General features: G+C 42.2%; 4 protein-coding genes and 1 long non-coding RNA gene across 11 annotated transcripts; 3 read left to right on the top strand and 2 right to left on the bottom strand.

Moving 5' to 3' along the window:
- The first annotated feature begins 4342 nt into the window (after positions 1-4342).
- PANK1 (pantothenate kinase 1) lies at positions 4343-33180 on the top strand. Of its 4 annotated transcripts, none has more exons than XM_049809612.1 (7): positions 4357-4762; positions 13541-13893; positions 22899-23152; positions 25429-25605; positions 26004-26127; positions 30903-31028; positions 31658-33180. In XM_049809612.1, the coding sequence occupies exons 1-7, from the start codon at positions 4498-4500 to the stop codon at positions 31715-31717; spliced, it is 1359 nt and encodes a 452-aa protein (XP_049665569.1). In that variant the 5' UTR covers positions 4357-4497; the 3' UTR covers positions 31718-33180. The 4 variants fall into 4 exon arrangements, with proteins under 4 accessions (XP_049665570.1, XP_049665569.1, XP_049665571.1 ...); XM_049809614.1 differs by lacking the exon at positions 4357-4762 and adding an exon at positions 5146-5236; XM_049809613.1 differs by lacking the exon at positions 25429-25605 and having other exon boundaries at positions 4343-4762.
- Positions 33181-48505: 15325 nt separating this feature from the next.
- SLC16A12 (solute carrier family 16 member 12) lies at positions 48506-80058 on the top strand. Of its 3 annotated transcripts, none has more exons than XM_049810828.1 (7): positions 48506-48596; positions 70491-70699; positions 72776-72879; positions 74123-74266; positions 76697-77288; positions 78386-78645; positions 79693-80058. In XM_049810828.1, exons 2-7 carry the CDS (start codon positions 70590-70592, stop codon positions 79953-79955), a joined length of 1473 nt encoding a protein of 490 aa, XP_049666785.1. In that variant the 5' UTR covers positions 48506-48596; positions 70491-70589; the 3' UTR covers positions 79956-80058. The 3 variants fall into 3 exon arrangements, with proteins under 3 accessions (XP_049666785.1, XP_049666786.1, XP_049666787.1); XM_049810829.1 differs by lacking the exon at positions 48506-48596 and adding an exon at positions 67754-67774; XM_049810830.1 differs by lacking the exon at positions 48506-48596 and adding an exon at positions 67923-68000.
- A 108-nt stretch (positions 80059-80166) lies between these two features.
- LOC126043007 (uncharacterized) lies at positions 80167-83837 on the bottom strand. The gene is made up of 2 exons (XR_007507322.1): positions 83506-83837; positions 80167-81463 (listed from the first exon to the last, which is right to left on the bottom strand). It is a non-coding gene; the product is annotated as an uncharacterized LOC126043007 (long non-coding RNA).
- Positions 83838-84022: 185 nt separating this feature from the next.
- LOC126042994 (interferon-induced protein with tetratricopeptide repeats 5-like) lies at positions 84023-95916 on the bottom strand. 2 transcript variants are annotated; one of them, XM_049810826.1, is made up of 3 exons: positions 95169-95916; positions 87616-91448; positions 84023-87513 (listed from the first exon to the last, which is right to left on the bottom strand). In XM_049810826.1, the coding sequence occupies exons 2-3, from the start codon at positions 87666-87668 to the stop codon at positions 86076-86078; spliced, it is 1491 nt and encodes a 496-aa protein (XP_049666783.1). In that variant the 5' UTR covers positions 87669-91448; positions 95169-95916; the 3' UTR covers positions 84023-86075. The 2 variants fall into 2 exon arrangements, with proteins under 2 accessions (XP_049666783.1, XP_049666784.1); XM_049810827.1 differs by having other exon boundaries at positions 91339-91448; positions 95169-95915.
- A 376-nt stretch (positions 95917-96292) lies between these two features.
- Positions 96293-110815, top strand: LIPA (lipase A, lysosomal acid type). The gene is made up of 9 exons (XM_049810836.1): positions 96293-96491; positions 98329-98449; positions 102568-102766; positions 103156-103265; positions 103903-104039; positions 105500-105646; positions 106858-106929; positions 108006-108077; positions 108843-110815. The coding sequence occupies exons 1-9, from the start codon at positions 96387-96389 to the stop codon at positions 109074-109076; spliced, it is 1197 nt and encodes a 398-aa protein (XP_049666793.1). The 5' UTR covers positions 96293-96386; the 3' UTR covers positions 109077-110815.
- The last annotated feature ends 3005 nt before the right edge of the window (positions 110816-113820 follow it).

Here is a 113820-nt window from a genome sequence, read left to right as displayed (position 1 = left end):
TTAATATAGCTTTTATAAATTGAGAAGATGTGTACATGCTCCTCGTTACTGCATCTCTCCAAAATATGACCAAAGCTTTGTAGCTGTCTGGCTTTCAATTAGAATAACACCACTGGTGGTCTCTTAAGAGGTTTTTGGGGGTTTTTTTGGTGGGTTTTTTTTTGGGGGGGGGTGGTTCTTGGGTAATGGATTTACATGTGGACTGCACCTGTTTGGTGCTTATTTTAGCTTAGCCTCAGACCAGGGATATGGGAGCCCCACGGAATGAGGGAGGAGTTGCTAATCCTCATAGGTTCCAAAAAATTTCAGGCCAGGCTGACTGATGATAACATACCTGAAAGGGTGTTTTGTTTTGGTTTGTTTGTTGTTTTTTTAGTTCCATTGGTTATGAAAATGTAAGGGCTAGAGCACAGCACAGAGTTAGAGATTTGCAGCCTGGCTTTCTGTGTTTATAAACAAATAAATGGAGGTGATAGAAAGCTGGGTGTATGAAGTGCAGGTGGGCAAGGAATAATCCATGAAGTGTTTGTCATGCAAATGTGTAATATGCAATGAGTTGGTACAGTAGACTTGTTCACTGTTCTGAGTCCATTTGTGTCCTGGATTCTTCAGCATACTATGTGTTTGTAGTCCTTTTCCCACTAGATGGCTGGTTTACAGTGAAATATATAGGAAAATATTTAAAAATAAACAAGTAGTTTCCACCTACTCCTGTTCAGAAAGGAAGACAGAAAAACTGAGTTAATATTGAAAGAACTGGAAGCATCCTTGATTTTGTTTGTCAATATTGCACCTCTGCCTGGGTTGTTGTCTTGCAAGTTCAGACTGAAAACTGAACTGGCTCATAGGGTTTGTTTAGAAAGTTAGGACGAAACGAAGAGACAACTTCACTTTGGTTGCACCAAAGTGTTAGTCACTGAACATGCCATGACTTCATTGACAGATGTTGCGTGTTCCATGTAGTTCTTGATTTGCAACAACTTAAATATATATAAAATATGCATAAATTAATATAAAGGGATGTGGAGTAGGCAGTAACATACTGAATGTGTCCATGTGGTGTGAAGGCGGGAGAGTGCAGTACCTCTTAGAAACAATACCTGCTTTCAGCCAGTTATGCTGTGATGCTTTGTCTCATAAATATTATGGATAAAAAACCAGCATACAGCAGGTCTTGAGCCAACTGTTCAACTGTGAGAGTAGCAGGATAGTTTATTTCTACTTTTTGTCCTTTTTGGAAGAGATGACATTATTACTTCTGTCATATTTCTTCTGGACTGTGTTTTCTAAGATATTCCAGGTTTTCCAATACTAAGCATAACATGAGACCTTTATGTCACCACTTTAACCCATGTGCAGAATATTAAAAGAGCACAGGCTGTCTACGTCAGGCAATGAGTTCATGAAATGTTGTGCTGTGGTTCTACCTGAAGCTCGCAGCTGATGCAGAATAGGATGAACTGTTCATCTGCTCCCAGTTTCAACTTTATCAATGCAAAAAGCTCAGGTCTTTGTCCCCTGAATGCCAAATGGATTACACTGTAGTTTGCTTGTGTCTAAAATAAGCAGTGCTGTATACACCTAAGGACAGAAGATTCCTTCATTTTAAACCCTTACAGATGATCACATAATACATTAAACACTCTAGTTTGATTGCTATTGTCCTAGTTTACATTGCAGAAGAGCTGAAGAATTCTGATATCAAAACTGAAGAGGGTATATAAAACCTTTCTAAAAGCTCATTCCAAACCCAAGCAATTGTAAAGAAAAATAACATGAAGAAGGTGGTATTTTGCAGTGCAGAAATCACTTCATGTGATATTCATCACTACAAGAGTCTGAAATTGTTTGGATAAAGCAGCACAGTGGTTTGAAACTTAATATTTCCACAACAATGCGGAAAGTTTGGAAGGTGTTTTCCTCCATTCCTGCTGAAAAGCTTACATGATCAGGGAAACTTGCATGCTTAGAAGTGAATCTGTCCCTGTACATAAAACCTGTCAATTGATTTGGACTGTCTTTAACATTTCTCTGTTTTTATATTTTCTCCATCATTATTTGAGGTGACATTTGTTGTTGTTATATGCCATTGGTCTACACTGCCCCTGAACTTCTCAGTGATTTGGATCATATCCTAACAGTGTTTTCCTGACCTACCCCTTCTGTTCAGCACAGTATAGTCCACTTCTATCGTGGGCATAATTGTGCAATATTTACAGCAAAATATTAGGGGAATATTTAATTAGAAACAAAAGATCGGAAAGAACCTCAGGAAGGTGTGTAGGCCATGCATTCTCCTTGCTCTAAGTCAGGATCAGCTCTACCTAGGCAGTTCCTAAAAAGTTGCAGCAATGGACAGTTGAGTCTTCCAGTGCAGTCTAATGCTTGTCTAACTTCATTCTAGGAAACGCCTCAAGTCTAAACTGAATTTCCTTTAGTGCAGTTACCGCTTATGAATTCTTTCTTGTTTCTCAGCAACTGTGATATACCTCCTTTACTGTTACCTGTTCCAGATTTGAATATCCCTTCAAATCTTTCATTTCCTAGACAAAAACTTGACGTTTTCATTTAATCCTTTGTTAGTTATTCCAGAAGTTTCGTGCCTAAAATTGGGCACAGTACTTGAAACAGGTACTGTATTCCATTGCAGAGTCAGTGGAAGGACTGCTATTCTACCAGGAGGAAATGTAAGCGTGCAATTAAAGGTGGTCTTGCTTTTGTTGGAGTAAGGTAAAAAAGTTGCCACCCTACACCTGAGATACAGTAACTGCCCACGTGTCTGCTCCCAGGTATGCTGCAATTGCAGAGAAAAACAGGTTTGCAGGACTGATCCCCTGTTCTGCATCGCGCTGGTTTATGGGCAGTCAGTTTCTGCATCAGGGACGGAGAAGGGGACAACCATTGCCAGCTGGGGACGGTAGCAGCAAGGATTTCTCATGCCCTGAGAGGTCTGAATTAACAAGGGAAGTTCATAAAGCATAACCAGCCAGCTGCCTAGAACTGTCAATACGAGTGGTATGAAGGTCCCTGCCAGTCCAGGCATCAGCCTTCTGATTTTTAGTTTAAACATAATTCATTAAGTTAGGGAGTTCTCAAAGAATTTCACAGTTTTGGAAGCACTACAGCTCCTTCTAGCAGTAAAGGTATATAGCCTGACTTCCAACCCTCTTCAGGGCAGTCATTCTTGGGCTGGCAATTGCAGCAGTTGCTTATGCATTAGGATATGAGGAAAATTTGGATTGTTTAGTCACCTTCAGAACATCGGTTACTGTTTTTTAGGAAGAAAATTTTACTTGTTCTTTGATTTCAAACACTCTTTCTTCATTTCGCCAACTTCATGTGCATGTTTTTCTGTGGCTTGCTCCCAGTTGCCTAAACAAAATGTCATGGTCCCAGTCAAGAAGTGGAGAGAATTTTGGGTTACCCCTCATGAAGTGATTTCTTAGTAGAGTATCCCTTTCTGGAGGCAGTTAGAATAGCTCTTCATTCTTTGTAGTTGTTTTACAGTGGAGGGCCTGTGTCCTGTACTAATTTTAGTTGTGAGGAGGAGCCATTACGTGACCTGTTTTTACTTTAAGGACACTCATCCGTATAGTGACTGGCAGTTTGTGTAAAGAAATGACCTTCATGTGCAGAGCGAAATTCAATTAGTGTTTCTTTTCAAGTATACACGTGACGCCACAGCACAGTTCGCCCAGTTTTATTTTATGTCCACTTGATGTTTAATCCGTTTCATTCAGAAAATGTTTTTACACTTGGGTGTCTCAGTGGTCAGGGAGTAAATCGCAAGTCGCGACATTATCAGTGCTGTGCAGGGAAAGCCCAGACGCTAAAAAAGCGTGAGGTCAAACTCATTCAAGGTCACGCTTGTCCCTCAAAGCTGTTGAGGAAACGCGTGACAATACAAAAACTTGAGCGTTGATGCTGACGCCCAGACAATTTTGTGCGAGGTACGAGGCGCGCTGGGGGTCGCGCGCACAGAGGCCCCCGAGGGGCAGAAGCCCCGTCACGGGGAGGGGGGGAGGGGAGGGCGTGCGGGCGCCCCGAGGCGACAACGACCCCGCAGCCGGTTCCGGGGGCAAGGCCCGCCCGGTGCGCGCCAGCGGCCGGGCCCACGGGAGCCAAGTCACGCTGGAATTGCGCCGCTTCCAGCGTGACCGTGCCCCCCTGCCAGCCCGCACCGTGCGAGCGGGGGCCCGCCCCGCCGCGGCGCGCTCCCGGGGCCGCTCGCGGAGCCCCGCAGGTGCCGGGCGCGGCGGCCGGGAGCGCGCACGTTAACCGGGGAAGGGGGTCGCCGCGTCCCCGGCGGAGGGCGGCGGCCGCCCCTCTGCAGCGCGCTGCGGGCAGGACGCCTGCGCCGTGCGCCGCCGCCGGCGGGGGGGGCGGGCTCCGCATCCCCAGCGGCACGGAGCTGCGGGCACGGGCGCCGGCATGAGCGGAGGCTCCGCCGCGCCCAGCCGGAGCTGAGCCGGGAGACAAAGGGGAGAGGCCGCCGCCATGGGGGAGCAGCTGCGCGCCCAGCCCGCCGCCCCGGCGGGGGGGCCGCCGCCGCCCGCCGCCGCCGCCTCCTCCTGCTCGCTGCTCGGCGGGCTGCTGCAGAACGGCTTCCACCCCGCGAGCCAGCCGCTGAGCAACGGCGGCTGCGGGGAGGCGCCGCACCCGCTGCTGCTCCGCCCGGAGCTGCCGCCGCTCGGCCACGGCTCCCCGGCCAAGAAATGCAGGCTGCGCCGGAGGATGGACTCGGGCCGGCGGCACAGGCCACGTAAGTGACGAGCGCGGCGGCGCTGGCCGGGGCTCGGCGGCCCGGCCCGGCCCGGCCCGCTCCGCGCGGCGCTGCCGCAGCCCAGCCCCGGCGGGCCTCCCCATCGGCCCGGCGCCGGGCGGCCGCGGGTCCTGCGCCGCCCTCCCTGCAGAGCGCCGCCCGGCTCCCGCGGCGCGGGCGTTCCCCCTCCGCGGGCGGCGGCGGCGGGGGGCCGGGCGGGCGGAGCGAGGGCCCCCGGTGCCGGCCAATGCGGCGGCGGCGCCCGGGCACGGCCCCGCTGCCGCGTGGGCCGGGCCCGCCCTGCGCCAATGGGGCGGCGGCGGGCGGGGAGCGGCGGCCCGGCACAAACGCGGGCGGGCGGCGGGCGCCAGCTCCGTGCCGCGCCGAGTACCGCGTCGGGCGGCGCCCAGGGTCCTGCCGGTCTCCGCCGCTTCCCGGACGCGCCCATGAAGCTCATAGTGCCCAAGCAGCACTGTAAGTAACGCCCGGGCCGGCGTCGACCGGGGTGCTCTTGTGCCGTGGGTGTTGGGAAGGCTCTGCCTGCGGTCTCAGTACGTGCTCCTGCCTCAGACGTTGTCAGAATTAGGAAAGAAGTAGACCTGGGAGCTCAGCGCTAATCAGGCTGATTGGGGGGGGGGGGAGAAAGAGTATATTGCCAACACGATAAACTTGGCGTGTGCTCGTTATTAGCATCGCCTGAGGCTCTTGGTTAGTTGGTTCGGGAGGTGTTAGTGAACTGGCTGGCTGCTTCGTGCTTTGTTTTAAGGCTACAAGTCTCAGACATCTGTGTTTGTAACGCACTTAATTGTATAAGGTTTGTTGATTAATAGCATGTTTTACTTACATGATCATAGCTGACTTCTTGCACGTGGGTATGGAGCTATTAAATAATTCCATGGTAAACTCTGCAACTAAACCCAATGGAAAAAGTATTCTGTTTCTTCGCGCTCTCCCTTTGCTAGCCCTTCAAATAAAGCCAACAAACGTTTGCCGCTTTGTTAAAAGTTCAGCATGTTCTGAAACGGTAATCAGGGATAGTCAGGATCGCAGCTACCCGCTGCCAAAACTTAAAGATGTTTCTACTCAGTAGGAAGTAGAGTGCATTCAGCTCCTCTGGATTTTTTTTTTCTCTTTCTTTTGAAATGAATACTCAAAAAACTTTGTTTGGTATAAGCAGAAGGAGCATTGAAGAGCAGCTGCAGCTTTCACAAGGCTACTTAGTAGCCAGTGCCTTTTCTAGCTTTTCAAATATTTTTACTGAGCTACACATACCACTTTCCCTTAGAATGTTCTCTGTATTGATTAATCATGCAGTGCTTATGGTACCTGTAGATATTTAATTTAGTCTTCTACCAAATTTAACGTATTGGTGATCAAATCATTCTCTGTCCCAAACTGGTTTTGCAGTCTTTGTCCAGCTTCACATTTTCATTCAGGAGCAAAAACTGCAGAACTTGGACTAACTTACATTTTTATTTGGCTTAACTAAGAAGAGTCAGCGCTTGCATATCAAACTCTTCATAATATTAATAACTGTTTTGAAGCAAAGAATAAGACTTTTAGGGATTCATGCAATGCAATCACTTGAATAAGAACTGGGAATTTGGAATTTACCTCCTATCTTGAGGGGAAAAAGAGCCCATCAGAGTAAGGAACGTAGGTGAGTGCCTATACTGCCCAGGATGTATGACAACCGAGTCTTCAGTTGTGGGCTTTTAATGAAATGAGGCTTTAATGAAAACAGTAGGTGAGGGAAGTGCTTTGTAGAACTAATTTGTTGGCAGTTTCTTTGCTGAATGAAGGACATGAATTCTTGCTGATCTTACACTTTTTGATTGCTATGGTTAAGTTTGTAAAAGAATAAATTTGCAATTTAGTATTAATCTTGCAGGAAAATGCAATAGCACGTTGTCACCAGCCTAATAAATTCATTAAATTATACTCAAATTCTCCTGGTGCTGCATAGCTTTCCACTGTATCCATCTCTAGTGAATTCTACACAGTCCCATTTTACTGGTTTTTGTATTTAATCCTGGCCTTTGCAGATGTTTGTTCTGTGCTTAAGGACATATTGCAAAATAAAGTGTAGTTGCCACATGGTGTGTAAGACTTCAGCATTGATTGTGGGGTTTGCTTTGCGTGGTGAAAAAGATAATGAGATAATTGGCATTTCCCAGTATTTCACAAATGAAACCTATCTTTCTGCAGCCATTATTCCTTTAAATCCTCATAAATTATATGTTTTCTTGATTGGTTTTGCTTTCTGCCAAAGTGAGGTAGACTTCTATATTCCCAAGTCTTTTTCCCCCTCTGAGAAGGGAAGATTCCCTGTGACACCAGCGTGCTTTGCTGATTAGCTGGTGGTGAGAGAGGATCTGGGGACTAACTTATCTGCCTTTTGACTTGCCTTCTGCTGCTTCTGCTTAGAAGCTTGTCTTTGCTTTGCTTTTTTCTTGATGAGTTGTTGGGGTGTTAGGCTTGTGTCAGTTTTCTGGTTCAAATCATTAGTACAGATCCGTTGTGAGACTAGGGTTTACATTACCTTTCTGTATCACAGCACAGTGTAATGAATACAGATAAGCATCTGTTATGATGCTTTGTGCTGTGAAGTGCTCTAGAAAAGAATAAAATACTGAATCGGTGTGAATCCTGCAAATTTCAAAAGCCTGCTAAAGTGTCATGTTGTTGAGTTTAAATGTGATCTTTGAACAGAAGAAAGAAAAAGAGCAGTGAAGTGACTTCATCGATCCCTGTGAAACAGCATTGTAGCCAAGTTAAAGGACAAAGATTTCAGCATGGCAGTTAACTACACTGGTGCTTCACAGCATTATTCTACATCAGACATAAGAAGCCAGGGTCTCTATTCAAATCAGCATCTTACATCTCGCTCTAAGTCAGCTGGTAATTGTTAGGGGTCAAAGAATGTATATTTTGAGGCATCGTGACCATTTAACCATGGCACTTATAATGCGTATTACTTGTAATTTCAAAGCACTTCAAGTTGTAGCTTCACAGTAAAGAATGCTTTTGGCCAATATTTAGGTTGTTACACCTGTGATGTTTGGGTGCAGCATGATTCTGTAATACTACTGAAAGCCAGGTGAAAACTGTGGAAAACCTAGGCTTTTTCACCTGCAGTGATGTTAAATATGGAATGCCATGATTATATAGTATATTTTGGCGAAGAATACAGGAGTGAAAATGGTTTTGGTCTTGCTATTGTTTGACACTGAGTAAGTACAGCGTTATTGGTTACTGAAATTTTGTCCAAGGCATTGAAATATCCCACAATCTTTTAATCTTAAGAATTGCTTCAGGTGACATGCTGCTTAAAGTTAGTCTCCAGTTTATTTTAATGTAGGTGGGAGTAAGGGTTGCCTAAGGAATAGGACTGGTCATAAGAAACTGAACTAGTTGGTGTGTTGTGGTCCAGCATCCTGTGAGTTAAAACTGCCTATCAGCCTTAGCAACAAGATACACATTTCCAACAGGAATGGGAAACTCATGCAAATCGCTTCCATCAGGTCGGGTGCTGTCAGATCCAAGAATGAGATTCGCAATAGCTAATCATTGCTTCTTGTAGCTTTGTAAGTTTGGCTTTTGTTTGTTAGGGTTTTTTTAATGAATCTGTACAGGCTAGGTATTGACCTAGTCTCCCAGTGCTATCTTCAGAAATCAGTTTGTGGTAGTGTGACTAAATATGTGTAAATGGTCACAACTGTTCAACAAACAGCTATGTGCTTTTGTTTGAAGTTTTTTTGTTTGGGTTGTGCTTTTGGTTGGGTGTTTTGTTGTTTGGGGTATTTGGGAGGGGTTGGGGTGGGTTTTTTGGGGTTTTTTTGGTTTTTTTTTTTCATTTTGTCTGGAGGGGGTAGACATTCAATAAGCCCTTGCTGATGAAAATGATCAGGAAGGCTTTGCCTGATATATGTGTGTGATTTATTTAGGCCTAGCTTTGTCAAGTTTGAAGAAACTTCCATTACTAAGCAGATATAATTAATTTTTTAAGATATATAATCTGTTTTTGTTCAAAGGCGAACAAATGCTTCCATTTTACAACATGTTTGGATTGCTCAAAATAACTGTGTAAAATAGGAAGAAGTAACTGAAAAATATGTGTAAGCTATATCAGCTTTTTTAATAGAAAGCAGCTTTCAGAAGCTATGAGAATACTGTCCCATCTTATGAGTGACTCTTGGTTTGGTTTTTTTTCTGTTGTTATTTTTGGTTCTCTCTCCCCTCTTCCAGTCACAATTAAAACAGGAAGTTCTTAGATCATCAAAGCATCAAGCAATGCAAATTAAATGCAAATGAAAAATGTAAATGAAGTAATAGGAATTTGTCATATGTGTGTCCAGGAAGAAAAGCAGCTGAACCTAAAATATTTCATCTGAGATATTTATGACTAAGATACCGGAGTATTGATACTACCATGCAAATTGTTGATTAAAAAAAATGAGATACTGTAGCTGTCTTCAAGGAAATACACAAGGAAATACAAGGAAAGGTCTTATAAGAGAGATGTATAAGCTGAAACGGTTTTGGCAAAAGAAGAAACTGCTGCAAATTGGTCATGAATAAAACTATCGTCCAGGTAGAGGGAAGAAAGTTCTAACCAGCAGGATGCAGGCACAGTCTTTTTCTAAGAGTTGAAGAGTAAAAAGATTCAGCTAACCTTATGTGGTGGTGGTTTAAACATATGAAAAAGATTACCCTTCATTATCCCCTTTAATGGGGGGAAATGTTACTTAGTGACCTAGGAGTTCCCATTCATCCTTGCTTCCCCTGATCTTGTCTGTGTTGTGATTTCATATTTAACCTCCACACCTGCTCTTTATATTGTATGTTAAGCATAGGATTTTCAAAAACCAAATGTGTTAAATTCTGAATGTAATATGCCTTACAGGAATAGTCTTGTGTAGGTTCATACTCTTCAAAGATTGTGCAGAAACTGGGTCAAATGTATCATGGAATATCTCGAGTGAACCTTTCCCCCAGATAGCACAGCTGTTGGTGTACATTAGATTACCTAATTATGCAATGCTGTAGATACCTTCTGTTTGCATTGTCACATGCTTTTGCAGCTAAATTTTGGAGTAGTGGAGATTTTTATCTCAAGATAATAAACCAGTAAGTAGTTGGTGCACTTTATGTTAAAGAAAATTAATTTTCTTACGAAGATAAGTGGAGTCTTTTGATTTATGCTAGGCTTTTAAGAATGCATAATTCATCTCACCGCTTTCTCTATCAGTTCTATGGGACCTAGAACTAGATTTTATAGTGGTGTTATTTTTTATGACTTACTGCGGTGGAGCAATACTGTAGAATAGTTTTACTTTCTCCACAATAATAGATTGCATTGATCCAGTAGGTATGTTGCATACTGACTCTGCCGAGAAGAGAGAAATTGGCTCATAACAGTCTTATCAGACAATTTTAGTTAAGAAATGCATTTTTCACACTGTGAAAGCATTTCTGTGACATACAGCGTCTTCATTTTTCATAGTAAATCACATGGATTTGAATAACTGTTACCAGCCTAAGATGTGGATGTGATGGATTTCACTTTCTCCTCCTTGCTTTCCTGGCTTTTAATAACTTGAGAAACTGGACATTTATTCAGGTTATCAATGAAATGCTGGACATCCAGTTTAAAACAAACAACCCAAAACAACCCCCCCCTCCCAATTTCCCCCCCATTTTTGCCTCAGGTCTGTGGAGACTGTATCTACACAAATACCTTTCTTCCTTCATACCCCCTGGTTGTAGCAGTGAGGACCCTAATAATTTTGGTGGCTTCTGAATGGTCTTGCTCTCTGCATTCAGGGAGTCAGCAAAACCCAGGAGCACCTTGCATTCTGCATGCATGCTCCCATTAGCACCGCTTTCAGTGATGCCAGGAAAGCTGAAGTATATAGATACCAGCTAAGGTGGGTTATCTAAAGATACTGAAAAGAGCTGATGGTGCTTCAGTGGTGCATTTTGTTGTGAAACATATTGAAAGTAACAAAAGATACAATGAATAAATTTTCAAAATAATCACTGGAATACAGAAGTGTTTCTACTGTCACTCCAGTTGTATGGAAGTTATATGAATTTCAGTGGGACTTGTTAGGAACTTTGAGATTTGTTTTTTTTGTCCTAAATGGTCAACCAGTCAAAATAATTGTCATCTTTATTGCAAGTGATTCCAGCAGATAGCTGGTGTTAACAGCTGTGAAGCAGACTAAGCTTCTATGCTGGGTAACTGAAATACCGGTTGCTGTGGACCAATCTTGTGCTCTTTATTTGTGCTGAAGAAAACTGCTGCTGTTCTAGGAGCAAAGTTCTTTTATTTCTGCAGCTCTCTGGCTCGCAACAAAATGGAAGGAGCTTAGATTCACGGAGAGCATAAACTAAAATAAAAAAGTCTCTTGGCATTTCTGCTTGCTTTTCAAATGTGAGCATTATGTGTATCTATCCCAAGAACTATACAGACTTGAAATAACTTCATCGTTTTCTACAAATTCCTTGTTAATGATTTAGTTAAGACTCCTCAAAATGTTAAGGCAGTCGCTTATGAGTAACTCTCAGCTCTTAGTACTTAACCCTTCTATTGTTGGGCTTGTGTTTGATAGGAGAATGGAATGCTTCATCCCTCTCTTAAAGATTAAATCTACGCTATAGCTTTAAAGCAGCTGTTGTTGTTGCAGGTAGATTGCAGTGGATTTTATGCCCCTAATGTCAAATATTGGAATTTGGCTTACACTTAGCTACAGGCTGGTTCAATAATGCTGCTTTTAAAATGTAACTTTGTATTTGCATAGTTAATACGCATCCAAGGAGGAGACTTACTGTTCCAGTGAGACAGATAATTAAAGTTCTCAGTAGCGTAAATAAAGACTTGTGTAAATCACTAATGGGATTGGCATCCTGAGCTCCACTGCATTGTAGTGTTGTATAGTGTGGACCAGACCACTTTTGCTTAAATACTTACCTTGTACTTTGAAAAGTGTTTGAGGTACAGGTTAGTGTATGGTAACATATTTTTCCTTTTTAAAATAAAGCCTATTGTAAAAACACTTGTTTCAAATTCTTCCCATTTCAGGGAGCTCTCATGCATCTGCATAGGATGTATCTTTCCAAACCTTATTAAGACTTCATTTCAGTGTCTTTGTGTCTTGCAGCTTGTAGGGCATGGAGAAAGAAATTAGACTTCGCAACAGATAACAGTAGGTGCTTTTAGAAAAACTGAACTGTAAGCAGCCTACTTTGTGGGAGTTTATACATTATGCCTTCCTTGTCCTTAGGGAAGGGGGGGAGAAACTAATGATTCAATTATTTGGCATACAGCAATGGAGCAAAATAACTGTTTTAAACATCTGGATTGATTGGGGGGGGTGTATTAACAACTGTGAAACTTAGACTTTTGAATTATTCAGCCAGACAAGAATGATGGTGAGACCCTTGTGGTAAGAAGTAAAAGACTCTAAGCTCCTTTCAGTGCGAAGTTGAGTAACTTAATACTGAGATTACCTGAGGAAGAACAGTGTGATCAGTACCTCCTATGCTTATTAAAATCTTTGCCTAAACTTGTTTACATTTATGTTCATTGGCAGAAGTATCAGTAATGCATATAGCATCCATGGTTTGGAGTTTGTATTGACACTATGTTGGGATGCTTTAGTTGGTAGAATCACATTTCTAGCAAGTCTGCCTGATTCTCCCTAAAAGCAAGGGTGACTGTGACTGCTATTTTAGAAATGGATCTTAGATGTTAGTCACATACTCAGTACTTTTAATTTCTCTAAGAAACATTACTAGCTGCCTCCTTCTGCAGTACCTGTGTATAGATTTTGTATTCTCACTTCCTAGTTCTTCAAAAAGTTACGTGGCTTACTGTTTTAAATGTGTGCATGTATAGGAAGGCAGAGCAGGCAGACCACCCTGGTTCAGTCACTATCTTCTATCTGCATGTTCTCCATAGTGATTTTCTCTTGCTATTAACAGAACAAAGGCTTTGGTAGACCTAGGCCAGCTGTGGCAAGTATATATATATGCTGAGAAATAAATGGCATTTCTTGTATAGTTGTATGATGGACTAACACATATACCAGCAAAGGGAGTCTATGCTCAAAGAAGAGGACTGTCACTAGTAAATAGTAAATATTGAACTTAAACCAGCTCATTCTTTCTGCTAATATATGTAGGTGATATAGTTCCAACAGAGCTGCTAGTTCTGGTGGGTTGAAGTATGGGGACTCGCAGCATAATGGGAGAGTTATGTATTGCTGCTCCTCAGGCAGACACTTGAGACTGGAAATTCCAACTCGTCTTGGAAAGGCGATTTTAGATATTATGCAGTGGGAATGTGACTTGAGAAATCTTGTTCTCCTGTGTGATTGTTTCTTCCTCCTTCCTTCCTTAGTCTATTTTAAGAATTGGTGCCGGGAGTCAGACTGGGTGAAATTCAGTAAATGTGCTCTGTCAAGAGGTGCTGACTGAAGAGTAAAAAGTTTTCCTGGGAAAAAATATTTTCATTTTATTAAAATCTGCTTCTCTAGAGAAGAGTAGTTTGAGAGTTTTCTTTATTCTTTTTCTTAAATGAGGCTTTATGAAGTCTTAACTCAGAGAGATGTTTCATACATGTGAATTGGACACATAAGTGACAACTAGCTTTCAGGAGCAGATGCTGCTACTGTGACTGCAGTGAATTGTCATTCAGCAAATGTTTTAAATGATATGGCTAACATAAATTTACAGTGACTTTTTCTTCCTCCCCTACCCCCTTGTCCTTAGCATTTCCATGGTTTGGAATGGATATCGGTGGAACATTGGTTAAACTGGTCTACTTTGAACCTAAGGACATTACTGCAGAAGAGGAACAGGAGGAGGTAGAAAACCTGAAAAGCATTAGAAAATACTTGACCTCCAATACAGCCTATGGTAAAACTGGCATTCGTGATGTCCATCTTGAACTGAAAAATTTGACTATGTGTGGACGCAAAGGAAACCTGCACTTCATCCGTTTTCCCAGCTGTGCCATGCACAGGTTCATACAGATGGGTAGTGAAAAGAACTTCTCCAGTTTGCACACTACACTCTGTGCCACGGGAGGTGGAGCTTACAAGTTTGAAGAGGACTTTAGAACGGTACGTGAACTGTTCATAAGGGTTCAGTGGGAATTACTTTGGAAAAACATCATGGGAGTCCTATTAAAACTTGCAGAGAAAATAACATTCTTTCGTCCATCCTAACTGGTTAAGACTAACAGAATCAATTCACATTTGTTAATTGGTGGAATTGCTGAGAACGTGGAGGGGGACAGGGGAGAGTATTCTACTTGCTGGGTATTCTGCTGAAGTATTACTATGCAGGATATCTTCAGTAAATGGTTTTTTTAGAGTATGGCTGTGATGATCAGATGCCTCATAAGCAGCTGAGGGTGTGTTGTGACAACCTAGAAGTCTGAGACTAGGTACTCATCTTGCAAACTGGATATCTATTAGAAACCCAGAAATTAAACCATACAGCTGGAGTCTAGATTCAGGTTCCTTTCCCCTTGTATTAGTCTTCAAGCAGACTTAAGTCGAGTCTTGGAAGACCAAATGTGGAGCAGGGGGAGAAACAGTGTATGGAAGCATGACAATAGCACCTAGCTTATGATTTCAATTCTGGGAGTACATCATGTGAAGAAAGGCAGTTCATGAGGTGACTAGGTCCCAGATCCCCTAGAATTTAAAAATAACCTCTGCGGGGAGCTCCAGAAGCTGAGGTAGATCTGAAGTATTGGATGCTGCTGTTTGTATAAACTTCAGCAATAGTCCTAGCTCCTGAATGAGTGCACTAGAGTGCACTGCAAAAATTGATTGTGGCAACAGAGGCAGAGCATGCTGTTGTACAAACTGCATTAGAGAGAAATAGACATTTGGGAGGCAGTTGCCTGTTGTATATGTGTCTCTACTGGGGCATATCTCCATTTATTTTCTGTATAAGAATGACTAGTCTGCCTGTACCAGAGCAATCCCACTAAAATTAATGTGAATGATTTACTTGGCAGGCAGGTCTGACACTTCTATCCATAGCTTTTGACCTGATCTTGAGGGGTGAGGGATGGCTGCTGGGTATGACAGGTTACATCCAGTTGCTTTTCTGTCTCTGCTTCAGTCTAGGTAGCTATCATACTGGTTTACTAACTGCCGTTGACTGCAGTCCTTGGCTTTGTCTGCTTCATTTTTAACTTCAGGCATCCATTCCTGCAGTACAAGAGGATTTTTTCTTTGTCAATACCCCTTACCTACCAGATGACCAAGATCCCAAGGGGGAAAGAGAACGCTGTAAGAAATCAATGTGAATTCCAGCTGTTATACTGTTGTGCAATTGTTTTCAGTAAATGTTGGACATAGAAACAGCTAGTCTAATGAAGGACTATCAAGTTTCTGCATTGCTGTAGTAGTCCATTACTAGTACCAGACTTCTTGTCCTTTAGGCTGATTTCAAGTCCCTTACGTGTTACAATCTACTGATGATTGAGTCCTCAAAAGTTTTAGTTTGTCTCGCATTGTGTAAGGAAGTTGACACCACAGTAGGAGGTGAATTCTAGTGCTAGCCAATGTTGCCTCAGTTCAGGTTTTCGAGCGTCTTTCCATGTGTCCAGGGGATGATTCAGGTCACATTCTCTAGTGACAATGGGAGGTCACTTTGAGACTTTATGAAGAGGCCAGCTATCCCTTTGGAATGGTCCGTCTTCCCAAATTCATCTCTCCTGCATAGTGTAATAGCAGCTAGAGTTGCTTACTTAATAAGGAAATTCCTGTCCCTTGCTCCTACAGCTGTGGAATTGAACTGGAAGTTACCTGCTGGCTATAACAGCTAGGCATTTTTCTTCATAGCTTTGGCTTTAATCTGGTGTAAATATGCAATTTACAGTGAGGGACCAGTCTCTGTCATCTCAGTTGCAATATAGTCGATGTAGCACTGGAAGCCACAGTTGAAGTTCGGGCTGTTTTGCTAGGTATTGTACGAAAATATGAGGTCACATAGCAAATTACTGGTGGACTTGGGCATGAAATCCCACATCTCTGCAGCGTTAGTTAACATTCTGTGTGCTGCAAGACTTGTAGGTAGTTTAAGAAAAACACTTTAAAGGCTCGCTGGGGTGTTTTATAGCATAGAGCAATCGGTGAAGTGCACTCACACCTAAGTGTGCATTGGATATCTAACAGCTGTCCAGTACCACACCTTCCTTTATAGCAAGTGTTTCTTGGCTCAAACTGTAATAATATCCATAGAGTACTACAGAAGCAAAATACTCTCCATTACATGAAGATTTGCTTGTTTAATCTCTCTCAAAGGGCTGAGTGTCCTGTGTACTGGTACTTAAATTGTCACACTTCATTAGCCACTGTAACAGCAGCTGGCTATCTCAGTGTGTTCTGCTGACTGTAAATTGACATTGGACAACAGCTTCAGGATCGCTTTCTCAAAGCATTGAAATGTCTGTTTCAAATATTTGATCACTCTAATGCACCTGTAGAAGTAGAGAACATGTGCCAAGTCTAATATACTGCTGTTGCAGGATTCAATATTGTGTAATGCCTTATATGGAGGAGGCTTTAAATGTTCTGTTTCTGTAACTTAGAAGCAATGTGGAAAACCTCAAGGAGTTTTGTGAATGTTGTTAATTTCATCAAAAAATCTGGCTAAATTCTAGGAAAATTATGAAACTGATATAGGTAACGTGCTTTTGTTCTGGCCCTTTATTTCCCTGTGTACATGCTTTTAAGTTATTTGTCTTTCATGGCATTTCTAAATGCTTACGGGACTCTCAGGATTGCATAGATTTGGGACAAAAGATCCAACATACTGCAACACAGCATTCAAATGCCAGAGAAGGAATCCTAAGATTACAGCAGCTTTTTCTCCCTAAAATAGACGAGCAAAAACCCTGTTGTTACTTGCCTGTTCCAGTGTCTTACTTCTGATCCCTAAATGAGTTAAATAGCTTTGATCTAGACATCTCTGCTTTTTAAAATAAAATTGTGAAGCATCCTCTGTTTGTCTTAAGCCTGTATTCTGTGCCATAGAAAGGAACTAAATCTGCAAAGCTAGCTAGGTTTAGCTATCTGACCTCCCTCTTGTGATCCACAGTGGATCCACAGGAGAAGACCTGGAGAAGTCTCAATGGACTGCTTGGTGACTGCCAGCAATAACGATCAGTAGCCTGGCAAAATCATTTGATTCATTCTTAAGATCTGAATGCTTCCTCTAGAAGTAGGAAAACTGACTCTATTCATTAAACTAGACCACAGAAATAATTTTAGCAACCATATGGTTATACTTAATGTTTGTTGAAGGGCATCAGTAAGTAATTCACTAAAAAGACTGTTTCCAGGTTAGGGTGTTTCTTCTTGGTTTTGTTTTTTGTTTGGGTTTCCCTCCTCCCCACACCTTTCTGAATGACTGGTCTTTACAGCTGGCTGGCTTTATTTTCAGGTAACGGTGGTGTTAAGGCATGGATGAAACTGTCACCTAATTCTGATAATCCTCCCTCCTTTCCCCAACTATGTACTGTCACCTCACATATTCTGTAAATGTTCAAGTAATGTCATTTCAGTAAAAGTAAGGAGTATGTACCTGTGTGTACCAGTAATATAAATCTCTTCATACTCTGCGACTCCTCCGTGATAGCACATGCACATTACTTGCACAGAATTAGGCTGTTAACGTAATGAGGAATAAATTCTTAGGCTGTCACTCAGTTTTGTAAAGCAACTCAAATGTAAAGGATACATGGAAGATGAGGGAAGAAAGGACTGTTCATACTTTTGTCTAAAACCTGCTCTATTACAAAATTCTTGTTGATTGCAGTGGCTCAAAGGTGGGATTTTTGTATTCCTTTTCTGAACAGACACATACAAAACCTGATTTATCTTCATGGAAATTCTACTGCTGGCTGCAGTGGAAGCAGGGCGTGGGCCAAAACCCAATCACTTAATAAAGAACATTTGGGGCAGGAAAGGAAGGAAATCTGTTACCAACACAAACTCAGGCCTTGACCTTCCCCATAATGTGTAAGAAAAAAGCTTTAAGAGTAAGCTTGCTGTTGGAGAGTGATTTCCTTGTGCCAGATATTAGCTGATTCTAATGCTTTACTTTGTGGTATGAACCAAATGCCTGTGGATGACTTGTAGACTGTATTTATCTTAAAACAAATAAACTCACTGTCCTGTGTTGTAGGATGAGTAAGCAGTGTAACTCTGGCTTAGTGTAAGACACTCAAAAATCTTGTTGCACCTCACTTGCTTGAGGAGGCTGGACACTGCTGCTCAGGCCATAGGTGCTGGGCTGGAGTTGAAAGTGACATCCAGAGAATGGATGAAGTAACCATGGTACCTTCTGTTACCACCACTGCAAGAAGGTAGGAGATTCTTCAGAGGGAATGAGGAGAAGCCATGTGCATCTCTTTTCTGTCAAGAGAAGGAAGAGATCCTTAGAGCTAGCTGGGCAAGAGGGCTGATCCTCTGCAGAGGATCCCAGACAAGTGCTTTTTTTTGCCCAAAACTGGTGCAGAGTCTGTCTTCTCTTATGGCTCAGCAAATGTTGGGCTTACCCTTTATTTGCATTAGACTGTCTTGTCTGAATGCGAGTAGATATTTCTCAGCCTTAGGGTGTGGAACGAGCTGGCGGCAGTACCTCATCTGAGCTCAAAAAGAAACAGGGTGGGGGGTTGAGGTGAAGACAGTCAAAATATAAAGGAAGCAAAGTATATCTTTATGAAAGTGGAGGAGAGGTAATGGGAGGGAGATGGAAGGAAAAGCTAGACCATAAGCTATTATAAGAAATAAAAACTGGAGCAATGCCCAGAAGGCATATGAAAGCCAGAGTGATATAGTAAATGAGGCTGCTGTAATTGGTAATTAAAAACGTGCAAGGCATTGTGTTCCTAATGGCTTCTTACAGAAAAAAATTTGTATTTCTGATTGAAAGTCCAAGAGACAGATGAACTCATAACTGCATCTAGTTTTGGACGTTCCTGTGCTCACCAGAACTTGGTAACAGTGTGAAAATTCAAATTGAGTGAAAACTTTCATGAGTTGGAGCTTCATTGGAAAGATGTCTGCACACCAGTGTTGATCCATTAGGCTTCAACCCTGCAGCATATGTCACAGCTGCCCTCAGCTCACTTCTAGAGGACTGGGCTCTTTCATGTTTTCCTTGCACAGGTGGAAATATTTACTCTCCAGTAAAGAAACAAATGTTGACTGAAGTCTTTGACTTCTGTGCTTCTGTATTTCAAAGCAGCAAGTTGGTACCACTTTTTATTCCTTTTATACTGTCTGGTACGTGAATACAGCTAAAAATTGTTTGACATTATTCATATTATTTAAAAAAAACCCAAACCTAAACTCGAACAGACAGTACCATTTTCCAGCACTTCCTCCAACTGTACACTAAGAAGTGGGATTTCATTCTCTTTAGAATAGCATCTGTACGCAGTAACAACAGACCTTTTGTGTATCCTTGAAATCAGCTGGGTTTCAGGAGTTTGTTGCTAAGATGTGAACAGTCATGGGGAAGTGTTCACTACTTCCTTGCTGTGTTGCACCTGCTTGTAAACATGGTTAAAGTCCTGAGTCCCTCCTTTTGATGGTCCTGAAGAATTGCATGAAGTCCAAAGTATTTTGTTTCCTTGCCTCCCCTGGTCTTTAATAAACAGTCTGAAATTAAGAGGAATTTCTACAGTCTGGCTATAATGCAGAAAAATTGTTCTTTTAAAACATGTACATATGGTTTCCTTGTAATCATCATAAATTTTCCCTCCAGGGTCCTGTATGCTACTTTGTTCTGCAGTTCTTCGTCTCGTAGCGCAACTTTCTGACATAAAACTTTTCTAGAGAGGCACTGTGCTGAATATAGTTACAGGAGAGCAGAGCAGGATAAGTTGACCATTATGCTGTCTGCCCTCACATTAGGGATTGTAAAGGGCTGGAAAATATCTGCAAGTGCATTTTGTAAGAATTTGTAGGAAAAATGTCCAATTAAAATGTTCTGCTACACACAGCTCCTGTTTTTGTTTTGCATTTTTTGCACATAAACTTCAGTTCCTGCAAGGAGAAAGTGGTTTGAACAGCTGAAAGATGAGGACAAGTAGAGTGTGGTAGGTCAGGTGATGGCACCAGAAAAAAAAAGTTTGCCTACTCATACATTAGTTATGATGTTTACAGACACATCTATTTTGTGGTGCAGTTTTGCTACTTGAGTGTATGCGAGCAAAGAAATTAATAGAAAAAAGGCAGATTTCTATATGCAGGGAAAGGGACCGGGAATTGTGAACCTGGCTGTATCATGGTTTCTTGAACAGGACTGGATTACTACATTTCTTGCAACTGTCCCTAATTTGTGTTTAGAAACAAGAACAGTAGTGGCTCACAGGGCTGTTTGGAGCCTCAGAGGTCTGGTGGCTGCAGAGCTCGTGGTTCTCTGAATGAAGGCGGATGGACGTGGAATACTGATGCCAGTCTTGCTCCTTCCAAAAATGAAAACCAGACTGCTGCAACAACACAGGAAAATAGTTTTTCAGTCTGCTATGAATATCAGACATGAAAGAAAGCAGTAATAGGGCTTTTCTGCTTACAGTATATCAACTGTTAAATATAGCACAGAGCTATAAAAAGCAGAACAAATTCTAGTATTTCTTTTATATGTGGAGGGCTGGACCTAATAACATTTGTATGCTTAGTGCTTGAAAAAGAAGCTTTGATTAGTTTCTTTTGTTCTGTCCTTATAAAATTGGTGGGCTGACTGGTGAGTTTGTAGAAACAAGGGTTTTGTTTGTGTGTTTGCACTGATGCCAGAAGTGTTACACTCTTAGATTTATGTTGCTTGTTTGTGTCTTGTAAGGTCTCTCACTGATGCTTACCTATTTATAAAAAGTGTAACATGGATAAGACAAAAGCAGCTTGTGGCTGGGTGCTTGGCTTATGGGAGAACAGAGGTTTTGACAGTAGGGGCCATAAATCTACTAATGACTTATCTCTGTATAGAAGGCTGTTGGTTCATAGCATGTTTGTGCATGCTGTATGTGTATTAGATTGTCTTTGGTCATGCTGCATCTAGCTTATACAGTACAATGAGGAAACTGAGACTGTACAGCACATAACCTAGAGAAAGATAATGGTTAGTATAGAATCTTTCCTTATTTTGACTAGCTGTGTGCAACAGTAGTTGGGTTTTAACAAAAAAAAAAATAATTCTCTAACAAGTGATGACTTAGTGGGCTCCATACAATGTCTATTGTGAGAAAGAGTGCATGAAGCATTTATTATGTTAATGCCTTGTATTGTATATCTCTTGATTGGAGCTTTTCCTCTCAGTCTAATAGCAAGAAATTGCTGAAATCCAAGATACTTGCAAAGTAGCCTTAAGATTTTTGTAACATTTCTTTAAAAACCTTTTCTCCCGATTTGTGTTTATTCTTTTTATTTGCTGGCTAAATGGTTCAAGTCTTTTATGCTGCATTTCTGTAATTGTAATTTGTATAGCCATGTGGTAACCAAGAAAAAAATATGAAGGGATTGCAAAAGTTACAGGAAAAAATACTGAAATAAGAAGAAATTATCTCCACCTGTCTCTATTGTCCTATGAATAACTGGAGCTATATTGAGGTCTTTGAGACTGCTGGTTTGGGGTTTTTTTGGTCTAATTTCTTTTCTGTGGTTCCAGGATTTGAGGAGTAGCAAGTATAACAAAAGGGCAGATCCAAAGAGTAGAATGGCTTTCAGTTAAGGCAAGTTAGAGCTATGTACAAGTACAGAAAAAACTTAAGGGGAGAGATTTAAATAGCTCAAAAGAATGTAACCTATTGACTGTGCCTGTTCCACAGAAATATCTCTCCTCTTTATAGTGACTTAATATAGCTTCCAGAATTAAAAATAGGAGGTAGGTAACCTCATAAATCTTCCCCATTAGCTGTTATATAAACATCCTGCAACATGCAAATGTTTGAGAACCAGCCCTGTGCTGTATAACTCCCTTTTGTTCCTAATACCCTGTTGTTTTTTCTGCTAGAAAATGGAGTTAAGTAAGACCTACTTTGCAGGTGTGAGGACGCAAATGACCTCAGGGTTTGGACAGACAAGTTTACTATTTTTTCTCCCTCTTTTCTTCCTGACGCAAGTCTAAGCTCAATGTCATCTGGAAAGGATACTTTCTACAGATTGTCACTGTATCCTATTTTGAGAAAGGGATGTGATTTCTAGTTTTAGTAAACAGAATGCTATGGCAAGTAGACATGTCTGTTTAAGTACAGTCATGGGTGACCTGTGAGATCTCAGAGGGAGTGTCCTTTCTAAGCTCTTATAATTGTTTTTCTGCCTTCTGTTACAGTTATATTTTTATGAACATTTTGCTGGGGGCATGGGCCTGACAATAGTTTTGTTTAGTTTTTTATATTGTTTTTCACCAAACATTGGGTATACCCTGTTTTTCATGAGGCATTTTAAAGTGCTTATGGTAATTTAAAGAAATAGTGCTCTCATATTACTGGTGACTTATACAAAAAAAAAAAAGGCAAATCTTTTAAGCATAATCCACTGCATAGTTAATGAATATTAACATAAGCATGTGCACTTTGTAAGGCTTTAACTGTCTTGTTCTTTAACTGAAGTTTCTTGGATCTTAACGCTTCTATTGAATATTTCATTAAACTGCTGGGAAATGTAGTTGGATGATGAGTTAAAGTACTTTGCATCCTGAGGAATGCTGCTGTGCAGGCATGTGTCAGATACTGTCCAAAAGCTGCAGAATGCAGCTCCTCTTGGGATGGGGATGAGTGGAAAGATATTTACTGCTTCAGAATACTGAGGCGGGGGGGGGGGAGGGATGTTTCCTGCTTGCAGAGCAAGGAATATCTCAAAGGCGGAGGAACTAAACAACATTACTGCGCAGCACATCACTGTTTTGGGAGGTACCTGTTGTCAGGCAGATAGCAAACTTTTCATTTCGGACTTCAGGCTTAGACAGGTCTTTGTACTGTTTAAATAGCATAATGTGTTACTAGTAAAGTGATCAAAGTGCTTCAGCGGAGCCTTTTGTCCTTCTCAGTGTTATATTATACTAGGAAATGTTTGTTTATTAATTTCTTGTTGTTTTCCAGATTGCTGATCTACAACTCCATAAACTGGATGAATTGGACTGTTTGATTCAGGGCCTCCTTTATGTTGATTCTGTTGGTTTCAATGGCCAGCCAGAGTGCTATTATTTTGAAAATCCTACAGATCCTGAACAGTGCCAGAAAAAGCCTTATTGCCTTGATAATCCATATCCTATGCTGCTGGTTAACATAGGCTCAGGGGTCAGCATCCTAGCTGTGTATTCTAAGGACAACTATAAGAGAGTCACAGGATCCAGGTAAAATTAATTCTATGTTCTTTTAATTCTATTTTCTTTTCTCCTTAATAATTGAACAGATAGAACCAGACAGCATGACTAGTAGGTGCAGCTCCAAATTGTGCTTGTCTTCCCATTTCTCTTAAAAGCCCACCAGTAGCAAGGCTGGAAATATCCTAGGATTCCTTCAGAGATGGTATCTACATCAGGGAAATCATTGATCCGTTCAACTTTAGAGTTGCCTTAGTCTCTTCTTGGTGTTCTTACTTCCTGTCTCTTGCTGTGAATTACCAAAATAAAGCTGTTCTAGTAAATGAATCTTTTCTCCCCTGCTTTGATCCCCCAGAACAGTCAGAGCAGTGAAATAAAAACGCTTGGGCTAAACAAAAAGTTCTTGCTTAGTAGTTAGGATGTGTCCAGGATATAGGAAGACTTTGTAGAATTACTTGCTACGACTGGATTTTGGCAGAGGTATATCTCACTGGATATCTTGTTCCCTTACTGATTGCACTAGTCTTTGGACCATGCTGGTAAATTAAGGAATGCCAGTGTGTAAAGACTAGAATCTGATTGTATTCTTATTTTGTCCTCGGTGATTTCAGCCTGGGTCATCCAGTGCTCTCTGAAATGATTTGTAGGGTATAGCTGGGTTGAAATGGTCTCTGGCCCATGTTCAGCAAGAGATTTAGATGCAACTTCTCTGTTTAGGAATTCAGGAGTTCAGTAGTGTAGATGCAGAATTTTGTTCTCAAGACCAAAAAAACAGCCTAAGGCACGTTTAAATTTACTCTGTAGATGTGGCAACAGTGCTTATTTATAGGAAACCACTTTAGTTACAAATGTGTCTATCCAGACTAGTAGTAAAAGTACTGATAAATCTGTCCCACTTTTTCCTCTTACATGCAAACTAAATTGGGATCCTTCATTTTTAGTAAATACTGTAACCTTAAATTCAAACAAACCGCCAAAACAGAAACCTAAAAAAAATCTGTTTTCAAAATAACAACCAAAGAAGCTTTTTGGTTTTGCTATAGTCGCTTCCAAAGCTGCATTCTGTTCTTCAGCGCATGGTACATATTAATAAAGTTTCTCCTGTATACTGTACATGACTGCATATGTGTCTTCTGTTGCCTTGTCTAGGGCCTATCTTTGCCACAAGGGTAGCCATGAGCCATTTGTCTGTATACAATACAGATGAACACAAGTTGAATGGAAGAGGTATTGGTTTTCTTGTAATTCTAGTTGTTTTTCAAGCATAGATCTTGATACCTGTAGGTGTGCTTCTGATCATCCTCTCCACTATGAAAGGAAAAACATGACTGCAGTTGGGTTGCTGACTTGTTGTAGATGATGAAATCAATATTGTCTCGTGGCTGGTGTGCAGGGAGGGCTTGCTACTGTTCAGATACTGAATATATTGTACTGCTACTAGATGTGTTCTGAAAAACTTGCCTAATAATCTGAAAGCACCGATTGAATGGTGTTCCTGTGTGACCTCCTGTGCTTCTTTGTGAAGTGCAAGTGTGGTGTCTCACCGATCCTCCTGTTTACAGTTCCTCCAGTCAGTGTGAGTGCAATCAGTGCAAATAAGCTTTCTCAAGGGTTAAGAAAGAATGAGGAAGGATGTAGAGGTTAGTAAGTTGCAGTTCATGTCTGTTAAGACTGAAGAGTCCAAAGTAAATGTTAATGAGATGAGTTAGCAACCTGTTATGCACAATCAAATACTCCCTGCTAAATTTATGTAGTCAGTAAATATTGTACTTGAACCTGTGCAAGATATTAAAGTGACTGCTCCTTGCTCAGAGTTCTTTGGAGGGCTGAGACATTCAGGGCTTTCTTTGAACGGGAACCAACCAGACTGCTTCCTGCCATTGGCTAGGGGGGCAGGATCTGTCTTGGATGCCTGCCCCTGCAGGGATTTTTAGCTTTGATCACTGTTTATTCTTTCATCACTGACTTAAGTGATCTGTTGGCTAATTATTCTTGCACAAGAAAAATTTGCTAGAGTGCTACAAATAGCAAACTGACATCTGCAGTGTTGGATTGGACCTTGTTCTCAGCTAACCCTTTATTCAGCATCGTTTCTCCTATTTAAATGTTAAGGACTTAAGAGCAGTTCAGTTAAAATCACACTGGATGACATTTGTGTTAAATAGAAACTCAATTTAGGGTGTCTTCAAAAGGGAGCAGTTGCAAGATGCTGTTGGTAGCTGTGTAGACCATGTTGAAAACAGAAGTCAAGAGCTGTGGTAAAAGCTGGTTCAAGGTGCTGGTCTGAAGGAACTGTGCTTTTCTAGTCTTGGAGGAGGAACATTCCTGGGCCTGTGCTGTCTACTGACTGGCTGCGAGACGTTTGAAGAAGCACTAGAAATGGCTGCAAAAGGAGACAGCACTAATGTGGATAAGCTGGTGAAAGATATTTACGGAGGAGACTATGAGCGGTTTGGCCTTCAAGGGTCTGCTGTAGCCTCAAGGTACATGTTAATTGAGCTGGTTTTAAGGAGTTCTTTGGGAAACTTACTGTGCATGCTGAACTGAGTGCGTAATCCCTGGACTATGCACTATGTACATGTGGAAATGTCACTCTGAATGTATCATGTAGTTTGTCCTTAGATCTCTCACTTGCTCTTTTTTTTTTTTAAACAGGTATAAGCAATGCTTGATGTAGATTGCTTCCATTTAAATTACAGTTATTTTAGAAGTGTCTTTGCTTATTGTTCTGCCTTTCTAATGAGATCCCTTTTCACATTTCAAATCTGTCTCAAATCAATGGATATCAAATCCAAGCAAAGCTTATTAAATGGTATAATTTCTAAGGGCTTTTAGCATTCCTAAATAACTTGTATTAAAAGGATTAATCTTCCTCACACAGCTTTGGACATATGATGAGTAAAGAAAAGAGAGATTCCATCAGTAAAGAGGACTTGGCCAGAGCTACTTTGGTCACCATCACCAACAACATAGGTTCAATTGCTCGCATGTGTGCATTGAATGAGGTAAGATAGCATATTTACTATGAGCTTAAGACCTTTAGAAACAAAATAGTAAGTGTAAATTGCTGGTATAGTAGGTGTGTAACTGACCCTGGTAAATATGCGTATATTTAATGTGATATCCTAACTCTTGTTATTAGTGTTATGTGTGCTTTGATGCAAAGTATAAGGTACTTTGAGCTTCAAAGTTAGGTAAGAGGGGAGAAGAGCCGACTGTAAAGACCTCCTTGAACTATTGATGCCTAGAGCTGTTCAGTTACTCTCAAGCTGTAATACATAGATATTAGCACCTTTGTAATCCAAATTAATACTCTCAGTTACCTTGTGGTTATTAACAGATCTTACTATACCATGATGGATTATTTTTTTAATAGTATTTTGTTTGGCTTGTTTCCATAGCATGATGGGTTTGAATTGCATATTGGGTTAAATGCTTTGATAGATATAAGATCCCTTGTATTGGATCAGAAAGAAGAAAAATATAGTACCTTCTCCTGCTTCAAACCTAGCATCTGCTTGTTACATTGTTTTCTTTAGGCATGATAACTATGGATGGATTGTTCCACTCAAACACCTTTCCAGGTTCCAGCAGTTTAAAAATAAATAAATAAATAAAAACCCAAACATTTAGGCACTTGTTTTCAGCTGCAAATTGCATCCTTTACTATTAAGTGGTAACTAATCTTTTATCTGCTCTCAATGATTTTATCTAATCTTTTTTTAATACATAGATGTTTTTAGCTCCACAGCGTTCTGTGGTTAGAAGGAAGTGCTCCTTTTTTATTTTTTTAATCAACAACTCACCCACACAGCCCACAAAAATCCAAAAAAAATACCCCAAACCCAAAAAACTCACCAAATTGCCATCTGATTACTTTATTGGATCCTATCTAGCTTTTTGCTTTATGAGAAATAGCAAATAATTCATCACTAGTGCTTTTGGTGGGTTTTGGGGTTTGGGTTTTAAAAAACCTTTATGACATCTCCCTCTTGGTCTTTCCAAGACAGAATGTCCTAATACTTAATCTCCTCTCCTACGGAAGACACTCTGTGTCTCTTTTCCACTGTTTCATTTTGTCTTATCTCCTTATGATTCTAATTTTGAGATTGAATGGTCAGATCTTCATGCAGTATTCAGAGTGTGGTTGCACAATGAATTTATGTGATGGCATATTGATAAATTTTGTGTTCTGAGTTCCTTTACTAATAATTCCCAATATTTTATTTTTATGAGCATGGAGCTCATATTTTTAAGAAACCATGCACAGTTCCTCCACAGTCTTTCTTGAGTGGTGGTGGCTAATTTGGGGCCTATCATTGTGTCTGAATACTGAAGTCTGTCTGTCTCTTCCCCCTTCCATTTGTGTCATTTCACTTTTTTAATTTAAACTTCATCCGCCATTTTATTTGTCAGTTGTTGGGTGTAAGTCTCTTCAGGATAGTTATGCTGTTCATTTTTTATTCTGACTCTCCCGAATAACTTTGTATGCCAATAAATGTTATGTTTGTTGCTAATATCCCTCTCTAGAGCACTTTGAAAATATGTTGAACAGCACAAGTCTTAGTGTATGCCCCTATCAAATGCCACTGATAACCTCCCTTCATCGTGAAAGTGGCTACAGACTGTTTTTTATTGGCAATTTGACTCTCTCAGTCAGGATGATTCTCTTTCAGTGTTCTCTCTGCTTTCAGCTTCTTTACAGTGTTGCCTTGTGGCATGGAGTTCAAGCAGCATTGTACAGGGCTATCAAAGCATGGAGAGTTGCAGCAGGGAACCACATGCGATGCATTCAGAGGAGGAAGTAGGCTACTAATGAAACTAATGCTTCTGAGTCGTTGTGAAAAAGTTCCTAACATCTTTATTTTGTGGGCAAGCTTACTTTAAAAACTGGACATGATCCCAGAATTTTGTGGAGGAATGTGGATTGATGTGTAAAGTATTCTTCATTTCACAGACAACATCAAAGTAGAATTTCTCCAACGCTTGAACTAAATTATTTTGTAGCTTTTTAGGGAATGAAAACTTCATTTAGTAGCTTTACATACTATTAAAAAAAAAATCAAACATGATATATCATTGCAAGTAAACTCATCTCCAGATAGCTTGCTCTCAGGGGAAAAAAAGTAATGCTGTCGTTCTGCTAAATAATCTAGACACCTAAATTGCCTTTGGGAGATATGGCTCTGACTCACCAAGTTTGATGAATGAAATGCCTAAATAAGAGCTTAAAAAAACAGTTGAATATGATATATTCTTTTGTGGGGTTTGTGTGTATTAAGTTAGGGTTATGGTGAAGCTCACTTTTAGGTTCTTTGACAAAATCAATTTATGCCCTGAAGCATGAGTTTTGATAAGTGGGTGTTGGGTTTTTTTTTTCAATGATTGCAGCTTTAATATTGTGTCGAAAATGACTTGCATATGTGCAGGAAAAAATGAGGCTGGGGAATAAATGAAATATTCTGTCTGCAGAACTTCAAAGCGAAGTTTGCTTGCACAAAGTTGGCAGTGGGGTAGAAAAATTCCATAGTCTGGAACCATTTGGCTACACATCATTTGAAACAGTCTGTCCTAGGCACAGCAGAACTGCATAAAGGAAACCAGTCCCTGTGGTTTATACTTTTCTTACTAGCAGAACATGTAAGTTGCATCTGAATGAGGCTTCTTGCAAAAATATGTGCAGGCTTTTTTATTGCATCTTTGATATTGATTCCCCTATTCAATTATATTGGCAAATATGTGTATATACTATATTGAAGCTATACTATAGCTTTCTACTGCAGGATAGTTGAACAATTTAGCAAGACCCCACAGGGTGAAAGAGTGCATGTCTTTTCCAGGATGTTGTAATTTGGTTAGCTTAAGTAAGCATTTCATCACCATTCCTTCATTGGTTTAAGAGTTCTGTCTTTCAGCTTTGAATATTTCAGCAGTGAACAATTTAAAAGTAAATTAGCAAGACTCTCTTAAGAGATAAAAGTAGTATTTCTTCATTTTCTGACTCCTGAAAAATGCTAAAGCTCGTTTTAGTTCAGTTCAAAAAATCTAGGAAACTTTACATCTTTAACATAGTTTTTAACCTTGTCAAGCCAAGGAATGTTGGAAAATAAAATTGATATGAAATTTGCATGTTGATACACACTCTGCTATTCTAGTAGATACAACTAGTATTTTTAGATTTAAAATTTTCAGTAATTTTCATACTTGGTGTTAGGTACTGCTTGCTTGAATTTCTGGTAACAGTAGCTTTGTGTGTATATTCAGAAAAAAATAATGTCATTAAGATGAAATTCAAATGTAGATTCTAATCAACTTGATGGTATTGCACTACAGGAAATTAATTAGTTACATGTTTGTCCATCCTTTGTCAGAAATTACTTCAGAGACAAAACTGTCTTGTCAGAGGATGCAAAGTGCTCTTCCCCATGTTTAATAGCAGCCTTTTGAAATTTGAGAAGTTCTTATTTTCAGCCACATAAGTTCCTAGGAATGAGTATGAATGCATGCTGATGTAACTGCAGAGTTTAAGGTTATAGATGACTATGAACCTGAATTGTTTAAATAAAGTTTGTCTTGATGTGTTTGGTTTGAGGACAGTCAAGACATGTAACTCAGTCATCAGAGACTGGATAAATGAATTATTGCGTCTGCCTATCAGCACTCTCCAGTACTGAGTATTCAAGTGAGGATGTTCTCTGTGGTATGTCATATGCATGGTACTGGACATGACAAAACTGCGGTCTGTAGCAAAGTAATTGCTGCAGAACCAAGTGTTGGGCTTTATAGAGCTGTATGTATCTAGTAGAGTTAATACTTGGTAATTCTAGCCTCTATGCAGATTTTTGCTGGTACTTTTCAGCAGAGAACTCTTGAAGATACATTTCTAGGGCTCCTTCAAGGCTCCTGTAAAAGCCTATGTTTCCAGGATCTGGCCTCCTACTGAAACTTCTAGACCAATTCTAGTGTATGGTGAACATCATATGGTACACTAATTCAAAATGCAGGTGCATTTTTGTGCATAATGGGCAAAACTGGGCTTGGTAAGATAGTTATGGGCATTGTTTAAGCACCAGAACTGTTGCTTACATGCACTGATGTGCACACAAGTAAGGATCGTGTGTGGCTTTCTCACTGACAGCATAGTGCTGATTGTTCAAAAATCTTAAGCTTCTGTGTGAACACTGAGTTCAAGTGAGCTTTGAAACAAAGGAATGCAGTATATGTTAAGTATCATCTTGGCCGTGTTTCGCTTGCTGCTTGAAAATGGAACCACAGTCCAGATAATACATAATGAAAGATGCTTCTTCCCATCTCTAACATAATCTTTCTCAGATACCCTTCAGAGGTTCTCCATCTGGATTGAATAATCATAGTGATCTCTGCGAAGTTGCTTCATTTAACAAGCAGGGGGAAAAGATGTCTTCAGTGCTGCCATGTCATATACAATTTAAAAAAAAACAACCCAAAACAACAAAACACACATAATTCTGTTCATGTTGGGAAGGTCCTGGACTTTTAAGCAAATAGTCACCATCTGTGACATCAGCCTCTCACTTTCTTTGGAATAAAACTTTTTTTTTTTTAGGTTTTTTTTCCCCCTTGCAACATCTCTACTTAGCAGTCAGTAACTGCAATTATTTTCTTGACTCTTGAGTCTGGAGAATTTAACTGTAACCCAAAATTCCCATTTAACTTCATAGTGGAGACAGAAGTACATGTTGAATGGGGCAAATAATGTAGCTGCATATAATTTTTGCTGGTCTGCTTTTTGATTTTACAGAACATCGACAAGGTGGTATTTGTTGGCAACTTTCTCAGAATTAATATGATTTCTATGAAGGTGCTAGCATATGCTATGGATTATTGGTCCAAGGGACAGCTGAAAGCTCTGTTTTTGGAACATGAGGTAAGGAAATACATGTTGAACTTACTTTTATTTGTAAGTATAAAAATCTTGTGGTTCTTGACTTGGTGAAGCTAAAAGGGAGAATTTCAATGCCATTGCTTTGAAGTGAATGCACAAATGAAGTTCTGCATAAACATGATTCAATTACAAATTCATTTGAGAATATCCGTTGTTAACTCCCTGACTTGATCGCTAATCTTGGGGTATTTGTTGCTAAACGTTGCAGATTTCTTGGTTTTGCTTTCTGACCCTAGTACCAACAATGTTCATTTGCGTGGTCTGGTATATAAACCTCAACTAGAATTAATTTTTGTAAGCATAATTTTGAGGTGACTGTCAGATGGATGTGTTCATAATGGGAACTGCCCTGCCTCAATACAGCCTCATTATAATGGTTCTGTAATTTCTTCTTTTTTGACAATTTTGAGAACTGTGTAAGATTTCTCCTGGTGTAAGGCCCTTTCTTGGACCTAAACAAGATCATATTAAATCATAATTCAGATACAGCAAATACTTGGCACAGCAGGGCTGATCTTAATTGCCTTAACAGAACTGAAGACTTTACATGTTCATGCTTGTCTTACTTTGGAATTTGATTGGGGTTTTTTTTGCTTTTGACTTGTTTAAAGGGTTATTTTGGAGCTGTTGGGGCTCTTTTAGAATTGCTTAAAATGACAGATGATCAGTGATGAAGCTGTCTGAAGAGATTCCTACTGCAGATGCTGCTGGATAAGAGTGAGAGCCACTACAAGGATGGAAATGAAGCCATTATGGTAGTTCTACCTGCTGGATTTGTAAATAATTTAAAATCCTTTTAGCTGATCTTTAACTTCTGGGTTTTGAGCTTATACTTCAGAATTCATACTGGGAATAACAAAAGATTTTTTTTTCTGTACACTGTATTTTTTAGGGGAAAAACGTGCAAAGCGGCCAAACATACAGATTTTATGGATTTATTTTAAAAAGTGGATACTGTTTAATGTAGGACCTGTGATATGAGGCATCTGCTTTTCTTCTGGGGTTTACTGATTAGTGTGGTAATTTTAACTTCATTTAGTAATCACTCTAGGAGATTTTTTTATCTTATTTTCATGACGTTTCATGATTTGTTCTTGGTTTCAAATGAAACTACAAAGCTGATGCGTTTTACTGTGAAAACTAGTCACTGATTTTTTTGCCTTTCCTTTCCTCATTAGATGAGACACTTTATTTAACATCCACCTGCCCCCCTCAAAAAAAACCCAACTTTACAAGCTTTCTGTGACTACACGGGTTTCTTGGCAAGGCTGCAAGTAAACTTGGTGACGGCAGGGGCTTTAAGATTGTAATTTTTCAGTAGTCATGACTTGCAGCAGGAACAGACTGCTAACTAGTTTTGCAGGACTAATTCTCCTCTATATTAAAAGTTTTAAACAAGATGTGAACTAAAATTTTAATTACTGGTTTGACACTAAAATGAAATCCTGTTTCTGTTGAAAATATCTGATCTATATGAAGAATTCTGTAGTACAGATATTATTTATGTGGTACATACTTGGCATTAGATGACAAAGGGAGGAGATTTGTTTTCACTACTTTTCTGTAGTCTGCAATTTTTAACTTAATCAAAAACGACTGATAACTACATTATTTCAAAGCCCAGTTTCTAAAATTAAAAAAATATCAGCTAATGTGTTTTCTGGTTTTAAGCTAAATGTTAACTTTCCCTCCAGGACACTAAGGTTTGAATGTTTATTCAAATACAGTATTTTCTACCTTTTTTTGATTTGTGGACCTTTCCAGATTCTTTTTTCTTCTCAGTTGAATTGAGACCCCTTTGAAATGTATGTACTTAGGTTGCTGCATAGCATGTATAAACTTGCTTTTCTTAGACACCATGAGGGCTCACAAATCAGAGGCTGAAAACCAGTCCATAAATTTTGTCTTGCAAAACTGTATGTAATGTCACATAATGTAAAGGGCTTACCAGGGGGACAGTATAAAATTCAGACACATGTATTATCCAATATATTTTTGGAAGGGGGTTTATTTCACTTTTTTATTAGTCATTAATTTCCATATCTCCCAAATGTTGAAATAAATTCATATTAACTGAAGTGTTAACTTGTCTGATGGAAATAAAGACCACTACTGTTTTGACAGTTTTAATGTATCTGTGGAGTTAATTTTGTAAAATCAATTACATGAAATACATAGCACTGTTTTGAGACACTTGACTAGGTATTTCATAGAATCATAGAATCATTTAGGTTGGAGAAGACCTTTAAGATCATCGAGTCCAACCATCAACCATGCCCATGAAACCATATCCTGAAGTACCTTGTCTATGCGCTTTTTGAATATCTCCGGGGATGGTGACTCAACCACTTCCCTGGGCAGCCTGTTCCAATGCCGGACAACCCTTTCAGTAAAGAAATTTTTCCTAATGTCCAATCTAAACCTCCCCTGGTGCAATTTTAGGCCATTTCCTCTCGTCCTACTTCCAGCCACCTGACAGAAGAGACCAGCACTCGCCTCACTACACCCCCCCTTCAGGTAGTTGTAGAGAGCGATAAGGTCTCCCCTCAGCCTCCTCTTGTCCAGACTAAACAGCCCCAGCTCCCTCAGCTGCTCCTCAGAAGACTTGTGCTCCAGGCCCCTCACCAGCTTTGTTGCCCTTCTCTGGACACACTCCAGCACCTCAAATGTCTTTCCTGTAGTGAGGGGCCCAAAACTGAACACAGCACTCAAGGTGTGGCCTCACCAGCGCCAAATACAGGGGGACAATCACCTCCCTGCTCCTGCTGGCCATGCTATTTCTGATGCAGGCCAGGATGCTGTTGGCCTTCGTGGCCACCTGGGCACACTGCTGGCTCATGTTCAGCCGGCTGTCAACCAGCATGCCCAGGTCTTTCTGTGCCGGGCAGCTTTCCAGCCACTCTTCCCCAAGCCCGTAGCGGCTGCATGGGGTTGTTGTGACCCAAGTGCAGGACCTGGCACTTGGCCTTGTTGAACCTCATACAACTGGCCTCAGCCCATCAATCCAGCCTGCCCAGATCCCTCTGCAGAGCCTTCCAACCCTCGAGGAGATCAACCCTCCCTCCCAACTTGTTGTCATCCACAAACTTGCTGAGGGTGCACTCGATCCCCTCGTCCAGGTCATTGATAAAGACATTTAACAGAACTGGCCCCAGTACTGAGCCCTGGGGAACACCACTTGTGACCTGCCGCCAGCTGGGTTTAACTCCATTTGCCACAACCCTCTGGGCTTGTCCATCCAGCCAGTTTTTCACCCAGTGAAGAGTACACTTGTCCAAGCCATGAGCTGCCACCTTCTCAAGGAGTATGCCATGAGAGACAGCGTCAAAGGCCTTGCTGAAGTCCAGGTAGACAACATCCACAGCCTTCCCCTCATCCACTAGGTGGGTCACCTGGCCATATCATTTCCATGATAATTCTTTGGTGCTTGACTTTTTTTTTACTCTTTGTTACATTGCTTGGTCTTTGAAGTTTTTTGCCTGCTTGAAGTTGACTTTTTCATACTGTAAACAACAACATGAGACAATTAGAATGTAGTTGATATTTCATGTAATATCAAGCTTGAGATAAATGAGGGTATTTCTGCTCAGTGCCTCTAATTGTTCATGAACAAAATGGAACTTTCATTAAGGTTATTTGCTAAGTTTTGCTTGCAAATAAAGATTGGTTTGTATGTGGGTTTTTTTTTTTAAGGAAGAGTTCAGTAAGAGGTACCTGCACTTCTTATGTTAAACAGTAGAGGGAAGCGTAACATCGACACTATTAATGTGTTTTGCTAAAGCGGTGGAGCTCGGGGCAATTTGTGGGCTTGGTTTGTTTCAGAGAAAGATTCCATCTTTTTCTCCCTGGTCAATTTTTGAAGGGAATTTGATATGGGAATATCTATCACTTAGGTGTTCTTGCATTCTAAGTATTTATAGTTATGTGAAGAAAGAATATAATGTTAAGTAAACAAATATGAAATAGCACTTCTTTTAAGATTAAAATCCTCTAGTCCTCAAACAAAAAAAAAAAAAAAAAGAAACCCTAGCAAGTCATTCGGGGGAGGGGGGGAAATTATATATATATATATATATATATGGACTATGCAAGACACATAAATTGAAGCTGTGTGGTTGAAGAAGGAAAGCACAATTCTGGTAGCCCTAATGTTAGCGGTAAGATTCCAGGGATTGCCAGGTAAGTTGATCACAGCAGTTCTAAGAGAAGCCCAAAATAAAATTTTAACTTCAAAATGCTGTTTTGAAATTTAAAATGATTAATAGGTAAGTTGCTGTAATTAAGTCTGGAAAAAAAATACTCTGAAGTGTATACTACACAAATGAGTACATTTGGTTGGGAAAAATATTAGCAATCTAAATTAATAGGATAGAGAGTTATGAGTAGTCACAAAGTAGGAGAAATTGGTGTAAGAGGAAAATGGTGTTGTAAGTTAAATTCTTCCTTTCCTGAGGGAGAAAAGCCTACTGCAAAAGTATTTCTTTGTTATAGTGAAATCTACGTTTTACTTTTTTTTTTTTTTCTTTTTTTTTTTTCTCTCCTTCCCCACCAGCACCATCCTATGAATCTGGTAGTACTGTAATTTGCTTCTTTACCTTTAGGCTTTGCCTGCCTTCACTAGTGCCAACTTTTCTTTTCTTCCCATGTACCTCCTTCATAATTAAGGTAACGGACAAATGATAGTGTGATTGATTTATAGCACAGTTCCAATATTTTTGCTATAAGGGAGCACTTTGGGGCTGTTCTAAGAGCATCACTGTTGTCTCGAATTTTTCTAATTGTGTTTTGTATCCAGTTGCTGTCTACAGTCAACTGGTGGGAGGGTTCTTTTCCCCACTTCATCATCCAGAGGTATCTAAAGAGTCTGAAAACAGTCTTACTCGACTACATAGATGAACCTCTACTATAACTGGTACAAGCTGGAAATTTGAGCAAGCAAAGCTCTGTTGCGCCACTATGGCAGAGTTGTATTGAGAACCTAGAAATACCCAGATCCTTGGATCTTTTTGTTTTGGGAATGGAGATGGTGAAGGAGCAGACTTCCCTAAGAAAAATCAGTGAGTTTGCAGATTTAGTATGTGTTCGAAACGCTTGTTTCTGTATAAATTGATGAGAACTCTTCAACAAGCTAGCTTCTCTTTCTGAAACATGTTAAGATAATTATTAAGGTAAGTTGGAGCAGAATGAGTGGGATTCCTTGTCCTCAATTCTGATGGTTTGTGCCAAGGTCTGCTTCTTTTGGACTCAAACATTTGTTCTTGTTGAAACACATTCTACTCTCCTCATTCTCTCCCTGCTGCTGAGAAACCCGATTTTTAATGGTTTTGACAAAAAGTCTACATCCCGTAGGAATAAGGGTCTATGGTTTAAAGCTAAGTTTTTGGCCTAAGTTATTGCAGACAAGTTGCTGCTGCTGGCTGGAGAGTGAGAGCTGACTACAATAGAGTATTTACTTGATCAGATTTGATAGAGACAACTAGCGTGGGGTGCAGGGGGGCAGTACAAGAGTCTGACTTCTAGGACAAGTGGGGTGTTTGCAGTGCATTCCAACCTCAGCAAAGCTGTCCTGGTGTTTCAGTGTTATCAGTGCTTATGTTCCCATTTGACTGTCATAAGATACTTGCAAGTGATTTTTGGCAGGACACAGCAGAATTTTAGAAATGGGAAAACCATATGGGGTTGAACTGGTGACAAAATAAACATACATGATTGTTTCCAGTCGGATGAATTCTACCGGGATCTGTTTTTAAAGTACAAGGTGTCTTTGAATTTGGGATTAAATGAAAGACAGGCTATGAAAAAGATCATGGTCTGTTTGTGTCTTGCTACCTCTTAGTACCTGGGAGGTAGAGGACGTCTGATCTTTAGGATGTCCTGGAAAATAAATGCTTGTTTAAACCTTAAAACTGAATCCAGTTTCTTATTCTTCAGGTATTACTGGTGCTGGTTGGAACTCACTAGTTGCATGATTATTAGTGTGCTTGGAGAAGAAGAGATAGATGTGCAATAAGAGTCTATTCTTCAAACCCCTCCTACCAGCTCCCCCCAAAAAATCCCAACAAAAAGAAGCAAAATAAAAATTGTGGTTCTGATTGTAAAAGTTAGGAGAACCTGTTGGCTGCCTTGGGAATTGAGATTCACCTCAAGCAAGAGAAGGTACTGGCACTTGGAGAGATGGAAGAGAAATGAGTAAGAAAAGCGGAGGCTCAGGAAGGGAAGCTTTGAGCCTGGGAAAGGGACACGGCAGCAGCATCTTTAGCGGTTTCTGGGGGTGACATGAACAAGGTGGGAAGGGCACTGCAGGGTAAGCAAGAAACTAGCTCTTTGTTAGTGCAACCAGTGAGAGATGGGTGGCAGAGGTGGGGAGGTCAGGTTAGACAAAATGGCAGGCAGCGTGTTGTCCTAATTCAGAGGTGAGGGAAGGGTGCGACTGAGTGATTGTGAGCTCAAGCAGTTAATGGTTACTACTTGGGTCGAGCATCCCTGTGTGAAGTACCCAGCGATCTGTGCTGAAGCGTTGGGTCTCTAGATGCAGATGTGCTCTCTAGTGCAGGCAATAGCCTGGTCTCAAACACTGCTTGTCTCGGTACGTGAGACACACAGTAGGGGATGTACTGGCCTCCGGATGATTTTTTTAAAAAAATTTTTTTTTGCATCAAAACCAGTTCTATCGTATTGGCAGAAGCACAGCTCTCTTCTGCTGGCCTCCAGCAATGTGCTCTTTTGTGCGCAGCTGTGCAAAGCAGCTGGCTGCAGCAAGGGGTCAGCAGCCTCCTGCAGCTTCCCCCGAGGTAAACCCCAAGCTGCTTACAAATGGCAGGGTGGTGCAGCCAGCGGAGACCCCAGAGCAGGGTGCTTTGGTCCCGCATGTTTTATTTCTAAACATCGTAGATGCAACTACAAAGCACCGAGGTAAAGGTGTGATTTAAGGCAACGGAGGAGGGCAAACAGCCTGAAATGGCATCATGTTGTACTTAAACAGCAATGTGTCACTCCCTGTTCTTAAGTGGTTTTGCTTATTTTGTTGTGGTGATCAGGGCACTTCCAGCTTCAGAAGTGTCTTTCCAAGTTGACAACTTCACTGTTTTCCAACTTTTTGGATGGATGACCCATCCATCTCTCTGCAAACTTAAAAGTTTGAGCAAACTCTTAACATTGTGTCTAGTACAAAGCAGAAGTTACCCTTTAACAAGTGTAATGATGTACCAAAGCAGCCTTGACAGTGTGTGTACAGAGTTGAGTTTACCACTGTTACAGAGATTTCCATTTATGCACATCCATGAGGACATAGCCTTGGCTAACCGTGTTACCACTTTCTCATGTAATATGTTAGAAAATTTTTTTTTTTCCCCAAGTGGCATACTTTTTTGGTTTAAATTCTTTTGTGAGAGGAACTTTCACTTGTGAGGGAATGCATATTCTCTGCTGCCTTGAAGGCATTGAGGAGAAATGCTTCGAGCAAGACAAAGCCTCATCAAGAACAGCTACTGGTTTGATGATGCAGAAGATTGTCGCAACAGAGACATCAGTGCTTCAAGCAACAGGATGGTCTGGCCACTGGTATGTTAGAGACTTGATTGGGGGTTTTTGTTGCTGTTGTTGGGAATTTTTGCGGGGTTCGTATGTGTTAGCCAATTGCACAAAATAAAATAGCTGGTCTCAGCTTTTAGGAGTTGAGTTCCCAATGGTAGGCTGGGTGGAAGTGGGGATGTGTGTGCTGGTATTGATGAGGAAGTTAATGCCTCAAGCCCATAGGAAAAACGTGCTGATCAAAATGTTATCTCCTACAAGCATTTATAACAGTTGCATCAGTTGGGAGACTGCAGTCAAAGTATTCTTGTGTAAATCAGTAAATCACTACCAACTGGTAGATGTAATACGGTGTTGAGATAGTAGTATTTTTATCTACTCTGCTGAATCTGCCTCCTCTGTCCTCCCAGTGGCATTACCCCATCGATATCCTGATTGTCGGCATACCCTTAGCCCAGCATGCAACTGAGGCAGCACAGTAAATGTGGTCTGTGAACATCTGTTTTGTGAAATGCAGTAGTATAGTGCAGGCAATGCAAATGAAGCTATGAGAAGCTTCTCCTCTGCAAAGGTTGCATATGCTTCACCTGAAGATTGAAATAAACAGTTATTTGAGTTGATTTGAACAGTGAGAATGTTCCCTTCTATTTGAAAATTATTTTTACTCTTTTTATGTTTTTAAAAATGAACTGTAAAATAATACATATTAATTCAAAAAACTAAACAAACAAATGAATTTTCCATTTTCAAATCTGGCTGGCTAAATGAATCACAAGTTGCTGAATGTACTTAAAAGAAATTTTAGTTCCTTTTGGCAGAATTGTTTTGTTTTTTTGTCAACCTCACCCCTAGTGTTATTTGAATAAGTAAACAAATACATGCTGTTCCTATGTCCTAAGCATGGAGCATGCTGTTACCCAGCTAGCATTCAGCATATTGCACTTGGCTACAAAAGGCTGTGCACAAAAAAATCCAGAAATACTTACAAGATAAGCCAAAACCACTCCCAAATTTCCCAGTGCTTTAGTCATTTCTTTTTTTAGCTTAGAAAGTACATTATCTCTTCTCTTCAAATATAGGAGGTTTGAAGTCTTCCCGCCAACAGATTTGCCTGTGCAGTGTGACAGCTCCCTATGCATCACTGGTTTGCCCCTTCTTTGAAGGGGGGAAGAGTGGTGCAGGAGAAACTAAAGCTGCTTTCTAACGATGGCTGCAGACTGACCTGTAACCCGTCTCGCACTACAGCTGATCCTTTACAGGTAGGACTGAAAATATTCAGGAACCAAACTTTCCTAAGAGTCTTCTCTCCCCTCCACCCCTTGGTCTCATCACAAGAGAGATTGCACACACAAAAACAAAAAAAAAAAAAAAAAAAAAAAAAATTAAGCAGAAGAAAGAAGGCATCAACCCTGAAAATGAATTCACCTTTTATTCATGGGAAGAATCGTAATGTCAGCTTAGCTTGTGTCAGGAAGACTTTTTTCAATTTCTGATGTTTTTCTCCACTATTAGGAGTTTGATTTTTAACTGCCATACAACCTATCTCCCTGTTCTGACTCTCTTACCTGAAAGAGTTATATCTTCGTCAAATTTCCATGAACATCTGCTTCACAGTATTATGGGAATTTAAAGTTTCATTTTATACACATTACTACAAAGTTCTCAGATGCCAACCTTGGAATTACAAGTGCTTTTATCAGCATAGGAGCTAAAGAGCTGTTACTAATACCACTCTGTAGAGTCCACTGACTACTGGTATGAAGACATTCTAGAAGTCTGGCTTTCCTATATATGGAGATCATTAGGCTGGGTGATTGAAATCTCTTTATTCACAAGAGTAAGAGAAGAACTGGCTTTTCCTTTTCTAACCTATTTGCCTTGCAGACCTGTGGAGGAAAGAAGGTAATTTGGAATCAGTTCACTTTCAGTCTATGACATTTCCACCTACCCTGCTGTGGTAGGAAGTTGATGGTATATGACTGGCAACGCAATGATGGCAACTAATGGACACCAAAAAAAAAAAAAAAGGCTGAATACAGAGACGTCAAAGAACTGCTTTTAAAAACAAACAAGCACAATACCTTAAATAGTAAAGCATTACTCAGGCTTGAGTCAGAAATCTATCAATGAAGAAACCAGTTTCTGTCACTAGTCATAAAATTAGCAGGATTAGTCTTATAGCAATTAAGTGGTAGATAATACTGTTCCACGTCTCTTTACTGTTTAAAATTTCATGTCTTGAGCAGGTAAGATTAGGCTCCAGGCCTGTATGCAGACGTATATTCATCACCCAAGAGTAGCGACGGATGCCTCTACCCAGGCCTGCCTGAAAGCACACTTGTGTGCATGCACATGGAAAAGATTGCAGTCCCTTTTGCTTTGCAGGCCCGTGGCCAAGTCCCCAGACCTTGTACAGCATCTGGGTGTTTTTGCAGCACAAAAGCCTGGTGAGAAGGTGGGTTGGTTTGTGCTGACCTGCTAGCCCTTGAAGGGATGATGCCTCAAACCTCCTCCCACCAAACTACCCGTGGCACAGAGAAGGGTCAGGCAGTAATGCCTTTTTTCCCCCCAGACAGAATTGCCAGCCCGATTTCAGCCCCTGCACCTCCGGAGGCCAGTGCAGTACCTGTGCGGGTGAGCACAGCCGCAGCCAGCCTGCACCCGCGCTCCTCTGGGCGCCCTGTGCCTCCCTGGGGACACTTGTCTCACTAATGTACTTCTTGTTTCAAGGGGCTGCTGAATTTCCATACAAAAAATGCATCACTGAGAACCTGTGAGGCACCTTGCTTAGCCTCTGATGTGTGGCCAGAGGGAACCGAACCTTCACACTGTCAGAATGGCAGCAGTTTGTCCAGCTTTGTAGCCACAAGGCCAATACTGAAATGCAAGGCCTTGGAGAGTCAACATCGTAATATATACCAAAATACCGTGCTACACAGAGCAGATACTTCTGCTCTTCTGATGTACTTTTAGCTGGCTCTGGTTTAGGTCTCTGTCCATGCGTGCTTAACTCAAAGAGGAAAAAAACCCAAAGAAATGGGGAAAACCCCCCACCACCTTGCATATGCACAGAGAAAAGAAAAAAAGAAAAAAAAGGAAATAGGCTGTAAGGTTGTGTGTTGCATAAGTGTCCCTGGAACTAATCTGGTACATCTCCAAATAAAACAGAAATCTTTGATGCTTGTAACTTTCTCTCTGGGTGGAATGACAATAGTTTCTGCATTTGTTAACTCTGTAAAAGTTTCCTGTAGATATTATCAATAAGCATATATTATTTAAAGGAGTATATTGACGTTTAAAGCAAGCAAACTCTTCCTCCAGCCTGTGAACGCAACAATTAGGTAGTAAAAACTGTATTGAAATTAGTCCTAGCTGTTAAGCTGTGCATTTTACAGGTGAGCTGGAGGGAAAAAATGTTGAGAGGCATGGCATACCCTGGGACGGGTGAGGAGCTCTCCCTGAAAGACCCAGCAGCAGTCAGCAAGTGCCAGCTGGAGTTTCGCCTGAGGTACAGGCAATTCTTGTCAAGCGACTGGTTTTCTGTGTTGTGGAGGTGTGGATTATCAGTGGTGGCTCACCATCTTCTTTTACTTGGTATCACGTGCTGGTTTGGAGAACAGGATAAAGATGACCTGTGCTGCTTTCAGGCTTTGAACCCCAGTTCAGCCTTCTTTAGCTTGTGCTTTTGCCCAGGAGTTGGTACAGGGGAGGGTGGTGATGATGAGCAGGATAAGCTGCTAACACCAGCTCTACAGAAGAGCAAGCAAGCCATACTCATCATCCAGCAGGGAGAACAAAAATATAATGCTATGAAAAGTTGTAAAGCCATGGAAATGGTTAGCTCTCCTCAGACTAGAGCAACATTACAGGCCATATTTGGTGTTGGATTCCTGTATGGATTGAAATAGCCTGGGCCTCTGGTCCACAGTCAAGTGGATACGGAGGAGAGACTGGAATAGCTGTGCAAAGGCTTGCTTCCAAGTACAACTAATTCAAATTTATTATTCCCATGCTGTGAAAAATTCCAACATCTAATTAAGTTTTTTTGCTGATGTGAAATGAAATTTAGACATTTTGAAATTTCCCTTTTTCCACCAAAAAAGCCTGCTAGCAGGAAGCCTAACAGGCTGCCAAAAGAAAGTAATTAGATGGACAAGATTTTTTTAAAGCTACTGCCTTTATATAGCCACAGAACCACATTTCCATGGAATTTTTGTTTCGGTGAATCTGTGTTTTCTAGTGAAAAATTGTTGTACTGGAAAATTCTGACTAGCTGGAGTGCTGTTCTTTGTAAAATACACGCATCAAAATGTGTCCGAAAAGCTTACTGCACGTGCTTGGACCAAGGATTTCAATGGCAGACGAGAAGGAATACCCCAGATAAACAGCAGCAAGACAAGAGGTCTGAAATGTGGAAGCTTGTTATCACTAAAAGAAGGTGAATTGTCCTCTTGTTCAACTAATACTAAGTACTGATTTGCCTATACTTATTTTATATTGAGAGGATATTTCTGCCAAAATTTCCAAAGATTATGGAAGATGATACACTCGATTAGGCAAAATAGGTGGTAGGATGTACCTGTATCTAGTTCTGGTTGTCATTAGAAACAAGGCTGGTTTTAAATGCATCTTTTGGTCTGATGATGTATGATGGTCTTACATTCCAGGAATTGCTAATGTCCATGTGAAAAGTGAGGAGGCCCTGGAATAACAATTACACGCCCTCTTTTTTCTAACGCAGTTCCATATATGACTTATACAGTCATGTATTTTGAGGAATTCAGAGTCTTGATCTTCTGCTGAAGTCCTGTGTGTCGATAAGCAACAGAGCTTGCCTTCACCTTCAGAAAGGAGCCTCCACTCACAAGTGCTAAGTGAGTACTTTACCTTTTTGCCTTGGAGTTGGCAAGATTTGGACTGCAGCTGCAGAGGGGGAACTGAGGGAACCATAGGGACTACATTTTCTCCAGCCTGTGATGTCTTTGGCTTAATTTCCAGAGATGTTGGGGAAGCTGTGTCCCCTTGACTATAGGATGCCAAAGATGGTAGATGACGTTAGTGGCCAGATCTGAAAACGTTACTCTCAGCATGCCGTTACAGTACACCCTGTACTGTTGGCTGGCTGTATCGGGGCGGGGGGGGAAGAAGAGGTTGGAGGAAGGAGAGTAGTGGGGTTTTCAGTTCAATAAGGGTTCAATTAAAGAACATACTTTAAGAACATACATGCATAGGAAGGCCATTCATCACCTGTACCATCGCACCTAATCATCCTCCAAACTGTAAGAGCATTTAACTTGCCCGTTAAATTCCATAGTGATTTAGTTTCTGATTATTTTTGTGGTTTGGAAAGTGTAAAAGATGTAAAGGTATTATTCATGTTTCATAGGGACCAAACCAAAACAATCCCCTTCCTGATGCGTTGTCTTTGCCTGGTCAGGCACTCCAGGTGAGGGGATGTACTCCTTTGGTATCGTGATTACAGCAGTTCTAGAGGAGCAACGTGCATAGTCCTGCAACCCTGGAGGGATTAAGGTCATTACAGGTGAGTTATATTGTGTTGCTTGTCAAAATGCTAGATGGAGCAGTGCAATGGATCATTTATCCAGTGTCAGCAGTTGAAACTTGCATGAGAAAAATCTGCTCTAGCTATGACAAGAGAAAGCCTGTGATGAATGTGTAAAATATGAATGTAAACCAAACCCTTGTATTTCTATTATTGTTAGAGTGTTGCTCCAAAGACCCAAATGGAGTCATGCATGTTGTTTTGGTGATATCTAGTTTGTGATACTTCAGTGCTCAAAGTGAGCTTATATAACAAATAGCACAAAAGTATTTTAAAGTTGTTGTTGTGCCAGTGGCCAGGTCAGCAGAGTATGAGAGGTGTTACTGCCTCTCTGTATATCCGTGGTACATACAATACACGAGGTGGTTCCGCGGTGCTCTGACGGTTATCCTTTCCACACTACAGAGTAGAAGGCATTACCTGTTGTTGACCCAGGCATCAAAATGTCAGCGGCCAACATAGATAACCACTGTCGTTCCCGCTGCTGATGGGGAGTTGTCATAGAGACGTTGCCAACCAGACTTGCAGAGGAAGTTTGCTGTGATGCCGAGATCCCCAGTCTCTGGAGTGGTAGTTTAATGCACAGGCCATCTTGTTCAGAGCTGTCTATTATCTGGCAGTGTTATGCAGTACAAATAAAGCCTCTTGCAATTATGTTAGCAGTGTATTTTGGCAAGGAAAATCTTTCAGCACGAAGCAGTTTAATCCAGGGAAGGTTAACAATCTTTCCAATATATTACAGAACTGTAAAAAAAGAGGAAAAAATCAAACACTCACCAAGAAACTAAGAGCTGCACTTTTTTCTTGTTCAAGAACAAGTTTTTGTTCCCCACACAGTTAGTGGGGAAAACCTAGCCCCATTTCTCTACAGCTGCTGTGAGCTCCCACGGCACAGGGAGGGGAGTACTTGTGCTAGGGAAGCTGTGCATAGGTGGTGTGGGCTGCCCAGTGCACAGCTTCACCACACAGTGTGCAGAAGGAGGGGAAAGCACTTATAGACCAGTCTCTCCTGGACACTTCATGCCACTGTCATGTGCAGACTAGCTCTGTCACCTGGAAAGGGGAGTCTTTCCCAATTAATAACCCGCCCCGAAGCTGCCGTGCTTGGCCAAATTATGTGTACTTCCTTCCACTGAAGGATTTTGAACTTACCCTGGAAGAACAGTGTAGCAACGGCCTCCCAGCCACCCTGTCCCCCGGCTCTGCGCTCCTGGGAGCTTTGCAGTTGCCCTTTATAGCCGTGCTGAAAGGCAGCAAGGTCCTGGGTGAAAGACAGGAACCAGGCAGCCCTTGTGTGGTGACAGTGTTTGGGAAGGGTAAGGAAAGGTCCATTTTATCTTTGTTCTCATGGAAAGTGTCACAGAATGTTTAATGTCCCTTCTGAGCGAAGACCTGCTGTTTTCCAGATCTTGTCTGAAAACCCGTGCAGTATTCAGCAGGCCACTTGGTTTATCTTCCTTGGATAAACAAAAGGCTGCTGGAATTTGAAACTTGTTCCAAGAGTCTAGGGTCCACAGCCTGCTGAAATCTGTGCTAGTCCTTCCCCTGGTCTGGGGCTTTGAATCGAGTTTGAAAATGCAAAGGCTAGCAAGCAACGGCAGCACGACTCCTGATGGTGTGTAGGGCACGCGGGGCTGGTGTACGCGACAGAGGGCCATCCGTATGCACAAGTTTTGGCGTTATTTCCACTCTTGAGTGTTGCCTGACTTCGGAACGGTTTAAAAATGCCTTCTGAAATGCCCGAGAGCTCTCATCCAGAAATCCCAGGACAGGCTTTGCCGTAATGGGACAAAAAGCCCCTCTTAAAGCGATGAGAGTACCCGTGGCGCTCCTGAGACGCCCTCTTCGCCTCGCTGAAGGTACCACGCAGGGGGATTCCTGGTCCCTCTGATGACAGCGTGAGGGGGCCGGAGCCGCGGTAAGGGGGACGGCCCCGCCGAGCCCACCGGGTCCCCTGCAGGGCAGCGCCGGCCAGGCGGCGGGCGAAGGCAGCCGGCCGGCGAGGTGGCCGACCGAGGCGGCCGGGCAGGCCCCTGGCGGGGGGGCGGTCTGAGGCGCCTCGCGGAGCGGAGCGGAGCGGAACCCGGGCTGCTTCCCTGCCTCCTCGCCCCGTGTGCCGGGGGACCGGCGCCGCAGAGCCCCGATCGCGGGGCGGGCGCTGCCCCGGCCCCCGCCCCGGGCCCGCGGGAGCCACCGCCCCCGGGGGGGGGGGGACGGGACACAGGCACACAGGGACAGCGCGCCCCGACGGGCCCCGCTCCTGCCGCCGCCGGGGCTGCAGCCTGCAGGTAGGGGCGGCGCGGGCGGCCGCGGGGCTCGTCCCGGGAGCGGCGCGCAGGGAGGCAGGGGGCGAGCCCGTGGGGGGTGCGCTGGGCTTCGGGGGGCCGCGGCGGCCGTCGCTGGTGGCCGCGAAGGCAGGGGCGCGCAGCGGGGCGGGCGGGCGGCGCGGAGCTCTCCGGCGGCGGCGGGTCTGCCGCGCTCCGGGGGGGCTTCGGCCGGGTCGCTTTCGTGCCCTGCCTGCATCGTGGAGCCTAGAACTGCAGAAACGTTAAAAAGAAAGAAGGAAAGAAAGAAAGAAAGAAAGAAATGTAAACCCCACCGTTAAGTTCAGTAACCGTATATGTGTGCGCGTAGGTATATCCAGGCTGGTGGTTAGATAAAATGCTTGTCAGACAGCTAAAGAATAAACAGCGTTTCAAGTTCCTAGATGGTATGAGGAGAACTTAAGTCTCTCTTTTTCTGTCGCCTAAGCAGAAAACCCCATACCTGTTCGGAGACGGCCGCAAGAGGTGGCCGAGCGAGGCTCTGCTGGGTGCGCCGTGGCCGAGTGCGTGCCGACCCCCCCGGCTGCCACCTAGAGCCCACACCGCTTCTCCAGGCGGTGTCGTGCACCGCGCGGGTGGAGGCGGCTGCCCCACATTGCTCTGAAAGCCGAGGCGAGGGCTGCTCCGTGGCGGGCTGGAAGAGCTGCTCTGTGGTCTTCCACAGAAATAGGCAGCTGGGAAAGTGGCTACTCGCAGTGATCCCTGTCCCGAGCGGCCTCGATGCTTCTTCTGGGATAGCAATATAATTCATCTCCAGGAGAATATTTAGCCGCTTGCAGGACTTAACCAGGTGTGCAGTAATATATTTAGGCCAGGTGGTATTGTAGGCGTGTGTCTTACAGGAAATCCCGTGTTCACAGGCAGGCTGACGAAGTTCAGGAAACTGTTCAACGAAGGGAAAAAAAGAAAAAAAAAAAGAAAAGCCCAAAGACACAATGACTGTTATCCTTATTTTGAACTTTCTGATAATTTGCCACTCGTTTATTGACACGTTCTGTTTAATATTTCCAGGGGTAAGTTATTAATTAGGTACTTAGGATGAATTTGGGTTTGCATGATAGCCTTTTGACTGAATTGATTTCACGAAGTTAACAAGCTGGTTGGGGTAGCCGAGTCTGTTTGTTGTTGTAAGTCCGCTCCTGCAGTGGCAATGAGGAAACGTTTCCGCTAGCGCTGGGAAATTTGAGGATAACATGAAACTTAATGAAGTGAAACGGGATTGCATTTTGCTCACAGCGATTCTATTATGCCTCAGTTAGGGCTGTATAATTGCTCACCTTGAATCTTTAGCTGTTACTGTCTTTTCACGTGATTTTTTTTAGCTATATATCGCTTGCTATATTATGTGCTTTTTGGTTTATGTTTTTTCACTTGCATTATATTTAATTGTTACTTTTCCATCTTTTGCAACAGTGTAACAGAAGCTGTGTTTTAATGGAAAGTTTCTCAGGGCTTCCCTTAGGGATTTCCATCTCAGTGTCTTTAAAATACAATCATTAACTCTTGCCTTAAAAACAAGCTGGAAAGTGATGATGAAAGACAATATAGCACAGCGTGTAACTTTATTTTACAAAGCTTTATCAGAATTGATTTAACTGATATGTAAAGGGGGGGAACCTCAGAAACCTTCTTTTCCCCCAGCTTGCATATTTGCTTCAGCTACAAGCTGTATTTCGTTTACCTAATGAGCGGCTCGCTACAGTAGATCTCCAGACTGACTGGGTTTGCTAGGTTTGTTCTTGCCCATGACTGTGAGGTAGAGGGCTAGGAGACCCCCAGGAATCCCTCCCAGATCCGTATTCCCAGGCCAAGATCCTACAGACTGGGCACAGAGGGGGAAGATTTTTCAGATGTTTTGATGTAAGCACAATTGCTTCCTCAGGGAGAAATTTGGCATGTTTCCTTAGACAACTGTGCTTGCGTAAGCAGCCCCCTGCCACCCTCTGAGCTGTACTAGTACAACCATTTGTGGGGCTGGTGGTGAACCGCATCGGGGAACAGCCACGCCTTCAAAAGCATCTTTTCTTCTTTGGTTATCGACTACTTTTAACTCTGATCTGTCTGACGGTGTGGCTGCTGTGTCAGGGCTGAGAAGGTGGCCTGGTGGAGGGAACGTGTGGCAGGGAGCAGGAGGTAAGGGCTGTTTCTGCTGGCATTGCTGCTGCTGAAACTGCTGCTGAGTAGTTGCCTATTGGATTGTGGTCAGTGGTAGATGACATGCGGTTATGGCAGTTGCTTGGAAAATGTAGCTGAATGCTCAAATATCTTAATGCAGTTAAGTGCACGTGCAGTTAGCCGCATACACGAAAAACTGATTCTGTATTTCTGTTGTAATTCTGAGTTTTCACCTAATGATTTTACTTTCATGATGTATAGCTATGTGTTTGCATAACTTCAGGATACATTCCCTACGCTATTCCCACTTGCAGTATGAGCATTTCAAACACCCATTTTTCTGGAAAATAGACCTAGGCATTATAAGGGTATGAGTTTTATTAATCAGATTATATTCAGCTGGATAGGTGGATGCCTAAAATTCTAAGAGGGAAGATTAAAACCCCTAAGAGGGTGCCTCTAATCCTAGAGAGCATAATTGTCACCTGCATGCAATTTACTCTTTTACATGTACATACAATGTTAAAAGTACTTTTGAATGTAGTGTAGACCTGCTGTTAATTTCTGAATGGCAGAAGCGATTAGGCAAATAGCACTGTTTTAATTGGTATGGTGAGACTTAAAAGTCAGTGGAGCGTAAGCTTTCCATAATCTGCTGTAATTTATTTCAGGCTGGAGAGCATTGCTTTATGGAGCATTTATGCATCGCTTTAAGACTTGTTCTCATTCTTACTTTAGACACTTTGTTTCTCTGTGATGATCCTATTGTACCCAGTAAGAAAACACGTTCAGCACATCAGCTTGTGTGCATATTTAGAGAATGAGGGTACGCTTTCTCATTCGCAGAACTTGAAGGATTAATTACTTGCTATTACAGTCTTTATTCAACAGAGAAAAATCACAGTATTTTTTCCTTCTAACCTAAACCAAGAAACTATTAGAGTTAAGAAAAATATTTTACCTTTATTGTTTGTCCTATGGTGGGTCACTACAGCTGCAGTCTGGATTATTTTCTTAGTCTCATGTAGATTTAAAAAAGTACATTTTCTAAAAAAATAATCTTCATTTTATCCACGTCTTCTAAGAGGAAAAGGGTTTCTTACCAGCAGCTATTGTTGCCTGTATTAATTGACATATATTGATGTGTCTGTGAGCAGTAAAATGGCAAGCTACGGCTTGCCTGCAGGCGGTAGGCTCCTAGCCTGTGGTATGGAGAAATTTGGAAAGGTGCAATCCTTTAAAACCAAAATCAAAGGCATCCAGGCTAATAACGCAATTTTTCTTCACTGAAAAGTGAAGGTGTTTTCTATTCAGCTTATTGAACTGCAAAGATAGTTTTGTTTTCTTCTTTGGAAGCTGTCTGCACTTGCTGTGATGTGGTAAGTGGGAGAGCTGTTGCCAGCTTGGCATAGGACTATATATCAATTCAGGACATATATGGGACTATATACCAATTCAGCTGCTCTGGATGAAGATACCCAGATGAAGACTGTCTTTTTCTGGATTGTCTCCTTGTCTCTCTTAGGCTCGTGGGATGCTGGGTATAACTACACGCAGGGCAAGCTATGATCTTCTGAGCACAAAATCTTTGGAGTTAAGGTCCCTCATCCTTCTGCTTCTGCCAGAAGCATTCTCCGTTTTCAGTGGTGCTGAATGCCCAGCTGCTCAGATGACACCTGTCTGGCACGGTCATAGACACTGTGGTAGTACAGATCAGGAGCCCCCAGAATGCAGGTATAGCCAGGAGGCACATACAGTATAAAGGCAAAATCCATCACTTCTGTCTCTGCAGCATTTTAAGCTGTGCAGGTCCCTGAGGCAAGAGGTCATCGCTTTGGCAGCAAGATAACTTATTCAGTGGTAAGATTAGTTAGCAATTTGTGGCAGACTTCTTCCCTGGAGCCTGCGGCAGCTGGGAATTGTGGAACTGGCTTGAGGGAATGAGGCAATATGTTTTATTAGCGAGTTGGGATGAGCTTAGTCTTCATTAGTAAAACTCTATTAGTTAATTTGAATACCAAAAAAAAAAAGCGCCATTGAATAGTTGTTTCTCAGCTGCAGTTCAGTGTTGGAGAATTGCAAGTTATCCACAAGCAAGATATTCTTGGTTCTTTCCCTTGGGACTTAAAACAAATGAAGCAGCACTTTTTGTTGTTGTTTGGTTTATGCATCATATCTCTTAGTTTCTGCTTGTTTCATTTGATGGGATAATGAAGTGAGAAGGCAGTAAGTGAAGTGGTCTTTAGTGTTTGCTTTTAGAGAGTGTTACCTGTTTTCACTGAAGGATTGCTGGTCTCTTTTTTTCCTTTTCTGGTGTTTTATTGTAAGATCATTTTCTGGGCTTTAGTGTGAATGCTGTCTTGAAGTGTTATGTAAATAACGGAGAAGAACGAAACAACTGTCTTTTTATATGTGTTGTATGTCTGATCTATGTTGTGGATGTACCTCCACATTTGCACGCACCAGGAAACGTGTTTGGAAGTTGATGCAAAGTGTAAGTTGGGTAATGCTATTTAAGCGAATGGAGTTAAAATTAATGCAAAAACAATGCACCGAAGATAAACTGGGCTTCTTTTACTATTAAACATTATTTTCTTTAACTGTTCTGATTGTCACGAGAATCTATTCAGTTTCTGGGGAGTATTGTGTTTGAATGCTTTTTGAATGGTAAGTACATTAGTTGCTGCCAGAGGTTTATCGTAACAGTGTCCGGGAGTAATGGTAATGTTGCAGCCCTAGGCCATATGTGGATATTTAGATATAATGTACGTTATTGTTCTTTTAACTCACTGGTAGGTTATTTATGGAGAACTAATTTGTCACCCTTTCCTTTCCAACTCTCCAAGGTTTTTGTGCGATCTGGGAGAGACTGGGAATTATAAATTTTCCTTCTGCTTGATGAGAGCTGGCCTGTGCTTGTCAAGAGAAATGTCTCTTCTGGTCTTGACACGGTGATGCCATCAAAATTATATCCATAGCTTGCCAGGAGATGTGACCAAACTTCTGGGATTCCTCAACTGTCTCAGTTTGCCAGTGTCCTTGCCTACACACACCATTTGTACTCCATTTCTTCTGGGGTAACAGTGTACCCAATGTTTGGAAGTTTCTCTTGAATTAATTTTAAGCATTAGATAAGAGTGCAGATGAAAATATGGTTTAAAAAAAAAAAAATCAGTTCTTGATTGCAAACTTAGAAGCAAAGTTCCAGATAGGAGACAAATAGAAGAAGAAAACATTGTCTTTAGATATTTTAAAAATGAAAGGTGTTTCCCAGCCATTGCAGAAGATCCTAGAGGTAAGTTTTGAGTACAAAAACTGAGAAGATGTTTTAGCTAGGAACCTCCAAACTCCTGCATCCCCTTTTCTGAATAGGGCCTAAAAGTAGTTTTAAAGTCGGAAGTTTAACTCCTCATCCTCAGTCCTCAGCAGGATGCTGCTGACCTCTTTCTCTCCGTTTGTTCAAGATGGAAACAGTCTCCTGTCTTTCCCTTTTTTTTTAATTCGAAGCTTGCTTCCTTCCTTCCTGCAGTTTCTGGATTTCTCCCAGTGTGATGACTCACATTTCCTAGATGTGAAATGCAAATGTGGGAAGTGGGATCTTTCCCCTGCCTCTCTAGGGTTTCTCGGAGTCTATGGTGCTGTTGAGTTTCTTGATTAATCTGTCCCTCCCGATTCAAATGGTTTTCCTGTTGGCCACAGTGTTTTGGGGGCTGTTACAGTACTTAATAAGTCTTGTCTTAGAGTGTTCATTGTACATGCATCTTAAACTTGGTTGGCTTTGAGAGTTTCTTGAAGACCATACAAAACTTCTTAATTTAGTCTGTTGACTAAAGAAGGAGGCAAATGCCTCCTTCTCCTCTCCATTTTAGGGCTTACCTCGTCAAGTTGTCATGTCTGACAACATCAGGCTCCTTTGACAGAGGAGTGTTTGGAGCTTGTTCAGGCAACCTGCTGGCTAGTGCACAGTTGGGAAGCTGGTAGTATAGGGCTGTGTGCTGTTTGTCTGTGGTAACTGTCCCAGCTCCTCTCTGCTCTGTCTTAATTTGCTGATACTGCAATGGACTATGTGGTCCCACATAGAAATCATATGCATTACTCATATGCTTTCCACAAGGTACTGGGGTATTTGGATTGGTAATTTCTTGGCTTTGTGTTTGTTCCTCTCCTTCAGAGGCCCCTGTAATCAGACCTTCAAGTTCATCACCTTTATTTCCCCATGAAAGTCACTAAAAGGACAGGGTAAGGAAGAGCTGAAATAAGAAGAGTCAAAACCCAAAGGGTTCCACTTTCAAGGCACGTGCCAGCTTCACCTTTCTGTCACTGAATGCTGCATCCAGTCTCTCAGCTACTGAGGGTGAAATTTCCTGGGCCAGGGGCATCACACTCAGCCTTGCTGGTTTGGGTTTGTGTGGCAGGGTTTTGGTAATGGGGGAGAGGCTACAGGAACGGCTCCTGTAAGAAGCTGCTAGAAGCTTCCCCAGCTCCAAGTTGGACCCACTGCTGGCCAAGGCCGAGGGCATCAGTGACAGTGGTAGCACCCCTGGGAGAACAGATTTAAGAAGGGAAACCTGCAGTGGAGAGGGGAGTGGAATGTGAGAGAAACCCCTCTGCAAACACCAAGGTCAGTGAAGAAGGAGGGGGAGGAGGTGATGCCGCTGCAGCCCATGGTGAGACGGCAGGCTGTCCCCCTGCAGCCCGTGGAGGTGAACGGTGGAGAAGATGGCCACCTGCAGCCTGTGGAGGACCTCATGCCAGAGGAGCTGGTTGTGCCCAAAGATGGCCGTGACTCCACAGGAAAGCCTGTGCTGGACCAGTCTGTGCCTGAAGGACTGCAGCCCATGAAAAGGACCCACACTGGAGCAGTTCGTGAAGAACTGCAGCCCGTGGGAAGGAGCCACGTTGGAGCAGTTCATGGAGGACTGTCTCCCGTGGGAGGGACCCCACGCTGGAGTGGGGGAAGAGTGTGAGGAGTGAGCCCCTGAGGAGTGAGTGAGCAGCCTCATAGTGCTTTGTTGCCAGCTAGGCTTAGACCATGACACTTGACTATACAAGTTCAGCTTGGTTCAGTGTCAATGTTCAATAAATATCTACAGCTGGTTTTAAAATGCACTGCAGCACAGAGCTTGGTGGGAGCATGGGGGCTGCCTTTTTTATCATTACAAACGTTTGAGTTTGTAACCTAATATTTTCAGTTGGTGCTTAAGGAATCGATTAGATGCGATATTCCCATCTGAATGTGCTGCTGTTGTTACACTTCTCATTAGAAGCAGTTTTTCATTTTTTTTGAGGAAACATTTCTGGTAGTTCACATACTTTTTTTAAGCATTGCAGCCTTCCAGAGGAGATCCTGTCAGTTTTGATAACAAACTACTGCCTACCTCTTCTCACCATGATCATGACCTGTGCTGCAACATGTTCCTGGAGAGTTCTCTCCCTATTGACTGCATCTGTCGGCAGTCCTGCTTTCATGTGAATATCCCCTTAAATTACACTTTCTTCCAGAAAAGCTTGGAAATTACGCTTTCTTCCATCAAAGTTTGAAAATTACACTATTCCTCCTTCTTAATCTAACAAACCAACACTACTTGTTTTGGCTAAAGGCAATAGGCATTGGGAAGTTTCTTCAGGAAGTGCCCTCTGCCTGTTGACTCCCTTTTTCTCTCTTTGCTAAACTTCTGCAATGGTGTTTCTTAATTTAATTAGTCTGAGTGGTCCTTGGGGCAGCTACAGCATGATACCAGCAGTAGCAAGCAAAAGTGCCTTTTCTGAAGGGACTGAAAAAAGTCCTTCTGTGGGCAGAGAGAATATTGAAATGGAAATCAGCTGGGCAAGAAGAGCCAGCTGAGAGGAGCAGCGCTTCCCCTCTTGAAGGGCCTGAGTTAATATAAAGACTAGGTAGTTTCTCCACTTGAGTGATATTAGCACTGTGCTCCAGTAGCATCTAGGGCTTTTTGTATAAAAGCTGTTTTCATTATTAAGTATAGAATTAATATTTTCTGTTTCCTCCTCTAAAACAGTTCAGACTATTTCTCTGTGCATCTGATACTTTGTATTAAAACTTGCCTAAATATTTAATTGGGGAAAAGCAGCTGCCATAAAATGCATCTTGATGACAGCAGAGAAACTGGCGTTGGATAAAGAATGTACTGAATGTGGCATCACAACTGATCACAAAGGGCCCTCAAACTCTCAGCAAAAATATGCAATTTGTGTCATTATGTATTGAAGGACCTGGCTTCCACCCTAAATATGTGAATATCTCAGCGGTCAAAACAGAACGCAATTGGAGAACAATTAAATTGGTCAAATTTAATTTTCATTTTTTGCAAATTGACATGTGGCTGCAATGCAAATTGGCTGGGCAAAAAAGCTTTGTAGCAGAGACATACCTTTGCATCCCAGCTGGAACTGGCTTCCTGTAGAAGCAAACATTGTTATTTCTGTACCCCGTTCTTTAGCTCGGTGGTGCACAGCACAGATCCCAAGCTTTGAACAGTTACCATTTTGGTTTGCTTAGGGATCCAGATGCAGACTATGTAGAGAGCTAGAGCAAGGCAGCACAAGAGAGAATGGGAAATTTAGGATGAACTGTGACTCATCCCCCACCTGATCCACAATCCTCTGCTCTTCATGAAGCCAGTGTTTCATCTCTTTCTCTTTTGTGGTCAGAGTTCATTCTGTCAGTGTCCACATGGTTTAGTATGATGGAGTATCAAGTTGGAAAGAATAAATAGAATTATCCCACACAGATAGTTTATCCTTAATGCAGTAGAGAGTAATCTTCGGGGAGTTGCAACCCACATGATGTAATTCTGCCTTTTCTTATGGCGCATGCTACATAGAAACAGCCCACACATGGCTGATGGTAAAATGACACTTGTCAGAGTTTCCAAGTTTTGCTTGTTTGCCAGAAAGGATGGGATAACAAAATACTTCAAATAAGAGCTCTTGTATGGGCATCTCAGGCATATCGGCAGAGGTATTTTGCAGAGGACTCATTTAGCAGGCAACTTTACTCTTTTACTTTTATCCAAATGAGAAACTAAATCTTGGGAGACAGTTATGAAAGCCTGGTACATGAAGTTACTCCTTCAATAAACTCCTTGAAAATTAAAAAAAGTTAGTTTTATTGCTCCTAGAGAACATAGCAAGCATGTAAATGATGTTGTCAATTTATCAATGCCTCCTGACAGGGAAGGACTATGCAGTTGACAACTGAAGCACTAAATAAAAACCGGGTGGGTAAAGAATGAAAAAAAACCCCAGAGGATGTAAAGGTGGTGACAGGCAGGATAATGTGTGAAACAAGTGAAGTGTCTTTTAGGGTGGCTGTGAAGGAGGAAAAGGAAATCAGCTGGCACTTAAGGGCTGATTAAAAGTTGGTTGGGATTTTTTTTTTCTTCAGGTGAATTTGGAAGTTTGTAGTAATTTAAAATTTATCAAATGCAGTCTGCCCTAATGTGGAATGCCTGCTTAAGAAGAAAAATGGTATAACGGTGCAGGATTTGGAGCATGCAGCAGAGCTTTGTTCAGGAAGGTTCATAGGCAGACATTGCTAGCAACACCTTCCAAGTGTTTTTCAGGCTACCAACATACGCAGGTGTTACTTAACTGAAAATGGAAACTTAGCTCATTGAGACATCTCTTAGCTAAGAAATAGATATTCATTTAATTTGACCTTAATTTTTGTTTACCAGTTTTAATGTGAGATCAAGTTTATCCCATTGTTATTATGGTGTCATTGAATTTATGGGTGAAGTAGCAGTTCCCTGTAACAACTGTTCTTTGGGATGTTCCAGGTCACTCTTTCAGGTAATTCAGAAGATGCAATTTAAATAATGCTATCATAATAGAGTTTGTTCCTTAGACGGGGTGAACTTCCACTGTAAATAGATGATGTTCTTGAAAAACATCACTAGGGCCTGTTCTCTTTCACAGAAAAAAACTTAATTTCACCTAGAGAAGATTTTAAGGAATATCATCCCCTGATACTCTCAAGATAGAAATGTTTTAGACATAATTTTTGTTGTCTGACCATTCTTGAGTTATTTTTGTTTCTTTTGTCATCCATGTAATAAGCTGTTTAAAGTGAAACTGATCCCACTAAAAGAATTACTGATAATGGGATCTAGTTAAGGGACAATTACAAGGTTGGCTGGCATAACAGGATAAGAGGATAACTGTTGAGTCCTCCTTTTAAGTCTCTTGTTTTTTGGTTCCCAAGCTGACATGTGTCGAGACTTTGACCAAACGATACTCATATGACTGTCCAGTCTGAACAGCTAGCAAATGCATTTCTTCATGATGGCTCCTTGACCAGTAATGTCAATAAGGAAGCTGAGATAGAGGAGCCAGGACTACTTTTTTTTTTTTTTTTTTTTTTTTACACATTCTTGTAACTCCTGTGGGAGCATGGTACCAGGTTGAAAGCTTGTACTTAGTTCTACAATCTTTTCCTGAATTTCTTAGCCAGGTGTTTGTTTTTAGAAACTTCCTAATGCAGTGGTTCAAGATGCCGTGATAAATGGCCTGCCGTTGGTCTGTAGGATCACATGAAGCAGCAGAGCCTGCATAGTTTTCTTCTGAAGTGTTTCCATTTGAGAGTTTGCTGATAGAAGTGTTTGGGTGTTTTACTGGAGATTTGGCAGGCTGGGCTGGTTCTGTGGCTGTAAATGCTCTGCTGCTCTCAGCTGCTGTAATTAGGACTGGGTTTAATAGGGAGATGGAACATTTTTATTAATTCTTTCATGACCAGTTCTTAGATAAATTTCTAATTTATTTTCTTAGATAGCATCAGTCTCTATCTCTCTTTCTTCTCTTTTAAAGGCCTTTAAAATTTCACCTTCTATGGGGTCTCTTATCATTTCTGTCTAACATTTAACAAGATGACTCCTTAACATCTTGTCTTGCTGCTCCATATGGGCTCTTTTCCTCTTTCTTTTATAGCTATCTGCCTTTTCAGTGTAGCTGTTGAAGAGAAAAGACAAACATGATACAATCTGGGGAAAGCAGTTTCCTGTTTTTCTACATATTGTCTCATTACTCCTAATGTAACTCAAACTTCTCTTCTGTAAAATTTCTGCCCTCCCTGCTTAAAGGTTAGTTTTCCTGCCAGAGGCACTCTTGGGTCCTTTGCTGCAGAGTCCTTGGTCTCGTGCTTTTTATGAGTTAAGCTAATCCCATGCTTCTTGTGGTCAGCTGTTTTTTTCAAGCATTCTCTCCAATTACATCTCCATTCCTTAAATGTGAACATAAGCACGTTTGAACACTTACTGTAATATTCGGCTCGTTGACAGTTCTGTGCGTCTATGGAACTGGAAAGATACAAGAGAGGAGCTGTATGGGAACATCACAGAAAATGAAAATGGAAACTAACTTTTAAAGAATTAAAATAGGCAGAAATCTGAAGAGCAAAGGTAAAACATAATTAATAGGACGGGTAAATTTTTTTCATGTTTCACTTACCAAAACAAAAACATTCTCTATGGAGAGAAATGTTCTGTAACATAAAATTAAGAAAATGTATTTCTGGGCTGCAATACTAATTAGCAGAAGTACACCCTTAAGTCGCATGGAAAGTTCCTGCTGATCGTTCCTGACAATGATGTAATCAAGCAGCTGCACCAGAATTCACTCAGCAGAGGGAACTAGCGGCACTTTTCTCAAAGCTTTAAAGATTCCCTAAAAGCTAAAATAAGCTATTAAGCAAGGATCTAGTTGAAATATGGATGGCTTGGTGAGGCTGAATGGAAGCCTGAGCATGAAGAATGTGCTGATCTGCCCAAGACGTGGTGGTTGTTAACTTTCAGTGTGTGATTTCACTAAGACAAACTGTTACTTGTAAGTAGATGTGTGTTTTCACAATGTGCATGCCGTCAAATACGTTCTTCCTGGTCAGAGATTTTTTTATTTTTTTTTTACAGCATGCTAAGAGTTTTTCCTCTTGTCCTCCATCTGTTTCCTTGTCTTTCATTTTAGTACTTGATGTTTCCTTCCCATATTAGTAGCTTCCCTGTTGTTATTTTCAGAAATTTGTATGTAGTGACACACATATAAGCCTTCTTGTACAGAGATGTGTTCACTGGTATGTACCTATGGCTATATTATTTATATATATGTTATATTATGCTTTTTTTAATAGAGTAAATGTGATCTATGAAATGACTTCTCAGAAATACCTAACCCTGTAAAGCAACATTCATCAGTAGTTGCTGTTGAAAACCTGTTTCAGGAAACAGCAGATGTCCTGTTTTTTGTCTTAAACTGTTGCCTTTCCAGTATTTAGAGATTTTTCTTCCATTCCTGCTGGGGATTATATTAACTCACCATGGTATATACAGTAATGATATATTATCATTATTAAAGGGAAAATTAATAGTGGCTTTGAAATGATTGTAGGGGTATCTTAATTTTACAGAGTTCAAGGTTTCAGCTGAAAACCTTCCAAGAAAAATAATGGTCACAGTGACAGTTTGCTATCATATGGTGCGTATTGTCCGTTAGAAGAGCACGTAAGTATCCTAATAGCTTTGTTTCAGAACATAAGCTTGTGTGAATGAAAGGAAATAACCTGCCTTGCCTTTTCACGGCTGATTAGTTTTGCAAACAAATCTTGCGTATTGAAGGAGAAGATGAATTGATGCTAACAGCAGCCCTAGAACATCAGGTAAATAGAGGCAATTTTCTGGATAGCTTGTTCTGTAGGTACAGAACTTGTTTTCTAAAATAGTCAAGTCCTTTCCCTTTAGAAAGCACTTGTGTAAGATTCACATCTTGAAAATTAACAGTGAAAAGTATTTTTCTATGTGAATTGTTAAAAACCTGACAATGCTACTCAGGCTCTGAACACTTCAAGAACAGGGGGAAAAAGTTATCTTTGTTTAAGTGCAGTTCCTCATTTTACTAAAACCCAGCCAGGAACCTCAAGCACGTTACATACCAAATTATTTTTACATAACTTGAATAAGGCTTTTCTCTAAACAGAAGGGCTGAAAAGGTGACAACTGCAAAGGAGCTCAAAGTACAAGTATGTTTTCTGTAAGTACAGCACTGAGATTCTAGATGAGGGCGTATCAGTTTCCCATGGTCTTGCCTCCTGCTTTCTTGGCTTCCCCTCTGCCGACGAGTGTCGGAGCACTGGGTGGCAGCTCTCCCAGGACACCGCAGAACGGTTGCCAACACTTCCCCAGGCTGTGACCCCCCCCACCAGGGAGGTATGCTGGAAGCAGTGTCCGTCTGCATTGATGTCTTATCAGAGATGAGACGTAAAAACTGGCAGCAAACACAGGTTCGGGTGGCCTTTGGCACATGCAGGTGTGTGCGGGAAGACGTGTCTCTGTAGTCTTCAGCCCCTCGGTTTTATCCAGGCAGAGCCGCACTGTTGGTGCCTGACCACTCCTGGAGTGCCTGATAACATCCTAGTTTTCTCTGGAGGGATCAGAATAGCATTTGCTTGGAATCTCCTTTGCCAGGTAGTCTCCAGCTAACCTAAGAGAGATTAATTTTTGGATCCTTATCATGAAAGTAGAATCTGTAAAAGAAGGGGAGAGTAGTGATTTCCACAGACTGACTGCATAGTGGTCTAAGAAAAAATGTCCTATTCCCACATGTTCCATGGCAGCCTTGCAGTGGTATTCTTTCTCAGGGCAATATTTTCCTGAAGATGGAAAAATTAATATACCGCATGTAGGGAAAGTGTCAGCTGAAGACCACTTTGAATCAAAACCTTTTTCAGCATTTCCAAACAATTATGGTTGTATGTTAACATTTCTTTAAGGATATAATGGGATACTAATAGGTTCCTGATGATTCAGAAAATTATTAGGCTATCACATAATTAAGTTTAACTATAAACGAGAATTGCTTGACAAAATGTTTAGTCGTCATTAATGATATGTCATAAATCTCAAAAGTAACAGGTAAATGCAATGTAATTATAAATCAATAAACATATAGGTAGCTCTGTAAACAAACAAAAAAACCTTCCACAGCTGTTGCCTACCCACTACGTGTTAAAAATAATTATTAGAAATAAATATTAGAAATATCAGGAAAATGTAGAAATATTTAAGAATTTATAGACACTAGCAAAACAATAGGCATCAGACAATTCTGACATTATCTTCTGCTCTCAATATATACATGATATGTCATCAGCAACCCCTCAACACCAAAAATTCCAAAACATTGTCTTAGAAGTCTTGTTGTATAATTGCAGTTACTGGACAGCAAAGAAAGGTTTCCTGAGATTTTTTTGTAAGACTTTTTGGCTATTCTTACTTATTTGCAGGAAGGGGAAAGAAAGGCGTTAAAATTGAGACAGTGATGGTACCATGCCCCCGCCCCCAGCAGCGTGGCTGTTGGCTGTCAGTTGGTCAATTAGTAGTATTCGCCTTTCAGGGAGAAAATGCATGTTTGATGGAACACGCATGACCATAACCTTCCTAAGGGTGTGCACGCTGATGGGCTCGGCTCGGATTTCGGTAACAGCTGTGTACTCAAGGAAAGTGGTTGAGCCCTGTTGTTTTCATCACAGTGAAAAGTGAAATGATGAACGCTGCACATGCTAGTTTAAAAACCTTTCAGAATGTTGGATCGAAAATGCACATTTCCAGGTGGGGTTAAGTAGGCTGAAGTCAAGCTTTCTGTGCAAAAGGGTTTTCCTACAAAAATATTCCTTTGTAGTTTTTTTACCCTCTATAGTTAGCCTGCATTATTGAAGGACTAACCTAGCCAGAAACTGTGTTAAAGGGACAAAAGGTTTCCATTATAATTTGCTTAACCTTTTGCTGTAGACCCCTTCTCTCAGGCTCTTGTTTTTCTGTTAGCCCCGTACAATGGTTTCCAGAGAAAAAGGAAGTTCATGTTACATTTTTTCATGTGAGTGCTACCAACTTAGCAGACAGTAACTATTTCTGCTGGGGCTCCAGCCATGCCATTTGGTTTAGCAATTTCTGGCAAATTTGACAAATTGAAGAGCCAGTGTTGAAAAGCGATCGTTGTGGGAGGCCAGCGCGGCTCTTCCTTTCCTAGCGACACGCTTCTCAGTAGGGGAGTGACTAATGGATGTTGTGCTGTTCCACGACCTTTACTTTTTGCTATCCTTTTCATGTTTCTGCTCTGAGTGTTTTTTGCTCTTGCATAAAAGGCAGTTTTCTGAACTCCTGCCCCACTTCTGCACCACCCCACTCACCTGTGCCCCTCTCTGGCACCTCCCTTCTCTACCAGCTGGTTAACATCCCTTTGGTTTCCATGTTGCTTCTCCTGTTCCCACATCTATGCTCTGTTCAGTCTGTCATCCTCACGGGCATCTCCCTCTCTCATGAGCATGAACTGAAGCAAATGAAGAACATTTGCTGCTCAGCATAGAGATGGGAGTTAATAAGCTGGGCTCTCATACGATTCATCTTCTCTATCTTGATACGTTTTGGATGGTGGGCAAGTTTTATTAGATATTTGTATGATGCCTAGCACTGTGACACCCACTCTCTGATTAGAAGTCCCAAAGTACTACTAGAATACAAATAGGTTATTAATGCTGCTCTTATTTTGTATCATAAGGAAACCCCTCCTTAAATGTATAAAAGTGGTTAAAGATTTGCAGCGTAAACCATCCACATTTATGCAGCTATATTATAGATAAAAAACTGGAAAAACTTATTACAATCTGTCTTAATATGCTTCTTGTGTTAGTGCTGTGATAGCAATTAAGAGTCAGGTTGGTTTTTGTTTGGTTTTCAATTTTCCTTTTTTTTTTTTTTTTTTTTTTTTACTTTGGTTCTGGTACAATTCCCTAAATGAACTTTAAGGTAAGTGGTTCTTGATTTTAACCATTTGTAACAGTCTTGGAGAGGCACTGAATTTATGGACATCTGAGAAGCTGAATGTGTATCTTGCTTTATACAGATACACACAATCCTTAGGCTTACTGGTTTGCACAAGGAAAATTTCAGTGGACCAATCTGCCAATCTCTCAGAAAAGCATAAACTTTGGTTTTATCTAGAAGCTGGACAGAGACATCTTTAAGCAGAGAAGAAAGCTGAGGATATAGAGTAGCAGCCTTAAGATGCTCAGTGGAATTATTTTTATTTAGGAATATAGGGTAGGAAAGGTCCTCTTGGGTTGTTTTTAGACAAGTCAAAGTCATAATCATACAGCTCTTAATAAACAGCATCTGCTAAAATCAAAACATGCTGTACTTTTCCAGTTAAATAGCTCTCCCAGGGTGCAGAATGGGACAGCTGTTTATTGGAGAAAATGGATTAGATCAGATTAGAAATAGCCTTTGATTCCGAAGAGCTGTACAAAATTAAAGAGTCTTTACTTCCCATGTGTTTAAGAACAACTTGGAATTTATCTTCCTGCCAGACTGCTGACTGTAGTGCCCACTATGGTATGCAATTGCTGGGGACGGGGAGCAGGGAGCAAAAGGAGGCTGAAAAAGTGCCATTTCTTGACAATCCAGTTAACAGAAGCTTCTGCAGCTGTCGGCATCTTCTGTGCTCGTATCAAGTACTGCGTCCCACTTACATGTGCTCTAGTGTATTTGATGTAGGAAATGAGTTAAGGGGCTAGCAAGCCTCCGGGGAGGGCACTGGTCAGTGCGGAAGGGAGATCCCTGACTCTGTGGAGTTAGAGAAACCTGTGACAAAACTGTAATCGGCTATTAATTGGTAAACAGTATTCTGCCAGTTTTCTGTCTTCCCTTTAACCTGCTACTTCGTTTAAGCTCATTTCTCTACTGCGGATTGTTACAGATACTTGATCCTTCAAGACTTAAAAATTAACTCTTTCAAAACGCGTTAAATCTTGCACATATCTTATGATCCACTGTCACTTAGCACTTATAATGTTTCTATCTGTTACCTGACATTTTTCTTTATTTCTCTCTCCCCTTCTATCCTTTGCTATTCATTCTGTGCCCTTTTTATTTTTTTTATTCAAAGTTCTTTTCTTCTGTTTTGGGGGGGTTTGGTTTTATTATTAAAGATGCAGCAGTAAGAGAAAAAAAGGAACAGAAAGCAAGAGTATTAAAGCAAGGGGTTAATATGAATAAATGTAGCAAATGACTACAAATAATTAATGCTTGGTACAATCTTAAGGTCAAGAAAAGTAAAAAAGATAGTAGAACTGTCCTAGAGCTACATGAATAGGGTAAATATAGAAAAATATTAAGACTGCCCTAGAGCTAGGTGCGTAGGGAGGTAAATGTAGTAAATGCATGCAATTCCACTACCTTTCACTCTAAGCATTAAAGAATTTTCTCCACCTATGCTTAAGCTGCTTTATACCTGTACTTCATAAAATTCATCTGCATGAATGATCTCAAAGTGACATTGAAAGCTGTGTATGTTGTTGTTCACAAGAAATATAGGGTTTAAATTCATTGCTGTGAATGAACCTGTTCTGGGAGTGTGTCCTGGTGTTCTGGACAGAGGAGACTGTCACAAGTTTCTCAGGCCTCATGCAACCCATCATCGCTGGGAAGGTAGTAAATGGCACGTACGGTTTATGTGTATGTGTGTATCTTACACTGATCCAGAAAGAAAATTCTAGATAAGTCTACTTCTTATTCTTGTCTCATGTGCATCTCTGTATTATCAAACAGGTAAAAGTAGGTGTTGGATTCTGCGCTTATTTATGCTGGTATACATATTTGGGCCAGCTCCTTTGGGATGAACTGCACAAAATCCTTCCATACGGTTCTGAAAGAAATTGCAAAAGCATCTTAATGTGCAGCCATTTTAGTTTTGTGTAGCCACGATTGTGCAAAGAAGCAGAAAGTAGCAGAGTGAGACCCCCAGTACGGTCCAGGGGCTGAGTGCTCCTGCCTTGGGGCAGCTGTGACACAAAACTGACCTTGTGCCTGTTCCTCTGGTTGAAGCGGTATCCTTCTACAAACAGAGCATTTTCAAAAAGCATCCAAACTGGCAGGTGAGGTAGCATTTGTTGAGATGATGGAACTGCCCAGTACGTCAACGCTGTAAATATTGCAGCTAACAAGGTAGGAAAAAAGCAACCCCCTGGTCCCTGGGCAGGCTGGTGTGACTGTACCTGCTATTCCTCTGTCCTTCATCACGCAAATGCTTTACATCTTCACTTCATACTGTTGCGATATCATTATTGAATCAATTTGTTTAAAGAAGAAAATCTTCACGGTGGAAGGAGGGGCAGGCCGAGGGGGCAGCGAGTGCTTTGCTGGCTACATGCCGTGTTTTAAAAGGTCAGTGGCTCCCGTCACTGTTCCAGCCAGTTGCTAGGCTGCCATGGATTTCTGTGCTCTTTTCCCCAGCTAAAAAGAACCTCGTGATGAGGTGCAAGGTTATAGTAGTGCCTTTTCAGTAGCCTCACCCGCTCCTTTCTGCTGGCTGAGCAGACGGAGTAAGGGAGATGCTCTCAGGAGCAGTTGTTTTCTTTCCAGTGTTCTCTAAAACAGCTGCTGAAGTAATTGGTAGGTTATTTATCCTGCCAAATTGAACTAATGTATTAACTTGGGGAACAGAGTCACTGTTAGTGAGCTGTCAGGGCACACTGGCTAACTAACGCTTTCTTAGGGATCAGCGGAATTTGTTGCCTCCTTCACCCCACTTGTATCTTCTTTAAACTCGTGGCAAAGTGCATTTACGTAATGCTTGAGTGAAAATTATCTAGCAAAGGTTGCGAAGTGCAGAGCTCTTTCATGAGCTTTTCTTTTAACCCTGCTTTCCTTTATCTCTCTCAAGCAGCAGGAACTTTTATGCATGTCCAAGATGTGTTATAATAGCAACCAGCTCTGCCAGTGGGGATCAGGCCTTACAGTGCTAAAGGTGGAGCAGATATGCGATACGAGTCTTACCCTGCACCAGAAAGGTTAAGAAAAAGATGCAACATGAGAACAAACAAAGGTAGGGCCGGAAAGGGGAGGACACGGTTGCTCAAAGTATGTGCTTTCTGCCAGTTCAACTTCATTTGCAGTCCACTCTCTGTACTATCCATGATACGGATAATTGGAAAACAGCACCAGGGCATAAGCAAATGAAATTTTCTAACCTCAGACTAAAATTGCCAGGTTGACATAATAAGTGTTTTAGACGTGTGCAGCAACAGGAAAGGTAATTATTTAACTTGCCTATTAGTTCAGTGGCTATGAAAGGCACAGTACTCCTTGAAGCGAGCATGAAGTCAAGGAGATAAGGTTTGCACTGATCCTACTATGGGGAGGTTGGGTGGCCTTTTTCTATGTTGGCTAGGCATTTCTTATAATATGGTTGGGTTTGGTTGCTTGTAACCTCATTAAATATTTGCCATTTGTGCGTATGTTGGCAGGCAGGGTTCTGTGAAAATAACAGCAAGTGATCATGTAGCCAAATACCTAATCTCTGTTTGCTTAGTCTGATATGTTGTCATATTCTTCCCGAGTACATTAACGTACAGCTAAAATGTGAACTAGGGTCTCAGACCCGATCTGAAGCTTCCCTGGGAAGTTGGGCCAGAGATCTAGGCTGAGGTGTGGCACTCAGCTATTGCTGTTTGTGCATTAGAATTAGTTAGGACTCTGTATGCGGGGATTGTTGACGTCTCTGAAAAATTTTGTGTATGTTTCTGCTTCTTGTAAGGGTTACTGTTACCCCTTCTGACATTCCTGGAACTTCCTCCTCCACCCTTAATAATCAGAATTTGAAATGACATCTTCATCCCTCCAGAGAGGGAAGTGAAAGACACTGCTCAGATCAAAAATAAGAATCCCTGCCTTGCCAAGACTCTGCAAAAGTGCTGCAGAGGTATGTCTGAATTGCTCAGGATCCCTCTGTGACGTATCATGTGCTTATGCAAACTCCACCTAACTGCATTACTTGTGATTGCCAGGAAACCCTTGAGCAAAATAATGTGAACTTTATCAGTGCCCTGTTAATTCAGGTGGCTGTCATGGATTCTTACGGGCTATTCAATTATCCAGGCATTTGAACGTAACATATTAAACTTGCAATAATACAACAAATCCACCTAGTGTTAGATGCAAAATCTGGTGGCCACATGGTGTAAAGCACTGGTACTTGCTCTGCTTGTTCAAGTGAATTTGGCAGGATAAGGTAATGGAAGACTTTATTGCCAAATCAGGATATAATCTATTTGTGCTACTCTGGCTTCATGCTAGATTGGGTATCAGCTTTTTTGGGGCTAGGTTAGACACAGACACCCACAAAAGTGTTGAATTTTGTTTTCTGCCAGAGTAGGCAGGGATGTGGTGGTAGTTTGCATCAAATTGCACTGCTTGATGATATGGTCATTCACTGATCCAACATGAAGTATCATGTAACCACTGCCTTAACCATCAGATAACTTGTTGATCCAATGTTTGCACGTATTTAGTAAGAGAGTTGCTGCTTGGAGCTATACGGGAAGGGAGGTATAATTGACCCTATTAGTCAAAAATGAAGAATCCGTCATTAGTTCATCTCAGCTTACTCAAAATGTAACATAAACCCTGCAAAATTGTCTGTCATCTGGATGGAATCAACACTAGGTGTATGGTCTGCTCACAAATTAGCAGCACATGCTGGAAAACAAATACAGAACGTGTGTGTCAAGTGGCTAGTCCATGGATGTGTCTTCTGTATCTTGCCCAGCATCCTCTAACTTTTGACTGCAAGCATTGTCAGCCTCCCTCAAAAATTTTGTGAATAATTGCCTACATACGTGCTTTCTTATTTTACTGCATTAGCCAATTTGTTCTACATTTTTTCCTCAATTTGTTTGTGTTTGTGTCAGAGACTTTGTTTTAGAACACAGTGGGGAAGGAAGGAAGTACACATTGGCACTGCTGTATGTTTGTCCTGAAGCAAATAGGTAAGGTCAAAAAATGAGCTTCAAGAAAAACGTCACAAGGCTGGTGAAGAGGCCAGTGATGTCCTTGGGGTCATGTGGGCACCTTCAGAAAGCTCTCTCAGCTGCATTGGAATTCTTTGCTGTGTATTAGAAAGTTGTGTCAGAAAAGGCAAACTGTTCTGGTCTCCATTCCAGAACTTTCATTTATCTTTTATGTATGTAAGTCCTAGCAATTGAATACCTTGAAGATGAGATTTGAAATCATAAACTCATTTGGATCTCATTTGATTTGAGTGGTTTTTCTAATCAGCTGTAGGAATGAACTTGTGAAGACTGCATCCAGCTGGGACCCTTGAAACTCACTTAGGAGCCTCTACACATGAGATACAAGGTCTGGTGGCTGCTTACAAAAACTCTTGTAACCCCAGCTATGAATTCTTGTTTGATCTTTGTGAGCTGCTATGACTATTGCTATATATAATCCAAACTGTAGCTATGTCAGATGTCCCATCTGAGATGTGGCCTATTCTTTACACAGAGTGAAGCGTTTATATAATCGGGCAGAGTGGAGCACTGCGTATCTCTCCAAAAAGTCACAGAAGTGACAAGCAAAGCAGGTCATTACAGATTTCTTTTTACCATACCTGATCACTCTTCTAGTTCATTAGTGTGGGTTATATTGTAATAGTACTTCATGCTGCAGTGAAGATCTGTATTGTGCTAGACTCCATACAAACACAGAGAATAACACAGACCTTGCAAAGACTTTATAATACAATTTAACTTAGAATGAAACAGATGTTTATGACAATGGAAGAGAAGAGAATAATAAAGACGGCATTAGTACATGCTCTAATGCTTATTGTGGGCATTGCTTTGGACTCTGAATCATTAGAAAGCTTTATACAAATATTTACTCGTAAATAAATATTAGCAAAACCTATTATATGAAGAGAGAAGATAGGACAGTAATTCTTATTTCCAGATAGTACACAGCATTTTTGGCTTAAAGCAAAATGTGTGATAGCTAACAGACTGACTAGCACAGAGGCAAAAATAAATGGTACTTCAGGAATGCACAAAGACCTGGAACAGATATTTAATGGTAGCTTTTTTAGCTTGTGTAACTGGATGGTGGTATAATATAGTTTAAGCATCTTTTGTGGATATTTTTGCTTGCTGGTGTTTTTCAAGGATATTGTTTCAAACATGGTTACCTCGAATCACCGCTCAAAAGCGTTGACAAGCACACATTTTGTTGTGAGGTTACGAATGGTTCTCTTCATTGTTCACTTCCCACGGCAGTTCAGGCGCCTCCTGCAACAGCACACTCACTGGCTTTTGGACTTAACGCCCGCTTTTGAAAATGGCACTGGTTTTTTTCTGGTTTTAACATATATGGACTGAGTTGTGTTAGCATATAGGGCTTGATTGTGCCCTGTATGATCAGCTGCGATTCTTGGGCTTTGAAAGCCAAGCAGGTAGATTAGGATAATGCTTCTTATCCTCTTTAAAACAAAAGACTACTAAACCTTTTTAAAAAGAGTCCACTGATTGATTCTCTTGTACAGCGTTGCTACAGAGTATTGTTTACAGCCTAGTAGGAATTCAGCTAAGCTTTCAATGTGTTGTGGCTTTAGTTTGGTTTTGTCATTCCTGTTTTCTCCTACTTTGTTCACCTTTAAGTTTGGCAATGTGTATGTTTTTCCTGAAATAATTTTCTCATGTTTTTTTAGAGGCACCTTCTGATATGTCAGGGGAGGCAGCTGATGAATACTTCTCAAAGGTTCATCTGTGGTGATATTTAGGGTTGGCCTTGCTGGTTTGGGTCAGGGAGCTCTGGGCTTTGCAGAGCCAAGCCTTGAGCATCACCTGGCTGAGCAGCTTCAAGGACTGAGAAGGCACATTATTAGCTGTGTAGCCGCTTTTTGAGTTGCACTTTTGAGTAGCTCTGCTGCCCTCTTACATTCTGTAACAGGTAACATTTCTTGGCAAGCCTGTGGTTCTTGTCAGTGGGAATGGTGCATATTCAGCACCTGTCATATTAGGTGATGTAGAAGCTATGTGAGGTTTCTCCCCAAGCAAAACTGAAAGACATCCCGGATAGTTCTCTTGTGTCTTATAAATTTTTCATTCATCCAGGGGCTAGGTGCCTGTTGGTGATGGCAAAAGCATGGTCTGAAACCCAGCATTGACAGGCAGCTCTGTGTGTTCCTGCACTGAGCAAAATGGGGTGTCTCGGGTCCCATGTTCTAGCCGTGCCGTGCAGTCACTGATGCAGAAAGGACTAAGGGCTGCTGGCCCCATGCTGCTGGTGACACCCACAGCGTTGGCAACACACATGACTCAATTACCCATCTAGGGTCCAGCCTGTGTCGTTTGGTCTCCTGCAGTGTCCTGCAGCACTCAGTGAGTGTGCATTTAGAGCCCATGTTATGGCCTGGATGCAGACCCTACTTTGATGTAAGTGGATAGAAGAGGGGGACAGGCTAGCTCTAACCTTCAGTGAATTGTCCATGCTCAGAAAATGAAGTCACTGTGTCCTGCCTGATTACAGGCTTGATCTAGGGTCTGGCTTGTGAGAACAAGGAGGTTGTTTTGTCATCAGGTCTGCTCTGATTTTACAATGAATATTCCCTTTTCATACAAAGGTGAAAACTGTACTCCCTCAAACAAAAATTTTGCACTAAAGTATGTACAAAGAAGAATAGGTACTTTGGAGACTGCAATTGAAAATACAGTTCAGGCCAGGGACTGGCGTGAGCGGGGGAGCCCGTGAAGGTAAATGTGCGGGAGTGACTGGCACCAGTAAAGTATGTGACTTACCTGTATGCCCTGTGACATTTGTGGGGGAAAAGGGTATCATGTGCTAGGATGTAACTGCTGGGCAAATTACCCTGAAATAAATGATACCAGACTCGGGGCCAAATTCTGATGGCACTCTTGCTTCCAACAGATTTTCATAAACTGTGTGTGAAAGAAAACCCTCACTTTTATGCACTAAAGCCAAAGCAGTATGTCCTAGCCCAGCCGTGCAGGTTGCAGCGCGTGCGATGTACCCTGACTCCCTCTCTGCCTGTTTCTTCTCTCTCTCTCTCTCTCTTCAGATGGCCACTAACCCATGTGCCAGGCAGCCCTGGCCCGCGCTCGGCGAGCCGGCCGGAGTCGGCCCCTGCCAGTGAGGCGGGGAGGAGGGAGGAATCGCCATGGCCTCGCGCCGGCGGGCCCGGCACGCCGGCCCTCCCGACGGAGGCTGGGGTTGGATGATCGTTGCTGGCTGCTTCCTTGTCACTATCTGTACCAGGGCCGTGACGAGGTAAAGGGGTTGCTTCTTGTCTTTCTGACCTGTTTGTGGCACTACCATTTTTTTTTCTTTTTTTTTCTCCCCTCTCCTTAGGAAGAGGATTTGGGATCTCCCCTGATGTCTCACAGCTGCAGGGGTTATTCTGGCTAGCTACAGACCTCTCCCTCGCTACATTTTGAAAGGCTTCCTGAAATTGCTAAGGCTGTGGGGATGGCTGAGGGATCATGAGCCCTCTAGTTTTAGTCTTGTCTCCTCTGGCAGCTGCTTTCTCTCTCAACACCCTCTGCTTGATTTTTTTTGCAGAATCAAAGCCTGGGTGGTTTGGTTGGGGAGGGAGGAATCATGCAGGGTCTCTTCAGGTCCGTTGTGTCTCTCTGACCCCACAGCCGTGTGCGATTTTGCTAGTCCCAGTGGATTTGCTTGGCTCCTGAGCCTACCTGAGACCTGTAAATACTCCCTTCTCCTACCGCAAGCATTTCAGGTACCATCCTGCCTGCCTGAGAAGGTCTGTACCCTAGAGACGAAGCCCCTCTCTATACCCTTCTGGTATCCAAAATATGCAGAACATATTTTCTCAAAACTTCTTCTCAAAAATAGAAAGAACAGGAATAGACTGCTGCCTTGCATAAACATAATGTATACATCTGGAGTGAGATGGCTTCCACAGCTGCCGTCGGGTGACTTTGATGTTGACTGGAGACAGCAGACCCTGCTGTGTGTGAACATGGACATTTCAGTTATATTAAGCAGAGAGATAGGCACCCTGGTAACTGAGGAACACTGCGACAGCATCTTGTTGGACAGTCAGTATAATGTAAATACAGTGTTTCCTACCTAATTTTTACGTTTCTTTTAAAATAAAGTTGCCAGGTTTAGGGATCTAAATTCTAGGGTCTTGGAGTCAACAGCATAAAAGGGGCATGGAAACGTTGACACAATGTTGGTTTATGTATGCAAATGTACTAATTCCCTAATAACAGTAGAGATTTCCTAGTGGATTTAATTCCTTTTTCACATGTGAAGTGTGCTACATGCAGGAAATATCTAATGGCTGGCACACATCTAGAGTATATACAGGAATGAAGTATATGCAAGAAAAGAGCTGCAGAATGTGGTTGTTCGTTGATTTGCAGGAGGCAAAAAGAGAGGGGGGGGAAGAGATCTCCTGCTGATCCAGAAACCAGAATGAAACTGTGCAGCCTTTTAATCCGTTCTCCTGCAGAGACAGGTAGAACAGTAACGCTCGTTAAGCAGAGCAAAGTAACCTCTCCTGGAAGCATTTTAATAAACTGTTGGAAGGTCCATGGGCTCCTGCTGTGTTTTGATTCTCTGTTCATGAGGAGTTGCTTTTCACTTGCTTTGCATTTGTGCATCCATGGACACATAGCTATAGGTGGTGTTGGCTCTTCCAGGTACTGTGCTGGCCCTGCCCTGCCAGTTTATGCAGATTTGAATGCCACCATTAGCAAGCAACCAGGTTGGTGAAGCACTGGGGAGCTGGGGCTTTGTGTACCAGGGAAGCAACATTCTGTTGTGGGCCATAAATTGCTGGTGATAATTACATCTTCAATTTAATTTCAGTTAAAAATGGTATGAGTTATAAAAATCTAGCAGCAGATACCACAGTGAGAAACATGTGGTATAATAATCTTCATAATCTCTCTGAAGTAGTTATCTGTCTGAATTAGGTTCTACATCAGCCTAATTGCCTAATACCACTAGTGGGATAATAGTTGGACACCAATTTGTGGTACAGTTGTTGCCAGTGCAAAGCAACTCTTCTCTGGTTGAATCACCCTAGCCTAGGTGCCTTACACAGAGTACTGTTGGAATTATTCAACTTGCACGCATTATTTTATGTCTTGTCCCTCATGTATTAAGGTAGCCTTCCATTTCCAATATCCGTTAGAAACTGTTTAAAAATTTCTCCATCTCATTGGGATTTAAGCAAACCACAGATTTGATTTTCCTGGGAGCTGGAGAGGACTTTCAAGTGGGTAGTCTTTATACCTGAAGAGCGAGACTGGTGTTTCCTGTGAGGCACATATCCCATGTTCGATAGATTGTTGCTCATGTTTTCTTTCCTAGGTGCATCTCCATTTTTTTTGTGGAGTTCCAGGCATACTTTGGGCAGGATTATGCCAGAACGGCTTGGATCCACTCCATCGTCGACTGTGCTACGATGCTCTGTGGTGTGTATTGCCCTTTTAAGACTAATGTGGCTGCTTTTCCTTCAGCTCCATCTGGTTTTAGCGTGTTCACAAGTTGGTGGAGTCAGCTGGGAAAGCTAGATATTGTGGGCTCTCTGGGGTATGGTATATCCAAGCTGCTTCTCCCAGCATAGTTGTGCAGGAAGGGAGTGTCTTCAGACTACAGAAAAGAAGCAAAACTTTGTTTTGTCAAATGATCTAAGTTTTCAGAAATGTACTTTTGTTGAGGTCTAGTGGGACAAGTCATGTTTGAGAGCTACTAACTGAGCACTTATTTCTTTTGCCTTTTGATTGGAATAATATTTGAGATTTAGCACAGTATGTACATCTTGCCTTCAGATCAAGTCACAGTTATCCTCCTTTCAGCAAACTTGTATGTTTACAAATAGTATTTTCTCTTAAAAGAAAATTCAGTGTTACTAAAACTGTCATGCATCGATGCAGCAGTTGTACCGAATTTCTCACAGGTTTACTTTAAAACTGTACAGCTACGTGAAAATTCATGCCCTAATCCTGTGGAAGAGGGTTAATCTGTGAGCATTGCTATGAAGGCACAGGGACACAGCTGGAATGAGACTCTCCTGTGTCAGCCAGGTTATGTCCTGGGAAAAAAGAGAAATAAGGATAACCTTGCCCTGGCATTGCAGGTAGCGGAGAGGGAGAGGGCTGGTGATGAGACCCCATGGTATAGGCTGAGTGATCCAGGAGCCATCAACATTGGAGAAGTGCAGGAGAGGGGTAGCAGCCCTGGAGATGGTCCAAAAGATGAGACTTCTCCTGTTTAGGTCTGACGCAGAACCCACAAGGCCAGGGAGGAGCGAGGAAGGATGACTGAAGTTACTGAGGGGTGAAGTGCAAATTCCAGGTGGGGGAAGGTCTCAGTGTTCTAAGCATGAAGTAATGAACAGTGTGGGCTGTCACTGTGGCCTCTCTTGACCCTCAAAACTGCAGAGTAGCTGTGTCCCGTAATGACTTTGATCTACTAAAATGGCTGCTGAGAAAGCTACTGTAAATTTCAGTTTTATCCTGACTTTCAGGAAAATGAGTTTTAGAAGTTTTTGGTGCTCGCACCATTGTGATGGGGAGATCTTGGAAGACGACTCTGTGTATCTGTGATCACCGTTTTCTCCTGCTTGCCTACTGCTTCCTTTTCCTTGATGACCATTGCAATGAACTGTGTGTGAGTACCTGCCATTAACTACCAGCTTTATTTGTTTCCTTGAAGCCCCGCTTGGGAGTTTAATCAGTAATCATGTATCCTGCCAAGTTGGTATCATTCTAGGAGGGCTGCTTGCATCTACTGGACTAATTTTGAGTTCATTCGCCACCAGCCTGGAACATCTCTACTTATCATTAGGAGTCCTTACAGGTAGGAGGCATTCAGCCCCTTTGTTCCTGCCAGGAAAACAACACGGGAATGTCAAAAATGACAGTCCTCCCTTTTGAGAGGGATGATCTTTTCTCCATGTCATATTGTCATCGCACTGATGAATAGAGATGCGTAGACCTGTTCTGTTCACTGTAAAAGAGAGGCTTTGGCTGCCCCTGTGAGGGCTGCAGAACTCAGTGAGTCTCATGCGGCCCAAATGCAGCATGCTGGAAAATCAACTCTCTAACTGCTGTTGCAGAGAGGACTATGGATAAAGTTCTGAAATTATGGGAGGTCAGGAAGGACTGCTATTGCAGGTGGTACACAAAAATGTTTCCTTTTTTGCCTGTGATTTGGGAGGAGTTTGTTATGGTAGGAGTTCTAGACTGCACCAAAGTATTTGCATATTAAAAAAAAAGTTTAAATCAAAACAAAAGAGTAAGTGGCAGAGGAGCACTGGGTGAATACCTGGTACCTCAGCTGTGCAGCTCATTTTTGTCTGCATTACATTCCATTTGAAAAGCAAACAAATTGCTGGTTGGTAGTGTTGGTGTAGCAGCTCCTCCATTTGTGTTCAGGTATGGTGGTAAAAAATAATATTTGCTCTGTCCTATCTCCCAGTGTTTGCTGTGCACAGAGGAACTCAAGAGGTGCCCATGGTCACACTGACATTCCTTCCTCATTAATACTGACGTGGTAGCCAAGGCGATATAAGCCCTTGTACTTGGTCCCCTGCTGTTTAGTAACAAGTTGGTGGAATTACTGCAGTTCACATGCTGCCAACAGCTTGTTTGTTAAAAAGAAAAAGAAAATACTTACTGTAGTGCATGTCATTCCTGTATTACGATGTTAATCTTTGACAAGTGTGTTCATAACAAATAAAAAGCCTCCTTGTAACTCGAGGGATTGTCCCACATACCATGCTAATGCCACTGAGGCTTCCTTAGTGAGAACTGCTGTGAATACTGAGGCGGAAAAGCAGTTGCACCTTGTACATGGACTTGTAAAGAGCCAATTCTACAAGCAGTAGATTTCTAGTCTGTGGGGACTGATTGATGGAGAGGTGAACTGTTGGTAAAGGGCAGAGGTGGTGCCCCAACCCAGGGAGGAGGTGGCACCATAGCTGGTGAATGCCTGAATCGATAAAAGCTGCAGGACTTGAAACCCTGAAGAGTGAAGCAGAGGTGAGATGGGGGAGTGGCAATAAGCAGCAGAGTTCCTTCTAAGAGGAATGAAAATGTTTTCAGTCCCAAACTTTGCATTTCCACTTTTCACAGGGTAAGTATTGTCTTTTTTGGGACCTATTTACAACCTGCCAACTCACCAAAAAAAAAAATGGTGTGTACACCAAAGAGAGTATGATTTTCACAGCTCTCAAGTGATGATGTCTAGCTCAGGGGTGATCCTCTGGCCCTGCTGCCCACACAGGTCCAACCCCAGCTCTCTGCCCTGCTCCTCCCCTCGCCTACTGAGGGGTGCCAGAGTGGGCACCCACCACCCGGAGTCCCTCTAATCCACTTATCCCCTCCTGGCAGGCTTAGTGCCCGCCCCACACAGTGCGGCCTTTCAGGAGGAGGTGGCAAGCTGGTTACGCGCCGGGTGATTATCTCCTCTTTTGGCAAGTTGTGTCAAAGGCAGTGGGGACCATTTTACCCTCAGTGTAGGACCTGCTCCAAAACCCTAGTCAGGAACTCATTTCTGCAGCTGATACAGAAATACATGTTTTAGTGTTAAGGCAAGCATTTGATGATTAAAATCTGCTTTCTGGTTCTGCAGCAGAGACCACAGTCTTTTTCCAAGTCCAAGAGATGGATCTTATTTGTTTACTAAATTGGACATGGCTTTGTTTTCTGAGGCTTTTTCCCCCTCTTTACTTGTAGGCAGGGATTTAAAATGGTCAGGATTCCAAGCAGCTGCTGCATGGAGTTTGTTTAGCTGACTAAAAAAGGTTTATTGTAGAATATTAATAACAGAGACAGACTCTTTGTACTGTGTTTCAGAGGCCTGAAATTTAATGTTCAGGTTTGCAACAGACTGGAACACAAAGCGGTGCCTCATCAGGACAGTGTGCCCAGTGCCAGCATCTGTGCAAACGCTGGGGCAAGACCTCATCTTGCATCCAGGAGAGGCTGACACACAATTTCTCTGGTGTTTATTGATCGTCCTTGTTCTTAAGTGAACCCCATTACTTCTCCCTGAGCCTTGTTATGGTGGAATAATGATGATCCGTTAGGTTTGTCAAGTCAGTGACCCTGACAGTGGAAGAAAGGAGTCATCCTGGTTTCTCTTCACACTGTGACTGGGCTGTGTGATACAGAATCAGAAGAAGCTTCCTGTTCATTTGTGTCAATGAAAGCAGGTTATGTGGTTTAATGTGTTCCATATGTTGTGCTTAGTATTAAGCCATCTGCACTGTGCTTTCTCTTCTAGGACTTGGGTTTGCACTCTGTTACTCTCCAGCCATCGCGATGGTGGGCAAATATTTCAACAAAAGAAAAGCGTTGGCATATGGAATAGCCATGTCAGGAAGTGGAATCGGTACCTTCATCCTGGCCCCTGTGGTCCAGCTCTTAATCGAGCAGTTTTCCTGGCGTGGAGCTTTACTCATCCTGGGAGGTTTTGTTTTAAACCTCTGTGTCTGTGGTGCCTTGATGCGGCCTATTGCTCTTAAGGAGGACCATAAAACTGCTCCTGAGTATCTTGAACAAGATTATGCCCTCAAAGCACAGAAACGAGACTTAAAGCGAATGTCCATCTGTTCACCTTTAATCAAAGTGTGGTCTCATGAATGTTTATGCTACTGTTCATGGAAGGAATATGACTTTTTACTGATGCCAGACTTCATGGTGCTGGCAGTGTCGATTTTATTTATGGCATATGGCTGTAGCCCTCTTTTTGTCTACCTAGTGCCTTATGCTTTGAGCGTTGGAGTGAGTCATCACCAGGCCGCCTTCCTCATGTCCATACTTGGTGTCATAGACATCATCGGTAATATCACCTTTGGATGGCTAACAGACAGAAGGTAATGACTTTTGGCTAAGCAAGTATAAGCTTTAGTTGGTGGGAGGCTGGATGCAAGTGAGGTGTAACACATATAGAAGTCAACATTATGGACTTTTTCTGTAGGATGTGTAACTTTTCAAAAAACCCAAGACACATTCTAACTTTCAGAAATGCTTACTATTTAATGTTTTTGTCTCTTCTGAGTTTGTTCAGTTCTGCTGGTTTAACTTCTTTTTTCCCTGAAGAAATGATGCGTTTGTGCAAAGCTCTTGCATTTGACAGTGGAAATGTAATGATATGTTGAGCATGATCCTCTGTACCTATTTCCTAGAGGATCTCACTTCGCTTCCTCCACGTTTCCATCTCTTTTGTGCTGCTGGGGAGACACAGAAGTAATGGAAAAGTGTCAAGGGTCTGGCCCAACACTGTCAGGCATATACTCAGAAGAACTGACCTATATTTCTTATATATTATCCAGTATATAAGAACTCACCATGCTTTGCTAACTTGGCTCACTCCAAACATCTGTATGCAGCATCTGTAACATCAGTAGAGACTGGCTAAATTAAGGCGGATTTTGATTCTAGAGGACACATTCTTTGTGTGTATTGCATCTGTGGGAAAAATCAATCATTGGTTTTGTGGGGCAGGGAGAAAGGGAATTGCCATCTCACTTAGCTCATGCTAACTCCAGTGTTTATGTGCTGATGAGAAGGATGACAGCTAAAAGAGGTATACTGTGATATTTTTTGCATACTATTGGGAGCACTTTACTGAGCTGGGAGGTAAAGCCTGATGGAATACTGCTTCGAACATTGAAACCTCAAAAGGCTGCAAAATCCTGGCAGCGGAGCAGCTCCCCTCACTAGGGGCAGCCTGAAGAACACAGCAGGCAGCATAGGCTGCTGCTTACCAGATGTTTCTGCAGCTGTAGGTGGACAGCTTTCTCTACCTGGGCTTGTCAGTGTTGAGCTTCTCATCTTGAAGACTGTGTAAGAAAATGGACTCAAATCTGAGCTATATGAAAGAGAGACTGAAGTGCTGCATGCCAGAGTGTAGAAACTGAGATGCTGTGTCCAGTCATAATCTTTTTCTTTTCTGTTTTGAAATTTGCAGGTGTCTGAAGAAACATCGGCACTTTTGCTACCTCTTTGCTGTGGGAATGGATGGCCTCTGTTGTCTTTTCCTGCCAGTTCTCCAAAACTTCCCCTTGCTTGTGCCTTTCTCATTTACCTTTGGCTACTTCGATGGAGCCTATGTAACGCTGATCCCTGTTGTGACAGCAGATGTAGTGGGAACTTCTTCCTTATCATCTGCACTGGGTGTCGTGTATTTTCTGCATGCCATACCTTATCTAGTGAGCCCGCCTGTTGCAGGTCAGTTCACAAATGACTTTACTATAATCTTATCATTACTTTATATTTACCTGTTGGTGTGATGTAAAAGGAGAGGAAGAACAGCAAATGCACACTAAATGTGGAGGTAGCCCCTGAGCAGAGAAATAACACACCTAGACCTTCATAAGACTTTAGATCCCACTTAAGCCCTGTCTTGATGGGATGATTTCTACATAAAGAGTGAGTTGAAATTTTAAAAAGCAAAACAGTATGGAATGGGGCTTCTAAGAGCTGTTACATCACCACTTTGCGTAGTTCAGAAATTGTGCAAGTAGAAGGAACAAAAGATTTCGCTGTGAAATTACACAATTTTGAAAATGTAACCTAAAGGGGATCTCATTCCAAGGTTGTGGGGTTGGTTTTTTTTGTGTGTGGAGGACTTGATCTTTTCATCTCCAGACTGCTTTGAACAGACTTGATCTTTTCATCTCCAGACTGCTTTGAACAGGTGGGTGAGTCAACTTTACTACTGTTTGGTCACAGGCTTTTCACTGTGATATCGAACCATCATTTTCCCCATTGGTTCCATTACAGCGAAGTAAGGATGAAAGCTGTGCCCCTATTATTCTTTAGAAAGAACTTGACACAGTTATGAATATTGTGGAAGGACAGAGATCTTTTTTCAAACAGCCGTGTATAGATATGTCTTGCATATTTCATCTGCTGTTGACATTAATTACCAATTAATCTCTGCTTCTGAAGCTTTTAATTTAGTTTTCCATAGCAAAAAGTATTGCAAAATGGAATTATTTTAAATGATGCATGAGCCTAGGATGTAGCTCACTAGATGTTTCTGTGTGAGGATCTCCTGCACACAGTATTTAATTCCAGGGCTCTCTAAAACATGTCTAATTCCATGCAGTTGAAAGATATTTATTTAGTATTGTGGTGATGACTGCTGTGCCTTTGCTCATGGGTTTGATCTCTAAACAAAAGCCCATAAAAATCTTTGCAAATTCTTTGTAAATTTGTAAATTATCAGAATTTTGGTGAGCCTTTAAAAGCCCATGATTTGTTTTCCTACAGGTTGGCTTGTGGACACAACTGGCAGCTATACTGCATCATTCCTCCTGTGTGGATTTTCTATGATATTTAGTTCAATGTTATTGTGCTTTGCAAGACTAGCAAAGAAAATCAAAAGAGCACATTTGCAGTCACTCACCAGTGATACTGGCACCAAACAGCACATCTGGACAAATGGAGCAATAGCTTATTCTGTCACAGCAGAATTAGACCAAAAGAATTTTGAAATTTTGGCTGCAGATACAAACAGCTACAGCAACAGATGACAAGCGCCGTCAGGATCAGCACTGCACAGCTATGACTGAGGCGGAGGTGGCTCTGAAGTGCTAATGCTATTGAAGATACTACTCCTGTGAAACAAGGCATCTCTCACTTAGATTTTTCTGTCATGTTTTAGATGGCTAAAATCTACAGACCACAACAGTAATACCAAGTTAATGCAGTAATAGAAGAAAGCTAGACTGAAAATAAAGTTCATAGAGACAAATGTTCACAAATTTATTTGAAATGCAATATGTTGACTCTACAGGTAATCTCAAAGATTATAATTGGCTATAATAAAAGAAATCTATAAAGTAATCAGACACCAAAACTGTGAACAATAAATTTTAAAGTATTTAAAAAATAGTATTCTTGAAATAAGCTTTTCGGTGTTCTGGTCTATTATGTTTCAATGGACTAGTCACACACACCACCATAAAACCTCCACGTTTATCAATCTGCATTAAACTCTGCAAATAACTGTTTCAAATGCCAAAGCCATTTCTTTAGAAAATCTGGCTTGAAACTCTGATTTATGATGAAAGTATCTCTGAAGCAGCTTTAATTTTTACAGTGTGCCTGAATTTTGTACATAGGTTGCAATTTAACTTCAAATATGGTTTTAGACCTACTTTGCCAAGCTCTCCGCAGCAAAATTTTGAGGTGGTTGCTGTTTTTTTCCCTGGATATCTTTAAAGCTTGAATTTCTAAACATTAACATTCCAGACATGATCCTCCAGCCGATCCTTGTTGGGAGGGTAGAAGAGGTGCTGTGTCTGCTCTACTATCTGAAGAGGAGTAAATTTGTGCTGGGGAACTAGGCATGCTGATAGACAAACCTGCTTTAGCTGCATTAGTTGGAAGAAGCCTAAAGGCAGTGCAGGAGACCAGAGGAGAGGCTTGTGTTTTTTCAAACACAAAGCCTCTCCCTCCTGTAAAATCAGCAGCTGTTGAAGAAATTTAGAGTCCATGCAAGCAGATGACTGACAGACTGGCCTCTCCACAGGCTATTAGTAAAGACAAAGTTGTTTCTGCGTTTTCCAGTGGCAAGTCTGTCTCTTCTTGGACCCAGGAGCTGTATCTTCAGGCGGTGCAAATTACTCATTTGTGCAAACTGAAGGTCTGATCAGGTCACTTATCCTGGATGGCCGGAACACAACATCTGGAATTTGCTGATGGTTTCCTGTTACTTGTGTGAGGAATATACTACAGCTGGCTGCTTCGTGGAAGCTATAGACTCGATGTAGTTTGTGGGGTAAATTACTGATGTGATGATTTAATACATAATGGGATGTTTCTACATTCCCAGACTGAAACTGTTGTCAGCAGTGGAGGAACTTCACATTCTGCAATGCAAATCACTTCTGTGTTTTGATGCTGCATAGAGCTGCATTCTGTTCGTTAGCAAATTGATCAGAGTCCAAATAATTTTTACCAATGCTGAACTAGTAGTTTTGTTAATCACCCGCGGTGTTTTCAGTGGTTGCTTATGGTGTCCTGTTCCAGTCTGTGCCTCAGAAGGGAAAGCAAAATAGACTGATGTTCACAAATTTGATTTAGATCAAGAGAACAGCCAGAGTGGTATAATGTATTTTATATATATAGATGAATAGTATGTGTATCACATAGTTCTGTTATTCATGCATATTTCAAATATAACATTAAAATTGTTTTAGTTCCGTTGTCTGTGCTCAAACAAAGCATTTCATGCTGTACTGCTTCAGTACTGGTCAGAGCCAGTAGCATGATTTATGAGCACAGACCACAGATTAAGAGATGGGAGTGCAAAAACTGCTTAAAACTAATGACATAACCTTTTTTTCACCTCTGCGTGGCAATTGAGCCCTGGGCCCTAATTCTGATTTTAACATACTTTCATAAAAAAAGACAAAAATTATCCATGAGTATTTCTTAATGAGTTAGGAAAAATATGCACATTTGGGAGGAAAAAAAAAAGGTGGCTTTATTAATTAGTAGTGATGAAGATATTGTTTTAGATCTTAATGCAAAAGTTTATATCAAAAAGTAGGGAATGTGTGGTCTACAAAGAAGATAAGCTATTTCAACAAGTGATAAGTGACTGCTGACATTTACTTTAGAAAAATTTAATTACTTTTTTTTACCACATCATGACATGTCAGCAGTTGTTTGTGCCAGAACTGCATATTATAAAAATCTGTTGGCTTAATACTATATACATTTTTATCCTAGTAAACAATACTGTGTAATTACATTATTAGCTTTTTTTTTTTTTTTTTTTTTATTTCAAGATATTTTTTCATAGGCTTTTCTGTTTTGTTTTTAACTTATAATTGAGGCAGTATTTCTTCTTTTAAATATCTATTTCAGCAGAAACATTCAACTGGGTTTATACACAGACCTTTTGTAGAAAATGATATAATTATTTCAGGGTTTTCTAACACTGTTTCTGCTCTGAATTAAGCCAATGGACAAAATCTTATATACAAGAATAATGCTTTCTGTGCATAAAACACACTGTGAAATATCAGCTCTGTCATGAATCTCCCCAGCTCAGAAACAGAAGGAAGGAAGCATAACAAGAAATGACCTGCAAGTGGGAGAAATGGGAATACAACCCAGGTTTGCAAAGACTAGTGCCAAACTTCTACTCCCTAGTCCACACAACCCAAACTGAACAGTTCATCTTCATCCTGCCTTGTGAAATGTTTCAGGCACTGCATTATGGAAGCCTCTGGATTATAGCATTTTAAAAAAATGATTTATGGTATCTGCAATGGCTTTTTTTTCAGATATTATAATATCCAGGCTGTTCTCCACAGAGGATGTTTCCTGACCTGGCACGGTGCAGCAGTAGGCAGATACCTGGGCCAGCTGTGAACAATTTCACCAGCTAACACTGCATATTTCCAACAGCCCTGTTGAGCACTGATGGATACGAGCTTGGATGGAGCGCGGCACCACTGAGCCTGTCTGGCTTCCTGGGACAGCGTGGTCTGACTTGGCTGGGGTAACATCTGTCTGAGAAACAGACGGGTCCTACCTCAGATGAATCCTGTCAGGGATAATACTCTATTCTGTGCAGTGAACAGGAATACAGTGTAAGTGAAACTGCTTACAACCGCTGAAGTTATCCCATCTGTTTCTATTCCATGAGGTTTGAAATGGGGAAATCATCATTCTGTTGAAATTGCTTACGTTCTAGTGATAATTTTTATCAGATCGGCTTTGGAACATTTAATAAATTGTACCTTGAGAAATTGTGCGAAAACACCATTGGAAAAGTGAAGTACCTTCTGTTGAAAAACAACCCTGTTTTCAGAAAAAAAAAAAGATAAAACTTTGAGCCTGAAACATTTCTGCCAGTTTGGATGATGATTTATCTCCAGAAAAACAAAGGTTGGCTGTGTTACTATATGGTGAATATATTTTATATTGCCGCAGCAATTCCTTGTTTGCTTTCTAAAGTGTTACAAATTTACCCGAGAAGGAAGAGCTTGTTTAAGTTAAATTGTAACGGTACTTGATGGTCAGCACAACAAAGTCCTTAGTCAGGATTGCCTCAATAAATAATACCTTCTTCTAAGTGTCTCTTCTGGTGCGTTCCAGTAGAGTTTTCTATATAAGTTAGAAGGTGCTTTTGATTCATGGACGTATGCTTCCTGAAGGGCTGTCTTCACTCCTTTTTCCCCCGCACTTGCTCGCGTAGGCTCCGGTGATGGATTCGTACTCGGGTGCGAACTGAGAGCTGTTCAGCTTCCGTGTGCTTCTGGTTTTGCCCACCGGACTTGGACGCTGCAAAATGCGTGTTTTGTTTCGCCCACTGGGCGAAGCTCAAGCGCAGCCCTTTCTTTCCCCGTGTCGCCGCCACGGCAGGCAATGCAGCGGCAGCACCCCCTGTGGGAAACAACATCGCTCCTCGCTTGCAAGACACCAGGCAAGAGCTCGAAGGCCGTGCTTGCACATAGCATCCCCGGCGAGCGCGGCGGTCCAGCGCGCCGGTCCAGCGCAACCCTCCAGAGCCTGCGGAGGGTAAGGCACAATAAAGAGATTCCCTGCATCGCTATGCCTCGCAGTCGGTTTCTCCTCCGTGGAGAAGATTGAGCCGCTCTGACTCTTCATAAAAATTCAGGCTCGCGTTTTTCTCAAGGTACTTTATTGCTTCTCCTTATTTCTGCAAGGTCTGTTTTCCAGGAGAGAGGCAAGAGAGGGCCTGGTGGCAGGGCGGGGGCATGGATGTGCCACCACGGCTTTGGGAACCTGCACCACCTCTTCCTCGAATTCTTCCCTGCTGCCCTCCGTGCCCCCAGGAGGGTCTGGACGGCAACGATGCTGACGTTAGAAGCCTCAAGATTGAGAAACGCGGCGAGGTTGCCTGATGTACCCTTTTGCCCACATCGCTGAGCGCACCACCATAGGTAGTCACCGGTTCCCGACTTCAGCCCTACTGTTGTTCCTAGCACACACCACTTTCGGGAGTGGTGTGTCAGTCCTGCTTCCAGTCCTCCCAGCTGTCCTCCCTCCCTGCCTTTTCCCTAGGTAGGGCCACCTTTGTTTGTAAGAGAGAGGCTGGCAGGTGGCTGGAAAACAAGGATGGACTTTGCCCCAGCCCTCTCCCAGGTGCAGTTCTATTATGTACAGTTAAGCTCCTGATCACTTTTGCTTGTATTATAAAAGGTTCTTTGAGGGAGAGCTGAGAGGGGAGAAGTTTCTTGATGTTTCATGATCTGGCATTGTATTTTACTCTCCTTCAGGCCTCTCATCCTGTCTGTACATGGAACTGCTGTTGCAGGGGCAGAAATGCTCCAGGATGGCTGGAAACAAAAGTGCCCATCCTTTCTGCTGGGCTCTGTCACCAGTTTGCTTCATTCTATGCTATTGGCTAGAGCTCAGAAATGTTTTGGAAGTACAGCATTACTTTTCCCTGAGAACCATCATCTATTATATCATGGTACAATACCGTGGAATTAGGCCGGCCTATTGTAAAGAATACTGACTTTTAGTTGGATATCTGAAGACAATCACCTCCTCCACCTGTTCTCTCTGTCCTTTCAGCCCTTTCTTCCATTTACATAGACTCTGTGGGCACCCACCCCTTTTCCCACATGCCCCTTGCATTCTGCTGCCCTGTTTTCCAGTGTTCATGCAACTCTGCCGTAGCTGCGTTCTGCCTTCCATGTCCAGTTCAGTACATTTCTTGTGTGTGTTTTCTGTCCCTGGCTTTTTTCACAAGGATGGCCATAGATAGCCATCTCTTTGGCATCTCAAAGACTGCCTTTCCTTCCTCTCCAGATGTTTGCTGTAGTGGTTCCTGAGCGTGTGGTTTTGGGTAAACTAGGCAGATGTTGTTTTGTGCATGATTTAATTCTTTGGTGAGACACCTCTGAAGCCAGCTTTGCTGAGAGTTTGGGAAAATAAATAGGGCTATCTCCTGACCCTTTCATATCCTGCCAAAACTTTACCCCTGTTACTTTTTCGAATGGCCATTTCCCTTTCTCTCATCTACTAACATGAGGATTGGTCAGCAGAGAGATACCAGAAGCAACAGTTGGTGGATACAATGCTCTTTAGTAGTTCACAACAATAACACACATTTTGTAAGCGTTCCAGTGAACTAGCCAAACAGTGGTTATTTTTCATAGTTAAACAACATACAAGGTGATAAACTGAACAAGGCTTCAACAAAAGTTCTTTCTAAATAACACTAAAAGATGACATTTTTTAAATATTTGAAAGAGCATCAGAATTTCCATTTGTGTATAAGCATGCCTTTCAAGTGGATAAAGGAAATAGTACAATATGATGCCCTTATCTTTTTTTCCAGTAGAAGGTCAGATCTGATTTCCAGCTTAGAAGTTCTATGTTCTACAGATCATCACTTAAACACAACCTTTTTACCAGCGTTAGCACTGAAAACTAAGCTAGCTTAGCTATTACTTAGTCTTTGCAAGCATGCTCTCTGTTGGTGATGAACAAACAAATGAACAATCATCTGCAGTTTCTACATTATCACCAGGAAGTGATGCTGCCAGATGTTTCATCTGGTTATAACTTCAACCATAAAAAAAAAAAAAAAAAGTTTGGGGAGTCTCTTGAAATGTCCTTCAGTTTGGGGATTTTTTTGCTGTGAAGGATTTTGGGGAACTTTAGCTTGAGATGGAAAGTCGTAGCTCACATAATGCACTCAGATATTCTTCACTGTCAGGACACAATGCAATGGCTTTCTCATAGCACTCAATTGCTTCATGTGTCTCACCATTTAGACTGTGAACTTGTCCAAGTGTAGCAAAATCTGTTGCATCACCTAAACCTTCCTGAATTCTCTGTTCCAACAATTTCTTCAGAGCATTTCCGCACTGTTTTCTTGGATAAGAATCTTCTTCAATTTTCAGCCCTTCTCTGTAATACCTAATGGCATCAGATTCTGATTTCATATGAAAACGCTGAAAATTGCCATAATTATAGTAGAAGTGTTGTTTATCGATACAGCTTAGAATATTTATCTGAAATGCTTTCTGAAATGTCTCTTCTGCTTCTTCATACCTCTTTGCTTGTGCGTACATGTTTGCTAGGTCGGTATGGGCACTATAAAATTTTGTCTTTTGGCCAGTCACTGTTTTAAAATGAAAAATGGAAAGTCGGATGAGTTCCTCCACTTGTTCTTGAGGTGGATATCTTGTAGTCTTTTTCAGTTGAAACAGCTTTGCTCTGTAGCAGAGACCTAGCTGATGGTGCAAAAAGGCGGATTTTGGTGTCACTGCTAGGGCCTTTTTCAAAATCTTCAGTGCCTTGTCCACTTCGCCTTTCCTTCTGTAGAATTTAGCAGCGTATCGCAGGAAATAAGGAAGATTGGGGGTTTTCTGCATTGCTTCTTCAATGTACCTCTCCCCTTCATCAACTCGGTTTAAGTCCTGAAGTCTTAATGCAAGTAATGCCATAATGAAAGTATCCTTTGGATTCAGTTCCACTGCACGCTCCAGGGCCTTGAGGGACAGGCCTAAATCTTGGCATAGTCTGTAACAAAAATCTTCCAAACGATACGTTGCTATTGCATAGCCGGCATTAAATTCTGGGTTATTGGGTTCATTCTTCAGAGCATTTTCAAAGCAATTCTTTGCTCTCTTGTAGTACTTTCCCCCAAACTTTAATAATGCCCATCCTTGCTCAGCATAGATCTCTGGAAGCTGAATCTTCTGTTGAACAGTACTTGAAAGCTTTTTGCAGCTGTTTTCCACTTTGCTTACATAAGTTTGAGCTTCTTCGTATCTCTCCATGTGGTAATAGATCCAGGCATAGTTCCCCCAGGTAACAAGACTTCTCCTGGCAATTTCATCTGAATGATTTTTTTTAATTTCTTCTTCAGCTTTTTGGAGATTTCTCAGGGCTTCCTCATTTGAATTCTTTAGGTGGCATACATAGGATAGGAGATTATAATTTGTGATGTTGGATTTTATGAAAAACTCGATCTGATCGCCTATTGTTTCCTCTAGGTCATCAAGATCCACATCCTGCTTCAGCAAAGTCCATGTAAAATGACATTCTAGCTGCAGCAGGGAGCTCTTCAAGGAATTCTTGGAAATGGTACTAGAAGAAATCAAAGAAAAACTTACTTATACTCCATTTACTTTTTGCTACTCTTGTTTTTAAACCAGGCATGATGTACTTCAAAAAAAAGCAATACCTTACCTGGTGTGACTAGTCAACAATACTTCAAACAAGCCAAAGCTATGGGAAGCCATAGGTCTAAATTGCTTCAATAGTTATCTTGGCAATTCTCCTTGCTGGTGTATGAGGGCATCTCTTACATTGACATCCAGACCACCAGCTCTGTTGCTAAGAGGAGGGCTAGGCTCTATGGTAAAGCTGGCACATCTCTGGGCCTCAGGAACATATTTTCTATGCTGGGAACAATTGCTGAAGCCTACCCAAAAGAGGCAATAAAATAAAAAACTTCCCCCAAAATATAGAGAAAGTGATATATTGCCTTTCCTATGTCTCTGTATATTTTATGGTTTGGATTATAAATTTCACTTCTAATTTCCAGCATTTGTAAATCCTTGTTTGTTAGATCATAGCACTATTTTTATGGTATGATTATACTGATGTATCCAGTAGCTGGCTCCCAAATCCCACTAGTCTCCTCAGTTGCTGACACTTGGATACACAGGCCCCCGAGGGTGCAACCCCACTCCACTTCTGGTACAGACCACTCACTCACTCACCCCACGGACCCCCAGAAGCTGGCTTTGAACATCCAGTAGCTGGTCAGGGATCCTCTCTCTATCCAGGTGCCTCACCCCTAGACACGCACGCATGCATACCGACCAGACCCTGTTTACATACAACTGGTTCTTAATGCCCCTTTATCCCACTCTATTTTTCAACATTTGTTGCTTCCCAAGTCACCCAGAATCCCTTGTTTCCCTGCCTTTTGTCCCCTCTCCAAACATCCCATAAGAAGTCTCATGCAACTTCCAAATGCTTTTCCCTGCATCCCGTGATGTGTCCCATATCCCTAGGCAGTTCAGACCGTAAGGCTCTCCTGTGGACCCTGGCCCTGGGTGTTCCCCTGGCCCATGGGGCTGAGGGTCCCTCGGGCGGCCCTGGGAGGGCCGGGTGGGGGCTGGTGTCCCTGACTGGGGCATTGGGGAGGCCCCACCTGTCCTCGTGCCTCTGTGCTCCTCCATGTGCATGGGGATGGGCTGATGGCTCTTGGGATGGGTCTGGGAGCAGCCGGGTGTGGTGGGTTGACCCTGGCTGGATGCCAGGTGCCTACCAAAGCCGTTCTATCACTTCCCTCCTCAGCTGGACAGGGAAGAGAAAATAATATAACAAAGGCCTGGTGGGTCAAGATAAGGACAGGAGAGATCACTCACCAATTACCGTCATGGGCAAAACAGACTCAGCTTGGGAAAAATTAACTCAATTTATTACCAATCAACCAGAGTAGGGTAATAAGAAATAAACCCAAATCTCAGAACACCTTCCGTCCACCCCTCCCTTCTTCCCTGGTACAACTTCACTCCTGGATTCTCTATCTACCCCCCTCCAGTGGCGCAGGGGGATGGGGAATGGGGTTTATGGTCAATTCATCACACATTATTTCTGTTGCTTCCTCCTCCTCAGGGGCAGGACTCCTCACACTCTTCCCTGCTCCAGCGTGGGGTCCCACCCACAGGAGACAGTCCTCATGAACTTCTCCAACGTGGGTCCTTCCCACGGGCTGCAGTTCTTCACAAACTGCTCCAGTGTGGGTCCTTTCCACAGGGTGCAGTCCTTCAGGAGCACACTGCTCCAGCGCGGGTCTCCCACGGGGTCACAAGTCCTGCCAGAAAACCTGCTCCAATGTGGGCTCCTCTCCACAGATCCGCAGGTCCTGCCAGGAGCCTGCTCCAGCGCGGGGTTCCCGCGGGGTCACAGCCTCCTTTGGGAACCCACCTGCTCTGGCATGGGGTCCTTCCCGGGCTGCAGGTGCAGATCTGCTCCACTGTGGACCTCCCTGGGCTGCAGGGGGACAGCCTGCCTCACCAGGGTCTTCACCACGGGCTGCTGGGGAATCGCTGCTCTGGCGCTTGGAGCATCTCCTCCCCTTCCTTCTGCACTGACCTTGGTGTCTGCAGGGTTGTTTCTCTTGGGTGTTCTCACTCTCTCTCCAGCTGCCATTTCCGTCTGTCCCAGCAACTTTTTTCCTTCTTAAAAATGTTATCACAGAGGTGCTACCACTATTGCTGATGGGCTCGGCCTTGGCCGGCGGTGGGTCCGTCTTAGAGCCGGCTGGTATGGGCTTTGTTGGGCACAGGGGAAGCTTCCAGCAGCTTCTCACAGAAGCCACCCCTGTAACACCCCACCCACCTCACCCCCGCTACCAAAACCTTGCCTCGCAAAGCCAATACACCGGGGCAGGGTGTAATTTGGGTTCCACCTCCTGCCATTGCCTGCCTGTGCCCCTGTGTGGGTGTGCAAGCCAGCTTTTATCACACAATCTATCAAGAACACATATTTACAGTGAAGAGGAGATGACACTTTAGTCCATATTGCGCTCTCCCTTAAAGAAGGAATTATACACAATTTTATAACTGAGGCTTCCCAGTCAAATCCTTCTTTGTTAGAAAGACTTCTCTGCCCTCCCTCCTGTAAAACCTAGAGAGTCTAACAGCCTGTGTGGTACAATGTGTGCTGCCGCTCAACTGCACAATCATGTAAAAGAGGAGATGTCTTTGGGGTTAAAAAAAAAAAAAAAAAAGGACTGAGTGGAAAAACTGGAAAATTATGAGGAGGCAAATCAAGGAGGAATCGGGAAGCAATTCTTACATGTTCTGGGACAGTGGGAAGGACACTGGGGCAAGTGACACTGAATACATGTTTCCACCCGCACCATCTGATACAGAGGTACTGGAGGAAGGTCAGACAAAAAAGGTATTTATAAATGCTGTTAATGCATAAGGTTGCCTTACAGACTACTTTGCCTTTCTCAAATAATATCTACCCTGCCTCACTGATGTTTTTGATTGGTATTAACAACAGTTCCTAATTAGAGAGCTGTATGTGAGGCAATTACAGTTCTTCTGACATGAAAGGGAAGTGCAAGTAAGTTCCTGTTATTATCACTATCTTGTTAGAAACCTTTGGCTACAGGTGAATACTACAGAACAGATAGTGGCCCTCAAATCAGCAGGAATAGTTTGAAGCACTTAAGTAGTCCCATTTCATTTAAAATGAAATGTGTGCTGTTTTTTACTGCCTCAGCTGAGAACCATGGCAATTCATAGCTGAAAACAGCAGTGGAGAGTAATTAATGAAAGGACATTTGTGGAAAATGAATATTTAAGAATGTCACAAAACCAGGTTTCTGATGCAGATTAAATACAGTTTAGCTCAGTTCAACATATAACTGGTAAATGCAATTTCCAAAGTCATCATAAACATCTTGGCTTTGCCTTGTTTCAATATGTGTGCCTCTGTGCATGCGTGACAGTCTTTAGAAAACGTTACACCCCGCCTTTACGCTCCAAGCTGCAGCCCAGAACCTGCACTGCCCTGTTTGCTGGTCCTCACAGTAGTAGAGATCAGAAAGTAAATTCTCAATGAATCAGTACCAGTCACCCATTTGGCTGGGCACTAACTATGGCTCCAGCCTGGATTTCATCCCTGAACTGCATGCACATAGTTTTTCTGACTGTCAGTTCTGTTCACAGAGACTGGCCCTTGCTGGAGAAGCAATAATGTTACAATATTCAACAGCATCCTTATTCTATTCTGATTCTTCCAGTAAATATTCTGTAAAATATTTTCTGCAGTTTGGATCCCCAAAGTTTCTCACTGCTTACATTTATGTAAATAATAAGCATTATTTTCCCGTGCAAAAAAGATGCAAAAAAGCATCTTTCAGAGACTGCCTTGCTCACTTACCTCATGGTTTTCCTTCTCTGCTCACTTGTCTTAAGGTAGCTTCAAAGCCAACGGAGTGCTGCTCACTGTTGTTACAACTTCCCTTTTATGTGCTCTGGCCCTCATGTGATCTGTGAGTAATTTAATGGGAACCAGAAAGTGAAACTTCAGCTTATGTCTGAATCTGCCAAAGAAGCTGAAACAACTGCCGACAGGGAAATAGAAACTTAGGAGTCACCAAGCTGCTTTTTTCAGCCTGGCTCCGTGCCATGCATTACATTGTGCTGCGGAGAATGTGGCAACAGCTCCTAATAGCTCTCAGCGTTTACTTTGTTCAAATCCAGAGGCATCTATGATAAGGTGAATATTTCAGGCTAGTATAGACCGACCTGGTTATCACACATAGGCTAGGGAAGGGTCATTTCCCCCTCCTGCCTCTGCTGATGCATCTTTGCACAATTTTTACCGTGCTTTAGGCTCCTGTTTTGTCGGTATTGTGTCATCCACATAACACTCACACAATGTCTTATTGCCCCTGCCGGCACTCCTTCACCTTGTGTCTCCACATTGCAAGGTCTCTGCTGTTGTACCAGGCCTGTATTTCTCCACGCTATGATGTCATTCTGTAAGAGTACTAAATACCTCATCCCACCTAGAACAACTGTTTGTTGCTGCTCTCTACATACAACTGCAGTTGTACTGTGCACAGAGAAACGAAAGTAAAACAAATTAGATGATACAAACAGTAAATTCAAGGAATTGCTGCCACAGCTGTGCCAAGCAAAACAAAGCTGCGGGCAGGTCAGGAAAAGCTCAAACAGAGTGGGCCTGGCAAGCCTCGGTCCCGAGGCCATGCAAACTCAGTGCAAATCTTATGGCCTGTTGCTAGCAACAGCAACGCTGTGTTACAGGGCTACACGTTAACAAAGAGATGGGGCACAGGTTGGGTACTGGAGCACCTATGGATATAAACAGCTCACTGATGCTTAGTTTAAAAAAAAAATAAATGCAGACCTGGCTTGATAAAATTTTATGATTTTAGGGGTAACAAAGAGATCAAAGAAATAGTATCTTACATAAGTAAATGGCATTATAGATGGTAAATTTGGATGTAACCTGAAGTTACAGACCAGTGAAGAAAAAGAAAGGTGTAAAAGCATGTTAGCAGACATAAAAATGACCCAAAGTGGATCCTGGGGACAGGAAGAAGAAACCACCACCATTAGCATCATGTTTCTCCCATGGAAGGACGCCAGTGGCTGATGACTGTTGGTGGGTGTTATTCCCTCCAGCAGCCTGAAGCTACTAATCTGAATGCCCAGAGGAGCAATTTCTAAGGGAAGAAATAGAAACTAAGAAGTGTCCATGCACATGCATGTGTGTGTAACAATTTTAACCGCAATATTACTATTATTGTGAATTTTTCTGTAAAAAAAAAGTACTTTAACTGCATTATGATTCTTTCTCTTTTTGTAATAATTAGATCTAGACTAATGATAATTCTTGCATTAGACTAAGATTTTCATTATACTAACAAAACAATTCTTGTCTTTACCTATGTATATAACATTTGATTTCTCTTTACCCATAAACAAGAATCCATTCCATTTTAAAATGTGAGAACTTCTTGTTGAGAAATATGTTTAATTAGACACTGTCTAATGTCCTTTCATAATTATTATCTGTAGAATTTGAGCCCCCCCCCCCCCCCATTTTGTAGGAATAAGCAAATAAAAATGCATCTAAGGGTGCCTCACAAGGCTTCTCATTGTTCCTGGTATATGACAGTGTCAGCTCCCCTCGTTTTGTGAGGTTTTTAGTGGATGATGCACGAGGTTCTCCCTCTGCCCTAACAAGCCAGAAAGTCATTTATATCAAACCTCATTATAACCTCAGAACTGCTGCTGCTGCCATCATGTTCAATCTCTGCAATTACACACAAGAATTAAAAGTATTCCATGTTTTTATTTATAAATGAATATAACCTCTGATGCCAGTTTGTACATTTGCAAGAATTTTAGGTTCTGGCTTATAAAAGTTTATCTTCTGCAGTAAGAACAGTCTGTATTCCCACCCTCACAAGTGTGTAGGAAGCATCTACATAGGGCGGAGTACATCTCTGGATCTGGTGGCAAGCTGCACTCATCCTCCAGGTTTGGCCGGGTGGTGGGTCTGGCTGGCTGGCTCCAGCGACCCTCAGGCTGTCCAGGAGGAAGCTGGGGAAGCGCTCTCGGAGGTGTGGGGAGCTTCAGCCTGTATGGAGCGAATTCCCGGGAGGCAGGGAGTATTCAGGACAAGGCTGTCCTTTCCCTTCTCTTTCTCTTTCCCCTTCTTTTAAAAACAAAACAAACAGTCTTACATATGAGAAAGTCTGGTTTTTACTAGAAGCTGGAGAGCCTTAGTAACACACCCATGTCTTGTGTCTCATTAAAGTGATTTTTTTTAGGGGGGTGTGGGGGGGGTTGGGGTTTTTTTTTGGAGCTGATGTTTCAGAGCTCAAGATAAAGATTAGTACAGCTACTACTCTGAGTGGCATGCAACGTTCTAGCAATCAGGTATTTGATAAGCGGTAAAAAGAAGCAGTAAATTGGGAAGGAAAAAGTATTAGGGTACCTACACTGATTCATGTATTTTATGGAAAATAAAGTTAGGTTTCTGCAAGGCCAAAATCAAATGTGGACGCTAATGATTTACTAACTATGCTACTAAGTATCTATGGGTTTCTTGTCTCTGCTTCTGTCCCAGGTGCCTGTTTTCTCTGGTACATCGCTTGGTACATATGGGAAAATGCAGGAATTTTCCTTCTGGAATGCAAAAATTTGCCATAATATCCATATTTTTACAAATTAATTTGCATCTATATGCTTTGGTTTGACACAAATGCCTATTGAATAGAATAAGTGCACAAAGTGCTTGAAATAGAGTAAGTGAAAGTAAGAGAATAGTTATGCAATGCCTTTCTGCAGCCATCTTTGTAACTTGCTTGGCACGGCACAGGAAAATTCAGAAACACTTCTACAGCCCTGCTGCTTTCACTTTGGGGAAAGCTGCAGCTGGGCTGATTGGTATCAGGGAGAGCTGCGTCGCATAGCAGCACTGCAAGGGCTTCTTGGAAAACACTTGTCCAGAAATGGGCTGGAAACAACAACCGCATTCATATTTAACACAAAGGCTTTGTTTGAGTGTTCTGTACATATACAAGAATAAGGAGTGGCTTAAAAAATATCTACGCTTTTTGAGGAGAAAACTCCTATCTGTAAATTTCCTTGGAGCTGAAATGGATACCTGCTGACAAAGAATTCTCCCCTGGTACCATTAGCTCAGCCAAACAATTGCCTGAAATGCAGTTTTCATTATTAAAATAATGTAAATGACAGGATCACTTTAAGTATCCTATTTTATGCTGGTTAAAATTTAGCCTAGCTTAGCATATAATTACTGTTTGACAGCAGCAGTTGTGGCATTTTATAACTTGGGTTTTGCCCTAGGGGGGGAAGAGTACCGTGTAATTAATTTGACTGAAAACCCAAGTGAAACACTGAGCGATATTTTTGTTACCCAAGTTCTTTAAAACCAGGCAACCCTAAGAAATGGCATCCAGGAATGCAAAGGGTGGCATAGCGTCACTTGCACTGAGTGATGTATCCATGTACCAAAACAAGGGGACGCTATGAAAACATCAATGATTTTTCAATTAAAATCTTGATGCTTTCTAAATAAACAGAAACATCTCTGCTCTCGACGCACTCCTGCTCTGCCTGCTCTACGGCTGTGCATTTTATATCAGGTTTCTCTATTATTCTGAGGACATTACTATGGCCCTGGACCTAGTAACATGAATACTTACTTACAGTACTGAATTTGGTCCCAGTTTTTGCAAGCCCGGTCACACGTCCCCTGACGGCTTTGCTGGGAAATCACAGATGTGCAACGCAGTGCCAATTAGTTGCCTCAGAGCATGAGGACAGAGCAGGTTTGCACGAAGCTGTGATGGTAGGTAGCCCCGCTGGAACCGTGTGCCTGCATGTAACTCAAGCCCTCTTGTATTAGATCTGGTACGTTTAGGCTGTGCTCAAAGATGACGGGCAGATGACCTCTACGTGTAAGAAGAAGAGCGGCTGCTGACAGCGCCTTGCAGCCCCTCCACAGGACCGGCCCTTCCCGAGGGGCAGCGTTCAGCACGCCGGGGAGGCATCCTGCGGGGACGCTCCGCGACGGGGAGAGGCCAGGCCTCAGCCCCTCCGTGCTGCTGCTGCTGCTGCTGCTGCCGCCTTCTCCCCGGAGACTGCTGCGGGATCCGGGCAGAAAATAAAACACCCCCCTCGCAGGGCGGGCGGCACCGTCGGGACTCTGGAGACTTCCGACGAGGAGCAGATGCGGCAGACGAGGAGGGCTGGGGAGCAAAAATCGTGGGCGCCGTTCTAGGGGCTGAAAGATTTCTGAAAATGGAGCCCGGGACGGGCGGTGGGTGGTGGTGGGGAATCTACCCAGGTATTACTTGAGAAACGCTGAATCACGCCGGCTCAGGCAGCCCAAGGCCGCGCACCCCCGGCCCGCGGGCTCCCGGCCCGGCCCGGCCCGGCCCGGCCCGGCGGAGTGGGGTGGGGCGGGCCGGGCGGCCCCCGCCGCCGCCGCCGATAGGCCGCGCCGCATGGCCTGAGCCGCGCCGCGCCGCGCCGCCGGCCTAGCGCCCTCCTCCCGCCGCGCTCCGCTCCGCTCCGCTCATCCGCGCCGGTCGGTCTCCGCGGAGGGCGGGCCGCCCCGCCCCGCCGCCCGGTGGTGGCTCCGCCGGGCCGCGGTCACCCGGAGGGGGAAGCGCGAAGGGGCGCGGCACGCACCCGGGCGCGCAGCCCGGCAGCGCCCCGCGGCGGGGCCGGCCGCGGTCGTTCAGCCGCTCGGGGCCGGACAACGCCCCCGGCCCGCTGAGAGGGCGGCGGCCGCCCGCGTCCTCGCCCCGTCAGCCGGGCGGCCGCCCCCGCCCCCGTGACGCGGCCCCGTAGCGGTCTGCGCGCCCGGCGGAGGCAGCAGACGAGCCTGGGGACCTGCCGCCTCCCTCCCGCGGGGCCAGCATGCGGGGCCTGGTGGTCGCCGCGTTCCTCCTGCAGAGCGTCGCCGGCTCGGGCGCGCTCGCCGCAGGGAGGAGAAATGTGGACCCCGAAACGAACATGAACATCGTGAGTGGCGGGGCGGGGCGCGGCGGGGAGGGAGAAGTGCCCGAGACCTGTCACCGGCTGCGGCCGCGGGGTTGTAGCGGGGCGAGGAGAGGAGCGGAGCGGAGCGGAGCGGAGCGGGCCGGGGGGTCCGGGCGGCGGGCGGCCCCTTCGCGGCTCCGCGGGCGCAAGCCCGCTGCCTGCCGCCCTCAGCAGCCGCGGTGAGGAGCCGCGGGAGGCTTCAGCCACTGGTCGGCGGTCAGCCTGCTGCTGCTGCTGCTGCTGCTGCTGCTTACACCCTCTGCTTACACCTCGTCTTCCTCTTCTCCGCCTTCCAGGTCCTCTTTGCCCCCCTGTTGCCTGTGGCGGATCTTTCTCTCGCATGTTTTCTGATCCAGACCTGTGGTTTTTGCTAGAGTCGGGACGCTCTCGTTCTTAACTGCTAGCAAAGCGCATGTTGATGAAGCGTACTTGTGCTGCCAGCACCACGCTCCCGCGTTCTGACCCACAACTGCTTTTCTCCCCATCTAGCACTGACTCTCTGAACTTTATTCTCCTTCTGCTGCAATAGCCAGCTCCAGGAAATACTTGCTGTTAGTAACTGGTATTAGTTGCTCTTTCCTCTGCCCCATCTAAACTGTGCCATTTTTTCACATGGTCGAGAAGATACTTCAGGCTCGAAATGCGTAAGGTCTATAAGAAAAGAAGTTCTTGAGTCCTCAGTATCACCTAAATATCATTTTGAGAACTGAAAATAGTAATTTAGTCTAAAGCTAATAGCATTTGAATGGAATTTAGCCTTAAAATAATTTTGGAATGTTAATGTCACTGTGGATGATTAAAGATATATTTAAAAGAAATAGCACGTTTAATTAAATGCTCCTTCTCTTCCTTGCCCAGCAGCCTAAGAGTAAAATGCCAGTCATGCCTTGCATTTTTACATTTTCTCAGGGCACGGTTGGTGTCATAAACCCAATTAAATAGCAAGTTCTCTGTCCTAATGGAGTTGCATCAAATGAAAATAACATAAAGCCCAAGACTTAGGAGGTGGGAGATAAACCTATTAATGAAATCATAGTGTTAAACGAGTGTGGGGTTTTTTATTGTTACTTTCTTGCTTGGCTTGTCAGCAAAGTCACTTAAAAGCTCTGAAACAGACATAAGGTTTGAGGAGAAAGGTGAGTAAGAAGTGGCACATGAAACGACGAGCAGAGGTGTGGCAATGCCGGCAGCTCGCACATGTGAAGAGTGTGCCCTTAGTGTTTTAAGGCTGCTGCGTTTGTGGTTCATTTCAGCACATTGCCTAAACACGATTGTGTCCTCTGTATAAGAGAACTCGGCTTACTAAGTTCAGATATAAATCTGAAATGTTTCCCTTCAGGAGAGATGGAGTCCTCTCTTCTTCCATATGCTGCTGTGATGCCAGTGGCTTTTTGCTGTCCTCACTTGTTTGTTACTGAAAGATACTGCTTTCCTTGAGAGCAGTTTCAATTTTTGTCTCCCAAATCCATGTCTCGGTGTTTTGCCCTCTTATCATAATCTCCTTTTCAACACTTCAGTCTCCTTTTTCACTGTAAGCAGCGTGTGAGTAACTAATATGACAGTGGATGGGGACAGGCTAGCGAGTCTGCCCAAATTCCCGGGATAAGGTCTGTGCTCTGGCTAGTCCCTGACTCTGTACTGGGATAAGTCTCCTAAGAAAACCTGTGTACATTGAATAGGTGGGTGGTATGGCACATTCCTACTGCATCCTTTAGCTTCACATCGCCATCTTTGGAAGGAACCCTGAGTATTTTGCACATGTTAATGAACTGAGGAGGCTGGCAGTCTGACTCCAAGGCGGTTTCTTTTCTTTCTTCAGAGTCAAATTATTACCTTCAGGGGATACCCTAGTGAGGAGTATGAAGTGACAACAGAAGATGGGTATATCCTTTCCGTTAACAGAATTCCTTATGGAAGAAAAGGCCATGAGAGAAGCAAAGGTAGGATTTATGTCTGCTCGGAAAAATGGGAAGTCATGAGAAAGTTCTCTGATTTATAAAACTTTTGTTCCTGTAATAATCCAGAAAAAGATTGCAGACTAAATGTCCTATGCAGTCAAACATATAAACAAATAAGTTTGTTAAAAATGCCTGACCATTTTCAGAAGTAGGCACAGTTCACATGCCTCTTTTGGTGAAATATAACTAAACAACAAGAGTTCCCACTAGAATGTTCACAAAATAATTGCTGCCTGATTTCTGCATAAAATAAAAATTTGTTTGTTAATTTTAGCCTCTCTGAAGCTCCCTTTGCAGTAAGTTACAAGCCCAACCAACACTGCATACTACTGGGGTGTCATATTTAACACAGCTGCTTAAATAAGTAAAACAGTGCAAAATTCCTTCAGAACATCTTGAGTACAGTACATTTAAAAATATATTGCAAATTAGGACATGTAACAGGTAGTTGACAACAGTCGGCCCAGACCAGGTTGCTTTATGGATGTGATTTGATGGGGGACTTGGAGGAGCACTGGTGTATACCACCAGAGCACTGTTACAAGCTGTAAGAATTACTGTGAAAGCTGGTATAAAACCATGGAAGGGATGCAGTGGGTATACAGGTGAGGAGGTGGGGGAGAGGAGATGTAGGGTCAATGTAAGCTGAAACGTAAGGGAGTGATACGGGCAAAGGTTTTTACAAGGACTGAATGATGGAATGCTTTAAATATGAGTCAAATGTATGTAGAAGAGGAGAGGCATGTAGCCTTTGACTTGCTATCCTCGTACACTGCGTATGGAATTAACAGTGTATTTGAAGAGCAATGGCTGAATTTGGTATCAGTCTTGTTGCCACCCCTTATAAAAGATCCTACAGACAACTGCATGCATTCAACAGCAGCCTGTTCACATAGAAGCTGTAAGTATTCTAAGGACTGCCTCAGAACAGTTTGGACTAAAAAAAACCACCAGGATGAGAGCTGAAAACATAGAACTCACAAAATAAATCAGTGATTGTTCTATAGCCTTGAGTGTGAACAAGACCTGTGGAAAAACCCTCTTCTCTGCCAAAGGCCAAGCAACAGTCTTCTTGACCTTATCTATTGGTTTTGTATGAGTTAGGATGTTTGCACTGTCCGTTGTCTCTCGCAAGGTGGCTGTGTAAAGATCAGTGTGTGGACAAGGCCAGTCAAACCTGGCAGGTGTCTTTGTACTTAGGAATTTCAGAGAAGCCCACAGGAAAAAAAGACAGGCTGCCTTTGTACCTGTTGATTTTGTCAAATCCTTCATCGATGACATAAGCAAACAGAAGTTTCCTGACCTGTGGGAATTCTCCACATTCCCCTTGCCACACCCTAGACCCCAAGTTCATGTTTTGCAGACTGCTTTAATTTTAAAAACAAGGATTACTGAGCACATTTGGGGAAGTATGATCTCCTAGAAGAATGAAGATTTCAAAGTTCATGTTGATCTTAAGTTTTTATAGACTTGGTATCTTTTCTCAGAAAGATACCAATGATGTCTTACTGCTGACTTAGCGTATATATGCCATAACTCTTCTTTTGCAATACCTGCATAATGTGAATAGGATCCCTTGGAATTACGTATCACATGATGTTTTGGAACAAAACCTACATTTCTTCAGCTGAAAAAAAAAAAAAGAGAAAATGTCCAGAGAACCTAAAAGCAAAACATCAATGATTTTTGGGTTTAGTATTAACTAAAAATCTAAACCAGCTGCATAGCATGGGTAAGAAGGGCATGGAAGTAAGTCTGTCTTCAGCTTCTTGGGGATGCAGTGAAGAAAACAAAAAGTTCCATAGCGGAAAGTGTAGTTTAAGGATCTGCCTTTCTTATTCCCCTTCTGGGTTTTTTAGGATCAGAGGTGATACAAAATTATTATTGTCCAAGTCAGTTTGTGATATGATTGTGCAATTCATGTGCAGATCTGGTGACTGCTTGGTAAAGAGAAAAAGGAACTGACAGAAATTGGAGGCTAATAGGAGAACAGAATTAAAGCATAAAACATAAACAGTTTTCCCCTTCCTATGTTATGAAACATGCAAGTAGCAGCTTGAGGAGAGCCTGTTCTTCAAAAAAACCAGAACCTGGCTGATCTGAGTTTAGTAAAAGGGAACGTTGTCCTAAAAGGGATTTGTTACCCGCTGTGCAATAGACAAATCTCAGGAGGGAGATTGCTTTATTCTGCACAGGGTACTCGGTGGACTTTCCACAAATCAAGCACACCAGATTCATCAGTTGTGTCCCTTTTATACAGTAACAATTGCATCTAATTTATTAAACTACTCCTACCTAGTGTATATATTCAAACTACCTAATGCATATGCGTGATGCATGGTACATCAAATGCCTTCTCCGCATGCGCAGGAGTCTCTGGTGGTCTTTGGTGGTTGTTTGGGGAGGTATCGCCTCCTCGCTTAGACTGCTAAGTTGCTCTGTATCGGGTCAATGGTTTGTTTTCCTGCCAAGAGGGACACATCATCAATCAGAGAGAATAGAAAGGATCAGAATTGGTGTTCCAGGTGAGGCACCATTAATCAGGAAGAATAGAAAACATCAGAATGATCTTGGCTGCTTCTCTAGGTATTATGAAAATTGTTGAAGTTGTAAATGATTAACTAACCTAATTTAAAACAGGACTTTTGAATCCACCACATGATTTTCTATATTTGACATCAGGCAGAAGGTATCAAAGCTAAAAGTGAACATTACTGAAAACAAATTTAATGTTAGGCTTGAAAATCCTTCATGCTGTTCATAAGGCAATGAAGTGTTACTGCAGAGGAGTAAACAGCTGAGTTGAACTGTACTGTCTCCAGTGCCAGTTTGGCACTGCTGGAGATTTGCTCTGGTTGCAGGCACAGCATGCCACAACACGTTTTTTTTAACAAAATGGGAAAAGCCGGCACTGAAAAGGTTCCTCATCACAGGTATAAAGGTTCCCAGGAGGGAGGAATATTGCTAATTTGGATTTTGGAACTCACAGCAAACATTTATAGACACGACCCGGAATGGAGCATGTAGGTGACTGAAACAGTTGTGAATTGGCTGTTTCTGCTGAAAGATCCAAGTCTAAATGATCAGTGGAGGAAGTATATTGGGTGAGTTAGTATTGTAATAGAATGATGTGTTATTGGAGAAGGTAGATTCCTGAGTAATCTCTGGCATTGAGCTAGAGTTACCATGTTATCAGATTTCAGTTATTAAAGCAGAAAAACCCCACCCCAAAACACCTGTGCTACTGTGTGATCCAGAGACAGGCCCTGAATTTTCTGAAGGTCATGTTCCTCCTCAAGGCTTGTACGTTAATTTATTTTCTTTGTGTATAAGCAGGAACCTTCAGTTTTCTAATCTGCATTCCACATAAAGGTGTCGTTTCCCTTTTTAAGGATGAGGAAGTCAGGAGGGAGGCTTCCTAAATTCCACCTGGGTCGTGACTGTGGTTAACTATTTAAGCCAAGGGGAGAAAGTCCTTTGAAACTTAGATTCCCTTGTTGGCTACTGCTCTTCAGGTTCTGCCAGAGCTTTGGTAATGGAAGGAAGTTACGTAGAGACAAAGTCAGTACCACCACTTCCAGAGATTTCCACAGCTCAGCACCCTAGTTTGGCATTGTCTTAACTGGAAAACAAAGATCTCGGTAGCACGTCTATGGGAATGCCTTCCCCAGATTTAGGGACAGGGCAAGGGTAATAAGTAGTTTAGTTGCCTCTGTGTTTGGGCCACTTCGCTGAGTATTTGTGAGCCTGAAACAGTTTTAAGGGCTACCTGCATTTTTCTTGTAGCTCCTGCTTTTCTCATGTTTGCTTATTGCACATTTGCTGTCTGTTTTGAACTTCAAGGAGTCTTTTGCTCTAGTTAGGAAACTAACAAGTTGCTAGTTTAAAATTCTTAATAATAAAAGGTAGCTTTTTGTGAAAATGTGGGTTTTCATGGCACTATGAGTATTATACAAATTGCTAATTTTAGTAGATTAAGTCAAGTAGATTAAATATTCAAAGTGCAAATCTAAAGCAGACTTTCAGTAACTTACTTGTATTATTCTTGGGCATTCAATTCCAGATGAACAGGAAGCTATGTTAAGTGCTTTATTTTTCAGGTCCAAGGCCTGCTGTGTTTCTGCAGCATGGTTTGCTTGCAGATGCCAGCAATTGGATCACTAACTTGGATTACAACAGCCTTGGCTTTATGCTGGCAGACGCTGGCTATGATGTATGGCTGGGAAACAGCAGAGGGAATACCTGGTCCAGGAAACATACACACTTCACAGTGAAGCAAGAAGAATTCTGGGTTTTCAGGTATCCTCATCTTGCTAGAGAAACTACACACGCTGTTTGTGAGCAGGCTTCTCTTCATCTCTTTGCCCATCATCTCAGCTCAGTCACATTGTGAATGTACAAGATGCTTTTGTTCTGGTTACCTGTGCTATCACATACGTAGGGGCAGTAAAGGGGAGTTTTATGGTCCGTATAGCATCTTGACACAGCCTTCATACGTGGCGAGCAGAATGTTAATTGCTTTCACCAGTGCTTGGTGTGAAGACTCAGTCACCAGAGTGTTCTGCTTCATCCGAAGGAAGCTTTTCTTTATGTCCAGACAACTGATCTGCAATGCAGTAAAGCTCTGTGCAGCTGTTCCACACTGATAACTTTACTTGCACAACTGACTTTTTATCTTTGCTTTGTAGCTTTGATGAAATGGCCAAGTATGACATTCCAGCCTCAGTGGACTTTATTTTGAAGAAGACTGGCCAGGAACAAGTATTTTACATTGGCCATTCACAGGGCACCACAATGGGTATGTGAAGAGATGCATTTGTTAGAATATGTTGTGTTTGAAATGATACCAAGTTCCACATATATGGTTTAATGATGAAAAACTAGGGCTTTTGAAATCTACTCCTTCTGGGTTTTAGCTGCTTCCTGGAATATTCATCAACATTACAAAAAAAAGACTTAACCTTTCAGTGTTTCCTTAAAGTGGGAAGCTATTGAAATGATGAATTGAAGTGACTGGTAGCCACCAGTACAGTTTCTATTAAAATAAATTGATGAACTGTGCATAATAAAATTAGAATCATCAGACATGTAGAATAAAGATTCCCACTTCCAGAATATTTTGCTGTAGGTAAGGCCTGGCTCAGGTGCTTTTAGACCTGCAGATAGAAAGAGCTGGAAGAGTATTGAGTGAGTTAGCATGAACTTGTTTTTCAGAAGAAAACAAATCCTTCTGATTTGCCTCTTAATTTGTGTTCCATAGTAACTAGCTTAATTTAAAATATCTAAACTGATCCTAGAGACAACAATGAAACTATTAATCTAAAAATACTTGTGAACACGTAACGTATCTTAGATTTTATAGAATCACTGCCAGGGAAAATTCTCATCTAACTTGCGTCAGTGAGGTTTGTTAATTATTCTCATATTATTTACAGCTTTCATTGCTTTTTCAACTTTGCCCCGGCTGGCTAAGAAAATCAAAATGTTCTTTGCCTTGGCACCAGTAGCTACAGTCAAGTTTGCCACTAGTCCTCTGGCAAAATTGGGAGTGTTTCCTGACCTGCTACTCAAGGTTTGTATTTGAGTTTAAATGTTTTAAGCCAAACCAGGTGTCCCCTTTTCTAGTTGAAAACAGCATAGGAAAGAATGTTAGTAGCTGTGATTAGATTACCGTGTTTGAGAAGAATACTGGGCCAGTTTTTCCATAATAATGCTATGGAAGTAAGCAGTGGCTTCTCTGGCTTTACTGCTGTCTAATGAGACAATTTGCATCAGTTTAAAGTAGTATTTTACAATTACAACTTGAGATGGAATAAATTTATGTTTTTCCATTTACATGTTTCTAGAATTTACGCTACAGAAATCACATGATTAATTAGATAGTTGGCCTGTTTTAGAACAGTCATATGATAGCTTTATATGGAATACTTTTGAATCGTCATGAACTTTAACAGATTTGTTTCACAATTAACCATTTAGTATTAGAAGAGGATCCCTCAGAGGGTGGTGAAGAGCAGCAGCTTTATTTAGATGCTGTGAATCATCCTGTGGAGGAGTTTCCCTTTCACCATTAACATCAAAGGGAATGTAGGCAGACTGGCAGGCTGCACTAAGTGCCTGAAGTCAGACATCGTGAACACTCTGCTTGCCATGTGTCATTTTTAACGATCACTTTTCTTTCCACCACCCGCGGAGATTCCCAGAGCTGTTTGTTCTGTGAGATAAACCCTTCTCTAAGGTACCTTGTACAGATTTAATGCACAGCTGTTTGCATTGTTAGTTTCCTGCTCAAAAGTCAGATATGTAAAAGTGATACTAACAATTGTGGTCTCCTGTTCCTTGTGTAATGAACTTTTTCTAATAAGGATAGTAGCTGATCAGTGCCCTTTGCAGATGTTCGGGTTGTGCTGAGGAACTTGATTCTCATGGTGACTTGCAAAAAACCTGGAGTGCAGAAGTACATGACAGCCACAAACCCATGTGTCAGTTGTATCTTTAAAGAGCTGTGTCACTCTTTAAGGAAGTGCTCAGTGGGCCATTTTCGAATCCTTGGCCATTTTAAAAATAGTCATCAGGAGGAAGTGTCCACCCCAGCTCATGCTGCTTGTTTTTCTTACGTGGTTTGAAGAGAGGAAGTTGCAAGTACAAAGCCATTTAACATTAGCAGATGTAGCTCTAAAATATTTTAACCTTAAACAACTCTGATGACAAGAAGCTGTGTAGTACTCCTATAAAATACTGAATTTAAAACTGATTAGAATTTGAGGTGAGGTTTGGAATTCTTTAACGATGGTCCCACTTCCCACATACTTTTTGTGAGGGTAGTGGACTGCATCACTGGTAGCAGAAGCACTAACCATGACCATCCTGTTGGACTATAAACGAGGTTGATAAGGAGATAAATAATTTTCATATGGCACACCTGCCACCAGCGCAAATGGAAAAAATTACCTCAAGAATATTGTAGTGTAAAAACTAAATCCAGGTCATTCTATGCAATTATGTTTGTCCTATGTGTGTGTTATTTTGTAGGACATGTTTGGAAAGAAACAATTCCTCCCTCAGAATTCTTTGCTGAAGTGGCTTGCTACCCATGTTTGCACACACAGAATACTTGATGACCTTTGCGGCAACATATTCTTTCTTCTGTGTGGTTTTAATGAGAGGAACTTGAATATGGTATGTTTTGGTGACTTTTACTAGCTGAGTTATTGTGAATTCTAACACAGTATTGACTGTGTATCGCTGTAGTGATTGTCCTTTACATGTAATTAGAAAAAAAATAATGCTGCCTTCATCATACTGAGTTTGGATGAATATCTGTCCTTGGTATAGATGTAGTTGCCCAGTTTGGATGGATAGAATAAACCTTTTAAAGTGTTACTGGAAAGCTAAAATACATTATTTTAGATCTGTTGGGAGAAGTGGGTAAGAAGTGAATTAATATGATGATGCAAGTATTTAATTCTTTTTGCAAGGAAGTGAAGAATAAAGATACAGTTTTCAACCATTTTCAAGAGAACTGTTGAAGTTTTCTGGTCTCTCGGTGGATGTGTGCAGTTATTTTTGCTGGGACCAATTTCTGACTCTGCTGATGGCTTCATCTGTGGTTCTAGTTCGAAAGGACGTGTTCATAGGACTTGTTTTGTTATCTAAAAGCTAGTTAACAGCAACTGGCGTGAGACTGCCTTTTTTCATAATGCTTCTTAAAGTGTTTCTAAATCCCTGAAATAAGTAGAACCTGTTGTCAGTTTACCCACAGGTAGATGAAGGCTGAGGATTTTTTTTATTGGAGTGAGATACAATTAGCATTAATTTTTTTCACCATTCTGTGTGCAAAAATGTGCATTTTTTGTATTTTATATCAAGGTGAAAGTGTGGGTTTTGATTTTTCTTGCCAGCACATACAGTTTTCATGGTTTTATTGGTGGTTGATTGTTTTTTTTTTTTTCTGCCAGGATTTAAGTTTGCCTGCATATTTTGTACTTCTAAACTCAAAGTATATGAAGTTCTGAATCAGTTTGGATTGACAGTTACTAGTTTAGCTGTAGAGTAACGCAAGGTTTCTCTGGAAGTCCATCTAAATATTAGTTAATGTGCTCCCAATTCTTACAATACTAGCACTTTTTAAAAGATATTCTGAATATATAAAAAATGCTGAGTGGATATCATTACCAGGTTTAAAGTTCGGCTTTAAAGTTCTGTGGTTAATTTTAAGTAATCCCCAAAACATTTGAACCTTTTACCTCTTCTGTATATATGGCTCTAGTTAACTTTTGTTTATAACAGTTTTAAGAGGAATGGAAAATTTTCTGTTAGTTGTTTAACAAGCAGTAATGGTTGCACGGTTGCACTGTGAGGAGTAAACCACATTGATTATCTTGTTGCAGAGCCGAGTGGATGTGTATTCAACACACTGCCCTGCAGGGACATCTGTACAAAACATGATCCACTGGAGCCAGGTAGAGTTTCCAGAATATAAAATGTCTGTGACTCTAGCTTGTTTGTAGAATATTGATGTCTCTGATATTTAAATGAAATAAGATGCCAAAATATATATGTAACATAACCCAACCGAAATTCTGGAACTGCCAATTGTCAGAACGGCAGCTGTTCACTGCAGCTGCTTTGATGATACAGACTTATGGTGGCTCACCCCTCTCCCCTATTTCTTTGAAGATAGGCTAACTGTAAGTACTTCAGGTCAACAAAGAATACAATGGAATAACTTAACTCAGAGATGCTGTAACAAGTATTTGCTCCCCTTTCAGCAAACCCAGTTTTGATTACAAGTTATATTTTTAGCCAGTGAAAAGCAGTAGGCTTTCTGTTCTGTTCTGCTTGGCTTGATTTTCTATTTTACTAGTGTATTTTGAATTTCACCTCAGTGCACGATTTCATGCCTGTGGTGCTATTGTGCCTGAAGCTTGCTCAGCAGGTTGACAAATACAAGAAGACATTTGCCATGGAAGCAGCAGTCAGTGCTACTTGTGATCTTGTAACTGGTCATCTTGGTCATCTATTCAGAAGCAGTGTGTTTTGCTGTAAATAGCTGTTCAAGTGTTGGCTCGGGAAGAATTTTGTGAAGAGTTTTTTTTTTCCCAGATCCCTGTTATATAGACTTCCGTTTCCGAAAAATAATAATTAAATCATACAGAGTAGACTTTCTAAAAAAACTCCATGCTGTGTTCATATACATTTAGACAGCAAGGTAAATATTTCAGAAGTAAGCATGGAGCTGGCACATCCTGGCTTTGGATGCACTGAACTGTTTTCCTTAATCTTTCCTACCATTGCTATGAAAGACCATGAAATCTTAAGGGACAAAGTCTAATGGTATTGAATGTTAATGTTTCCCTCTCCTGTGACACTGGGCAAAGCAGTGACACTTGTTCTTAACACAAGTTAATACTTGGCATTTCACTGTTTCTTGTGTCAGTTGCCTTTGCCGATTCTCCAGGTGACCTATACTTTTTTATTCCTGAAATAGAAGTCTTGCAGTTCTTCTTTGTATGTGTGAATTTTTATTTATTTCTAGGCTGTGAAGACTGGGGAACTCAAAGCTTATGACTGGGGAAGCAAGGCTGCAAATATGGCTCACTACAACCAGGTAGACGTCTTTTATGGATACGTTATAATTCTTGAGTGTCACAAAAAAAGTTCTTGGGCACTTCTCTGGGTGCTGTGTTTACGCTGCGTGCTAAAGAGCTGCTAGTTTTGCCCAGTAACCAACTGGAGATCTGCCTTTTCAAAAGAAAAAAGAAAAAAAAAAAAGAAAAAAAGGCAGGACTATGGAGGTCTGAGGTACTCCTAAGTCAGTATGGAGCCCACGCTTGGATACAAAGTTGTGATGGCACAGTTTCTTGAGGGTGGTCTTGCCTGCCTAGATCATGACATCCCACTGTACTTCTCATGATAACACATAGACTCTCAATTCATGCGTATCGCTTATCTTCAGCCTGTTTAATCTCCATGCATGTTTGTTTCTAAATTGCTGTGTGCAATACTAAAAATACTTTGCCACTTTAGTGGCTGGGAAAGTTTGCAGTATCGTACTTTCAGAGTGGCAATCACTTTTAGTATTTGATTAGGGTTTAGAAATAACTCAAATGGGATGCATTCTCTGAGACTGTCTTGTAAACTCCTCAAACCACATCTTTATGGCTACGCGTGCTATAATATTGTAGGACTCTTGGAGTTACATTTTCTGTTGAGTCAGGACTCCATCTCCATCTCTAGCTGCCCAAGAAAGGAAGAGAAAATGAGAATCTTGACACATTTTTCTTGCACTTGCTAGTATGTTACACTGCAGTGTAGTATCACACTGAAGACTTGTTCTTTCTAATGTTTTTGTTTTCACTTTCCCCCTCCTCAGTCTACTCCCCCTTTCTACAAAATAAAAGAGATGACTGTACCAACTGCGGTGTGGACTGGTGGACAGGACTGGCTGGCAGACCCAAAGGATGTTGCTATGCTACTCACTCAGATCACAAACTTGGTTTACCACAAAAACATTCCAGAATGGGAACATTTGGATTTCATCTGGGGCCTTGATGCACCTTACCGCATGTATAATGAAATAATTAACATGATTAGGAAGTATCTCTAAACCGGCATGGTATGTCAGAGTATTAGTTCACCAGGAATTCGTCTTTTTGGAACATATGCTTTTCTGGCAATAATGATACATTGTTTATTATGATGCATTTTTAAAATGCCAGCAATGACTACTGAACTGGATTCAGATTTGGTTTGTTTTTCTCAGTATTAATTATTTCTCTCTCTCACAGAAATCCTCATTGTATCCTGCTGATTTTGCACACAGTGGCATGGTATTCAAAAACCAGCAGTGTTACGTTGCACAAAAGGAGTATGTCACGTGCGTATAAATTTAGTGACGTGTCTGAAAGACAAGTTAGTCCATTCAGCACCTCAGGTGCTTGACGATTAAAACAGTAAGTATTTCACTGTGCATAAAACACTGCCATTTCTCGGTGTGTTGCCACTACTGAGTACCTTTCAGAGGTACTCCTTGTACTGCAGTGACCCATTTGGTGCTGGTACTTTAAAAAGCACTTAGTGACTTTTTTTGCTGTGTTATTGTTTTAGCCATCACATACAAGCTAGCTACATCAGGTGACTTTCTTTTTCAATATTGTCCAGAAGATTTGTCATGAAGCCAGAGAAGATCACCACTGTCAGTTGAAATCTATTTTGGCACTGATTCATTGCTGCATTTTTCTTGATTTAACAGTGTCCCTGAAGCCTTTCATGTTTCATGTACCAGCTATGGATGGGGATTGTTATTTGTCCTTGCAGATTCCTGGGACAAGAGAAGCAGTTAAAAGAAATACCACTTTCAGTTAGCTTTGTCAATGGGTTATGGCTTTCAAGGAGAATGATATAACGTACTCATGTTTTGTTTTCTTTGCACTGACCACTAGAAAACAAGCTCCCCCAGTATACTACTGGTGAGGGAAGAGCCAAAGCATTAATTCTATAGCTTGAGTGACTTAATTTGCATGGACTTTTCCCCTTAATCATCTGCTGCTTTGAAGATCTGTTTTTTTCTTAGCTGCTTATGTGGTGCTTGCCACCATTGTGCTCAGGAACTGTACAATACCCTGGCGAAGCCTGGCAATATTAACGGCAGTTTCCATTTGTCTCAGTTTCTACTTCAAAATGGGGCTAAGACCCCATTTAATGGGGGGAGAGAATTCACGTCTCTTTCAGGGGTCTGACTTTAGAGCTGTAATTGTCTGCAGTATAGGTGCCTTGCTCTTTCCATTGACCGTGCAGAGGACTTTGGCTCCTCTGAATTGCACAAAAGTTCCATGCCAAATGTAGATGTATGAACAATGTCTAGAGTCAGTTGCCTCAGTCCAGATGATAATTTCTGTGCCATGGTTGGATTCAACCCAGACTTTTGTCAGTAATCCCAACAGGGTAAAAAGCCTTTTCTACATGGCATAGAAAATAGTGCATTTTAAGCTGAAGCAAACTTTTTTTTGTAAGACAAAGACGCAAAAATATGCATTAGTTGTAAATTAGGGTTTGTTTATTTGGGTTTTTTTATTCCTAATTCAGACTTACGGAATCCTCAGGCTTTGTTTAAGGAAAAAGTTGTTCATGATATTTCAGTTGTGATTCCTAGCAGGACCTCTTAAGTTTGCTTTATATTTGTAGCAACCATACTTGCTTCACCTTGCTGTGCTGAAAGGAAGTTTCTGTAGGAATCCACAATGGGTAACTTAGCAGTTGTGAGGGTATGTGATACAGCAAGAGCCATGTGCATCATGTTTATTAAACTTGAGTACTTCAATAAACATGAGACTTGCTTGGAGTTTGGAGCAATGTGTTGTGTTTCACTTCTTGTTGTTTCATGAATACATGTGAATCTTTGGGACAGAATCCAGAAAGCTGAGTCTGTTTTTTACAGCTATTAATCCATAGAACAAGTACAATCATAGAATGGTTTGGGTTGGAAGGGACCTTAAAGATCATCTAGTTCCAACCCCCCTGCCACGGGCAGGGACACCTTCCACTAGACCAGGTTGCTCAAAGCCCCATCCAGCCTGGCCTTGAACACTTCCAGGGAGGGGGCATCCACAGAGCCTCTCTGGGCAACCTGTTCCAGGGCCTCACCACCCTCACAGGGAAGAATTCCTTCCTAATATCTAACCTACATCTACCCTCTTTCAGTTTAAAGCCACTACCCCTTGTCCTATTATTACATCCCCTATCACTACTAGTACCTCTCCGGCTTTCCTGTAGGCCCCTTTTAGGTACTGGAAGGCTGCTATAAGGTCTCCCCGGAGCCTTCTTTTCTCCAGGCTGAACAAACCCAACTGTCTCAGCCTGTCTTCATAGGAAAGGTGCTCCAGCCCTCTGATCATCCTCATGGCCCTCCTCTGGACTCACTCCAACAGGTGCGTGTCCTTCTTATGTTGGGGCCCCCAAAGCTGAACACAGTACTCCAGGTGGGGTCTCACCAGAGTGGAGCAGAGGGGCAGAATCGCCTCCCTCGACCTGCTGGTCATGCTTCTTTTGATGCAGCCCAGGATACAGTTGGCTTTCTGGGTTGCAAACACACATTGCCAGGTCATGTTACGTTTCTTGTCAACCAACACCCCTAAGTCCTTCTCCGCAGGGCTGCTCTCGATCCACTCATATGAAAGTAAAACAGCCAAGTGAGCTTCTGTTTTAGTTTTGTCCTGAAAGAGGCTTTTCCTAAGACTACAAGGCCATTCGTGTTGTTTTGGGGGACTTCCCTGAGACTTGTACCAATTGTAAAGAACTGCTCACGAGACAGAGTCATTTTCTAAGCCTTCAGGTGAGGCTCCTTTCAAACCACTGACATGGTGGAAAGCTTCTTGTGTCACATTCTTAAACCCTGGGTAATTGGATTGCTTAACAGACTGTCTGGTAATCTCATACGTAGCATTCAACCACCTAGTAAGGCAGGAAACTAATCTCTGCTGTGGTCCATTTGACCCAGTTTTTGACCTTTGTCATCTTCAATAATAAATATACTCGGGCCGTACCTTTCTGTACGTTCTGAATACAGTAGATGTGCAGTCAAGATAGGAGGGTGTGTTAAATCCTATGTGTTGCCAGCTTTGTCAGCTGATGAAACCCCTGTGTGCCTGGAAACAAGGCCAGAATAGCGGAAGCTTAACACAAAAGCCATTATGGATGGAGCTTCTCTGCTTCGCTGGAGCAGGAATGTCTATGGGAATTGTGTGCTGCTGTGCTTGCTCTCCCTGGCTTGTTAAATTTACAAGCACTGTGTGACACAAACTTGGAGAGGTGTCAGTGGGAAGAAATGTGCAAAATAAGCCCCTGAACACAGAGCAGAAGAGCAAGAAGGTTGGTCTAATAAGAATGAGCAGTGATGAATGGTACGTTTTTCAAAGCAGATCTTAGTGCCTGTTTAATAGACATCTTTGTGTTATAGGTGCGTGTTTATACGATGTTGAAGGTTGGCTGAACGTCAGCTCTGGATAATATAAAAGTGTACCAGCATAACAGAGGGCATCAGACACGTTCTGCTGTCTTAGTCTCAGCATTTAGTGACATGATCAAACTATGCTAGAAAGCCGGAAGAAAGTAGTCCCTGTTCAGCTGATGGATTGCCAGACTCACAGACCTGCGTGCATCTGAAGTGAATGCACGAGCCAGGGCTTTTACTTAGAGATGTACAACACAATCGGGCATATGAGGGCTTACACAGACACAAAGACATGTGGTTTTGTCCACGTGTTTTGCTTGGAAGTTGAAAAGGCTTTTTTTTATAGTCATCTGCAAGTATATTCACACTGTTCATTTGATGCAGAAGGCCTAAGGATGGTAGAGTGTGTCTGTGTTAGTGGTGCGTACTGAATGACGTACTAGCTCAATGCAGAGCATTTTTACGCTAGTTAGTGATTCTGCAGCTAGTGATTACACTGACAAAAGTTTACACATCAACTCAACGTAGAAGTGCCTCAGCATAGGATGTTGTGGCAAAAGAGCTCCTACTCCCTTGGGCCCTGTAAGAGAAACAGTTTTGTCAGCTTGGGAACAAAATAAACCGGTTTTCTATAAATTACTCTTTATGGTGAATGTGCTATACCAAAGAAAAGGAAACATGAATACTTTAATATCATGAAAAGTTAAAAATGGCTTTACTCTGTAAGATATGAGAGAGAAACCTTGATGGCTGAATAGGTTTTCTTATATGAAATAAAACACAGCTCTTGGTGGAAGATTTTCCTATAATTAGAGCATTTATAATGTCTTCTCTCTTTCTTTGATGTCTTGTAAAATATATACTCCTGCTGCAGCATTGCCCATCATGAGCGCTAGTAACGGCCTCTCTTCTCCAGTAGCCTATTTTCAAATAACTTTATATGAACAAAATCATTGAAATCATCAATGAAATAAAAAAGTATGGAGGCTGGATGGACAGTGGCCACACCTGTAACATGATTGCCTGAGCCTTATTTTCTGAGGATACCGAGCTGAAGAGTGCCTGTATCGCGTTCCGACTCCTCCAGAAATGATGAATGTGTGTAGTTGCAGAGGGTGCAAATCCATTTCTCACTACTGAATTATGAATTCTGAATGAAAGAATTTTAGGATCTTTTCCTGATGGTTACTATTTTGAAAACTCATCCTGGTAAGGTACAGCTCGAGAATTAACAATTTACTTTGCTGGCAGCTTTCCATCCCTAGCCGTTGTTAGGAACGCGTTAAAAAGACCTTTGATTAAGCCTTCTTTCCACGCTGGCTGGAGAGGTTTTCAGTGAAGCTTGGTTGGGGAGGCGGAGTGTGACGTTAAGAAAACGTGTTAGTTCAGGTAAGAAAAGTAG

Source organism: Accipiter gentilis, chromosome 9, assembly GCF_929443795.1.
Source record: "Accipiter gentilis chromosome 9, bAccGen1.1, whole genome shotgun sequence".
Classification (NCBI taxonomy): domain Eukaryota; kingdom Metazoa; phylum Chordata; class Aves; order Accipitriformes; family Accipitridae; genus Astur; species Astur gentilis.
The sequence above is the reverse complement of the archived record's forward strand: the minus strand, read 5'-3'. Positions and strand labels throughout refer to the sequence as shown.

Bases quoted from the DNA above. Each gene is read 5' to 3' on its own strand.
- PANK1 (XM_049809612.1), top strand. From the start codon at position 4,498: ATGGGGGAGCAGCTGCGCGCCCAGCCCGCCGCCCCGGCGGGGGGGCCG. The intron at 25,606-26,003 runs GTACATGTTAAT...TTCCTCACACAG, and splicing joins GGGTCTGCTGTAGCCTCAAG to CTTTGGACATATGATGAGTA. The intron at 26,128-30,902 runs GTAAGATAGCAT...TTGATTTTACAG, and splicing joins GCATGTGTGCATTGAATGAG to AACATCGACAAGGTGGTATT.
- SLC16A12 (XM_049810828.1), top strand. From the start codon at position 70,590: ATGGCCTCGCGCCGGCGGGCCCGGCACGCCGGCCCTCCCGACGGAGGC. The intron at 72,880-74,122 runs GTGTGTATTGCC...GTTTCCTTGAAG, and splicing joins CTGTGCTACGATGCTCTGTG to CCCCGCTTGGGAGTTTAATC. The intron at 77,289-78,385 runs GTAATGACTTTT...TGAAATTTGCAG, and splicing joins GGATGGCTAACAGACAGAAG to GTGTCTGAAGAAACATCGGC.
- LOC126042994 (XM_049810826.1), bottom strand. From the start codon at position 87,668: ATGGCTTCCCATAGCTTTGGCTTGTTTGAAGTATTGTTGACTAGTCAC. The intron at 87,514-87,615 runs GTAAGGTATTGC...GATTTCTTCTAG, and splicing joins TTGTTGACTAGTCACACCAG to TACCATTTCCAAGAATTCCT.
- LIPA (XM_049810836.1), top strand. From the start codon at position 96,387: ATGCGGGGCCTGGTGGTCGCCGCGTTCCTCCTGCAGAGCGTCGCCGGC. The intron at 96,492-98,328 runs GTGAGTGGCGGG...TTCTTTCTTCAG, and splicing joins CCGAAACGAACATGAACATC to AGTCAAATTATTACCTTCAG. The intron at 102,767-103,155 runs GTATCCTCATCT...TTTGCTTTGTAG, and splicing joins GAAGAATTCTGGGTTTTCAG to CTTTGATGAAATGGCCAAGT.